This window comes from Nuphar pumila, chromosome 12 (assembly GCF_984573655.1).
Source record: "Nuphar pumila chromosome 12, dmNupPumi1.hap1.1, whole genome shotgun sequence".
NCBI lineage: Eukaryota > Viridiplantae > Streptophyta > Magnoliopsida > Nymphaeales > Nymphaeaceae > Nuphar > Nuphar pumila.
The window spans coordinates 39,499,239-39,643,417 of NC_143260.1; the positions used below are offsets into that span (position 1 = coordinate 39,499,239).

Here is a 144,179-nt window from a genome sequence, read left to right on the forward strand (position 1 = left end):
GTTGGATCAAATTAATGTTGTCCTTATAATAACGTCATTCAATATTTCTTTGACCCAATCATGAACCTCTGTTGTATCCATGTTCTCATCATGATATACATGCACTGCATCTACGTGGGCTTGGGTTGCATCTACGTGGGTTTGGGTTACACTCACATGGGACTGAATATATTTAATGGTAGAACCACATCCAATCAAGTGTAGTTTAATAAGTTGTATAACTTTATATTTTTTATTTTTGCAGTCCCAATATAGGTATCACATTCAACCAATAAAATCGATACGAGCACATGACACTTTAATGAATCAATCAATTCCAGATGTATAAGGTTCAGAACTTCTGTTGTGAATGTACATTCAAGATTGATCCATATTTAAAGACGACGATCTCATTATATTCAACAAGAGAATCTTTGATCAGTGGCATTTACAAATAAAAACATAAATTTCTAACTAAAATCAAGTGTGTATAGAATCATGTTTAATATTCATTGAAAAGAAAAAACACATAAATAAACATTCATTTTATTAAAAAAAAAACACTTGCTAATTAAAAATTTACAAAAACCCTAACCCTAAAAATAGCACAACCCAGCCCGAGCTGGGTTCGACGAGAGTATTATTGAACCCTTTTTGCTTGGCACGATTCATTCTATTTGTTAATCTTGAAAAGCCTTGGGTGTGGCAGAACATAAGCGCTTATGTAGTTTGATCCGGAATTAGGCCACAGGTATGACTTTAAGGCATCTCCTAGTCCATTCCCTTCAGATAGTGCACGACTAGAATGTTATGTTGATAGACAAGAATGCTAAATTGTATGAAAAGATTGCTAATTGCATAAAGAGATTGAATATGGTTATAAGTTATTTTTGGTATGGGCATTATCATAGATTTCTGCTGGTGATTTTTTAGGAAGCATTTAGTTGGCATAGGATATTATACGTTGATCAAGCAACTTGTATATCTATGCCAAATTGAAAATTTACTTGGAACTTGAATTGTCTTATACTGACTTCTTCTTGAAGATATTATTATGCAAGATTTGTTTAATTTTGTTCTGGAATTCACATTGAAGTGTTTGCTGAGAAAAAAGTGATAATAGTGAAATCTCGCTCAATCCCCCTCCACTTTATTTTCATGATATGAACCTCGTAGCTTTTGGTGTTTGTAAATTGGAGCAAAGCGTGTGTATATAATGGTGTGATAATCTGCTAGTCTCATCAACCACATATAAGCAGTTGAATTCTTTTATTTAGTCTTTAGAACTATGACCATGTTAGTGATGGGATTAGCTTATTTCTAAAACTACTTATTTGTTATTTTGGTGTTCTCATATATGCATTTTCTGTTGCTATAGGAAGCCACATGTGAATGTTGGGACCATTGGTCATGTTGATCATGGGAAAACTAACAGTTGCAATCACAAAGGTCAGACCATCTTGGTCTTTTGCTTATTTCTATGGTTTATCTTAATTCTAGAGGTTAAAGATTCTGTGTCACAAGCTCTGGTTGGCTATAGCATATAACCTTGGAGAAATTTTATGTTGATTTGATTTTGATCTCTTTGTTATCTGACTCAGGTGTTGGCAGAAGAGGGGAAAAGCTAAGGCTGTTGCATTTGATGAGATTGACAAGGCACCAGCAGAGAAAACCATAGGGATTACTATTGCAACGGTCTATATCATCACCAGCATCATTCTATTTTTGTTTCTTGTCTAGTTTAGGCTTATTTACCTTTTAATTTTATTACTGCAAACACTTGCCCTTTGTAGTAAATTAAAAATAAGGTGATGATGCTGCAGGCTCATGTCTATAATTTTAGCATGCTCGGCTGGGTTGTAAATGTATGTTTGTTGTGTTTAGCATTTCTGGCTTTGTCAATAATTTCATTTAAAAAAACAAAAAACATACATTCACTACAAGAAAAAATGTTAATTAGCGATGAAAATTTGTAACAAATTATTTTCGTCATAAATTTATAACAGATTATTTAGAGAAAACTAGTCATCCCTAAAATTGAAATTTGTTACAGAATTAGCGATGAAAATTTTTTGTCTCAAAATTTGTCGCTAATTAACAATGGATTAGCAACAAAAATATTTCATCTCAAACTCCGTCGCAACTTTGCGACGAATGAGCGACAAAATTTGTTTGTCGCTACTCCGTCGCTAATTTGTGATGGCGTTTGAGATGAAATACTTCTATCGCTAATTTCATTGCTACTTTTTGATATAAAATGGCCAACTAGGGCATGAAATTTTCCCCCTACGGGCGACGCTCGAACCTTCTCCCTTTCGTTGCCTTTCCCGATCTGTCGTCGCCGACGAGCACAACTGCCGACGACAACATCACCACACTCTCTCCTCCTCTCCGACTCTTGTTTCCCTTTAGCCACCAACGACCAGAGCCACCAACAACCGCATTGGTGACCTCTCTATCACTATTGCTCCTTTTCGCCATGTTGTAGCTGCTGACAACCTCTGACCATCGCCGACAGTCCCTCACACCTCCTCTCACTTGCTCCTCATGATTCAGCAAGCCTCTCTCGGCTGACGGCCTCTTTTCCCTGGTGATTTGATCGGAGCGACCCTGCCGACCTTCTTCCCTCCTTCTTTCCTCTCTACTACCACCTTTTACTAGCGTGATCGACGAAAGCAGTCATCGACCTTTTGTTCCTTCTTTCTTGTATCCTTCAGCCAACCAGAGCCGTTCTCATTGCTTTTGTCGGAACAACCCTCGATGGAACCTCAAAGCTAGCGGTTCCCAGGTAAAAACCCTTTTTCTCTTCTTTCTTTGTTTCTCCTTTCTCTTTTCGACAGACGACAGGGTTGCCTTCTGCATCACCTTGTCGACTTAATAGGGGCTAACCCCTACTATTTTTCTCATCCTGCGAGGGTTGCCTTCTTCCTACGCCAAGCTTATCAGGCAAGAGCAGACCCTTGCCTCCCCTTGGCATCATGTCAGCAGGGGTTTTCTTCTGCCGCATGGTTCTCGGCAAGCTCCTTGCCTCTGCTATATCGTGTCAGGCAGAGGTTATGCCCCTGCCTCTACTACCCTGGCATGTAGGGAGCAGAACCCCCTGTCTCTATTGCTCTCAAGCTTCGTCGCAACTTCCCAACGGATGAGCGATAGAATTTTTCTGTTGCTAATTTATGGTGGTGTTTGAGACAGAATGTTTCTATCGCTAATACGTTGCTACTTTTTGATATAAAATGACCAACTTGGGCGTGAATCGTGCAGGGTTGCCCTACTGGATAACTGGGGTATCCTTTTGCATTGTTGGTTCTTATTTTTTTGTTCTCTTAGTCTGGATTCGATTCTAATGAGTGTATTAGTATATATATATATATATATATATATATATATATATATATATATATATATATATTGTTGGAATTGGGTACCTAGATGTGTGTGCTATCACTGGGTTGATGCACAGGCAGCGTGCAACCTTAGGGTGTTATCCAAACTTATTTTGAACTTGTTAGAGTGTCGCTTTGAGGTTTTTGCAAATTGGGTCACTGAAGTTTGTTTTTGTTTTATCGCTCATATGTGAGATCATATTTAGATAAGTTGGTTATTGTGTGTGAAGCGGTAACGTTCTCTTCTTATGAGAGGGAGGAGTAGATTGCATCGTGTAACACTTACATTGGACTTTCAGGACTTCGAGCTTCATTTTACTTTTCGTTGCATTGAAAATTTAGGATTCCTAAACTAAGGTTTTAGAATGCTATTCATGTTGTATGATAGAAATCTAAATGTTATAATTGTATTGTTTTGCCTATATAAATATGCAACATAGGTGTGTAGCTGAGCTAATTGTGCAATGCTTAGTGCTAAGTATCGTATGCGGCTAAAAAAATGCCATGCAATATAATAACCTTAATTTTTACTATAAAATAAATGCAACTGCACGAGGATCCATAGTTGGGTTCATTTGGATCCGACCTGCATATCCATTTCACAAAGATGTCGCGGATCCATAATCCAGACTGCGTCTGGATCCCGAATCTCGATCTCGGACCTGGACCTAGCATGTGCCTTGTGATACGAAAAAAAAAAACTTAAGTTAAAAGAGGCAGGGGTCTATCCGTGTCTGGCATAGAGATTTTAAGACGATTGTGATACTTTCCATATGGACTGACAAATGCTCAAAGTGTGACGCCTTTCCTTGGATTTGGGAAGGATCACAATTGGATAAAGAAATCTATATTTTAAGAACTACCATATTGGTTGATCTTATTAATACGACATAATTTAGATGTGATGCATGTAGAGAAAAATGTGTTTGATAATGTATTCAATACAATAATGAATGTCAAAGAGAAAACAAAGGATAATTCAAAGACTTGTATGGATTCAAAAGTAATATATAAAAGATCAGAATTGGAACTCCAAGAGTACAATGGCAAAGTACTGAAATCAAAGACAAGGTACGTGCTTGGACCAAATCAAGTGAAGCAGGTATGCCAGTGGTTGAGACAATTGAGATTTTCAGATGGATACGTCTCTAACATTGCTCAGGCTGTGAAGATAGACAAGGGACAATTATATGGGTTAAAGAGCCATGATTGTCATGTTATTATGCAACGGTTGATTTCTCTAGCATTCCATGATATGTTAGACAAACCTATATGGGGGTATTATCCGAGTTGAGTCGATTTTTTAGAACATTGTGTACATCAGAAGTTATAGTAACTGAGGTAAAGAATATCGAGGATTTTGTCGTCACTACTATTTGTCAGATAGAGAAGATATTTCCGCCAACATTTTTCGACGTTATGGAACATGTGATCATACACTTGCCATATGAACTTAGGGTTGGTGGTCGTGTGCAATATCGGTGGATGTACCCATTTGAAAGATATATTTTTCTCTCTAATGCTATTGAGAATTTGTTGTATTATGAGATGTATATTATTGACAGATGCATATTTGACCTAAAAAAAATTCAGAATAAAGCAAGAGTCGATGGTTCAATTTGTGAGGCATACACTTTAGATGAGATTTCAAATTTCTCATCTATGTACTTTGAGTCTCACATTTCAACATGTTACACTTGCCCACCTCGTAATGATGGTGGAGAACAAGTTACTATGACTGACAAACTATTGATATTTAAACTACTTGGGCATGCCTTTTACAGTTGCCGGTCAAGACTCTTGAAAGATCGAGAGCAAGATGCAACATAAATCTATATCATTTTTAATTACTCAGAGATCGACCCCTACATCGAGTAAGTATACATAATATGTTACACTAAGTTCTCTACGTACATGGTTCGGTAATATAATTATTTGTTAAGTGCAGATAATTTAATCTGGAGTTGCGAAGTGAACTTCCACATATCACTGATTCTGAAATACAGAAAGAACATGAAAATAAGTTTTGGGCATGGTTGAAAGAGTTGGTAAAGACGATGACATGCATTCTTTCCGTGTAAACAACAACTGCCAAACAGAGCCTATTTATATGGATAGAACATAATAGTGTTGTAGAACAAAAAAAGTAGAACTTTGATTCATATTGTAAATGCAATATATATATATATATAGAGAGAGAGAGAGGATTAAGTTAAAATTGGCGTTACTAATAGAAGGATGAAAACTTAATAAGCAAGTTTGTTCTGATTATAAGTGATGGTATAAGTTGAGAAAGTAGATCACAAGGTCAACCTTATTATCTAGTGTTTCAAGGTGGAAAAAAGAAACAAAAGCAAAAACAATCACAATTGGCAATCACAACCACAACTACTTTCTCCCGTTTCACTTTATTTTTAAATGTGATATGTTTCTATGCAACATACATGGGTTTGCCTAACTCCAACTTATCAATTAAAAAAAAAACCTTGAAGAAGTACATGAACCAAAAATCACAAGGCATCACAAACATGAAAAAAAAAACTTGAGAAAATACTTAAACCAAAAATCACAAGGCATCCCAAACATGCCCCTAAGAGATTTTTATAACTCATGGCCTTGAGTAGATGGGAGAATGAGGTTCACCAAGAACAAGTGAGAATCTTATCCTTTCTTTGTAAGCACCATGCGAGTGTCTGTTTACAGTGGAAGACGCCAAAGAAAAGAACCTGTACTTGGTACAGATGTAGTAATTCCTCTTAGAAAAAAAATGGTATGGTAATGTCGACGTCAATAGAAGGTGTGCGCTTGAGTATCCGTAAAAGGCATGTGTCGATAAAGAGGGAGAATAGAATAAAGTAAGGACGCTCAATCGTACATGGTTCGTACCAGTCCACTGATTGGGTGTGATGCTACGACACGAGACTGGCTTCCCTCTTCTTTATTTAAAAGGTTGGACAACCTTCTTTTTTCACCAGTGGAGGATAGAGTGTAAATTGGGGTGTCAACGGTTGGATTTGATTCGGACCCAGGTGGAACCTGGGCTAGAATTTCGGGTATGATATCGAGTTTGGAATTGGATCTACTATAAGAAAAATCATACTCGGACCACATAAGAATTACATGAACCGAACCCATACCATACTCGATAAAATCTTAATCGGAACTTCGACTGGGCCCGGGTCAGTTATAAAATTTTACAAACTATACTTGGGTTCATGTATTAATCGGACCTTGGGGTCCAGACCCATGTATTAATCAGGTTTTTTTATTTATCGCCATACCCAGACCCTATAATGTTTGGTCTGGGTCGAATCCCAGTAAACCAGGCCCGTTGACACCCCTAAGTGTAAGGGTATCAACAGGTCATGTTTGGCTCAAGTGAAAAACCTGATTTGAGATGATGGTACTAGGTTCAAGCTCGAGTCTAACTTAACCAAATTCACTACAACAAAGCAGTGGATTAGCGACGACCTCATTCCGTCACTAATTCGTCGCTAACAGGCTTAGCGACGGATTAGCGATGAAGTAGCGACGGATAGCTTACGTCACAAATTTTTCGACGCTAACTGGCGACGGAATAAATCCATCGCCAGTTCCGTCGCTAATTGCGACGGAATAACGAACGACGGATTCCGTCGTAAATCCGCCGGTACTAAACAACGACCTCGGCTTAGCGACGGATTTACAGCCGTCGCTAAATTATATGTATAGTGACAGATATATTCGTCACAAACAAGAAAAAAATGAAAATAAAATATTTGAAAATTAAATATCGAGAACGCTACAATTTATATTTCCTGTACAATTTATATTTCCTGTAAATAACAAACAAAATACACATAAAATTTCAAATAAAAGGAAACTAAAACAATTAATCGTTCCACTTTAAAATTAACAAGTTTAATTATTTACAATTCAACAATTACATTTTCGAAACAAAAAAAAATAGAACAAATTCAATACATTAATCTAATCATCGCCAAGATTTTGTGTGTCTTCTTGTTCGTTGCCTTGATATGTCCCTTCAGCTCCGCTACACTTATTTTCGCTAGCAACCTACACAAGAAAAGAACAGACAGTATTGATAAACAAAATATATTGAAATAAATTATACACTATATGTGATTCTATCATGTGCTCATATGTGTTCTAAGGCAGTAAAAAAACTCTATATATGATTCTATCATGCTCATATGTGCTCTAAGGCAGGCAAAAAACTCTATATGTGATTCTATCATGAATGATATGTGCTCTAAGGCAGTAAAAAAACTCTATATTGATTATATCATGCTCATATGTGTTCTAAGGCAGCCAGAAAAACTCTATATGTGATTCTACCATGCTCATATGTGCTCTAAGGCAGGCAAAAAAGCTATATATGTGATTCAATCATGCTCATATGTGTTCTAAGGCAATCAAAAAACTGAATATGTGATTATAACATGCTCATATGTGTTCTAAGGCAGTCAGAAAAACTCTATATGTGATTCTATCATGCTCATATGTGCTCTAAGGCAAAGCAAAAAACTTTATATGCGATTTTATCATGAATGATATGTGTTCTAAGGCAGTAAAAAAACTCTATATGTGATTCTAGCGTGCTCATATGTGTTTTAAGACAGTCAAAAAACTGAATATGTGATTATAGCAAGCTTATATGTGTTCTAAGGCAGTCAAAAAAACTTTATATGTGATTCTATCATGCTCATATGTGCTCTAAGGCAGGCAAAAAACTTTATATGTGATTATAGCATGCTCATATGTGCTCTAAGGCAGGCAAAAAACTTCATATGTGATTCTACTATGCTCATATGTGCTCTAAAGCAGGCAAAAAGCTATATATGTGATTTGATCGTGCTCATATGTGTTCTAAGGCAGTCAAAAAACTGAATATGTGATTATAGCATGCTCATATATGTTCTAAGGCAGTCAGAAAAACTCTATATCTGATTCTACCATGCTCATATGTACTCTAAGGCAGGCAAAAAGTTATATATGTGATTCTAGCATGCTCATATGTGTTCTACGACAGTCAAAAAACTGAATATGTGATTATAGCATGCTCATATGTGTTCTAAGGCAGTAAAAAAAAATGAATATGTTAAGGCAATCAAAGTTATATGAAATCTAACGACATGCAATATATTGCATGAAACTTTCATACTTGAGAGGGACCTGCAATCGAAGTTCCCCTGTTCAGCAAAAAACTGTTGAACTCAGCTCAGAGAACGTCGACGACGGTTTTATGGAAGTAGTCACGCATTGTGTCCTTAATAATCTGACGTACATCATCATTGGAAAGAATATGATGTTTCTTGGAGCTTATGTCAACGGAAGAAGTCTGTGAGCCGTAACTGGAAGAAGCAATAACAGGTGAAGTGTTCATATTACTCCCAAACCCGAACACACGACCCTTTTTTGGTTCACCTGCTGCAGTCACCCATGCTGCAGGATCAAATGATGGATGTTGAGTAGCGTCATCGCCATATTGCTCTACCATCTATTGCTCATATGCCTCCTACAAAATAATGTTTAAAGTATGCATTAATAATTAATGATAACATTATAATAACTTATATATTGCAATGATTATTAATAGAATAAATACAAACCACTATCGTTCTTGCCTTTTTTGATACGAAATCTCCCGAGGTCTTCCGTTTATGTGTTTCAACAAACACATCCTTATATGATACAATGCTTCCTTTTTCTGCTTTCTGCGAAGTTAAATGATAAAAGATTTAGTTAACAAGTTTGCAATAATACTTATAAAATTAATATTATATATTGATGAGTTACCATTTTCTTCAGGTGACTCCCAAATGTCTTAGATCCACCTGTGTGTAGATGGGCTTCGGGCATTTTCGTTAGATTTTGTGTAGCCTTCGCAAAGCGATTTTGAAATGCATCTCCCGCCTACTTATCGCACATTCCATACCAATAATCTTTCCTGATAGTAATAGGGCCATGGCTCTTCCACTGTAGTGGATCATCTATTCCGCCAGATGCTTTTTTTGTTGCAGTCTTCATATTGTGCAGCATGTCTGCAAATCGATTGGCAGCCACCTTCTGCCACACCTTCCTTGCATCATTTTCCTCCACCATAGTTGTGAAGCGATTCAAAGCCTACAAATATTTTCAGAAAGTTAGTAGACATGACTAAAAAAATTTAAATATAAAACACATTAACTATGATAAACAACTGTATACCGTGAATGAGGACCACAATCTATCTACCACCTCTTTTGGATACTCTTTTCATTGAGCGACTGGTCCTGGTAGATGTTGAAGAAGTGAATTCCTAATCTCGCATACTACTTCTTGTGGCTCAAACCTCATGCTATATATGAATTGGTACACAGTAAATATCAATATAAAATATTTATAAGATATGCAATAATTGAAAATGAAATACTTACGGTCGATTATTGATATACATTATTCAAATGAGTCTTCTTGTGCCAGACTGAGAAGACCATGCATCCTATGTTGGCTCCTAACTTGTGTGATCAACTGGTGTAGGTAGGTCGTGTACACACGAAACATCATCTGTAAAAAAATACGTCAAAAATTCTCAGAATGCGTATTTCAACTAATCAAGCATCCAATTAGTTAAATGATATACCTATCACAGGAGCCCGTGAAGATGAATGTTGGGTTTGGCTACTACTGGATGAACGACCACTGTAACCTCCGCAAACCATATTCTAACAAATAACAAATGTCATACAATACATTCAAATAATTCGCATCAAGTATTACAATACATTCAAATCATTCGCATCAAGTATTGCAATACATTCAAATGATTCGCAACAAGTATTACAATACATTCAAATAATTCAAATCATCCACATCAAATACAATACAACCCATTCATTCGCATCAAGTATTACAATACATTCAAGTCATTCACATCAAGTATTACAATGCATTCAAGTCATTCATATCAAGTATTGCAATGCATTCAAATCATTCACATCAATGCCGGAAAACGCAGGGGGTCGAGCCCCTGCCGGAAACGTAGGGGGTCGACCCCCTATCGGAACGCAGGGGATCGACCCCCTGTCGGAACAGTAGGGGGTGGACCCCCTGCCGGAATAGCGTGGGGTCGACCCCCTGCCGGAACAGCGGGGGGTCGACCCCCTGCCAGAAACTACAGAGGGTCGACCCCCTGCCGAAAACCGTGGGGGGTCGACCCCCTACCGGAATGTAGGAGGTTGACCCCCTGCGTTTCCGGCAGGGGGTCGACCCCTTACCGAAAACGCAGGGGGTTGACCCCCTTTCAGAAAACGCAGGGGGTCGACCCCCTGCCAGAGCTTTAAAATTTACCTGGCGGCGACGGCGGTGGAAGGCTGACGGGGATCGGCAGCCGACGACGGTGGATGGTGGGGGCCGGAGAGAGGCCGACAGGACGGATAGGGCGGCGGGAGGGAGAGGGCGCCGGGAGGGAGAGGGTGGCGGGCGATAGCGGGAGCAACGAAAGAAGAAAAGAAAAAGAGGGCTGAGATTAGGGGTTATGCGACATTTAGCGACGGATTAATTCTATCGCTAAGCCGTCGTAAATCAAAACACAAAAATGGCGACAGAATATATTTCGTCGCTAAATCGTGATGGAATATTTTCCATCGCAAAAGACGTCGCTAAATGGTGCGTCCATTACGACAAAATATTACCTCACAAAATCCGTCGCTAATTAGTGACAAATTTTGCGAGGAGATGTATTTTGTCATTATTTTCGTAAATTTCATTGATTATAGTGACGGATGTGTTTCTCTCGTTAATCCATCGCTAATCACCTATTTTCTTGTAGTGATTGGCAGAGCCAGAAATCCAATTTAGGGTGGAAGTGTGACGATGTGTGTATGAGAGAGAGACATCTAAAACTTAATTTCTACTCAATAATACTTATAGATCATATTTATAGGGTCTGATCAACAAAAAAAATGAAAATCTAAAGATTTTATTGGTTGGAAGTAGGTGATCCGAGAGTACCCTATCATTACTAATATATATATATATATATATATATATATATATATATATATATATAGAGTGAGAGAGAGAGAGAGAACTGAACATATTAGGCACCATTTCTTGTTCTGTCCTATAGGTTTTAAGTGTTTTATGATAGATCTGAACCGTTTGATGTGTTTGGCATAATAGATTTTGTGGGAATCAACTCTTAGATCATGTTTTTTTGACAAAAAAACATGATTTTATAAGCAGGAAAAAGCTGGTACCTTCGTAGCCATTGATTTTGGATTACTGAAAAGACTCTATACAGGTCAGATTTCAGAGATCCAAAAGCTGATTCCCATTAAACAAAACCTATAGATGACATCTACGGTGTTAAAAGTGAGAAAAAAATGTTAGAACTGTCATTTTTGAAGGGACCTAACAAGACCTAAAGAAAAAGAAGGCCTAAGGAATATATATAGATATATATAGTAATAGCACTATTGTATATAAATTTCAAGTTGTTTTGATCCAATCCAACCTCATGGATGGATTCAACATATTCAAAATAGTGAGAACTGGCTTTCAAATTATGTTTTTTTTTATGAATATTATTATTTATGATGCAAAAAAATACCTCACATTGTAGGACGTTGATTTTTGAAGCCTTATAAAGAAAAGCCTACCTACATTTTGTAATGGGAAGGTTTATGAGCCCATTCTCACTTACCAAAACATGTAGATTACATTTTTTAAGTAAGTTTCCTAAAAAATAACAAATTAAAAACTCATTTGCAGGTAATGACAACATGACCAAATGTAAGCAATTAGTGGAGAAAGAGTATGGCATAATGTCGAACACCTAAATAGTTCGAAGTTACGTTGGACGCCATGTGCAAGCAATTAGTGGCGCACGTTGTTTTTTGCATTTTGACACATTTTAGCTGCAGCCGCTGCTAATTAAAGGTCGAGTTTCCACCCACACCAAAAAAGAAACACAATCAGGTGCCTCTGGCACTTCGGACCACGTTGGACTCTAAAAGTGTCCCTGCTAAACCCATTTGGTGATAAACCTTTTTATGCGGTTCTGCCCCATAAATGTATTGGGCATGGTCAATTTACTAAGAATTCATACCTGGATCATGTGTTTTGGATAAAAAAATTTATGTTTGGAGCCTCAAAAATTTATCAAAGATTTTAGATCGTTGATTTTTGGAACTTTATAAAAACCCACACATGTGTTGGAATCAAATGATTCAAGAGCTGATCCCTATAAAATCAAGTAAATAGACCACATCTTTACGGTCATAATTTAAAAATAAAATGAAAAAAGTCCAAAAAATCTATTTAGCATGCGATTTAACACCGACCCATTATATGTATATATATATATATATATATATAAAAGAACCAAGTTTTTTTTATTAATGCAAATTGAATGGAGGTCCCAACTTGCCTCCCAAGATGATGAATTGAAACAAATGAATAGTTGCTTGATAGCTTGTAGAACATAATTTTTAATAAAATTTCATTCTGATTATCTTTTCATTTTAAATCTTAAATTGTTTACTCTCAATTCTTATCATTTCCCCCCCTTTTCTTCATCTCATGCATTTTATTTTGAGGGTTATCAACGTGTCAGGTTTGACCCTGACCTGACCGGTACCTGACCCATACCAAACCCTATAGGTTCAGGGTTTGGTTATAAATAAGAAGGCTTGATTAGAATCTGGGTCAAACCTCCGATTAATATATAGAGCCGGGTATGGTTTGTAAAATTTCATACCAGACCCGACCAGAGTTCCAACTAAGAGATCCATAATTTTCAATGTAAAAATGACAAAAATATTATTTTACCAGGTACTGTTTCTCTTATGATGAGTCCGATTAAACCTGGATCCGAACCTGGTACCATAATCTCAAGTCAGGTTTGGGTCTGGTTCCGCCTGAGTCCGAACCTAACCAGACCCTTTGACACCCTTATTTGGATGGGAATCTCACAGCGAGGAAAAAGTTGTCGATAAACCCCATCTACATTGCCTACATCAGCAAGATGCCCATTATATAGATATGCACTCAATAAAAAAAATCATATGAAAATAAATTTAAAAATATAAAAACAAACACGTCACAGTTTTCTGCTTGTGGTCGAATCTTCGCACGTGTTTGAATGAGACGTGGGAACAAAGACATGCTTGAGAGCGACCGAAAACGCGAATCAGGGTTACTTTTGTAAATTTCTGCATTTGTGAGGAGTTTTTTTCATTCCTTGAACTATCTTTTTTTTAGAAAGCGAACCGTGTCTCGGCTCAGGTCCGAGTCATGAGTTGGATCGACTCGGGCATTGACTTGGACCCATAGTGAATAGTGACAAATCTCGAGAAATTAGCCGAAAGTTTATAATGGTAATTTCTCGTGATTTTTCAATTTCTCATGAGTTTTTCATCATAAACATAAACATTGCATTTTAAATGCAAAATTTATATTTTTATCAGCTATTTACCGTAGAAAACACATATTTTTATTTTTAAATATTTTTTATTTCTAGTTTTATAAAAAATATTTTTTTATTTATTTTATATTGCCTAGATTTTGCCAAAAATGTGATATTTAAAAAAAATCAATTTCTCACGAGTTTTTGTATTACGATATTTTGTCGTTTTTAACTTGTGTTACTATGCTTGGACCCTCCTTTGGGCTTGGGTCAATGTTATGAGCCAAAATTTAGGAGTTTTACTCAGTTTTGCTGCTACAGTATGGCACCCAACTCTTGCTTAACTAGGACCAAGCGGACTTGGTTCGAGTTTTCAGTCATTCACGATCTGCCTGTCGGTCGCGCCTGTGGGTATGACTTAGGTAACCAGGCTCGGGCCCAAACCTAACTTTGTTAATTTTGTAGATCAGGACCTTAACCAATCCAGATGCGAGCAGACCTAATCTGCATCTATGCTTGATCGACACTGGCTGACTTTTCTTTTCAATTTATCACTCAAAGAAACCACATTTTAGATTGAAGACCTGGTCGCGTTGGCTCAGCCTGCCATACCTACATCAATCGACCTGATAGCCAAGGCCCAACCCCGCTACGATGATCTAGATCACCAAGTCGAGCATGATAAGGGATGCTTGGTTCAGCTAGGGTTGTGTGCACTCGCTAAGAAAGGGAAATGCATATTTATGTATAGTGTCACCTATGTTTAAACAAGAGATAGTATTTGCTACAAACATTTGCATCTAAAAACACCTCCGGATCACCATGCATGGTAAAGGTTGTTTTGGTCCGATCTAGGGGTGTCAATCCGTCGGGTTTACCGGAACCAAACCCTAGAGGGTCTGTGATAAATAATAAGATGCGATTAAGACTCGGGTCCGTATCCAAAGGTCCGATTAATACATGGACCCGGGTATAGTTTGTGAAATTTTATACCAGACCCTAACCTGCCCTGAGTTCCAATTAAGACCCACAATTTTTCAATGTAAAAATGATAAAAAAAATATGGTTTTACCTGCTATGGTCCGGGTCTGGTTCATGTAGTTCTTATCGGGTCTGGGTATGTTTTTTCTTATAGTGAACCCGATTAGACTTGGGTCCGGATCTGATACCATACCCGAAAACCAGGTTCAAGTCTGGTACCCTGAGTCCCAACAAAACCTGACCGTTGACACCCCTAGTCCGATCAGACCTCATAAATGGATTCAGCATGTTTAAAATAGTAGGAATCCACTTTTGAATCCTATTTCTAAAATGAAAAAACACAATTTTATCACTTCAGAAAGTATCGCACTCTGTAGGCCAATGACTTTTAAAGCCTTATAAAAACCTGCCTACTTGTAGTAATCAGATAATCTAATAACCAATTCCCACTAAGAGAAACATATGATCACATACTTAAAGTTAATTTCATGAAAACAATTTAAAAATTAAAAAAAAGGAAAAAGAGAGGTGTTTATACATACAAACGACTGTAGCAAATATTATTTCTTTAAACAAAGACATGTTTGGTAATCAGCATATTTATTAGATTTCATTTAGCTGACTTCATCGTAGAAAAAAAAGCATGATTTGCTGCAAATAAATATGCCCTTCTTTTATACTGTTATTGTTCTATTTTTAGTAAGAATAAACAACAAACAATGTTTTGTTTTCAGTAAAACAATTCTATAATGCCTTAGAATATTCATGCATATATAACATAACCTGATGGTCTTAAAGAAATAATAATAACAAATAATTCTGAAGGATACTGAATGAACATGCTAGAGAAAGAGCAATTGGTAGGTGGTAGCCAGTTTATCCTCCTAACCGTCCTAATGGCTTTGAAAAATTATATTTGCGTGTGTTATTCCTTAATTTGAACCAGTAGATGTAGCCATCAATGTTTATTTATTAGAAACATGATTCCTATTCAACTAATTTAGATATGCCCTTGTTTAAAAAGATACAATATTTTGAACCTTCTTTACTTGACTGACCTTTGTTTTCAGACACACACATACACACACACACACATATATATATATATATATATACTGCCCCCCTTATCTTTGGGTCACCATTAGGACCTTACAAAAACCATAATTTTAAGTGTTTTATGCTTGATCTAAACCCCTACATGTGTTTATCATTACTTATTTATTAAGAAACAAACTTTGTTTTAAATTGATTTGATGTAAAATTGTGAATATTTTATTATCAAATTTTAGTATAATATCAACCATTAATTTTTTTGGCCTCTTTAAAATACACATTGAAGCATAAAGATGCTTAATGGAATGCATGTTCTCTATTGAGGAAACAATGATAAACACATCTAGTGGTTAAGATCGAGCATAAAACACCTAAAGCTATGATTTTTGGAGGGTCCTAACAATGATGTAACTAAAAAGGGGATATGACAATCCCCTTTATATATATATATATATATATATATATATATATATATATATATATATATATATATATATATATATATATATATATATATATTAGAGCTCAGGTTGGTTGCCCCAGCCTTGTCATGGCTTGACTTACCACGAGCTCAAGCCTGAGGTAGAACTAGGTTTCAGTCAAAATGAGTAAAGTTTGAACAACACAAGCTCCGTTCATTAGGCTCAATGAGCAGCCCTAATCTGAACTTGAAAATTCAATAAGCTTATATGAAACATTAAAAGCTTTGCTGGGTTGGATTCAGGGAACTCAACCTAATTAATGAGTCATGTCTTTGATCGGACTCGGTTTTACTTTGACACAGATGCTTTTCATCACTTTAGGGTAAGTGTGGTCCCAGATTTGCGCAAATGGGCTCGAGCCAGTTTGAGTCTCGAACCGAGTTGCTGACCTGAAGACTCAGGTTCTCCATACCTTTCACAAAATTACAAAGTTTCCATTGGAGTCCCAACGTTATCCACAAGGAAAAAGCTGCCCTTCTTTTAATTTGGACAGTTTTTTTTTTCGTGATTTTAGGACAAAAATAAACATGAAAATTATGAAAAGACCCTCATTTCTATAAAATATTGTGGAAACCCTCCCATGCTTCACGTCTTACCAACAAACTAAACCCTATCTAGACGCCCTTAAATTTAGGGCTGATCAAGATAAGCTTGTAAAGAGCTCATTCAAACTAGTAAAATATGCTAGGCAAGACCAATATAAACAGCCCCAAAGAGGTTTGGTATAGTGGGATGGGACCTAGGCCGCTACTCTGGTGGTCTAGGTTCAAATCCCATGAGTGTCACCCCTAGGGCAAGCCCATGCATTGCAACTCCCTTGGGGAAGGGGTAAGCCCACAGAGTTTTACACTACTAGGACAGCGACCATAAGTACAACAAACAAAGCCACGGAGGATAGGTCTTTGATCCTGGAAGTGGTTTCTCGGTGTAAATATCAAATAAATAAATATATAAATATATAAACAGTAGGTGCTAGGCTCGCATAACTAATAAATGATTGAAGTATTTGGTTCACAAGCAAGGTCTAAAGATAAAATTTTATTGATCCCAGTTTTGAAACATTAGATCTTTTCATTATCCTATTACTTTCAGCTCTAAGATTATACTTTTTCTGTAAAAAAGCCAGCTCAAACTCAACTTGGCTTGCCACAAAAATGAGCCCAAACTCAAGCTTGGCTCGCTCAGCTCATCTACAAGCCCTATTTAAATATCATTCCTTTTAAGATTTCTTAAACACCAACTAAAATTCTTCTCATTATGAATAATGACACTCAATGTTCTTATAAGTGAATTGACATTTGACACTGTGAGATGTAAATAATACCAAGGTAGTGTTTACAAAATTTAGATTTTTAACTGTCAAGACTGGCTTGAAAGAAGCCTTTTTGGTCTTCCCACATAATCAAAGGGGAATATTTTCTGTTTCTTTTGAAATAGAAAAAGCAATCCGTCAGCCACACAAGACACTATAAATATGTTATCTTCATGAGTCCAAGGCCACCTTGCACTCTCCATTGCATTCATACTCCTACTACCTAATTTTGCTCTCTCTCTCTCTCTCTCTCTCTCTCTCTCTCTCTCTCTCTCTCTCTCTTTCTCTCTCTCTCTCTCTCTCTCTCTCTCTCTCTCTCCTGCATTGCATTTTGATATAAAGACTTCTTAAGGTACTACCTGAATTGAAGTCTTTGGGCACCCAGCCCCCTCCACACACACACACAAAAGTGACAAAGAAAATGGAAAGGGTGGTGACACTGGCAAAAGAGAATGCAGTTGTGATCTTTAGTAAGAGCTCATGTTGCATGTGTCATGCAATCAAGAGGCTCTTCTGTGAGCTTGGTGTGAACACAGTCGTGCACGAGCTCGATGAGGATCCGAGAGGGAAAGACATGGAAAAGGCACTTGCAAGGCTTATTGGCCATGGACCTGCGGTTCCAGTCGTGTTCATCGGAGGTAGGTTGGTTGGACCAACAGACAAGGTCATGGCTCACCATCTCAATGGCACTCTGGTTCCTCTGCTCAAAGATGCTGGGACACTCTGGCTATGAATCAAGTTGCATTCAAGCAAATAAGACTGCCTTGGAGACCTTAGAATAAATCTAGCTCTTATGTATTCCTATAGAGAGGTAAGGTATATAGAAACGCTCCAGAATGTGGTCTCAATGCACAGCTCTAGTTTTGTAATAATGCCTTTGGCTCGTCCTTTTTTTTTCCTTTTTGTTTTCCTTCTGTTGTAGAGGAACTAATAATGTACAACTCTTAATAAGATCATATGAATAACATACTGCTGTGGTTGATCAGTCTCATTGTTTGTTAAATTAACTAAATTTTAATGCATTAAAAAAATCAATTCGTATAATTTTCCTAGAATCAACAACATAGTCCTAGTAAATTTTGTAAGTGACAATCACATTTCGAGAACCACAGGTGCCTCTTGCTGCAAGGTTGAAGTTGGGTGTACTCTTTTGTAGTAATAGAAGACCTTGAGTGTTTTATCAATTGGAAGCTTGCCAACGTGCGGTCAGAAATTGGTGTTCTTTTCTTGGATTTATGTATATTTATATGTGTATGTGGTAAATATTTGCTACTAATGAAAGTAAGGAATTAATGAACTAAAAATCATTGGTGAAAGTTGTTTCGACTCAATCTAATCACATAGATGCCTTCAGCATAGTTTGTTTGCCAAGGATTTGGATCGTGTTTTCCTGATATAAAAATATGATCTTTTGAGTTATGAAATTTTGGCACATTGTGGGCCATTGATTTTTGGATTCTTTTAAAAACCTAATTACTTGTCATAATCACATGATTCAAAACAAGTTTTTTACTAAGCAAACCATGTTGATCACATCCATAACATTTGATCTACAAAAAATTAGAAATTTTTGAAGAAAAGTTTATATATAGAGAGAGAGTCTTTGCTAAACCCATTTGGTGCTAAACAGCATGCTAAATGAATTTTTCAGCTTCTCTGTTGCTTTTTATGCGGTTCCAGCCCTCTAAATGTGTTGGGCATGGTCGATTTACTAAGAATCTACACCTGGATCATGTGTTTTCGATTAAAAAAATGATGTTTGGAGCCCCAAAAATTTACAAGGATTTTGTATAGTTGATCTTTTGAACTTTATAAAAACTCACCCATGTGTTGGAATCAAATGCGTCAAGAGCTGATCCTTATAAAATCAAGTACATAGATCACATGTGTAGGGTCAGAATTTAAAAATAAAATAACCCAAAAAAACTATTTAGCACGAGGTTTAGCACGGACCCATTTCTCTCTTTCTCTCTCTCTACACACACACATATATATATATATATATATATATAAAAGCCCTGGTGGCACATTTGAGGTGGCCTCCTGTTCACATCGTGGTTTGATCTAGGTAAAAGCCTTAAACTGCATACAAATTTAATTGAGCATGATCACAGTCCTACCTTATGTAGTGTACCAAAGTCACATATTGGCCAGCCATATCCAGTTAAGGCAAAATCTCAAGATATTGTAGGTTTTTTTCTATAAAACTTTAGAAAATATCGCAAAAAACATCATCACGTAAAAAGTCTTGAATAAAGACGAAATAGCAAAAGAAAAAAGTAGGTTTAGTTAATTATATCTTTAAATAAAAGATAAGCTTTTAACATGTAAGTTGAATAAAAAAAAAAGAATGAAAAAATCATGTTTAAGATGCAGAAAACTCATTGCCTAACAGGTGCTATTCATGTGGTAAGGAGAAAGGAGAATCACACATTTGTTTTTTACATGTCACATCAGTGGCAGAGCTAGGAACCTAAACTAGGGTGAGCACAAACACACGGTAAGAAACCAAGTCAAAACCCTAAATCCTAATAAACATCATTTATAAATAGGCTAATTGAAAAAAAAAAACTAAAATTTTAACCAAAACCAAGCTTGCATTCATGAAATCTTGTTTAATGTTGATTGAAAAAAAAGATTGACAAAAATACCTAATTAAATAATCATGTCATATGAAAAACCAAAATAACACAAAAATACAACCGATAACCAATACCAAGCATTCATTAATGAAATCATGTTTAATGATAATTGAAAAGAGAAAAGAACACGAAAAACTCAAAAACCATAATTAAATATTAACATCATTTGAAAATATCCAAATAAACACCCTAATTCCTAAAAAAATCATAGATTTATGCTCATTGAAAAAAAATCTAATATTCCAACCAAAATAAAGTATTCATTTAATGGCTAATGCTTATTCAAAAAACAAAAAAAAAATTAAAACCTAAATTAAACATTTATGCTATTTAAAAATAAACTAAATAAAAAACCTAGACCCTAACAAACATCATGCATTATGCTGATTCAAAACTGGCTCAGGTTCTATAAGGAAAATGTTAGATGCACTCCTAGCTGCATCAACAACGGCAATTCCAATATTTGCCTTCTTTAGAGCTGGAGCAACATTCTCTCCATCTCAACTCATTCCACATTTATGCTTCCTTTCTTGCAGTTTCCTCACGATTTCATACTTGTGCCCTATCGGGTTCTTAAATCGGTATCATGTCACAAGAGTCACATTTCACAGGAACCCTAAAAGTCCTTTTTCTATTTTCAGGATAATTTTTATCACAGCCATCACAAGGAAACCATAACCCTAACAAATTAACTCAAGTTGTTGATTCTGCAACTGCGATAAGAACTGATCTATGCATAATGAGAAAAGGAAAACCCTAGAAGAATCAAAATTAGGCATCAACAACCAGAATTTTTGAAAATCAGAAGTGGAAAAAGGGGTTTCATTGAGAATGGATAGTGATAAAATAATGGACTTTCTGCATAATCGTGCCCTGAGAGAGAGAGAAGAGTTGGGGAAACAGTGTAAAAGAGGTCAGATAGTCTGGTCAGGGTGGGCAGTACTCGCCATGAACCCCCCATATCGGGTTTTTTTTTCAGGTCAGGGTGGGCACGTGCCTGCTTACCCTAGCCACTATGTGGCTCCGCCACTGATTCTGGGATGGGCGACCGCCCACCCATGCCCACCCCTGGCTCCGCCATTGTGTCACATTGTGCAGTCAGTTTGGCATAAAATCTCAAGATTATTGGAATAAAATCTCAAGCCTCCTTTACCCAGCAGAAAGCTATATCACAAAAACACATGGACACCAATCATGCTGTCCAAATTGATATCACCAACACAACCAGAGAGTACATTCAGCTTCAGTCTGGCAACAAAAGATATGAACTGGTTCACTTTAGGGGGCACGTTCACTTTAGTCACAGTTGAGGATGAACAATCACAACTAAGAAAGTAGAATGGCTGTTGGTGGTGACAAGTAGTGCTGGTAAACGAACTGCGCAGATCGTGACTCGGCTCGGTTTGGCTCATCACGAACTCGTTTATGATCGGTTTGTATAGTTGGCGAGCCTGACCATGAGCAGCTTGTATAGCTTAAACAAGTGGAGCCTGAATATAGAGTGATTGACTTAGCTTGGCTCAAGAGAGCTCGTATAAAAATTATATTTTAAGTGTAATATATAAAAAAAAGTAATGCATGAAAATTATACAAAAAGAATGATACATGAAAAATACATACATACAATATGAACTATTAAGTGAATAAGTAAAAAAAAATTGTTTTAAGTTTAATATGTAAAAAATATTTATAGTTCATGTGTAAATAACATGAATTGTTTTTTACATGAACCAACTCATATTCGGCTCGTCTCATTGTGGGACGAACCGAGCTCTCCAGCTCGGCTCAGCCAAACATTAACACGAGCTGAGCCACGAGCTCAATCTACTGGTAAATGAGCGGAGCCCGAATAAGCCCTCTTCAGTTCGTTCTGCTCGTTTACCAGAGGTCAACCTTGTGCCAAACTTTCAGAAAATTCAAGGCAGAAACAATCTCAGCTGGCGATTACTTTCTCATGTCCCACTAACCTTTGAGAAAGTGTTGTGATTGTGTTTTACAATGCCAGAATCTTGAGAAAATCCAACAATCACAGGGCAATGCCAACATGCCTTGGCTGTTCTTATTTTCTGCTACCCTTCATAAGCTTTTAGTTTTCTTCTTTCTTGAGAATGGTGGCACTGATCCAAGTTGTGAGAAAATCTCATCCGTGTGTTTATCTTCTTGATATTGTTCACACAGAGAAAAAGTAGGGGGGGGTCATTGGATTCCTATAGTGAGAAAATTCAGCAAATCTTGGGTATCTTGATGTTGGTGTTGGTGGTAGTGGAAAGGCCCGTGTTGGGTAGGTTCGTAGTGGAGAAGAATAGCCTGAGGGTGACCTCTCCCGACTACATGAAGGATGTTTATGAGTGTGCAATTGGGGATTTTGGGGTGCCCAAGTATGGAGGGACCATTGTGGGCGTCCTTGTTTACCCTAAGGCGAACCAGGTGGCCTAATAAACATTCGATCGTGTGGGCATCTCCTATAAAGCCAAGCCTGGTGGGGTGCCCATCCTTCTCCTTGCTGATAAAGGTGGTAAATGTTTGTATTTATGTGATCCTTGTGTTGTTGTTGTTGTTTTTTAATTATCTTTTGAGGGAGGGCTGAGAAATGACGCTTGCCGCTCGTGGCCCGGCTTATAAAGAGCTTGCTCGAACTCGTAAAATGAGCTCTGAAAGCTGAATTTGAAAAACAGGTGTTTGTTTCAACTCGTATTTGCTAATGAAGGTAAGGAACTAGTGAGTAGAAATCACTCTTTTCTTCAAAAAAAAAATCCAATTTTATGTAGTTCAAATGTCGCGGATGTAATCTACATGGTTTGTTTAGTAGGAAGCTTGTTTTGAATCATGTGCTCATGACAAGTAATTAGGTTTTTAAAGGGATTCAAAAATCAACAGCTCACACTGTGCTAAAATTTCATAACTCTAAAAATCATATTTTTACATCAGAACACGATCCAAGGCTTGATCCTTAGCAACCATTTTGAACACATCTGTGTGGTTAGATTGAGTCGATACAACTTGCTCCTATGATTTCTAGCTTATTTGTTCCTGAAAATAAGATGAGAGAGAATCGTTTACGGTGGTTTCGACATATTCGACGAAGGCCTAATGATGCTCCAGTTAGAAGGATGGAGAAATGGGAAAATATATTAGTTAAAAGAGGTCGGGGTAGGCCTAGGAAGACATGGATGGAGGTGATAGGAAAGGATATGAATGCTTTGAACCTCACCGAGGACATGGCATTGGATAGAAATGAATGGAGGAGAAGGATTCATGTGGAAGACCCAGAATGATTTTCTTTGTTGGTTCATATCGCCGACCCCAATTGTTTTGGGATGAAGGCGTAGTTGTTGTTTGTTGTTGTTGTTGTTCCTTGCCTTCATTAATAGCATATATATATATATATATATATATATATATATATATATATATATATATATATATATATATATATATATATGTGTGTGTGTGTGTGTGTGTGTGTGTGTGTATTGGCTACACTCTAGAGTGCGATATCTCTAGCTGAATCTCATAGGTGTGAACTTTATTTGGCCAATTTGACCCCATGAATGAGTTCAGCATGGTTCATTTACAAGTAAATGAACTTTGAATTGGGTGGTTTCATCATAAAAATATGATTTTCTTAATATTGAAATTTGAGGCTTTGTAAACTATTGAATTTTGTAACCCTTAAAAGTCCTGATTATATAGCATGATCAACTGATTTAAAACATTCTTTGACCAAGTAAACCATACATATCATATTTGTAGGGCTTGATTCACAAAAAAACTAAAAAAATGTAAAGAAACAAGTGGTTTGCTTGAGACCAATAGCACCTGAAGTTACTTTTTTGTCCTCTTTTTTCTGTGCTTGGTCTGATTGTTGATAGAATTGTATTTGTAGATTGCTTCCTTCAATTAATGGCTTGGAATGCACAGAATACAGGAGCAGCAGCTATTTTGGTGATAGCCAAATTCAATTTGTCAAAAATTTTGAGGAAGGTGCTCAGATACTTGAACAGCAGAGCTATACCCAACTCACACCTCATTACATCACTTGGTACTGCTCTCAAGTATCCATTCTTGGGAGATATTGTGCTTCTGATCCAGAACAGGGCTTAAGCAGAGGATATGATGCAAAAGATGTGGTTCAAAACATAAGACAGGCTTGTTTTTACAAAGTTGCTAATGGAAGTAAGAAGCCTTGGCAGTGGTGAGACCATGTGAAGGATTCTGCCACTAGTTGCCCAATGAAAGAGCAGAAATACACCAAGGATTGTGTGGATAAAGTCATTGAGTTCCTTGGTTGGTTTGACAAACTAATGATTCAAGGGCCAGTAATATTAAGCTTCAGTTTTAGTTGAATAGCTAGTTGACCTTGATTATGAGTGTGTTTCTACGTCTGGATTCTTAACAGGACTGGATGTCTAAGGAGATAAAGAAATGCATTGGAGATTCTCAAGCAGATGTTGTGAACACTGTTCTTAAGGTGGAGCAGGGCGCAGAGGTGAGATTGTGCACCTACAACACTTCACTGGCTATTTTTCTTTATGCTGGTGCCTCACTATGAAGCTGTCTTTGTTTCATTTCGGTTCTTTGTAGTTTAAGTATACTGTTTTCTGGTGCCTATGACTGGCTGTGCATGGGTCGAGCTCGGCTCGTCTAAAAAGCATAGAGCTTGAGCTCAGCTTGAACTTGAGTCAAGCTTCAACAGTCTTGCCCATAGTGACAAAACATTTAAAATGGCAAATCTCATCAGCCAAAATCTCGTGAGAAATAAAAAATTTCTATAAATCTTGCAATTTCTGGCAAAATATCAGCAACAATAAATAAATTTAAAATTCAAAGCAGTTTTTAATGAAAAAATAAAATATAAAAGACAATCATGTTTTGTTATGAAAAATAGCTGTTACAAATTTAAATATCATGATAAAAAACATGATATTTACATTTTTACAAAAAAAATCAAGATATTTTGAAAATCTCCCGATAAATTTCCATTGAAAACATTTTGTCAATTTCTCTTAAAAAAACGACAATGTTTGTTACACTGGTCTTGCCTATGAGAATGAATTTGTGTGTGTTTTTTGTGTTTTTCCTTTCAGATTGGGAGAGGCAATAGGGCAGATGTCCATTTTTGCCCAATCTTATCATTGACACTTCTTTGGAGGGACAGTTTGCAGAAGCATTGACAAGCAGAGAAGAAATGCAGAAATACTTGTCTGCTGTGATCAAGATTGGGCAAGAAATGATGAAGAAGTTGTTGGATCGATTTTTAGATCACGCAGTTTCACAATCAACATCATGATACAAAACATGATATAAATCAGGAAATATAACAGTATGGACATCATGATTAACAGTCGATTGAAACAAGAACAGGGAGCAAGCAGGTCGGTTTCCGCATAACACCAAAATCCAAACAAAAACAAATAGACAAACAGTTGCATAGAACACAATAAAAACAACGAAAACATGTTAATATTGTATAACAGGTTAAGGCGTACGAAAGTACTCCCCTTAGAGAAGATTCCCCCCCACATACAGTGCATATAGGGTCCGGCATCCTTCCCTCAGGATACAATAGCCTTGATGATCAGAACCGGTGCACTCTGACGGATCGTCCTTCGAAGACAATCTCTTCGAACCGATGTTGCAGATAACCCCTTCAGGGAAAACTCAGGAGAGAGAGAGCGAGAGCAACGGGGAGAGAGAAAACCGCAGAGCCTTTCTTCATAAATCTGTGTGTCTGGCTTATGAGTAACCCCAGCCCTAACCACGCTTTTATAACCCACAAACGGTTACAAAACGTGGTAGGAGCCCGTTACGGAATCCGAGGCATCGAGACTCGTTAACGGACTTCGAAGAGTCGAGATCCATTATGGAATATGAAGAGACAAGAGTCTTTAACGGACACGGACTACGAGGAGTCTGTTAAAATGTAAACTATAATATATATATATATATATATATTATTTAATATTATTATATTTTCTTTTATTATTTTCTTTTTCTATTTTTCTTTATTTTCTTTTTTAGCATCTAGTTCAATAGAAACTAGATATTTGATCCAGTCAAGTTCCTGTTGGAACTTGACTGTGCAAATAGTTGTTGGACTGTAGTCTAACAGCTATAATAAATGTTGTTGGACTGTAGTCCAACAGCTATAATAAGAGACGTTGGACTAGAGTCCAACGTCTCTTTTGGAGAGCTCAAAATGAGCTCTCTTCTCTCTTCCACTTTTTTGTATATATAGGGGTGAACCCCTTCAATGTAAATTACTATGCTTCTTAAGCATTTTGTTCATGAATAAAGTATTATTTATTTTTCAAGTGTTCTTCCTTTTATACCCTTTCAAGGGTCATGCTTGTAGTGTCTCCAATAGACACTTGTTTGTGAGTTATTCGTGCATTTGTTGAAGACCACCATTTCATTACAGAGTCGTGACCCGTTATCATTTCTCATAACCCATAAACACTGAAACTTTGGGCAAAAAGGTATTTTGGTCTTGATTGGATATGGCCCTAAAGGGCCAATTACCCGAACCCGGCTCGGCGGGCGGGCGCGTGTGTGTGGTAGTCATCCCAACCTCTTGTTCTTAGGAACAAGTGTAAGAGTTTACATGTAGGTTTTAAAGCCTACAACAAACTCAAACACCGTCAATATGGGACTATTCCACGTCATCAAGTCTAACCTTTTCCAAACAGCCCATGTTTTCATATTTGAATTCTCTCTCCTCTACTTCTTACACCTAACAGAAGCTGCCCGATCCTATGAGGGAGATAGAGTTGCTCAAGGAAAAGTTGGCATATGCAAAACTGGCACAAGAAAGGCCAACAGCTTGTCAAACATTGTCCACTCTGACAATGTGCCTCTTGAACATGAAGTTGCATCCCTCAAAGCTGTTCTAGATGACACCCAGAAGGTGAGAGCAGTCAGGCAAAGGGTTGTGTCTTCATGCAACTAGGCTGTTCACTGGTTTCTGTATTATCTTTCCTTTCATAGAGCTTTAGTGATTTTGTGAGCACATTATTTCATGTTATCCTTACACTGTAGGAGCTGCATTGGATGAGAGAGGTGTTGGCTGGTGAAAGGGCAAGAGCTTTTCAGGTCCAGGTAAACCTTTTAGCATGAATGACTTGATGAGGGGATGAGGGCTGATTGTTTTATTGGTCACTTTTTTCTTTGGAGAAATTTAAAAAAATGCACCTAAACTTCAGGCTATAATAAAAGGCCACACCTAAGTTTTCAATGTTATTAAGAACACACCTAAACATTTTCATGGTTAATTGAAACTTCCCAGAGTTTACTTCTGTCAAGGTTGCCATTATATGGATCCTATAATTACTAAAACTTAGCTGTGTTTTTGAATTTTCTTTTTAAGTTTATTGCTTTGAAGGTAAATCAGTGACCTGTATTCTAGCCAACTTGGGTTAACGATAATCCAAATTAAATTGACAGAAATGTGTTTTTAATTAATGGAACATAAAACTAGGTGTGTTTTTAACAATATAAAAAACTTAGGTGTTTTTATTATTGCCAGAACCTTAAGGTTCTGTTTGGGAACAGATGGAAACACCATTTCTATGTATTGCTAAAATATTGTTTTGCTAAAGCATGATGTTAGTAGATGGAGTTGCCAAAAACATCCTCTTGGTGAATGGTGTTGAAATGTGATATTGGGGCTGCCAACTCCAATCTCAATGCATTGCTCCCTAACAGCAGAGAACATGAGATCACTGGGGAAACCACTACACATCTTTTATTCAAGGTTTCCAAACATAGCCTAAGTGTGCTTTTGAATTTATTTATTTATTATTACACGCGGAAACCAGCTTTGTGGTTTGTCCGAGTTCAATCCTGTGTAGCTCATTCTCCCTCTTGCAGAAGGTTTCAATTTTCAGAAATTAGCATTTGTTATTTTTTATGACAAAGTTCCCCGCCAAAGCGGGTAATCTCTGGGTGGGATCAGTGACACCCAAGCCCTTACGGAGCCCACCAGTTAAAGGCACCTGCACACCCGGTGGGAGTCAAACCTGAGACAAAGGGGTCAGCACCTTCTCCCCAGGCTGGCATTTGTTATTGATTCAGTTTTGTGTTCATATCTGCAGGTTGAAGTCTTCCATCTCAAACGAATGATTCAGTCAATCGAAAACAGGGCACCTACTCCAAGGAAGCCAACATATAGCACCTCTTGACTCGGCTTGGCTCATGTAAGCTCGCTATATATATGTGTGTGTGGAGATAAGGAATGGACAGTTTGTTTTCAATGTTTTAGCACATGTTTTGCAAGTCAGACTAATAAATATAATCTCTATGGTTTATTTAGTGGAAACCATGTATTAGGTTAGAGAATCTTCTATGTTTATACATTTTTTTTGGGATAATCCAAGGGGGAAATCCCCCATCACCGACCGGCTTGCTTCCAGTTGGTAAAACCCTTGAGGTCCTCCCTGCCCACAGGAAGTACACCCAGCTTCGACCTTGCGGCAAGAGATGCCACACTGTTGGTTTTGAACTTGTGACATCCAGTCAACTTAGTGACATCCATAAGTCGTCCCTACCAGATGAACGGTGCTCTTGTGGGTCTTCTATGTTTATGCACAAGGAATATAAAAATCAATGGTGTATGAGATTGGCATATATCTGAGTCGTTTCTATCTTCTTGATAATTAAGCCAGGATATGCGAGTCATGGTATTTTGATCCAGACCCAGTCTAATTTCAATCTCAAAATCTAATGAAATCATCCAATATATAAGTTTTTTTTTTCTTTTTAATCAGCAAGCTGGGGGATAACCCATGGGATTCGAACACAAAAACTTTCAGTTATAATAGTGCAATCTAACCGTCCAGCTATCTTTTGTATTTTAGATATTTTAAAAAAGATGAGTGTTTTACCAGCATTCCAAAAACCTTATGTCAACATTCTAAAAAGTGTTAATTTTTTTTCTAAGTTTGACAAAAAAAATGAGTTCTAAACGAGTTTTATTGACTATGGCTTAGAATAATAAAAAATTATTTTCTGGCAAGGAATTCATCTATAAGTAGAGATGTCAATGGCTCTGGTTCGGGTCAGGTATCCGGATTCCGGCCAAACCCCAATTCGATTAGTTGGATTCAGTTAATGATGTAGCCTCCAATTATTAATTGGATTGAGGATTCTGCATGCAGTTTTCTATCTGAATCCCACAAACAGAATCGGAGCCAATAATCTGGGTTGGAAATGATGTAGCCTCCAATTATTAATTGGATTGAGTATTGGAAATGATCCAACGGTTTATGAGAGGGAGTAGGTACTCTCGGAGCATCGTATCAAAAAAAAAATATATATATATATAAGGAAACTGAAATATGTAAACTAATATAAACCAAGACTTTCATAGGGTTTTTGCAAATCTAACCCTGCATATGCATTTGGGTTGGTCCATTTGCTTGAAATTGATTATTGGATCATCATAATGGAATCAAAAAATGTGATTTTGTATGCTTGAATATCTACGAAAGTTTTGAGCCGTTGAATTTCAAGACTTAAAAGTTACCTTACCCGCGTCGAGTTCAGATCAACCCGTATATTATTATTCGGGTTGGTACTTTCCATGTTGATACCCGAAATTTTGAGTTTGAGTCTGATTGAATACCTGATACAAACAAAACATGTTGACAGCCCTATCTCAAAGCATTGGGCCAAATGATCGTGATCCAGTCATACCTCCTTATCCTCTCTCTCCACCCCACACCTAGGGATGCACAATGAGCCGAGCTAGCTTGGGCTTGACTCGTTTAAGCTTGGCTCAAACTTGTTTGAAAAAATAAATGAGCCAAGCTTGAACAAGGGTTCAGGCTCGGTACATGTAAATGAGCTGAGCTTAAACATGCAGTCCAAATCGAATAGGCTCAATAAGCCTGATTAAGCTCGACTCACATAATTATATAAAGAAATTAGATTGTATATATGTATATTATTTTTTCTTTTACATAGTCATAAAAGACGCCTTATCTTAATGGGTAAGTTGCCGGATTTCTTTAGAAGTGGCCTGGTTTAAACCCCACCACTAACCTTGCTTTCATAAAAGCTTTTTGACACACATTCTTGACCTGAGCCGAGCCGATCTTGACTCAAGCCGAATTCAAAAAAAGTTGAAAGTATATTTATAAAGGTGATCAGCTCGAGCCCAATTCAAAAAAAAACTCAAAACATTTTTATAAAGGTGTTCAGCTCGAGCCAAGTTCGGCTTGACTCCAGCCGATCCTGAGCATAAGTTGAACAACCAAATCTTTTTTGTGAGCTGAGCCGATCCAGTCCAAGCTCGGCTCGTGTGCATCCCTACCCACACACACACACCCAACAACAATAACAACACGTTTTTTCTTCAAAAAAAAACAATTAACGCTTCTGACGTGGCATCTAGTCATTGGATCGAGTAACGTGGCATCCAGTTTGCACGTGAACGTGTAAAATGATGTGCATACTGACAACAAACTTCTAAACACGTGCACAAAGTTAGCATTGACGCGGGTCCCACAAGGCATAAGGACAACACTTGTGGTCCAACCGAATAATTAGGCACGTTCATACGGTTTTCCGCAATGTGGGTCCCACAATGATTAAGGACCGTGCACCGAGTAGTAGGGACCAGGTTTGGTTGGAGTTCCAATTCGGGTCGGATACTGTTTTCGGGTATGGATCGTTGAAGTAAGTTGCGAGAGGATACACGGATCATATCTGAACACACATGTTTGGATCGTTGTTGGATTTGAATCCTATTTGGTCAGCGTTTTACGTCAGATTTTTATGATGAATTCAGATCTGGTCCTGTTCGTGTGCACACTGAACATGTAAAGGATTTAATTTCAGCCTTCTTTTGGGTCTTTTTATTTGTTTTTTAATCGAATTTAGTATCACTATATACATTTTGGATATGGATTCAATCTTACGCCATCAAATTTTATTTAGATTTGAACACAAATTCGGATCGACCGCCCACAAGTTAGATTCGGATCAAGTAGGATCCGGCCTGATCCGATCAGGTCTCAGCCAACAATATCACACGCATGGCACAATCCCCTTTCTTGAATTGGATCCATATCGATTTTTTAGAGAATTCCTGTTAAGGGTTCAAGCTTTGGCTTTACTCCTACATTTTGAATTTCCTAATTTCAATCATGGTTTTTTTTTATGACAAGGAACCCTCTCCGAAGGGCAAAAAAACCCCAGGTGGGACCCCACGACCACCCTGCCTTACTTAGCATACCTCTGAAAGCTACGGACACACTGGTGCGCCAGTGGGGTTTGATCTGGTGCCTTCATCTCAAGGCCTTCACAACCACCCCACTGGCCACGCGGGTGACCCCTGCGGCGGTGATATTAGTCACGGTTTTAGTGAGAAATGTCAAACAAAGACCTATTACCATTGATCATTAACTTAGGTTAAATCTTAATTAAATTGAGGCAAATGACAATGATACAATTAAATGACTAAAATACCTACTCTTCTCTTTTCATGAAGGTAAAATAATTGATTTTCTACTTAAAAAGGGTTAATATAGAAAAAAAGGAAAAACGTTTTCTAAGATGTTTGAAGTTAACCTGAGCCCCAAGGTAGAGTTGTAAACCAATCATATTTGGGTTGGATCCAAGAATGGGGTCAGCTGAAACTGAATTTGGATTTGGCTAGCTTAAAATTATATTTGGGTTTGGATTTTACTCATTTAGACTCATATTCATATTTTTCAATGCTTCTCTTATGCATTCATGCTCAATAAGAATGAATACTTTTATGTTTATATTTTTGTATTTAGTTATTTAGTGTTTTATATGCCCTTAGTGCTTTTTGTTGTTGCTTTTTGTTGGTTATTGTGTTGTCTCATAGTGGACTTGTATTTGTGATTGTGATCTTTTAAGCTCTTAGTGGCATTAATCTTTAATTGCATTGTTTTGCATTTTTTATTATTTTATTGTAAGGGTTAAAACTTAAATAAAAGGTTGAGTTGGGTTTCCTGACTAAAAAACCTAACATAAACTTATTAAGATGTTCTTTTAGGTGATTGGACAACCTTTTTGAAAAGTCTACATACACTAAAACTTAACTGAATTTGATGTTAAAATAGTCAATTCGATATACCTTAAAATATAGATCATCGTGATAATTTTTTTATTTAATCGTACATGCTCGTATCAATTAAAAAAAATAGTTGATGCTGAAAAATACTGATTTTCAGCTTGCAATTAGGCATTAACTTCGACTAACGATAGAATGCTCAAATCACCACCAATTCATGTGTATAAATAGCTGATCTCGATGCCCTCAAAATGAGGAATGTCAAGGTCAACTCTTATTTAATCGATGGGCTATCGATCGACCGAAATGTTTGCCGAAACAACAATAATGATATTCGGGGCGTCTCACTTGAGCTCTCACTCTCTCTAAACCTCCTCCCTAGAAGTTACTAAAACTAAACTAAAAAGTCAAACTAAACCTAATTAGAGTTTTCAATTAATTTTTTTAAATTTAAATATTAATTTTTGGATTTTATCTAAAAGATCTATGATCCAATGCATATTACTAACCCATACTTAATTAATTAAACAATATTCATTAATCAATTATTAGAGAATTTGGGTGCAAGGGATAGGCCCACGAAGTTTTATGTTGCCATGACAACGAACATAGGTTTTTGTTATCGGGGGTGGTTTCTCTATGTAAATATAAAATAATGGATATAAATGCTTGGGCCGTTTTGCAATCAAAATACTTGGTTCGGTCCACTTTGTCTAAATGTTGGATAAAATTGGCAGCATGAATTCGACCCACATACTATTCAAGTTGGGTTTGGGTTGGCATGTTTGTAGCCAGATCCAAAAATTCAAATTCGGGTTGGGTCCTGCCACATACTCCTCAACGTAGATCCCACACATCCACAGGGTTTTGGATCAAATGATATTGTAAATCAACATTGATGGTGATTTTCTATCATCTTGCATTGGATGCCAAATCCCACAAAATTCTTTTCAATTGATAATTCAGAATCGGACCCTTGGTCCTAAAAGGATGGGATGTGGATATTAAAACTCACCATCAATGTTGATTGACATGAATATTTTCAAAGTATGTGATATTTGTGACATGGAACAGATAAACTCGAAATCTATTAATTTTATATGTGAATTCAATGATCTTTTGCTGTCATCTAGGGATGTTAATAGACCGGATTCTATCTGATATTCGATGGAATCCGAATCCATTTAGTTGATTTTACTAGGCCAAAACCAAATCTGATTATAACCAAATTCAGATATATTTTTGACTTTTTACTACCAAATTTGATGGATATTCAAATTTGACAAATATTGAATCTGATTAAATTTTAATTAGTAGGCTTCATAAAGTTGCCTTTAACTAGTGGGCTTCATAAGGGCTTGGGTGTTGATGACCTCATTAATGACAAAAGGTGTGATTTCTTTTTATTCCAAATTCGAATCTATTTAGCGAATACCTGATTAATTAGATATGGTATTGACCACATTGGATCAAAATCCGAATGATTTTTTAAGGCTTTTTCCTTTTTAATAGCGGAAGTTTTAAATGGCAGGCTTGATTTTTGCGTACAATGCTGTACCACCACACCGTCTGATGCATAGAAAACGAAATTTCATTTTGAGGCTAATCTTTTGCAAATAATTTCAAATATAGCCACACGTTTCTGAAATTTCAAATATGAGCTAAACTTTTCTGAAAACTGTCGAATGTGGAACACCCGACATATTAGAAAATGTGAGTTATTTTTGGTTTGTTGTGTTGTTCCTTGAAAACTGAAAAAATACTTATCATTATAAAAAAAAAGAAAAGGTAAAATAGTGTAAACTTTTAATGATAAAGTTTAGTGTTGTGATTTGACTTATGACTTAGCTTAGTTAATGCAGGCCTTTGTTTAACAGTTAAAAAAAAAAGTTACCAATATTTGAAATTTCAGAAACATATGGCTCATATTTAAAATTAGTAGCAAAAATATTGGCCCTTAGCGCTTTTGCTTGTCACAGAAGAAGCTGACGCGATCCCTTCCTCCACAGAAAATGAATCAGACCATCCCCCTCAGGAGAAATAAATCTGTAAAAAGGGAGGTCCAGTGTGTAAAATGAGGGCTGCTTTCCATGAGAAAAAAAGTTTTCATGGAGAAAAAGTCACTGGCGTTTATGCATTTTAGCGAGAAAAAACCTCTTTTTTGCGACATAGAAAGGCCTTAAATGAAAATTTCCAAAAAAAAAAGTAAAAAAAAAATTGCACCATGAAAGGGCATTTCAGCCATTTAATGATCACAGCAGACGAATTACTACCGACTCCTTTTTTTTATCTCATCCTGCCATCTAGGGCGATTTTTACTGAGGCACGTAGAGAGAGAAAGCTAGAGAGAGAGAGAGAGAGAAAGGGAGAGAGAGAAGCGTCGATCTTCTATTAGGTTGTGTGACGCACCTCCTCTCTTCTATTTTGGGTTCCTTAGGTATCAATCTTCATATAATACTAAAGAGGAAGAGAAATTTCGTTTCCGTCTTATAGATAGAGCAGGGATCTCACAGAAACGATTTTAGGGGGTCGTTAGATTTATGTGAGAAAATGAGGCAATTTTCAGGTATCTTGATGTGGGTGTTGGTGGTGGTGATGGGAAACCCCGTGTTTGGTAGGTTCGTGGTGGAGAAGAACAGCCTGAGGGTGACCTCTCCCGACTACCTGAAGGACGTCTACGAGTGCGCGATTGGGAATTTTGGGGTGCCCCAGTATGGAGGCACCATGGTGGGGGTCGTTGTTTACCCTCACTCCAACCAGAAGGCGTGTAAAAGCTTCGACGATGCGGGAATCTCCTTCAAAACGAAGCCTGGTGGGATGCCCACTTTTGTGCTGGTCGATAGAGGAGGTAAAGTGTTTGTGTTTGTGATGGATTTTTGTTGGTTGGTATCCTTTTTTTTAATCTCTTTTGGAGTCTTGAGTGCATATCTTGAACTTGGTGGGGAAGTTATGTATTGGGGTTTGTTTGGTTTTCTTTATCTGTTTGTTGGGTTGGGTTGGGTTGGGTTGGGTCTTTTGAGTTGGTGGGTGGCTTCCGTTTGAATGGCGATTGATTGGTGGTGTTTTCACCATAAGTGAATTTCTTCTTATGTATATGTTGGTTTCTTACTCAAGTTTCTGTCTCTCATTTTTATTTTTGGGCTCGATGATTTTGCGTTTTAATATTCGTGAGATGATTCGAGCTTAATTTTTGGTTAGTTTTGAAATGTCTCATGTGATCGAGACTTAGTTTAATCGGGAAGATTAATTTAAATTAAGAAAAATGGTCAAAGTCTGCGAAGTGAGGAAGTTTTTTTTTTTAAAGAAGTCAAAGTGAGGAGAAATCATATGATTCTGGGGACAGAATGGTTTTCTTGCTTTCGCTTATGGCTTCAATGTTTGGTGATGTTCTGAGCCTTTTTACAGCGAAAAATGCCTGGTGAAGAGAAAAGAACCGTCAGAGAGGAAAGGAGAGAGAATGGGAAAAAATAGGAATTCAGTCATTTGATGTCTGAGACGCGAAACCCTCAAGAGGAATTGTGAAAGAAGCATTTTTCGATAATCTGGTTCTATCGCATTTATTCAGAGTGCAGCTGAGTTTTCAGTGTCACATAGTGGACCTATGCAGGAATCTGATGTAGGAAAAGCCATGTTTATCAACGATGCCTTTTGTTTTTGAGGAATTTATGAAAAACTAACTGTAACTATCACATTTTTCCGATTGCAGCTGAGTTTTCAGTGTCACTTAGTCGACCTGTGCAGCAATCTGATGGCAGAAAAACCATGCCTATCCACGACGTTTTTTGTTTGTGAGGAATTTATGAAAAACTAACTGTATGCAATTCGCTATGGAATTTTCATTGGTTGTACCTGCGGTTATGTCATCTCTAACATAATTGATTCTTCTTGGCCGGCTTTCTGGTTGTTCTGCTTGAGTTCCCATAAACCTGGTATTGGGCTTGGTCTAAGTTGTTAAGTTGTTTAAGTGAGTCCTGGGACATTTGGTTTTTTCCGTTCATGTTTCAATTTAAATGTCTGTTATCTGAAAATCACCTCCTGTGTCATCACAAATAAGAACATACCAATTATCTCTGCTTGCTTTCTCATGATTCATTTTTTTTATCTGTTCGTAACAGGACACTTTGTATGTCATTTAGGGTATGTTTGGTTCAATCACATGAGATTCACTTCCTAATACACTTTAGAAAGTGAATCTCATTTGAACAGTATCTAAAAAGCAACCAAACATAAAAAAAAAATATTTTACACCGAACCCCAAAAGCAAACTCATAAAAAGTGAGTTGGTACAAAACCTCAAAAGTGAGATTTAGAAAGTGAATCTCATTTGTTTGAGATTCACTTTCTCATGAGGTCTCCTGAGATTTGAAATCTCATGAGTTTTTTAAAGTGAATATTTTTCTAACAGTATTTTCACTTTTCAAAAACACAACCAAACTTACCCTTATTGCTTTCTCAAGCTTCATTTCCTTTATTCATTCATGATAGTTAGGGTGGTAACCAAGCTGAGCCAAGCCAGGTTTTCAGATTGTTAAGATTTTGATTGACAAGAAACATTGGTTCGAGCACAAGTCTCTTTTTCATCCTGGCCTACCAACGTAAGCTTGGTTTGGTTTTGTTCATGAGCTTTATATCAAATGAGGGCTCAATTTTGTGCTCAAGTTTTTCCATTGGTTTTATAAGACAAAAATTTTAATGGCTTTTGCATCATCCATTTTAAGATACATAAGTGTTAACATATATTTGAATGAATAAGACCTCCAAAGCACAATAGCATTATGGGCAAAACAAATTACGAAAGTTATGTCTTATTGATGACTGGATAGAGCTAGGGCTGTCACTGTGTTGGATGTACGCCCGGTATCCAACCTGAACCAAACCTGAATTTCTGGGTATGTGCATAAAATTACTGGCTTGAATATTATTCAGGTCAACTAAAACCCAACCAAAATGATATTCAGGTTGGGTTTGAGCTATATTTTTTTGTTGATATCTTGCCCCACCTGTCCTTGCCTACAGAAATGCATATTTTGAATATTGTAGTTTTAAAGGTAGGGTTTGGGCTCCCTTTTTCTCGACCTGACATAACCTGAACCTGTTTTCTGACTCATCTACATGTTATCTGCAGAGACTAGGGTGCACTCTGGTGGGTTGGATATCCAATCCATTGACAACCTAGATAAAGCCAAGGGCCTGGTTTTATAGCCTAAACAAGTTAACAAGCAAAATTATGCAACAAAGTGCAATAACCAAAAACAGAGGAAAAAAACTTTAGCATGTTAGGTTTTTTGCATATTTTGAAAAAGTAGAATGCCGCCATCAGGTTGAACCATGGCAAACTTGGTATGGCTGGAGCTTCGTTTCATTAGTTATCAAAATCAAAATTAAGTCTTAAGGTTGGATTGATAGATTAACAAATTGAATTCAAATGAACTTTAAAAATAGATCAAGTTTGGGCCAAGTTTAAGTAGTTTGATGTGATAACCAGACCTACAGCTCTTTCTCTCTCTCTGATTCATAGTTTGATTTTTTTTTATTAATAACCATCTTATACATTTTTTTTTACATTGTTTGAGACCAATAGCACATGATGTTATTCTTTTTTCTTTGGTGTTTGGTCTGATTGTTGAAACAAATTGTATTTGCAGATTGCTATTTTACGTTAAAGGCTTGGAATGCACAGAAGGCAGGAGCAGCTGCTATCTTGGTTGCTGATGACAAGGATGAGCCTTTGATAACTATGGATACCCCTGAAGAAGAAAATGCAAGTGCGAGTTACTTAGAGAACATAACCATTCCCTCTGCTCTCATCAGCAAAAAATTTGGTGACAGTCTTAAAAAGGCTGTGGGAAATGGTGAAATGATCAATATTAATCTGGACTGGAGGGAATCACTTCCTCATCCTGATGAGCGTGTCGAGTACGAGTTTTGGACAAACAGCAATGATGAGTGCGGAGCAAAATGTGACAGCCAAATTGAGTTTGTCAAAAATTTTAAGGGAGCTGCTCAGATACTTGAGCAAAAGGGCTATACCCAATTCACACCTCATTATATCACTTGGTATTGCCCTGAAGCATTCATTCTAAGCAAACAGTGCAAATCTCAATGCATCAACCATGGGAGATATTGTGCTCCCGATCCAGAACAGGATTTCAGTAAAGGTTATGACGGAAAAGATGTTGTGGTGCAAAACTTAAGACAGGCATGTTTTTTCAAAGTTGCTAATGAAAGTAAGAAGCCTTGGCTGTGGTGGGACTATGTGACAGATTTTGCTATTAGATGCCCAATGAAAGAGCATAAATATACCAAAGAATGTGCTGATCAGGTCATTAAGTCCCTTGGTAGGTTGACAAACTAACCATTCAAGACTACTAATATTAAGTTTGAATTTTGGTTAGATCTCTGCTTGATCTTTGTCATGAGTGTGATTATATGTTGGGGTTGTTCTTAACAGGACTTGATGTCAAGGAGATAGATAAATGCATTGGAGATACTGAAGCAGATGTTGTGAATCCTGTTCTCAAGGCGGAGCAGGATGCACAGGTGAGACTGTACACCTTTTATCGTTTCCTTGACCATTTTCCTTATGCTGCTGAAGCTTTGACTTTGTTTCATTTTGGTTCCTTGTTGTTTGCATGTACTCTCAATGGTGTCCATGACTACGAATTTGTGCGTTTGTTTTGTGTTTTTCCTTTATTTTCTTTCAGATTGGGAAAGGCGATAGGGGAGATGTGACTATTTTGCCCACTCTTATAATTAACAACAGGCAATATAGAGGTGTTCAGCTGGATACCATCTTTCTCAATCACTTATGATTTTCACTTATTTAATGTTTATTTTTGTTTCATCAGAAAAGTGTGAAGCTATTCTTTTGTTAAGATCTGTTGAGGTGTTCGTATTCCTAAATTTTAAATTGAAGTTTTTTCTTTTGGGTTATTCCTTTTTTCAGGAAAATTGGACAAATCTGCTATACTAAAAGCTATATGTGCTGGTTTCCAGGAGACTACAGAACCAGCTGTTTGTTTGAGTGATGGTATATTCTCTTAGTATTTTTTTATCTACTGCTATTTTGCTAATGCTTTTTCTTTTTGTTGATGGCTGATTCTTGTACTTCTTAATGAATAGTGACAACTTTTACTGGCCCTTTGTCTCTTCCCTTTTCAGAAATAGAAACAAATGAATGCTTGGATAAAAATGGTGGTTGCTGGGAGGATAAGACTGCAAATGTTACTGCTTGCAAGGTATGGACATGGTAGTAGTAAACAATCATTCAGCATATTTCTTGCAAAATACATCCCAATCATGCTGATTTTGTTTTGGTGTTCGTACTTTGTTTCCTTGAAGGACACTTTCCGGGGAAGGGTGTGTGAGTGCCCAGTTGTGAATGGTGTGAAGTTTGTAGGGGATGGTTATACTCATTGTGAAGGTAATGTTTCTTGTGGTTCAGAGGTTTTGCCGAATAATTTAAAAGGAGTTCAGAATAGCTTCTTCTCATAGATCTGCTAAGATAGATATTTATAACATATTAACGTATTTGTTTTCTCATTTGTATCTAGAAAACATAGCTGTGTTTGAGTCATCCTCCCTTGGGAGGAAATGCATAGACATGTGCATGCAGTGTGTGCCATGCACGTGGGCGTGTGATTCCGGTCTCTTGCACGTCTTTTGATTTTGCAGTGATTTTTTACAGTTTCTGGGGCTGGACGTTGTGCAATTAACAATGGTGGTTGTTGGAAGAAAACTCAAGACGGCATTACATACTCAGCTTGTCAAGTAAGTGGCTTGTCATGCTCTGGTTCCTTCTCAAGAGGGGCATTCTTAAATTGCCATCATGTTCTATCATGCAGGAAAGCCAACCTAAGGGCTGTAAATGTCCCCCTGGATTCAAGGGTGATGGTGTGAACTCTTGTGAAGGTATTTGATCACCTTATTTAGTAGTATTTTGTTTTACTCTTATTGTTCTTATTAATACTTATGGTGCTGTCTGTTCCTGTGGATATGTTTTCCAGATGTGGATGAGTGCAAAGAGAAGCTTGCCTGCCAATGCTCAGAGTGCAAATGCAAGAATACATGGGGAAGTTATGAATGTAGCTGCAGTGGTGATCTTTTGTACATGAAAGAGCATGATACTTGTATCAGTAAGCCAATTTTAGTGAGCTATTTCCCTTCATTTGCACTTAAAAATGAATCCTGATTGCTGACTGTATTTTTGTGGGTAAAAAGCACCATGATAATTTGTCACACTTGATACCTGTGGGAACACGATATATTCAATTTTTGCCTTTTCAATTTATTGGAATTTTAATGCAAGTTCATTGTGTCTTTTTGGTACTTTCCTTCACTTTTGACAATTTTTTTATTTCTTTTCTATTTCAAGTTCACTGAACTTTTGCTGAGAAATATTTTTTAGCTTATATTATTCGAAGATGCTCCTTGCTAAACTATCATGCGAAGATTACCTTTTCAGTGTTTAATTCTGTAATCCCACTGGAAACAATAAAAGATGGAATAATAATTACAAAAGCGAGTTTCCTCCATTTTCTTTTTTCCTCAAAATTTTGCTACGGGATATTGCTTAGTGGAAATCGGAAACCTTAGAATGTCCCTTCTGATGATTGCAGGGGAACCAAATTGGCTTACTTATTTGCTCATTTTCCACATTGATTCATGTGTTCTTAGACATAGTACTTGGTTCAACCATTTTTATAGTTTGAGTGCCAAAAAAAAAGGGGGGGGGCAGATAATGCAAGTCTTTCATTTGTTTTTAGGGTAGTGTTTTGTGTGCTCTAGATCTCTTGCATTTCCAAGTATCATCCTAGCAATTTGAGTAAACAAAATGAGTATCTTTTAATTCTAGATTATGGCATGTGTTGGTTATCTCAAGGTGCATGTTTCTAAATCTTAATGTTGTTTCCCTAAGTAGGGAATTTTTGCTGTTCCTTTCTTCAAGTTTTTGTTGAAAGTATTCTAATACTTTGGAGTATGATCCAGGCAAGAAACCTACGTCAAAGGTTGGTTGGAGCTTTATGTGGATCATTTTTCTTGGTTTTGCTGCAGCTGCTGTCGGTGCATATGCTATCTACAAGTATAGGATCCGGGTAAGTGTTTCACTTGGTTAAATATGTTATTTCTTTGTTGTGAGCTGTGGATATTGCATCTATATTTCTTGTGACAGATCATGATTCAAACAAGTTTTATTTTTTCACAAGCTAACCATACAAATTAAAAACTTAAAATAGAAACCAGCAATACAAGGTACACCAGGTATGGAACATGATCCGCAGAACCTAAACAAAGGACACATAGGAGCATCTCTATGATTGATTTCCAATGCACAATTTTGAAATTTCGCCTAAATGGTCGTTTGAAAAGTTGAATCTGAACTCTTTATGTACATAGGAAGATAGTGTCTTGTTGATCTTCACCAACTATGCATCTGTTCCCCCATAAACTGTCCTCCATTTAGATATTTCCAAACATTTTCAGGGTCAATCAAATCAACTAGCTCACATTTACTTTGAGCTGAGGGTGATTCACACACCATTTAGCTCTAGCAAGCTTCCACCAGGTTGCCGCTCTTCAATAATTAGAGCTTTATTGAGATATTCAATCTCTTGACGGAAGCTATTATGTAAAGTGACTTCGTTCCACCTAAGAAAATGTCATTATTGAATGTGAGCTGCTACTCTGAAGGAATTTCCGTACGATTTGATCTATGGAATAAATGCATTAAAAATATTGAAGATGGACATGTGGTGAATAGGTAGCTTAGTTTTTTGGTAGTCGAATATTTAAGATGGTTAGTGTCCTTTTGATAAGATTGCATCTACCATTCTGTGAAAGATGCATACATATGAAGAGCATTTCTTAAGTATTTTTCCAATATTTGGCTGTCATAAATCCTTCTAAAGTGGGAGCAGATAGTGTTAAGGAGAGGCTCCATTCTGGAATCAAACATCGACAAGATAGCCCACTTGCTTTCTTTCCTTGCCATGACTAAAAGCGTTCAAGCTGCATGTTGAATGGTTTATTTTGTAATAAAAAATATCTTCAACAATTCGAATGATTAGCCACATTCTCCATATTTATAAAGTATTGCATCTCCCAATATAAAAACTTTACGGGCCAGGAGTAAGTAGTTAATAGCGGGATCTCTAGAAGGTCAAAGACATTTACAACACGTTGTAACTGCTGACTGGTTCAAGGGGAGGAGTGATTCCTCTTTTATACCTCAAGTTATGAAGAGGCATAGCATGGACAATGAGGAGTTCCATGCACATCCATATATCCACCCCGAGCCTAAGCCCTTTTTAGTGACAGAAGCAAGCCTTTATCAACCTTAACAACCTTTTCAAAATTTACCTTTGAGTTGAAAAATGTCCAAGTTGTCGTTTGCAATCATGTGTTACTTTGTCTGCCACTTTCATACTATCTAGAAAAAGCCTTTATCAACCTTAACAAAGACCTTTTCAAAATTTACCTTTAAGTTGAAAAATGTCCAAGTTGTCGTTTGCAATCATGTGTTACTTTGTCTGCCACTTTCATACTGTCTAGAAAATGCTTACTTTTCAAAAATGGTCCTTGGTTTGGATTAGTTATTTTTTACAAGAGTTTCTTCACGTGTGAATGTGTGTGCGTGTGTGTAATTAGTCCTCGTTTTTTCCCCTTTGTACTATTGAGATATTTGCCCCCCATATAGATCGCATAAAGCCTGATGAAGTTATTTATTTTTTATCAGATACATGGAATTTTTTTTTGTGAAATTAAAAGATCCTATTTCCACATGATCTGGAAATTCAAAAAGATGAAAGTGGATCATGCTTTTGTAGCCTTTAGTACTGGGAAGAGATCCAAGAGGCTCGACAGCAAAGGCTGCTGCATCTTTGTTAGAAAGCTGTTTCAGAAGAATTCATTTCTAGGACTAGGAGTGTCTCACTGATCTTTAACATTGGAAACCGTGCTTAGAAACAAAATAGGCACACAGGTCCATATCTCATGGATGGTGTTGTTTGTCTGTTTATTGATGTGGCAAATAAGTACCTTTATTTTGTCTTATATCCATGTAAACCACACATTAGGTATGGGATTTTGGAATAGATCCGTCATGAAGTCATTTGTGTGGCAGTTGGATACGTTATCAAGTAACATGCCTACTTTCTTCAATGAGTCATTTGTGTGCTTATGTTGGTGATGTACTATAATTCGCCCTCCTATTCTTATGCTCGCTTCAACCCGAGAAAATAATTAATTTTTCTAACTTCTGTGTTTGACAATTCAATATCATTAGAATACAAGAGATGCCTATTCAACAATGCCATAAGTTTTAGTATTTAAGGTCTATATTATAATAGAATAGGGGATTTGAAGAAGATATCACTAATAAGATCAATGTTGGCTGGGTTAAGTGAAGACAGGCTAGTGGTGTGCTATGTGATGAAAGAGTACCTCTACGACTGAAGGGACGTTTTTACAAGGCTACTATAAGACTAGCGCTATTATATGAAGTTGAATGTTAGGTGACTAAAAAAGGACGACATAGCACATGTTGCAGAGATGGATGTTCGGGGTTACAAGAAAGTATAAAATTAGGAATTAATCTATTAGAATGTGCCTAGGAGTTGAACAAATAAAGGATAAAATAAGTGAATGCTGTTTAATATGGTTTGGACATGTAATACGAAGACCTCTCATGACGTCTATGAGAAAGATTGACATGATACAAGTAGGAGTTAGGAAAAGAGGAAGACCAATGAAGATTTGGGAGGAGGTAGTTAGAAGTGACATGCAATATTACAAAGTGACGGGAGTTTTAGCTCTAGATAGACAGGAATGAAACAAGACTCATAAATTCAACCCATGTAGTTTGGTATAAGGCTTGATAATGATGATGATGTGTTTGAAAATTCAACCAAAAGAGAATGATAAAGGGAAATTTGATATTACTAGATATTTCTGTGCTGAAAATTCTTGTTTGTTTGCTCGTGCCAAAATAGAAAAAGATCTTTATTCATAATCCCAAGAGAGAAGCAAAAATGCAAGGTAAAATATTAAAAGATTTATAAGTTGGAAATTTCAACAAAGGTTCAGCAAATTTGGGAACTTTTTGAAAACTTTGTAGTAAGAGTTGGAAAAGAAACAAACTTATTTTCGGCATCATGTACAAAAATAACATCCTTTTTTCTCTGAGGTTCAAGCATAACCAAGTAGGCTTGATGCTAAATATTTGTTAAGCCCAGAAAATCAAGTTGGTGAGATGGGTCTGTTATCTGGCATGTGCTGGCTTTATTATTCTTTGAAAGGTTTGACACATGCGTAGAATTTACATCATGATATGAAGCTTGCACAGTTGCACTGCATCATGAAAACTCAGATGCAGCGGTGGGCCCAAGCTGGCTGTTGTATTTTGATGTCTGGGTACTGTTTGGAGTTTTAGCATGGGCGCGGAATCTTTGGCATTCTAATACTTTGCTAGAACAGCCGTACCTGAGTTTTTTCACCTGTGCTGTTTAAAGTCACACTGAAGTTGGGCCAGGTTGGTCATTCGGCGTGCTTCTATTGACATTGAATCAGGCACAATGAGAGGTCATCCTCATAGGCAATTAAGAACCGCCACCGCTTAAAATGCACTCTTAACTGGAACTCTATCATGCAGTAATGGAACCTTGGAATATTGCGTGGTTATGTGCTGCAGGAGTGTTATAAATTGCATTCTTGATTCATGCATGCCGTAAGCTTCATCACTGATCACATTCATTCATCACAACTTAATGATTGTTTTTTCATGTCGGATTTTGCAGAGTTACATGGACTCGGAGATCCGCGCAATCATGGCACAGTACATGCCGTTGGACAATCAAGCAGAGGCCACTCCAAATCATATGCACACGGACATCTGAGTTTTGAGTGATGAGTTTGGTATCCTTGTGCTATAACTACAACTGAGAAAACCCATATTTTTGTGGGGGGGCATTTCTCAGACTGGCGTTTTTGCTGCTGCTGTTCAACGTATCTGAGCCTTTTTGCTTATTTATGGTCTTGTATATCCCATGCAGATGTTTGTCTTGAAACTCTGGTCTTCACGCTTAATTATCAAGATGAATTATTATTTATTGCATAATATCTCTTTTTCTTTTTTTCTCCCTTGCCGATGCTCTTATATATATAGGAAAAGGGCATCGTCCAACCAAAGGTATAAAATCTACAACTGATGATAGATGGTGTTCCTTCTCTAACAATTGAGTTTTTCATCAACCGGAATTTACATATTAGATTTTTATGATTCATTTAGTGAGCGACATGTTTTGGATTATGAATTTTCGATGTTTAGATGTGTTTTTGAAAGCCCTAAAAATACTAAATAAATTATAAAGAATAAATATATGAGGTCCGATTGATGCGATGCTCAAGTATTGGAGAAGAGTTGGTTGTAGATTTGGGACTTTTGGTTGGACGGTTTTCCTTATATACATATATATCTATATCTCTCTCTCTCTCTCTCTCTCTATATATATATATATATATATATATATATATATATATATATATATATATATATAGGGTAAATATTTGGTACTATTAAGCAGAAATCACTTTCAAAAAATTTCAGTTTTTCTTAGATCAAAAGTTACAGATGTGATGGTTTGTTTAGTAGGAAGCTTGTTTTGAATCACGTCACGTGATTGTGACAAGTTTTTAAAGGGATTCAAAATCAATGGTGCACAATGTTTCAAAACTTGATAACTCAGAAAACCATGTTTTTATATGGAAAAACATGGTTCAAGGCTTGATCCTTAGCAAACAAATCACGTTGAACACGTCTATGTGGTTAGATTGAGTTACAGCTAGCACCTATTATTTCTAGGGGTGTCAACAGGATGGGTTTGGATCCAGGTCTAATCGGGTTTGCTATAAGAGAAACATACCTGAACCCGATAAAAACTACATGAACCAGACCCGGTAAAATAATATTTTTTATCATTTTTATATTAAAAAATTGTCTTAATCGGAACTCAGGTCAGGCCCGAATCTGGTATAAATTTTCATAAACCATACCCGGGTCTTCCTATTTGTCACCATACCCGGATCCTATAAGGTTTGGTCCGGGTTGGGTCTGGGTAAACCCGACAGTTGACACCCCCAAATGATTTCTAGTTCAATAGTTCCTTACTTTCATTAGTACCAAATATTTCTTCAATGCGTGTTTCAATTATAGAGGCTCAGGTCTTGTCTGATATAAGGCCAAAGCATGCTCGGACTAGGCACATATAGGGGCTAACTCAAGCTCCTTAATGAGCTCAGCATGCTGAGAGGTTCACTCCCTTGTTCTTAAATAAGTTGAACCTGAGCTGAGATCAACTTGAATTTAATCAACTCGATTTGGCTCTAACATTGTCAGAATTGGTTTCCAAAAAAAAATAACCTGAATCTTTTGGGAATCAATTTGAAGTGAATCGTTTTGAATTGGTCTATTCAAATAAATGATATTTTAAGTTTAAAAAATTAGAAAGGAAAAACTCATATATATATATACTTATTGTTAAAGACCGTACAGATGTGATCTATGTACTTAATTTTATAGGGATCAGCTCTTGAAGTGTTTGATTCCGACACATGGGTAGGTTTTTATAAGGTTCGAAAAATCAATGATCCAAAATCTTTGTAAATTTTCGAGGCTCCAAACATCATTTTTTCCAAAACACATGATCCAGGTATGGATTCTTAGTAAATCAACCAAGCCTAACACTTTTATAGGGCTGAAAGTGCGTAAAAAGCACCAAAAAACCCATCAAGCACCTACTCACTACTTTCTCTCTCTGTATATATATATACTCTGGAATATTTACTAACAAAATATGTAAACTGGTATGAACAGAGATTTCCAGTTTTTTTGCAAATCTAACCCTGCAGATGCATTCTGCCTAGTCCATTTGCTTGGAATCAACTATTGGATCAAGAAATGTAATTTTTTATGTTTATATTTACGAAAATTTCGAGCCTTTGATTTTCAAGTCTTAAAAGATCCTTCTTATACATCATAATGGGATGATCCAATAGTCTGTTTCTATAAAGCCATGCATCTAGATTGCATCTGCACATTGAAATTTTAGAAAAAAAAAACTATGAAAATCTCGGTTCATACCAGTTTACATATTTTATGCACCAATTCAGGCCATGTGTGGGGCTGATTCGCCCATACAGCTGAATTGGTGGATTCAGGAGGGGGTTAAATTGAATGGAAAAAAGGCTGATTTGATTTGAATCAGCCGATTCAATTTTATTTTGATAACATTGTTTGGTTGATTGTGAAAATGGTACCTTTTGCTCAAAACTAATTTTTCAGAAAGAGAATACAAACGTTGATAAAGTTTGCCCTTTGTTCTGCATATAAAAAAAACGTTGATAAAGTTGGTCATTTGTTCTGCATATTGGGGAATCACCGTTCAAATTCTGTTAGCCGAGGGAACCGTGAACATTGTTGTTCAAGATCAGATGAACATGCACATCTTAGGCGCCTAGGCACAAGGCTTCAAAAAAGGGCCCTCGTCATCTATTTACGCAAACATGCTCAACCCTATTGTCTAATCCATTTCAACTGACCACTTTTATAAAATCCCATGGGCATCTCCTCTCTGCGCAAGCCGACACCCAATCCCATGGACATCTCCTCTCTGCGCAAGCCGACGCCCAGCATAGGCCCCAGGGATCGAGCAACAGTAGTTATGGCAGGCTGAGCCAGCACAACCAGGTCTACGGGGTGGTTTTTTTGGGTTATAAATTAAAAAAAAATCACTTTATATGTGAAAACCACTTTTTTTGCCCTACGTTGAATGAACATCCTCTTTGAAAAAATTTATTAGTACATTGTGGATGACATTTATAAACCAGGTTTAGAAAATATCCTTTATTTTTTTTACTGGCAACTCTACTACCAAAGAAATATTCTCACTGCCATAATAGTGGAATGTTGGGCCCAATGTGACAGCATCTTAAGTGGAGTGAAACTAAAATGATTGCAAATTTCCTTTTTTTATTTTTTGGGTTTATTACATAGGAAAGCCAAGGTCGGGATGGGAAACATGCTGCGAATTCTAGACGGGTTATGGATGACAACCCATTAGATAGCCTATGACTTCGACCTTGTAGTAAGAAGTGCACCTCCTGAGTATCGAACTCTACTCAACTTCCTTCATCTCTTAAGCCAACCGAACCTAGCCAGGTGCGCAGAGCCATTGTGGTCGAAAGGCTCGGAAATCTTATCTGAGTTGCATTGTTCCATGAATGTCCCACTAAATGCTTGTTCCCTTCACTAATGCAATCTGTAATTTGTTACAGTAAAAAACAGAAAGCATGTTCTGGATAAGTAAACAAAACTTCTTCAAAACAAAAACGGGCACACTGCGGTTCCCTTAGGGATCAGCTGAGGAATGACATTTTGGATGCCTCTGAGATGCAGGTAAATCAAGATTTTAGACCCCTCATATCAACCGTATAATAAGGCGAGTAAAACCCAACTGCTGAAATTTTGTGACGTCCCCTTTCATTCATTTGTATAAGTTCGCGAAACAAAAAACAGCAATTACAGTAAACAGAAAGGAACGCCAGAAGGCAAGAAGCTTAGCCCAATCATGGGAGTGCAATATCAAACTCCATAAAAAGCTTATGGGCCTCCAGAATCCAGAATATTCTGGCTCAATATGCAGCAATCAGGATGAGTGGGATGCATGTCTTTCCAAGCCAAAGCTATGAACATTTTGTCCTCCAGTCACTCCATTTTGTAACTTTCACCACCTCTGTTACTCTCTACTGTGATCCTATACACATAGAAAGCTACCATGGCACCACTGCATGAAAGCACCATTGTTCAGAAAGTTTGTGAGACCAACAATCTTATAAGATCATAGTCGCAGTCTACGTCAAAACCAGAGCTAATAATGAAAGCCTTGTGTATGAATGAATGAGTAGGTGCAAGTGTCAGAAGGATGTTCATAGCAGGACTAGCCAACATAATGTTATTCAATGTACTCATGAATAGCAACCACGGTACGTGAACAGGGAAGAGGATGCAGTATCATGAATGCGCTGTGCAGCATGGGTTACAACTCATGCATCAAAACTACAGCTTGCATCCTGGGTTACGACTCAATCCAAAATAGAAAAAATCAAAAACTATAGTTTGAGTAGAAAAACAACCAGTTTTCAAAACTAGAACAGTCAATAACATAACCTTATATATGATCCAGTTTTACAGAATACCAGTAACATGCTTACATAAGAAATCCCATAGAAGCCACAATTGCTGACTTTGCACCTTGCAAACAACATCACATATATGGCCTTAGATGTCAAAGGACATAGCCAAGGCTTACCTGCACATCTATCCATAGACAAACAGGGTGTTTGTCTGAACTCCAAACAAAGCCGACAACACAACCAGCAGTGACCTCACCAACACAGAGGGGACTTGAATCGAACACCATTGTCCTAGGTGTGACAATATAAAACCAACTTGTTGATGCACCCATGGACTTATTTTAGACTCTAGACAATCATCAACCAACTAAGCTGATTATTGGATCTTGCTCAAAGTCAATGAATAGGATATGTAACCTATAAATCTCACTTCATTGATCCTGTTAACCTAGTATGCAAAAACTGACACATTTCGCCACTGGAACATGCCAAGCTATCATGTTCATATAGATGTTTGATTTCATTGTACAATAGAGAACACCTCTCTTTGTGCATCTGTAGTTCAATAGCAGTGCATCCGCCATTCACCTGCAAAGAACTGCTGCACTCAATGCAGTCATCCCAAGTTCCTAACACTTTCAACGAGTCCCAGATCAATTATATTGTCCATTACCAAGTGCAACCTAGAGTGAGACTGGCATACCAACTAACTAGAATAGATTTCTGGCAAAAGTCTCGCTATCCGCTTAAATGGGTCATAATGATGATATAAGCTAGACTAACTTCTTAACATAGAAACCATCTATGTATCCAGACCTGCAACTGCTGTACATATTCATGCACATATGTCCTGATAGTTCATGATGACCATAATCAATAAAGCAAAAAATTCAAGTAGCATGCATTATAACTACTAAAACAAGCAAAATGTTTCCACAATTCTTTATCAGAAAATTTTGCAAGGCAATGCAATTAGAATTGGCCAACATGCTTATAAAAGCACTATTGACGAAACATGATAGACCTCTAGCAAAATGTTAATAAAAGCAACAAAAGAAAATTACTTTTATAATGTGACCACAGCTATAAAGTTACAAAATCATGTTCTATGGAATATGTTAGAACATACTCAATGAAAGCATAAAATAAGAAGAAAAGAACTGGTAGAAATATCAAAACCTGATTAGAGCCGTAACTGAAGTCCAAATGGAGGGCCTCTGCAAGCAAAGACGTTAAGAACAATGAAGCTTCAGATCATTTTCATATATAAAATATAATCATTAACAGACAGGCAGCCATAGACACCTGCATACATGTGTGTGTGTGTGTGTGTGAGAGAGAGAGAGAGAGGTGGGCGAAGGTTCCATGACCAGGTTTGACTGTTCGACACCTCCAGGTATGAGATGAGAGAAAATAGGACTCAAAGTTTAAACAAGGTAGACATCAAGTGTGCAACACTGGACGCTTTGTGTATAAGAACTCGAAAGTGTTGGACGTAGCATGGAGTGTTTTTTCTTTCACTTATATAAAGTGCCCAGGTCGTGCCTAGGAGTGCTGGTGTCAGTGTCCAAAAGTGTTGGACACCGACACCTTCGCCCCTCCAAAAGTGTAAACACAGATTTTGGTGTGTTGTGGACCATTTAGATTCTTCTTGATGCCCATCTAAACATCATTATCCAAATTTAGTACATGTTCTCTATACAAGAACTATGGAGAGACCACATGTGGAGCCAAATCAACCAAACATTTAATGAAAATGTTAGAACATCAATGGAGCTACTAGATAATATGGTACCATTGTAGTACAAAATACAAGCTCTCGTAAATGGGATTATATTTGGAGCACTCGACTGCAGTCAACTATACAGTACTTTGCCATGGTTGAGAGCTTTATCTGATTAATCAACTCCACAAATGCTTTTGACATGATTCATCTTTAGGAATCACACATTCGATTGAGTGTTTTTTATCAATGTTGTTAGAAGTGACACGGTAAGGTGAAGTGTCACAATATCCACTGTTTGTAACTAGGGCTGGACATCGGGTCGGGCTCGGGCCCCAGTTTGGGGAACCCGCCCAAATAAAATCGGGCAGGGCCCAACCCGACAACTTATCGAGTCGGGCTCAAGCTTGGGTCCTGGACCGACTCGGGCCCTTGTTATCCGAGTAAAAAAAACTCAAATACATTAAAACAGTCAAAACCCTCAAAACTCAATAGAAAAAGGCAAAAAAAAGGAAATGCTTTTTAAATTTTAAAAAGTATTCCCTTTGCTGCCTCCTTTAGAAAAAAAACTTCAGTTGTATGCCATGACAGAATTAAAGGAAAGAGGTGTTCGAGATTGAAGGGTCTGATGTTCAACCACAAGAATAGAGAGAGAATGGAGGAGAGAACATGTGCTGCTGCAAACCCACAATAGGGATCTGCGTATCAGGCCTTTCATTAAGTATTTGCTAATACAAATATTAGGGTACTAAAATACCCTTTACACAACAGACTAAAATACAAGTGAGCCATTAATGAACATATGACATAATGAACTTGAGTTGGGTCTCGATCTCGAATCCAAACCTAGATATGAATGACGACTTCTTTTCACCCTCCCTCAAGTTGTACATGGTTTTGAACCATGAACAACTTGCCTTTCAACATCCAAAATATGTCCTTGATGAACCCTTTTGTAAACAAGTCAGCAACTTAATCAGTAGTCTTGAATAAATTCAGGTTCAATTTCCTTCACTTCAACTTTTTGTCTTACAAAATATTGATCTATTTCAATATGCTTGGCACGACTGTGGTAGATGAAATTAAAGGACATGATTTTGATTGTCACATAAGAGAAGACATCGAGAAATCGATTCTCCTACTTCTGTCAACAGGTGTTTGATCCAAGCTACTTCGGCTGTGGCAGCTGACATTGATCTATATTCGGCTTCTGTACTAGACCTGACAATGGCCTTTTGTTTCCTACTGCTCCAAGAGACTAGATTTAAGTCAATGAAAACACAATATCCTGAGACCGACCTGCGCTTATCTGGATCTCCTGCCAAATCTACATCTGTGTAAGCAAGAAGTTCATGCATGTGATGCTCAATCGTACTCTTTCTATACAAAAGACCATCTCCGATAGTACTCTTCAAGTATCGAAGAATGTGTTTAACAACTTTCATATGCCCAATATGCGGCTCATGCATGAACTGAGATACCTGATTAACTGAGTAGACAATATCAGGCCGAGTGAAAGTGAGATATTGAAGCATCCCTACTATCATGCGATATCCTGTAAGGTCCTCATACAATTCTCCATCTTGGGAACCGAGTTTTTGATGGAGTACACTGGGTGTGCTTAGAGGCTTGCAATCTTTCATACCTGCCTTGTTGAGAATATCAATGGTATACTTATGTTGAGTGAGTGTCATGCCTTCAGTAGTCCTGTCAACTTCAACTCCAAGAAAATACCGCAGTTTACCAAGATCCTTCATCTTAAACCCGTGATTCAAAAGCTCTTTGACCTGCTCAATATGCTCATTAGAATTACCTGTAATGATAATGTCATCTACATATATCAATAACAAGATAACTATATCTTTACATTTGAATATGAAAAGAGAATTATCAAGAAGAGATCGACTAAAACCATATTTCTCTACTTCAAGAGAAAAATTGTCAAACCAAGATTGAGATGCCTACTTCAAACTATATACTGCATGTGTATTATTTAGAGTTTCCTTCTGTATATCCAGTGGGCAGCTCCATGTACACTTCCTCTTTTAGATTTCCATATAGAAACGCATTTTTGACATCCAGTTGATTAAGACTACTATTGCTCAATAGCCAATGATAATATAATTCTGATGGTGCCCATTTTAACAACCAGACTGAAGGTCTCATCATAGTCTTGTCCTTGCTCCTGTGTGAAGCCCTTTGCAACCAGTCTAGCCTTGTATCGTTCAATAATATCATCCGGCTTGTACTTTATTTTATACACCCACTTTGATCCAACATTTCCATCTCATGGTCTGGGAACAATATCCCAAGTACCATATTCATGAAGAGCCTCCATTTCTTCATTCAGAGCTTCGATCCATCTTTTAGAATTTGTTGCTTGATAAAATATTGTGGGTTGATCTTCCTTACCTAAAGAGGTTAAAAAGAGCTGAAAGTCCATCGTGAAATTCTCATAACTAACCCACCTTTCAATTGGATGTCGAGAGCGAGTAGATCTTCTGGGAAGAGAGGATGGAACATGAACAAAAGAATAGTTCATCTCCTGATTAAAGATAGGGAAAGCCTCCTTCTCTTGTTGAGAGTAAGCAATGCCTTTATACCTTTCAGGAGCCAAGAGTGGTTTCGATATCTTTTACATGATATTTTCCTCATTCCTTTGATCACATTCTGAAGGAAAAATATCATCAGTACTAGAAAAGAGATCAGAGTTCAACCAAGGGTGATAAACCTCAATTTCAGAAGTGTTAACATTATGATCAAAGTTTAATTCATCAAAGACAACATTCTTGGATATTTTGATGCGCTTACTCACGGGATCATAGCAATTGTACCCTTTATAATCATCAGCATATCCCACAAATTTGCACTGTAAGGCCTTATCCTGAAACTTGTGCCGTATTGAACTGTCAACATAAACATAACATACACAGCCGAATACACGTAAATCATGATAATTTGGATGAACGCCATACAGAGAAAAATATGGTGATTTATCTTTCAAGATATTCATGAGCAATCGGTTTATGACATACATTGTTGAATAAAAAGTTGTTTCCCAGAAGGTAACTGGAAGATTACTATCATGCATCATGCTCATTGCACTCTCGACAATATGATGATGCTTCCGTTCAGCAATCTCATTTTGTTGAGGTGTATGAGGGCAAAACACCCGCCTACTTATTCCATTAGTTTGGAGGAAATTAATAAAATCATTGGAGGAGAATTCACCCCTTCCATCACATTGTAAACAAAGAATTGATTCTTAACAAAGGAATGAAAATTTTAAAATAACTTGAAAGTTTCATATTTGCATTTCATAAAGAAGATCCATGTGTAGCGAGAATAGCTATCAACAAATATGAGATAATATCTAATTCCAGATATAAAGGAAACTGGGGCAGGACCCCAGACATCAGAGCAGATAATTTCAAACAGTCTTAAAGTTCTTTTATTAATAGAATGAAATAGAAGAACATGACTCTTACACTGAAAATAACTAGAACATTTTTTATTATCGACACTTAATCCTAAACTTGACTTGGGAATACGGTTGTTTGAAACAATCTTTTCAATAAAATGACCACTACAATGACCCAAACGACCATGCCAAAGATTCGGCTCAATACATTTAGAAAGACTAAAGACACTCTTAGAAAGTACTAAAGAGGACGGTGAGGTAAGCTTCAAGGTGGAACATGTTAAAATGTATCTAATATATGTATATATATATATTCTGTATATTACATCAATACCCGATAGGGGTATTTTTGTAATTTCACCTAATTGTTTTAGGAAACAACTATTTTAGTTTTTTTGATAAAATGTATTTTTTATTTTTATTTTTTTAATTCTTTTTTTCCTTCTTTTGAGGACTAAAAGAGGCTCCAACCCTAGAGTCGTTGGAGCCCCCAACGGTCACAAATGTGACCGTTGGGGTCTCCCAACGACTCTATGGGAGCCCCCTTTTGGCTCTCCTTTTGAGGCCTTTTGGCCATTCCTTTTCCTCTCTCCCTCTTGTATAAATAGGGGTGAACCCCTTGTATATTTTCATTCTTGAGAGCTTCCTCTCTTCTCAATAAGAGGCTTTTTATATTGTTGCCTTCTTAAAGGCTTGTACTTGTAATGTCCCTTTGTGGACTTGTGATATTGTCTCTTTTATTCATTGTTGTAAGTGCTTGTATGCACTCTTTATATTTCCGCAATATCTCATTACATGGTATCAGAGCCACTCGATTCTTGAAGGAAAGGTGTGGTTCGTGTATCTCATATTTAGTGGATATCTTCTCACTTCTTGGCAACATCATGGAGGCAAAGATTGACCTATCTTTCAAGCTCAATGGAAAGAACTATATGATGTGGGCATCGGCAATGGAAAATAATCTCAAAGGAAAGAAGCTTTGGGGCTTTGTCATGGGTACCGTTCCAGAACCTAAGCTTATGCTCACGAAGGAAGAAGAAGGTCAAGAAAAGGCTCTTGAAGAAGATGCTCGCCTCAAAGCCATTGAAAATCATCAAAAAGAAGTGGAAGATTGGGAAAGCAATCACGCAAAAATCCTTGCGTGGTTTATGAACAATGTTGAGCTTAAGGTATGTGCTAATATAGCTAAATTTCGTAGAGCCAATGAGGCTTGGTCCTTTATGAAAGGTATGTATACCCAAAAGGATCTTGCAAGAGCATACTTCTTGCAAGAAAAGATTAGAACCACCAAGCAAGGTGATTCTAGCATTCAAGATTATTATAGTGCCCTAAACCCACTATGGGATGAATTGGCTCTCTCAGAGCCAAAATGGGTTTCTATGGAAGATATTGATTTAAGGCAAAAACAAATGGAACAAAAGCGATTGTTTCAATTCTTTTTTGGGCTACGTCCCGAATTTGAGCAAGTGAGATTCTCACTTCTCCATAGATCTATTTTTCCTCCTATTGAGGATGCTATTGCCGAAATCACTCAAGAGGAGACAAGGCTTGGCATGAGTAAGCATGTTGATGAAGTCCTTGTCGTATCAAAACCGAGTAACAATGTTAGAACCTATAGGCCTCCTCATTTTGGGAAACAAGGAAACTACAATGGAGGAAGAAAAATGATTGTTTGTCATTATTGCAATGAGTCGGGTCACATTAAACCCGCTTGTCCAAAGCTTATTGGAACCTTCAAGCCTAAAGTGGCCTCTCTTGAAGAAGCCACCACCACCAAAGAAGATGAAGGCAAGAACAATGACATCAAAGAAACTCTTGGACAAATATCTATGGCTCTCCAACAAATGCTAAAAGTTTCTTCCTCCACATCGAGTGCGGCTATTGCTTCAACATCATCACCCGGTACGTATTCTTGGATCCTTGACTCCGGAGCTTCTTTTCATATGACCCCTCATGAAAATGCACTTATTGATGTTTGCATCAATTCAAATGACTCTTGTGTCTCTACGGCCGATGGAACCTTTTTAAAAATTTCAAGTATTGGCTCTTTTAAAGATTCTCAAAATTTTTGTGTTTCAAAAGTAAGAGTTGTTCCCAAACTAAATTTAAACCTATTTTCGGTTTCTCAAATTGCCGACCATGGATGTGAAATATCTTTCTCATCTAATGGTTGCTTTGTGCAGGATCTCCGGTCCGGGAAGCGGATTGGGCAAGGCCATAAAAAGGGAGACCTCTATTATATGGACCATCTTGATCTCCCTACAAACTTTTTTTGTTCTTATGTCCAAGAAAAAAACATGGAAACTTGGCATAAAAGACTTGGTCATCCAAGTTATTCCAAAATGTATCTATTTCCTTTTAGAAACAAATTTTGTAAGAAAAAAGAAATTAATTGCAAAGATTGCATTTTTGGAAAAATGAAGTCTATTCCATTTCCAACTAGAACTTTTCTTTCTTCAAGGCCTTTTGAATTGGTGCATTCGGATGTTTGGGGGCCTTCTCCGGTTATGTCTAAAGGAGGCTATTCATATTATGTTACGTTTATTGATGACTTTACTCGGTATGTTTGGATTTATTTCCTTAGTCATAAGTCAGAAGTATTTACTTTCTTTAAAAATTTTCATAAAAAGGTTCAAAATCAATTTCAAAATAACATATCTATTTTAAGATCTGATTCCGGTGGCGAATACTTATCTCATGAATTCCAAAACTATTTAACCCAAAATGGCATTTGCCATCAAAAATCATGTCCTAGGACTCCCCAACAAAATGGCCTAGCGGAAAGGAAACATAGGCACATTATAGAAACCGCTAGAACATTACTTGTTTCTAGGAATATTCCAAAGAAGTTTTGGGCCGAAGCCGTTCTAACCTCAACCTATCTAATCAATAGAATGCCCTCTTCTAAGTTACAAAATGCTTCTCCCTATGAAAAACTCTTTAAATTTTCACCCGATTTCAATCGTCTTCGTATTTTTTATTGCAAATGTTTTGTCCTATTACATAAAAGGGATACGTTATCTCCAAAAGCAATTGAATGTGTTTTTCTAGGATATGGTGAAAATAAAAAAGGGTATAGATGTTATGATTTTAAGAATGATAAACTATATGTTTCAAAAGATGTAACATTTCTAGAAGAAGAAAACGGTTTTGATAAAATAGAAGAAACAAATGAAGTTGATTATATATTCTTATATGATCTTATTGATGACATACAAGAAGATTTTCTTGAAAAAATAGACGATCCTCGTGAGGTATCCCCTCTTGACATAACACCCTCAAATGATAGTGATTCAAATATAAATGTTCATGATAGTGATACCAATATAAATGTTTACTCAAGAAGAAATCAAGAAAATCCTATTAGTGCCCTCAAAAAATACTCTCAAATTTCTCAATCCACTGAAGAACCACAAGTTAGGCATTCTTCTAGAATATCAATACCCCCAAATAGGTTTGTATCCTATGATTCCTTAACTCCCAACTATCGGGCATGTTTAATAACTCTACATTCTTATTTTGAACCGGCTCACTATAATCAAGCTAAATCTATACCTCATTGGGTTGAAGCAATGCAAGTTGAACTAAATGCTTTAAAAAAGGCCAATACTTGGGAAATAGTTAATCTACCCTCACACAAAAAACCTATTGGTTGTCGCTGGGTCTTCAAAGTTAAAACTAAAAGCGATGGCTCTTTAGAACGATATAAAGCTAGATTGGTTGTTAAGGGATACTCCCAAGAATATGGCATTGATTACGAAGAAACATTCGCTCCCGTAGCTCGAATGACCAGTGTCAGGACCTTAATAGCCGTCGCATCAACCAAAAAATGGCCTATTTATCAACTTGACGTAAAAAATGCTTTTTTAAATGGAAGTTTAAGTGAAGAAGTTTATATGGATCCGCCACCCGGAATTAATATTAAGTAAGGTCAAACACTTCGGCTTTTGAAAGCATTGTATGGTCTTAAACAAGCTCCTAAGGCTTGGTATGATCGTTTCAGTGATATCATGATAAAGTTAGGATTTCACTCTTGTTATACTGACACTGCTCTTTTTGTTAAACATGCAGGTTCTAGTATCGTCATTTTGTTGCTTTATGTTGATGATATGATTATCACTGGGAATGATCAAAATAGTATTATTAATGTTAAAAATATGTTAAAAGATAATTTTGATATGTCTGACTTAGGTTTTCTCAGATATTTTCTTGGAATTGAAGTTGCATATTCTCCTAGAGGATATATTTTGTCACAGATGAAGCTCGTTGCAGATATATGTTCTAAGTCTGGGATTTCTGATGATAAGAAAGTAGAGACTCCCGAGGTTATTAATGCCAAATTACGGTTGAAGGTGGGGTTCTTCTGGAAGACCCCACACCTTACAGACAACTCATTGGGTCTCTTACCTATTTAACCATCACCAGACCAGATATCACTCATGCAATTCACTCAGTTAGCCAATTTCAGCATGCTCTTACAACTGTGCATATGAGTGTTGTTCTCCGAATCATCCGCTATATTCGGAATACCATCAATAAAGGGCTATTTCTATCCTCCTCTTCTTCCTTGAATCTTCTTGCCTATACTGATGCAGATTGGAGAGGTAATCTCAATGATCGAGTCTCAACTACTGGTTTTTGTGTCTTTTTAGGGGACTCTTTGATTGCCTGGCGATGCAAGAAGCAGCAGAAAGTTTCACTATCATCCACTGAAGCTGAGTACCGGGCTATGGCAACCACGACAATGGAACTTGTATGGCTTCGCAGTCTGCTTAAAGACATGGGAGTTGATATTACCGAAGCCTCAAAAGTATGTTGCGACAACAAGAGTGCCATCTATATTGCGAGCAATCATACTTTTCATGAACGTACAAAACATATCGAAATGGATTGCCACTATGTTCGTGACGAATTCTTGCGATGAACTATTGCTCTTCCATATGTTACTTCAGAATATCAGTTGGCGGACTTCTTCACTAAAGCTCTTCCGGCTCCTCGCTTCATGTTTCTTCTTGGCAAACTTTCCGTCATTTCCCCGTAAAGTTTGAGGGGGGGTGTTAAAATGTATCTAATATATGTATATATATATATTCTGTATATTATATCAATACCCGATAGGAGTATTTTTGTAATTTCACCTAGTTGTTTTAGGAAACAACTATTTTAGTTTTTTGGATAAAATGTATTTTTTATTTTTATTTTTTAAATTCTTTTTTTCCTTCTTTTGAGGACTAAAAGGGGCTCCAACCCTAGAGTCGTTGGAGCCCCCAACAGTCACAAATGTGACCGCTGGGGGCTCCCAACGACTCTATGGGAGCCCCCTTTTGGCTCTCCTTTTGAGGCCTTTTGGCCATTCCTTTTCCTCTCTCCCTCTTGTATAAATAGGGGTGAACCCCTTGTATATTTTCATTCTTGAGAGCTTCCTCTCTTCTCAATAAGAGGCTTTTTATATTGTTGCCTTCTTAAAGGTTTTTGCTTGTATTGTCCCTTTGTGGACTTGTGATATTGTCTCTTTTATTCATTGTTGTAAGTGCTTGTATGCACTCTTTATATTTCTGCAATATCTCATTACAGAACAATAGAGAGAGGAACAAAGATTTGCATATGGTTTTTATTGATTTGGAGAAGGCTTACGATAGAGTACCTAGGGACGTTCTCTGGTGGACAATGATGAAGAAAGGTGATTCTCTCAAGTACATTAGTATAATTAAAGCTATGTATGAAGGAGTAGTAACCAATGTCCGCACTTGTGGAGGGGTGACAACCAATTTTCCTATAACGGTTGGGTTACATCAAGGATTTGCTTTAAGCCCTTTCCTATTTGCTATAGTGATGGATGAGCTTACGAGATCAATTCAAGAAAATGTGTCATGGTGTATGTTGTTTGCTGATGATATTGTTTTGATTGATGAGTCTAGAGCTTGGGTTAATGCTAAGTTAGAATTATGGAGACAAACATTGGAAGCAAGAGGTTTTAAGTTGAGTAAGAGTAAGACAGAATACATGGAATGTCGATTTAGTAAGCAACGAAATAGAGATGGGAGTATAGTGAAGCTTGGTGAGCAAGAAATACCGATGGATGATTCTTTCAAATATTTGGGATCTATCATTCAAAGTATGGAGAAATTGATGGAGATGTAAATCATAGGATAAAGGTTGGGTGGATGAAATGGAAGAGTGCAACTGGAGTTTTGTGCGATCGTAGAATGCCATTGCGGTTGAAGGGAAAGTTTTATAGGACGACTATTAGGCCCGCTTTACTATATGGTACGAAATGTTGGGCTGCCAAGAGACATCATATTCAAAAAATGAGTGTAGCTGAGATGCGTATGCTGATATGGATGTGTGGAAATACAATAAAAGATAAGATTCGGAACGAGGAGATACGTAAGAAGGTAGGCGTTGCACCCATTGAAAATAAGATGAGAGAGAATCGTTTACGGTGGTTTGGACATATTCGACGAAGGCCTAATGATGCTCCAGTTAGAAGGATGGAGAAATGGGAAAATATATTAGTTAAAAGAGGTCGGGGTAGGCCTAGGAAGACATGGATGGAGGTGATAGGAAAGGATATGAATGCTTTGAACCTCACCGAGGACATGGCATTGGATAGAAATGAATGGAGGAGAAGGATTCATGTGGAAGACCCAGAATGATTTTCTTTGTTGGTTCATATCGCCGACCCCAATTGTTTTGGGATGAAGGCATAGTTGTTGTTGTTGTTGTTGTTTATCTCATTACAGAACAAACAGGCCAAACACGAGTAGAAGGATTGTCTTGGAAGACGTACATATTGCCTTATTGTTTTCCTTTAACGAATGTTTCTCTCGTGTGAAGGTCCTTGACACGAACAGAAAAAAGAGTAAACTCAACTGAAGCATTAATATCATCAACAAGCTTAGAAACAAAAACAATATTTTTCTTGATGTTAGGAGCATGGATGACATTCGAAAGAGTGAGCAAGGATTTTGACATAAAAATAACAGAGTTTCCAATGTGAGAAATGAGGTGGTGAGATTCATCCACAGTGACTATACTATTTCTACCAACATAAGGAACAAAAGTTAGGAACTTACCAGCATCACCAGTAACATAAGTGGTTGCACCGGAATCAACATACCAAGTGCCCTGATCATTCTGTTTTAAGTTTAATTCAGTTAAGGCAGACAATAACAACTCCTTGACTTCTCCACTGTTCTTCAAACTATCTGTCCCCTTTCTTGTCTCTGATTGTTTTCCTCTATTTTGGGGGTCGAACCAACAATTAGCTTTGATATATCATCTTTTGCTGCATAAAAAAAAGTGGGTATCGTCCTTTGTCTCTGCAGATTAGGAGGAATGTTGGGTGTAGGTAATATGCCACGACTTCCTTGTTCATTCCTTCCTTGACTACCCTTTTCTTGAAAATCATACCTACCACGTCCTCACCCATAAGCAACCCCTGTGGCAAGTACGTTTTGTGCTCAAATGGGAACATGAGTCTCTTCAAAAAATCCCTTCAAAGTCATCTCATACTGAAAAAGCTTGGCACGAAGATCTTCAAATATAGGTAAATCTGGTAAACATAATAAGGAAGTAACTATCATATGATAATCAGGTCCCAACCCGCTCAAAGTTTGATGCACCATATCCTTGTTACTAACTGCACACCCCGCGATAGCTAACTGATCTGTAATAGTCTTCATTTCATTCAAGTATTCCATGATAGTCATGGAGTCATTTTTCAACATTTGAAACTCCTTTAAAAATATTACTCTGGCCTGAGAAACTTGAGAATATGTCTGAACCAATCGGTGCCATAACTGCATAGCTGAGCAGTCATCTGGAATTGTCACAAATACCTCTTGCGACAGAGTAAAAGTGATATAGGCCACCAACCCCTGATCTCGCTTCATCCAGGATACATATTCTGGATTTCTGACATATGTAATAGAAGAGTTTTCCTTACCATTCTTGTATTCTTGTGATATGAAGTCTGGAGGAACTGAGACAGAGCCATCCAAATGTCCGGAAAGATCCTGACTTCTTATGAAGAGAATGATTTGTCTCTTCTAGATTAGGAAATTGGAGTTGTTGAGTTTCTCAAACACAAGTTGACTGAGAAAGCTTGAAGAAAGACAGGATTGAGGAGGAAATGAATCCATATTCTAGAGATGAAGGAAATCAAAATCGAAAAGAAATGAGAAACAAAGGAGAAAGATGATTTTAGAATAGAGTGGCAAGTAAAAACCTGGCTCAAAAGAAATTCATAACAGAAATTAGATTCCAAACAATTTCTGTTGCCTTTTTTTATTTTTTATTCCATACGGTTTGCAGACCAAAAACAGTAAATCAGATTTTGCTGTAAAATCTGTTTCGAATAAGATTCAACCCGTATTGAGCACGTCACTTTGAAAATGATGTGTTTTTTGAATTAAAATGGAAGAAAAGAGAAATTCAAGAAATTGATCAGCAAAGAGAATTAACAATTAATTAAAGAGGAGAGAAGATCATGCCCAGATCATAGTTTGATTTTGCATCTATTTGGAAATCAGAAAAAAAGGCTTTGACGTGATCCTTTCAATTTGAAATCACGCCTAGATCAAAAAACTGATCTTATGTGATTATCCAAAGTTTTGTTTGTGTGAGATCACGTTCAGATCAGAAAGACAGTCAAGAGGATAACAGAGAATCGAAGGAAAGAAAAAAGAAAGCACGTCTATGAGAACAAATCCAAGATTTGATTTGAAAACCAAGAAATGAAAGAAAGGGTTGATAAAATCGACAAGAAGAGAGAATACATGAAGGAGATATGAGATTGAATAGAAAGCTACCTTAGAAGGAGACGAGAAACTGGATTTTGATGAACACAAGGAGATCAAGATCTTCAAGGCTGGATCTGTGGCCTTGATACCATGTTAGAGATTGAAGGTTCTGATGTTCAACCACAAAAATAGAGAGAGAATGGAGAGAACATGTGCTGCTGCAAACCCACAATAGGGATCTGCGTATCAGGCCTTTCATTAAGTATTTGCTAATACAAATATTAGGGTACTAAAATACCCTTTACACAACAGATATGACATAATGAACTTGAGTTAGGTCTGGATCTCGAATCCAAACCCAGATATGAATGACGACTTCTTTTCAAGAGGCACTCCCCTCTATCTCTCTCCTGTCACATCACTAACATACAGTTCACCAGTGCTATGTGGCAGGAGAGGAGAGAGACACCTATCTCTCTCCCTCTCTCCTTCCTTGGGAAGGTGCCCTTCCTTACTTTTCAGGTTTCAATGAAGGGAGGTGAACAACCTCACTTCCCTTTCTCTTTTGTTTTCCTCTCTAAACCCTTTCTGAAAGAGAAGTCGAGGAAGTGGACCAGATGGAGGTGATCGACGGTGCCCAGCAACTCGCCGGTGGGCACTCTCTCTCTCTCTCTCTCAGCCTGACCCAGCCCTATCGGGCAGGTCATGGACAAAGGCTGAAAAGCCCAACCTGATTAATGTCAGGGCCGGGCCCTACCTGATAATAATCGGGTAGGGATTTCAGTGGCTCGTCCAAACAATCGGGCCGTCGAGCTTTTACGGGCCTGTTATCAGGTGGGCCCAGCCCGACCTAATGGCCACCCCTATTTGTAACTTGAATGAGGTAAAGGCCAATGACACTCCACTCACATTCAACTGTAATACTTTCATCAATAGCAACCTTCCTTGATTATCATTATAGAAGTTTGCAACTATGATGAATGAAAAATAGAGGCACTGCATAATATAGACTAATTTATTGATGCATTAATAAAGACAAACACTAAAAAAACAATATTATAGAGCGAAGATAGAATAAGTACCTGAAAAAACAAGCGTAACTCCCGGAGAAAAAGTATAGCTGCAATTCCTGCATAAGCCAAGCCCATTTATAAAGTGTTTGTCATGTTACATATGTGCATCTGTGTGCACGTGTACACATTTACCCTTTTTTGGCAGAGACAATTAAAGTTAGTTATTTTATTGTAGTACAGTTTGTTAATTCTCTTTTTCTCTATTGTGACAAGTCCATCTTTATTTAATTCACAAAATCTAGTGCTTCCTATTTCGTGCACTTTTATGTTCTAGAGTTTTCTCACTAAGCATGAGAGAGAGAAAATCCTTGTAATGTTCATGACAATTTCACAGGTATCTAAATTTCTTGGTTTCTTTTCTGAAACCTTTTATCATTGTGGCAACAGCTTGGCATTCAATAGGTGTATAGGACGCTCCCTTTTGATGTACTGGGACTTTGGTTATATCTTTAAAATCACTGATTGTTGTTCACAAATATGTTTTTTTATTTTCCTTTCTTTTTCCTAGACAGGTCCATATCTGTTGTAACTTTCCTTTTCTCAAAATCAAACCACTCTGTCTCAGGTCCAACACCATTTGTTCCACCACACACCCCAACTAAAACAATCTTTGGTCAGAAATCATTTTTATTTTACAGGGTTATACACATAAATATTGAAAGCATCTTAACTTGTAGAAGCTCAATTCAAAAGCATAAAACTACACTCTTATTTCACACTTTTGAAACTTTATGACAAACAAGCTTCTTTTAATATGAAAATTCATTTCTTTGATAATGTAATTTTTTTTTCATGTTAAAAAATCTCTTGCACATCTTGGATTGCTTTTAGATTTTGGAGCTCCACACACGTGTGCATGCATCAAATCTGCGTAATATTCAGAGAGTAAAAAAAGGGATGCAAGTTTTCTCACAAGTGAATAGAACTAAAAAGTTGTGCAGCAATGCTGCATATTACTAACCAACATGTAAGAACAGAAAACAATAATGACCGCTATTGTTCAATGCAAATAAGGTACTAGATGAAGCACTAACCTGCTTGACCCTTCAAAAATAAGCTAGAAGATTTTCCCTCTTTCCATGCTCTTAAGCTTGATATACTTAATGACAAAAGTGCACCTCCTAGGACCATGCCAAACCGAATGGCAGGAATGCTTCCATTAAGCATGAAGGAAAGAAAGCCACCAAGGAACAGAAGTCCACCTGAATGGAAATAACCAGGGTCTTAAATAAACATTCTTTCACTCAATAAAAAGCTTAACATCAACGGCTTTTGCAACAAAACAAGTCAAAGAAGAAAGAATTTCAGCAATTGTACCGTATGGAATGCCAAGGAAAAACTCCCGAACTTCAGATATTTTATTTAATTCAGCACCTTGAGAAGCAAAAGTTTCCACAATTTCCTTCACAGGCTCTGGAGAATTCTCCACTGCAGAAGAAAGGTATTCCTTGCCCTCTACACTAACTTCTTCTGCAATTAAAGTCATATCTTGTCTAGCTTTCTCTGCTTGTACTTTCAACTTCTCAGACACATCCTTAAAGATCACCATAGCCTTCTTAGAATATATCTCATATGCTTTTTGTGACATGCCGTGCATTTTGGTGGCATGTTCTTTGAGAGATTCTACCATTTTTCTCCATTCTTCTTGTGACTCCTCTGCTTGCTTCTCAATCTCATTCTTCACATTTTCCACTTCAGTGTCTGGATGATCCTGAACAAACAATTATGATCACAAATTCCAAAGGAATGAAGAAATAAGAACATATAAATTAACCCAATTTCCCATACTCCAAAAAAGCAAACCAATATGGACACAGTTAACAATGTGTAATGCAGTTAAAGAATAGAAATCAGTGCAAACAACTAAAAGTTTAAAAAAATCTAGCAACATTCCAGCATTCAATGTTTAAAAAGACCAAAAATTTGTCGGTGACCCAATATATTCACCTACTAGTTTTAGTATCAGATTGAAGTTCAAAAACCTGGAGAGTATCAAAAACCCAGATAAAAATTCAAAAGAACTGAACTGAACTACAAAGCCAAGTCTCACTACACAACAAATGGAAACTTCTGGTAGAGGCATGGTTCATAAAACATGATACGACAAAAAAACTAGGCTTATTAAAAGGTTTGAATCATGCCAAAGAAAAACAGCTATAGATAATCCATTATCATACAATACATGCATGCACACACACACACACACACACACACACACACACACATGTACTGATGTCATTAGAAACAGCAAATAATTATCCATGATCTCATGGATCATAAACGTAGGAATTCACCACCATATACTATAAAATAAAGTACAACCAACAACCTGGTGATCATACTCTACCATCACTTTTATCATCTGAAAGCTCAAAACCCGAGTGATGCAACTGGTGCTTGAGATGAAGAAGGGAGAGCAACTATGTCAGGCCCCCAAAACTGACCCCAACTGATCATGTCTCAAGGGGTGACTGTTCAACAATTACCAACTGGTGAGGGATCCATTTGTAACATGTTAGAACCCGAGAGGGATCAAGCACGAGGTTAATACCCTCCACAGGTAACATTTAATCTCATTAACTAGATCAAAAGATTCATTCAACTCAAGACCACTCCATTGAGTAAGTAAAATTCTCATGACAAGTCTCTAGGCCATATACATTTAACACCCAACACCAAAAGTTTTCCTCGAAAGATACATCCAAGGACAATTTAACCAACAGGCGATTCGATAAATATACAGTACAAAAGCAATTGGACATTTTTAAATTCACCCATGCTTTAAAGCTGAAAGCCATTTGGTTTCAAAAAATCATGTATGCTTTAAATCAACAAATTAGTGAGCACAGATAACACATCCTTTTAAATAAACAATCCTTTGAAGCAAACGTCTATTCATTTATGAAATCATAGGTGTGAATACAACTTTGAAAACACCGTATTTTTATGACCAATAAATCCAACAATTACAAAAGATAAAAAGATTCTTATTGTTATTATTGACAATTTATAATGGAAGAAACATCTCTACTTTAATAATCAAAATTTAACTCTAATCAGAAGTAACAATTCTAGTTATGAGTAAAAAAATTATAACTTATTTTAGCCATGAATGGTAAAATATAACTCTAATTTGAAAATAGAAATTCTTACTTTAAAATACAATTCTTATCAAAATATAATTCTAATTTTAAATGGTAACCAACAACTTAATTCTCACTAAGGATGATAAATCCTAATTTACCTCAAGATAAATTCTAATTACAAGTCATAAATCCAAATTCTAACTTTAAAATGATAAATAGTTACTCGCCTTGAACTTGGTTCCTCCAAGCTCTTTCTCTATCTATGAGACAACCTCTAGATCACTACAAATAATGGAGAAGGGGGGTCTGACATAGTTGTGTCATCTTTGTCGTGAACACTCAACTACTTGAGGTATACATTCCTTATTTGCTTTCATTCATGTGTTGACACCTAACAGGCTGAGGTGTTAGCTCTTGTTAGCACACATCTACTTGGTATGTCTTTCTATTATGGTGTCATGTGGCTGGTTGGAGTAATTACGTTGGACCCTATTGTTATTCCAAAACCAAATCCAAAATGGCATATCAAATTCATACCCGTAATCAAAATGATATCCTAATTCATATCTATATCTGAAAACCCTTAAAATCCAAAATAGGTTAGACCTTGAATTTTTTGAGAAGAGGTTAGGCCTTGGATTGGATATTCAATCGTATCAAATCCATTGCAACCTTTTTTTTATTTTTCCTTTACATCTTTCTACAATACCTGAACAACGATGATCCTAGGTTTGACTTTCACTGGTGACCTAGGTTTGGAATTTACAAAAGATCTAGAATATCAGTCTCCTATAATCTTGGACAATTATGATCATGGTTTGACTTTTTTTTAGGGGACTCAAGTTTGACTTTTACCAAAGACTTGGAATAATTGTCTTTTATAATTTCTAAACAATTATGACCTTAGTTTTACTTTTACAAGTGTCCTAGGTTTGACTTTCACAAAAGATTAGTATATTACATTCCTCACCCATTTAAAAAGAAATTTAGTCCTTTAAATTTCATGTACCTTGGAATAGGTCTAAATATTTTGCTTTCATTTCCTCTTGACACTCCCAAGTGGCCTCTTCTTCTGAATGGTGCTGCCACTGTATTTTGAACATTGGTATACCCTTGGACCAAAACACCTTTTCCTTTTAGTCCAGAATCCGAATAGGTTGTTTAATGTATGTCAAATCATCTCTTATCTTGAGACGCTCATAATGGATAATATGTGATGGATCTAGCTCGTGCTTCTTCAATATTGACACATGAAACACATTATGAATGTTGGATAGATTGAGAGGTAAGGCTATTTTGTAAGCAATCTCTCCAACCCTTTCCAGAATCTCAAACGGTCCAATAAATTCAGGGCTCAACTTTCCCTTCTTTCCAAATCTCATGATTCCTTTGGAAGGAGATACTTTAAGGAACACATGGTCCCCAACTTGAAACTCAAGATTTCTTCTTAGATTATCATCATAAATCTTTTGTTTGCTTTGGGCAATGCAAAGTCTATCACAATGATTTTATTTTTTCTATTGTTTCTTGTACCAATTCTAGTCTTATGAGTTTCCTTTCTCCTACTTTTTTCCAACAAATGGGTGATCTGCATTTCCTCCCATGCAATGCTTCGTAAGGGGCTATTTGAATACTGTCATGGTAGCTACTGTATGCAAAATCTATCAAAGGCAAGTGGTCATCCCAAGTTTCCTTGAAGTCTCAATCCAAGGTCTATGCTATTTTGGATTTTAAGAGTTTTTGGATATAGATATAGACTACGATATCATTTTAAATACGGGTACTAATTGAATATGTCATTTTTTATTTGGATTCAGAATAATAGTACTCCAACCAGCTATAATGACAACATAATGGATAGACATACAAAGTAGTCGTGTGTCATCAAGAGCTAAAACTTCATCCTATTAGGTGTAACACATGAATGAAAGCAAATAAGGAATAAACACCTCAAATAGTTGAATGTCCATGAAGAAGATTACACCAAGCACAAACATGACATGTAGCGGATTATGTGACAACACCCTAGTGGGGCTAGAAAACTATAAATAGGAGGGATGGAGATCCCCCTTCCCAATCATTTGTGGTGTAGAATGAAAGAGGAGAGACCTAAAGGTCATCCCATAGATAAAGCGGAACCAAGTAACTATTCATCATTTAAAAGTTAGAATTTAGATTTATGACTTGTAATAAGAAATTATCTTGAAATAAGTTAGGATTTATCATCCCTAGTGAGAATAAGTTGTTGGTTATCATTTAAAATCAGAATTATATTTTGATTAGAATTGTATTTCAAAGTTAGAATTTTCATTTTGAAATTAGAGTTATATTTTACCATTCATGGTTTGAGTAAGTTATTATTAAAGTAGAGATGTTTCTTCCATTATAAATTATTAATGCAAGTGATAATGATAAGATTTTTTTTATCTTTTATAATTTTTGGATTTATTGCTTATAATTGTAAAGCTACTCTCTGTTTTTTGTATAATTGAACATGCCCACATCACCTGTAGTTTCAAATGATTATTTAAAGGATTGTTTATACCAATGGTTTCAAGAATGATTATTTTAAAGGATTGTTCATACATATGATTTGAAATACTAATAATAACAATAAATATGGTGCTTTCAAAGGACTATTAACACCTATAATTTCATAAATCAATATATGTTTGCTTCAAAGAACTGTTCATTTAAAATATTTAGAGTTTGTATTCATTGATTTATTGATTTAAAGTATACATGATTTTTCAAGCAAAATAGCTTTCAATTTTAAAGCATTGGTGATTTAAGAATGACCAATCGTTAATGTACCATAGATACAAATATCGCCGAGATTTTGAAAAACTTGCGATATTATCGTGAAATATTTATAAAATGAGATAAACTTGATAATTTTGTGAGATTTTCAAAAACTCAAATTTAAATTAAATCATGATTTTCTTGCTATTCTATCATGACTTTTTGTACACCGAAGATGCCCAACAAAATAAAATAAAGGGCAAATCAGTCACTCACCTTTTAAAATTTGAAAAGGTTGCTGACCATGTGGTGTTATATGATGTTGTCAGCATGCTTTTACTTTACTGCTCCTAAAATAGGGAAATGACCCTATTAAATAGAGGACGAGGAGGCCCTTGTTCCCCTTCATCTTCGATATAAGACTAATTTGTATACTCCACTCACATGAAAACACCTTTACCTGCCCACATGAGACACTTTTTCCGCCCTTCTCTTGTTATTTCTATGTTTCGTGATAATAAGAGATTTTAACCTGTTTATAAAACTTTTGTATTATACGTTTATTAATTTTATTTTTTTTAAATCGGTACTTTCTTGAGATTCTTCCAAGAAAAACAAAAACTTTTAAAATCTCTCGAGAAATTCCATCATCGAAAAATTGTTAAGAACAAAGTTTGAGACTATGTTTTGAATTGTATATGTATTGAACGGCATGCTGGTTAAATTGTCCCTCAATGCATCTTCCGAAGAAGACCTCAAGTATTCGGTGTTAAATATATATGGCCTAGAGACATGTTAAGGAAATTCTACTAACCCAGTCGACTGATCCTGAGTTGGATGAATCCTTTGATCTAGTTAATAGGATTAAATGTTACATGTGGAGGGTATCGGCATCGTGCTTTGACCCCTCTCGGGTTCTAAATTGTTACAAGTAGACCCCTCACCAGTTGGTAATTGTTGCCTAATAAGATTGACATTAAATGTTTTGGCTCATCAGTAGTAACAATGAGATTTTGTCTAACCATCAAAGCTCTAGTGGGTAGTGATTTGGACATGGTAAGGCAATAAAAGTTTAAAAGTATTGTTTATACCAATGGTTATTGTTTAAAATGTTGTTCAAACCAATTAAAGATTTTACCTTATTTCAAGATTTTAAAGGCTAATTATAATGGATTTTCTGAAAAATAACTATATCTTAAAGTTAATTCCTTTGAATCAATTCTTGCAAAAGCAACTCAAATTTTTTAAGATATTGTCTTTAAAAAGGTGTAAAATTTCAAAAGGGGTTGGTACAATATCGTTTCCCAAAGCAATACTTTTTAAACAATTAATTCAAAAATGAATCCAAGACTAATGAATAAATGGTAAATAGTAACTTACTGGGTAATGGTAGCTCATTTCATAATTACTATGGTTTTCAAAATGAAGCTCGGTGGTATTAGTTGCCAGGCAATTTGAACGGATAATGGAGGACCAAGACATTGACAAAGAGTGAAGAATTTGAGTCATTTGTTTTGCTAGTTTATGTATTGGAAGTTCTTATAAATGTCCCCAAAACCAGTTTTTGGGTTTGTATTATCAATTGAAATAAAAGTATGATTTTTTTAGTAAATAGAGTTGTGCAAATGCTTTGTAAATGTTTATGTTCTTTCTTTTGTGAAACTTTGTTGGTACTCTATACCCAACATAAAAAATTAACAGCTCAGTCACCCCTGAGACATGATCAATTTGGGTCAATTTTGGGGGCATGACAAATTATCCCAATTGTCGAGTAAAACTAGTATCTACAAAGAAAATTACATTGAAACATGCTATATATAGCCTGAAAACTTCCAAGACACACTATATATAGCCCATGATAATGTAAAATCTGTGCACAATTCACCAACCACTTCACTAGTCATTCCACGTTGATAAAACCTACCTAGTCATTGGTCTACCTCCACATGCAATGTTGTTGCGGCTTTCCTTCTATTCATGATTATTCAACAAAAAAGGGAACCAATATTTTGATAGCAAATGATGTAGCAAGTGTGATATACTGATATTAAAAAAGGAAGCACAACATAGTCTTCTTCTAGAGTAAAACACCAGTGTCTATAAGAGATGGGTAAAAAGAAAGCATTTGCAAGAAGGTTTAATTCAATTTACTCTAATAGCACATGTATAAAGATGAATTAGTCATAGTTGATCAACTTAGTGAGAAAGTAATGTTGGTAATTAACAAAACCAGAATTTCTACATTCCCTTCCCTTAATTTAGCCGTGTGCAATGCAAGCATGTCGGTCAAAGCTTCAATAATCTTAAGTGGAACTAAAAGCATTTCTAGTTTTACAAAAAGAAAGCAAAACATTTTTCTTACTTTGTATTGAAAAAAGTACATAAACAACCAAGTTAACATCCTTCAGTCTATAATGTGATCAAACATTTGGTAATCTGTAATCAGTGAACCAGCGGGTTTCCTTCCTCTTGGAGAGCATTTATTTTTTAACTTCCACACCGAACAAACTAAACTAACGACGCCCTCAAATCATCAAAGAAACAGATTTTTTTCACCATTCATTCCTCAGCAATCAACAGATACCATACAATTTTTCCTTTCCATCAAAATAACTATATATAACTATAAGCAAGCTCGTCATCAGCCTCGGCGCGTACCTCGGCCTCGCATGCCGATCACATGACTTCAATGCCAAATTCGAGCCAAAAGCATGCAAACCATCAAAATCCATGCATGATGCGGCTCAATTCCAAACAAACAAAAAAAAACAAACTAAGATGGAAAAAAAAACCGAAACGAAGCAAATCAAGCGCAACGGAGACGAACCTAACCCTTCCTCGCAAGCAAACACCCCACGCTTCGAAATTCTACCAAAAGAAGAAGTAAAAAAGAAAGAAAAAATCCAAATCCCTTCTTATCGAGACTGAAACGAAACCACAAAACGCCTAGGTCTCTGTTAGAACCCGAACTCCCACAACAAGCAGACGCTCTGAAACTGAAGCATTACCGATCCTTCGTGCGACGACGCGGTGGCGAGGGGGATCACGCGGCTGAAGGAGAGGCTCGGACTCCGAATCGGATTGCAGAGACGAAGGCGAGGGTGGTCGACGACGCTCCTGCGCTTGAGAAGAGCTCCGGAGGCCGTGGAAGGAAGAGGGCGGCGGTGTGCCGCCCTCGGAGCCAAACTAGGGTTTCCGTGAGACATTAGGATTTCGAGAGCGGTCATGGCGGTGGAACAGAACAACAGAGAAGACGAAGAGGACAAAGATCGCAGAAGAGAGAGCAAAATAGAAAGGCGGAGAGGACGATGGCTTCTCTGAAGAGCCTTCTTGTTGCTCCGTGACTCTCTCTCTCTCTCACTATATATATATAGAGAGAGAACTAGATCGTAATAGTGTTAGCATTTAAGGGTGCAAATGGATCAGATTCGGGTTGGATCTTTTCAGATTCAAATCTTACTCCAAAATATAAATAGTAGATCAGAATCCGGATCTGGATGTGAATCTGATCCGAGGAGCTAAGGTCAAGTCTGAATCTGAATTGCATGTGGCAATACTGGATCCAGAAAAAAAAACAGAACATAAATAAGCTATTTACATGTAAAAAATGCAAATAGGGTTGGATTTTGATTCAAATCACCTCCGTGTCTGACTTTAAATGTTGAGTTGAATCTCACCCGAATCCAAAAGTAATACCACTGAACAGATTCATCAAAACACACATTCAGATTTTACTTAAAGGATCCATTTCCAAAAATAACATATCTGATTCACATTGAATATCCGACCATATCCAATCCATTTGCAGCCCTATTCCTACAAAAATAGGCATACACACTCTCCCTCTCGTCTCTCAGCTGCCCCCTTTTGGCACTCTCTTCCTCTCTCAATTTTTGCAAGAAGAACAAGAGGACGACCCTACAAAGATACGCCGTCTTCTCTCTCTCTCTCGTTCTCATTCTCTCACTCATTTTTTTATACCAGTTTTTGTTTTTTGCAAGAAGAAGAGGGAGACCCAACTAAGGTATGCCGTCATCTCTCTTTCTTTCTGTCTCATTCTCTCTGGTTCTCACTGTCTTTCTATCACCCTCTCATTAATTTTGGTAAATTCTTGCACGATGATCAATGGGATTCCATATTTCTTTCCTTTTTTTTTGTTGTTGGTTTCTGTGCGTGTTTGTGTAGTAGAGAGGGTATGTGTGTGCATGTCGACATGTTGAGTTCACTCTCTCATGCACCTATGATGTGTTCAGTGAGCGTCGGCTTCTTTTTCATGGGGTTGTGCTGCAGTTTATTAGAGCTTTGATTTTGCTCTTGATGGTGGTAGTCGAGATGTTCACAAAAGTCTGTCTCTAGACGCTTTTCAGAATTTGATACACCTGTGTGCTATATCGAATGAAATTAGTTTATCTTCTTTATAATCTGCCTGTTTTTCTTGCAGTGTATCCTATTGTCATGTTTCTTTAATCATAGACTAGAAAAACGCATGCATACATGAACATGAGCACACCCACACACATGCACATTTCACATGCACACTCTTTGATTTGAAATTTATCTATAAATGAGCTCTCACCCACTCACACATACACACTTACTGTTATATATATATATATATAACAGTAAGTGTGTATGTGTGTGTGTGTGTTATATTGTGCTGCTATGATTTTTTTTGTGAAATGCAAAATGTTTATGTATATACTGATTTAGTATTATATTTTCTATGAAATGTTGAATTAGTATTATGTTTGTTTTTGTGAATTCTTATTTTGTTGATTATATTGATACATTATGAGTAATTGAATATATATGTATATACAGTTATATATGTAATTATGTATATTTTACAATATAATTTAAATTTGTATTAGTTGAATTTTTATTTTTGTGCAAAAACATGCATGGTTAATTTTGTTGATTTTCTTTTTATCTTTTAAAGCCCGAAAGCACGTTAATTTCGTTGATATATGCATAGCTATTACTTTCTGAATTTTTATTTGTTTATGTAAAAATTTCTATAAAAGCCCAAAGGCATGTTTAGATAATTACTTATTATGTAATATTATACATATAGATATATATATGTGTGTGTGTGTGTGTGTATCAATGTGTTTCTATGAAAGGCTGAATTCATATTTTGCTTATACATTTTGGGTAATTGAACATATATGCATTTCAGCGCATTATGTCGTGCAACATATATATATATATATATATATATATATATATATATATATATATATATATATATATATATATATATATATATATATATATATATATATATATATATATATATATATATATATATATTATGGTTTGGTTATTCAATTGCTCACGTTATCAGTTGCATGGTTTGGTTATTCAATTGCTCATTTATTCTTCTTATTCGTATATTGCTTATTTTATATCTATTGTTGTAATTTGTTTGCATACATAATTTTATTTTTGTATATTATTCATTTGCATTATAAATTGTATGGTCTGTTTTTTTAATATAATTGTTTTACAGTGTTCGACGACATGTTATGTTTTGTCCATTGCTTATTGTTAATTGATTTTATATTGTATACATGTTTGTTATTAATTTTAGAAGTTTGTTTACATATTGTGTGTGTGTTTTTAAATTTTTTTTATTTGAGATACCACTTAGGGTTTGCCTAGTCTTTTTAAGGCCTCACTGCCTAGGCTCTGTCTAGCGCCTTTGACAACTAAGATTTTTAGTTATATTATATATTTTTATATTTTCATGTTTATATATCACTATAAGAAATCTACATTTTATTGGTGCACCTTGATGATAGTGCCAGTGTAAAATGCATTTAACTGACGCAGAAGGGTTGTGTCAAAGAAAAGGCTTGCACTGATGTAGGGAAACCCAATGCCAATGAAAATATCTTTTCTGATGCAACTCTATATTTTGCCGGAAAAAATACTGTTTCTTTGGTGCAACTTCAACCTGTGCCTGAAAAATGTTGTTTTCATTGGCGCAACATACAACTGTGCTAGTAAAGCCCTACATGTAAAACGAAGTTTCTCTGACGAAACTTTGAGTTGCTCCAAAGAACATAAGGTTTCACTCGTGCAGCCCAAAATTGCACCTATAAAGCCAATTATCTTTGGCATAGCCCCAAATTGCACTAGTAACTGTAAGACCCACAAAATTTCTAGAATTGTTATTGAAAATTCTTTACCAATGAGAAAATTTTTGATTTATGGTTTGATTGACCTATGTGAATGATTATGGATTTAAATTCTATTTTTCTAGTTTGTTTTCAGAACAATTGGTAATTACGGGTCATCAGACAAATAAATTATGAATAATTAATTTAATTATTAAATGAATCAAATTATTAATCGTATGGTCAAATTAAATTGGTTAAGATGGCTAATCACTCTGTCAAAGCATAGCTAGATATGCAATTAAATCAAATGAAAAATTTATATGCAGTGAAAATCCTATGTGTTGATTACTTTAATCCTTATTGGGTTGGATTGGACCCAATTAGAATGGATCCAATGTGAAGGGGTGTAGGTGATTCAAAAAATAAAATAATGTAATAAAGTAACTAAAGAGAAAAAATGAATAACTAATATAATTGGGGGTTGGTTTGGAACTAGACCAACCACACTTGGTTGGTTACACCAGGTAACCTTGGAAACCACCCAAGTGGGGGTCGACCTCCCATGTGGAGCCCTCTCCTATACCATGTGGGAGGTGTGTGCATTGGAAAATGCATGAGAGGATCCTCCTATCATGCATATTCCAAGAGCCTAGGTATGGATCCCAAAGCTCTTCCCAAAGTAGATAAAGCTTTTTCTAAAAACACAGAGCATTTTTCATTTTTGTAAAACTTGTACAAATGGTTTTTGATTTGAAAAAGGCATTTTCATAGAAGGACTTAACTTCATCTCAACCCTTTATCTCATACTTTGAATATTCGTCACACATCTATCTCAAACCCTAGAACAACTCTATAAATATGAGCCAAAAAGGTAAAGAAGGGTCATTCTCTTCTTATTTTCTAAATCTCTCTCTCCCCCTTCAACGTTTTTGGCTTGGTACTTTTGTGAAGCTTTAATGTCCTCTTTAGTGTGTAGGGTGAGGTACTATTAAGAGACTTCATTCTACATGATTTTGAGGATGAGGTTTTCTCTTGCTCTTGTAAAGTGGATCTTCAAACAAAGTAAGTGATTTTTCAATCAATTGTGTTCATGTTTTAACTTTTATCCACATACTTACATGTATTTATATGGTAATACATGCATGTACATATTTCTATATATCTTTTCTTTAGTAGAGTATTTGTAGTTTTGATTTTTAATGGTAAAGTTTCATTTTTAATTCATGTTCATAGTTCAATCTCATGTATTTCAATTTTTAATGGTAGGGTTTCATTTTTAATACATGTTCATGGTTGAACCTCGTGTATTTCGACTTTTAATTATAGATTCTCATTTTTAATACATATTTATGGTTGAATCTTATGTATTTTGATTTTTAATGGTAGATTCTTATTTTTAATACATGTCCATGGTTGAATATCATGTATTTCAGATTTTTAATAGTAGATTTCTATTTTTGATATATGTTCATGGTTGAATCTCATGTATTTCGATTTTTAATGATAGAGTTTCATTTTAATACATGTTCATAGTTCAATCTCATGTATTTCAAAATTTAAAGATAGATTCTCATTTTTAATACATGTTCATAGTTAAATCTCATGTATTGCGATTTTTAATGGTAAAGTTTCATTTTTAATACATGTTTATAGTTAAATCTCATGTATTACAATTTTTAATGGTAAAGTTTAACTTTTAATACATGTTCGTAGTTAGATATCATGTATTTCGATTTTTCAATGATGATTTCATGTATTGTGATTTTAATGGTAGAGTTTTATTTTTAATACATGTCTGTAATTAGATATCATGTATTTCATTTTTTCAATGACGATTTTCCATTTTTAACTTATGTTCAAAGTTAAATCTCATATATTGTGATTTTAATAGTAGAGTTCCATCTTTAATATATGGTCATAGTTAGATATCATGTATTTTGATTTTTCAATAGTGATTTTCTATTTTTTTTAACTTATGTTCAAAGTTAAATCTCATGTATTGCGATTTTAATGGTAGAGTTTTACTTTTAATACATGTTCATGGCTAGGTATCATGTATTTTGATTTTTCAAAGGTGGGTTTTCATTTTGAAATCCATGTTCATAGTTAGTTATCAAGTAACTTGTTTTCAAAGTTAGTTTTCTATTTTAAAACCCATGTTCATAGTTAGTTCTGAAGTAACTTGATTTTTAAATATGGTTTTCCATTTTTAAAAATTCATGTTCATAGTTAGTTTCAAGTTGTAATGTTTTTCTAAAAACAAAAGAAAAAAATTTATATATTAGTGCAACTAGTTGCTGGCCTGGATCAGACCAGACCTGAACTCGACCTTGGTTCAGATCGGTCTGATCCAAGGCCGATTTAAACAAAGTTTGAACCAGGGAGTCGTTGGGCATGTTGTTAACAAAACAGAAAAAAGGGACATTGAGAAGGCAAAAAAATGCATACAACTTAGAGTTATGTGTAAAAACTTTAGAAAAATTCATATCCATTTATGCAGTTGTGTTATATATATATATATATATATATATATATATATATGATGAATGCATGCAATGAGCTAATATATGCATGAATAATTATGCAATGGCTAATGTATGATACAAATGCATGACTATGTATGCAATGAATTAATGTATGGTGCAAATGCATGACTATGTATGCAATACGATGCAAATGCATGCAATGAGCTGATGAATAATGCAAATGCATGACTGAGTACTCAATACAAAGTAAATGCATGTGATGATATGATATATGATGTAAATGCATGCAATAAAATGTTGTACGACCTAAATGCATTTTGGCAATAAGATTGAATATAAAGTATGTTATTTTTGAAATTCTATGTATGTTTGAACCATGCTTGCAGTATGATCTGCCTATATCTGAATGTATGGTTCAAGGAACCTTCGCATTGTCGATAGACACACTTTGTGTGGATGTCTCTATTATTGCATTATAATATTGTTATGTATGTAAGCCATGTCATTCATCTGATAGCCCAGGTATGAGCTTGGGTCTGCTAAAAATCCATAAAGTATGTAAGGGCGTATTACACTACATGCATATATTCACACCTTGAATGATTTCACTCGCCTTCATCTGTAAATTGCTCATATGGGCTAAAGGTGTCAAAATAACATGATTGGGTTGAATACATAATAACAACATGTTACAACTATTGCCCTAAGAGAGTACTTAGGCTATCGAGCCCTATTTGCCTTGTGGATTGAGGTATATGAAATGTTACATGCATTAATAAAGAAAAACCTTGTAACCCAATCACACTTGATCTACCTTAGAGAAGGTAGGTGGTACAACCTCACGTGACACAAACATTTTCGCAATGAGATTGAATATGAAGCATGCTATTTTTGAAGTTCTATGTATGTTTGAACCATGCTTGCACTATGATCTGCCTATATTTGAGTGTATTGTTTAAGGAACCTTCGTAGTGTCAATAGACACACTTTGTGTGGATGTCTATTATTGCATTTTAATACTGTTATGTATGTGAGTCATATCATTTATCTGATAGCTTGGGTATGAGCTTGGGTCTATTAAGAACCCATGAGGTACGCAAGGGTGTATTGCACTACATGCATGTATCCACATCTTGATTGATTTCACTCACCTTCATCGAAGAATTGCTCATATGGGCTAAAGGCACCAAAGTAATGTGATTGAGTTGGATACATAATATCATCATGTTACAACTATTGCCCTAAGAGAGTACTTGAGCTACTGATCCCTATTTGCCTAATGGATCGAGGTATATGAAATATTACATGCATTAATAAAGAAAAACCTTGTAACACAATCACACTTGATCTATCTTAGAAAAGGTAGTTGGTACAGCCTTGTGTGACACAAATACATGTAGATTAACCTACATGTTGTTCTGAACATTTGTTATGGGAGCAACGACGTCCCTTTGGTCTCCAGCCACTCGAAGTTAGGGAGGTCAAGGTTATCCATGTGTCTTATGTGATACACTCTTACTGCAGATAGTCTTAGATTGCAATCTTTTTTTAACGTCTACCCTTAGCAGGATTCTCTCAACCACTGGTCGCCTGTTTTGGGTTTTTGATCTATTAGGCACTTCAAGAAAATAAATCACGTAAATACCTATCGTGATCTCATCAGATACAATGATTTACCTAAGTACCCAGGGAGGTTAAGAAAGAAGAACAAATTATATATTGACTCATGAAATATCATATATGCTTTATTATTGATATGCATATTTGTTATCTATATTAATATTGAGATACATGTTATTCACATTAATGTTGAGTTTCATGCTTGCGCTTTATTTTTGTTATGTAATGATATGATGATATTATTGAACTGTGATATTATGATTGTGATGTGTATTCTATCATATACAATATTTGTTATTGGTTTATACTTACATACTCGAACGAGTCTGACCTCATTTTATGTAAATACAGGTGATGAATGAATAACAGTGTGATGACGCGATGTGGTGGCGATGCTTGAACCCATTTTCATCTTCTTGTCGATCCTAGGATTTTTTTTATCTCAATTAAATTGAGATGTTTTTAGTGATTCTGTGTATGGGTATGGTCCAATATTTTTAAATACCTTTAATCTTTGATGGAATGATATTGTGTCATTACTTTTATTCTTTGAAGTCAGATTTTTGATGTATTGTTATTAGCCTTTGTAACCCACCCAAGGTAGTCCAATTTCGAAAGCCAAAACTACTTTCATTATGTATTGTATTTCAAAAAAAAAAAATTGGTTGCAAATTTTTACTCAATTTAAATAAAAAATTATGTGGCATTATAGTAACACTACAAGAAATAATATATTTATTGGCGCACATTAAATTTGTGCCAGTAAAAAGAATTAAAAAAATAATAAATTCATTTTCTTGCTACTCCGCCTGTGTATAACTGTTTAGTTATACACTGTCGGTCCCAAGCCCGGATAAAGGAGGAGGGTTGCGGTAGGCCAGTGACAGTCAGCATAAAAACTTAGTCATACCCTATGAATATGAACCAATTTGAGAATTTTGTTGGGGTGTTCCCTACTAAGCGACGCGTTATACTCTATAGGCTCGGAGGCAGTGATAAATGGGCAAGGGTTGCTAGGTCGTCGCCCAGAAGCTACATGTCACACCGACACCTAGGTGTGGTGTCAAATAGGCAAGGGTTCCCTCACTTTGTTTGATGGGTGGGGGTAAAGAAGTTAGTCCAAGACCATAAAATTAGGTTAGCCACTTGGAACATAGGGTCTTTAACTGGTAAGTTGGTAGAGTTAGTAGATGTTATGTATAGGAGAAAGATTGATATTTTATGTCTACAAGAGACCAAATGGGTAGGTGAGAAAGCAAAACTGATAGAACCTTGGGAATATAAGATTTGGTATACAGAAATAAATAGGAATAGGAATGGAGTAGGGATTGTTATGAGTCGTGAGTTTATAGATAATGTAGTTGAGGTCCGTAGGAAGGGTGATAGGATTTTACTTATTAAATTAGTATTAGGTACATATATTATTAATATTATTAATGTTTATGCACCTCAAGTAGGCTTAGATGATTCCATTAAGCGTCAATTTTGAGAAGATTTAGATGGAGTAGTACAAGAGATATCTTATGGAGAAAAGCTTTTTATCGGCGGTGACCTTAATAGACATGTAGGCATTAGTAGGGATGGATTTGAGAGTATCCATAGAGGCTATGGTATAGAAGAAAGAAACGAAAGTGGAGAACGGATTTTAGATTTTGGTTTGTCCTATGATATGATCTTAGCAAACACTTGGTTTAGGAAGAGGGAGTCTCACCTAGTAACATTTAAAAGTGGGGTTCATACGAGTCAGATAGATTTTTTCCTACTTAGAAAAAGAGATAAGGGTTGTTGCATCGATTGTAAGGTTATACCAAGAGAAAGTGTAGCTACACAACATAGAGTCTTAATTTTAGATCTTAGAATTAGATAATGCCGCCAAAGAGATAGACATATGATAGATCCTAGAATTAAGTGGTGGGCACTGAAAGGAGCTAAACAAGGAATGTTTGTAGAGCAGGTAGTTAAGGAAGTTGATTGGTGTCTCGGGGAGGATTTAAAATCAATGTGGAATAAGATAGCGAGTGACATGAGAAAGGTGGCTAAGGAGGTATTGAGTGAGTCTAAAGGCGGTACATCGCTAGGTAAGGATACATCATGGTGGAACGAGGATGTCAAATTAGCTATTAAGGTTAAAAGAGAGTGTTATAGAAATCTAAGTAAGAGTCCTGATAATGAGAATTTGGAGAAGTATATGATAGCAAAGAAGGAAGCTAAAAAAGTAGTTTGAAACGCGAGGGATAAGGTACATAAGGAGGTTTATGACAAGTTAAATACCAAAGAGGGCGAGAAAGATATTTATAGGCTTGCAAAGATGAGAGATAAGAAATCGAGGGATCTGGGTATGGTTAGATGTATCAAAGATGAAACGCAAAGGGTTTTAGTCAAAGATAAGGAGATTAAGGAGAGATGAAAAGATTATTTTAATAAGTTATTTAATGGAAGTCATGCTCAGGATCTTAGAGACTTCTCCATTCCTTTTCATGAGATGAATCGTGACTTCATGCGCAAGATTCAAAAGAAAAAAATTGCAGAGGCTTTGAAAAAAATGAAATAAAAAAGGGCAGTTGGCCCAGATGGTATACCTATTGAGGCTTGGAAATGCTTTGGAGAGAAAGGTTTAGAATGATTGACAAATCTTTTTAACAAGATTTGGCGGACAAATAAGATGCCTAATGAGTGGAGGAAGAGTATTTTGGTGCCTCTATATAAGAATAAGGGTGATATACAAGATTGCACAAACTATCGTGGTATAGAACTCATGAGTCATACTATGAAACTTTGGGAGAAGGTGATTGAGTCTAGGTTGAGGAAGGTTGTCATGATATCAGAGAATCAATTTGGTTTTATGCCTGGAAGATCAACTATGGAAGCTATACATCTTCTTAGACAACTTATTGAGAGATATAGAGAGAGAAACAAAGATTTGCATATGGTTTTTATTGATTTGAAGAAGGCATACGATAAAGATCCTAGGGACGTTCTCTGGTGGACAATGATGAAGAAAGGTGTTTCTCTCAAGTACATTAGTATAATTAAAGATATGTATGAAGGAGTAGTAACCAATGTTCGTACTTGTGGAGGGGTGACAACAAATTTTCCTATAACGGTTGGGTTACATCAAGGATCTGCTTTAAGCCATTTCCTATTTGCTATAGTGATGGATGAGCTTACGAGATCAATTCAAGAAAATGTGTCGTGGTGTATGTTGTTTGCTGATGATATTGTTTTGATTGATGAGTCTAGAGTTGGGGTTAATGCTAAGTTAGAATTATGGAGACAGACATTGGAAGCAAGAGGTTTTCAGTTGAGTAAAAGTAAGACATAATATATGGAATGTCAGTTTAGTAAGCAACGAAGTAGTGATGGGAGTGTAGTGAAGCTTGGTGAGCAAGAAATACCGGTGGATGATTGTTTCAAATAATTGGGATTTATCATTCAAAAGTATGGAGAAATTGATGGAGATGTAAATCATAGGATAAATGTTGGGTGGATGAAATGAAAAAGTGCAAATGGAGTGTTGTGCGATCGTATAATGTTATTGCGGTTGAAGGGAAAGTTTTATAGGATGACTATTAGGCCCGCTTTACTATATGGTGCGAAATGTTGGGCTGCCAAGAGACATTATATTAAAAAAATGAGTGTAGTTGAGATGCGTATGCTTAGATGGATGTGTGAAAATACAATAAAAGATAAGATTCGGAACGAGGAGATACGTAAGAAGGTAGGCGTTGCACCCATTGAAAATAAGATGAGAGAGAATCATTTACGGTGGTTTGGACATATTCGGCGAAGGCCTAATGATGCTCTCGTTAGAAGGATGGAGAAATGGGAAAATATATTAGTTAAAAGTGGTCGGGGTAGGCCTAGGAAGACATGGATGGAGATGATAGGAATGGATATGAATGCTTTGAACCTCACCGAGGACATGGCATTGGATAGAAATGATTGTAGGAGAAGGATTCATGTGGAAGACCCAGAATGATTTTCTTTTTTGGTTCATATCGCCGACCCCAATTGTTTTGGGATGAAAGCATAGTTGTTGTTGTTTGTTGTTGTTGTTGTATTCTCTTGCTCTCTCTGATGCAGAGCATCCAGAGGTTCAGAGTTCAGAAGCGGAGTTGGATCTCAGTCCAACTCTCCAGACCCGATCCGGGCATCGCTACCCGAGGCAATCCACCCACGTGCAAGACATCCCTTGTCTTAGTGGATCCACAATTTAGTCAATGCTCGCCTTGATCCTTCGCTTGATTCCATTACGCTCTTCATGGAATCACATTTTGGACATTTTATTGCCAATACTTATTTTATGTAATTTTTATTTCATTTTATTTTGTTTTATTTTTTAGGCACTAGATTCTATGGATACAGATAGTTCTAGTGCTCTGTAGAATTGTTTTGTGGCACTAGAGGGTGTATGGGGGTACTCAGGGTAGTTTTCTTTTTTTCTGATTTAAAAAACCCAATATTGTGAAGGGTTTTTGGAGCAAAAATATTATTTGGATCTTGGATCTTATCCAAGATCCAATTCAACCCAAACTCTAATTGGCACCACTTTAGATTGGACATATATAACCCCTTTTTGAATCAATTTAACCATAGGAGGTCAAAAGGGGCTGTTGGAGAAGCAATGATAGCCATTTTTTAAAAGAGTTCATGCATTGGGCAAGTGGGCGACGACTTGAGGAAGTCCATCTCCCTTTGTGCATGATTGAAGCAAGTGGGTGGCAGCATTATGACACCTTTTTGAGGGCTTAAGAGCCTCATGGTGGTCGACCATGGGCTGGTGGCTTTTGTTTTGAGAAAGAAAAAAAAATCGAAAATGGAGTGGAGAAGAGAGGTTTGAATATTGAAGATATTCCAAGTATTTTGGCTGTATCTCTCTAGATACTGATCCAAATTGCATGATCTTTAGCTTGTTGGAAAGCTAAAATCCTGATCTACAAGTTTGGTTTTTACCACTTGGCTTGAATCGGCTTGGTTAATTCGGTAAAGTCTATGAGAATTTACCTACTGAAAGCATCCAGGATTTTTGTGAGGAGAGTGAGCGTTTGAGAAGTCATTCTGATGGTGGTTGTGACAACATTGGTTCATGGTTGCTGACCTTTAAGGTGTTTATTCAAGACTGTTCGTGGTTCAATATTGGCATCGGTTTCTTCCCACCGATGGCCATTGTCATCTTCAAGTCAGATATTCGTTGGTTCATCGTTCTTGCTTGTTGTTAATTTTCTCGCATGAGTCTAGTTGCTCAATACATTTGCTTGGAAGAATTTATGTTAAAAACTTTGGTTGCTTTTTCAAAATATTTCCTGGATTGTTACGTGTGTTTGGAATTTGTTTGCTAAGAGAGAAACTCGTGAAACGCTGACTTGGGTTGTCAGAGACTTTCTCAAATAAATGATCATATTGACCTCGATACTGATTTGTTTTGGACGTTTTTTAGCTTCCCAGAAAGCTAAGACAATTATCTCCAACTTTATAGTTGAACCCATCTCGTGATTCATCCGTCTACTCCCCTAAAATTTGTTGTCAAGGTGTCGGACTGACGAAAGTCCACTGTTACATTCCTGTTACAGAACCATTCTATTAGTGTTTGGTATATTTTAGTTATCTGAAGATTCCCTGCATGAAATTTCATTTTTTTTTTATTATGTGGAAAGCTAGAATCTAGATCTACATCTTTTATGTTTTGAGTTTTAATTGAATCATTATCTTTGTTCATTAAAAATATTAATCTCTCTACCGTTGTCGTATATTTGAAGTGTTAATATCTTATATCATTTCATAAATTCAAAATTTTGTACAGAATTGTAGAAAACTCAAAAAAATTTGATTCTTAGTGTTTTGAAAAGGTCTAGATCTGACCTTCGTTTTGTTAGTTGTGAGTTTTCACAAACTCCAACGTTTGAGAGGTCAAAAATCCCTTCAAACAATCTGTCCATGGAATCTGATAGTATGTCTTGGACTTGTTTATCAGTCCTAGTTCTGAGTTTGTAGAACAGACATTCCTGCTCCGAATTTGGTGTTTTTGGATTCGTTGGAAACCTGTGCGAGTCACGCACAACTTTCATTTGGACTGCCTTTATCGAAATAGAGCGCACAGGTCCCAAAAATCTATTTTTAGAGTTCTATTTAGACTCTGTATCGTATAAGCTTCTGCATGCGTTTGGATCCGTTTGGATCATGGATCATGGATCGGTGTTTCAAGTCCACACCGTACCATTGCATCACTCTCTCTCTCTTTTCCCACCTCCCTTAGACTCTCTCTCATTCCCGCTCTCTCCTGACCGACGACCACCACACTCACCCTCCAACTCTGACTCAGGTTTCCTTCCTCCCCACTGAAACTCAAGCCCTTCCTAGTTCTTACGAACCCCCCATAAGTTTATTCCTATCTTTTTTCATTCGATTTAGTTATTTGATGGCTTTTCAAAGAACAAGGGAAGCATGTGGCGCCGCTCCAGAGACAAGGAGAGGAAGAAGCGAAAGGAGGAAAAGGATGGCAAGAAGAAGAAGAGGCAAAGATCATCCCATCGACCCTCCAAGGATGTCGATAAGAGTTTTGCTTCCTTTTGCCCTTCCTCTATTTTTCTCTTCATTTTTTCCTGATTAGTTGGTTTTCTATACCCCAAAATGTGCATCTATAACTTTGTGTGTTTGAGGCAACTATTCCTTTCTTGCCTTTTTCTGTAGTTTTGTCTCCTTGGAGATGATAGTATATGAAAAACAAGGGACCAAAAAAAGTGGTTTAGTTTGTAAAATATCTTGGTGCTTTCGGTTGCTTGAGTTTTATGAGATTTGGAATTAGCTTTTCAATGCTCGTTAATTCGGAAATGCAAATTCATTGTTACCACTGTTTGTAATATAATGCTTAAGGTTTTATGATATCATGAAAGTGAATCACTTAACGTGACATCCTTGCAGACTATATTTTGCAATTACATGAATTGCAATAATGGCCCGAAGTGGCCTCATATAGTGCATATACAAGTGTTTGGCATTGTTTGCATCAAAATAGTTTATGTTGATGAACAATTTGTCTCGTGTAAGAAGATTGGAGAAGAAAAATAACCAACTTGATAATTCTTTAGGCAATCTTAATTTTCTTTTCTACCTGGCCTTAGATAGAATCACGGGGATCATTAGAATCATGAAACATTCAGTTGTGACACCATCTAAGTTATCACAATAAAGTATGCTGGAATGCTATATTTTAGTAAGCCATGCTTTATATGATATCATTTATTAAGCTTGCATGATCTTACATTTTATTTATATATAGCATTTATCATATTTTTGTTTCTAAAATTCAACTTTATGGCTTTGCTTATGGAGGGCCTTTTGGACACTTTTTTGCACAAGCTAATTGATGCCATTTTCAAGGGGAAGAAAGACAGTAAAACAATGTTAAAATAGGTAAGGAAATTGTGTATTTTTGTGTTGGGATCTTTAGTTTCAATTCTGGGTTTAATCAATTAGAAAAACTTGTCAATTTCCTTGGTAGACCCATTGGTTTTTCAATAATATGTGTTAACATAAGAAAATGTTTGTTTAAACAAATGTTTATTGTTTGGTTGTGGAGTGTATCTTGTATTCATACTTTCATGTTGAGCTTGTTTCTCAATATGAAAAATGTAGTATTTTTGTTTTTAGGTGATATTGGAGCAATTAATTTCTTCACCTTTGAATAACTTTCTCTTCGTGATGTACTATGGTTTGGTTGTTGAAGATGAAATTTAACTCTAACCATTGTAAGATTGACAAGTACAGTATTGAGCTTGCAAATTTATAGTTTCATTGGTGTTTCTGATATTTTTCAATGACTTATTAAGATATTGAATTGGTTTTAGCATTGTTGATGTGAATTGTATAGTAGTCTAAATTTTGCAATGATCTGTTTTTGCTACTCGGCTTTTGAATGGGTAATTAGAGATATGAAGACTATATATTGATCTGGTTTAGTTAGACTGTAATACCCCTGATTTATAAACTCAATTTTTAGAGTAAAATTTTTTAAATAAATTGTGAAAATGAGAAATCGAGAATGCTATAATTATAATACCAAACATCATCCATTCTAGTAATTTTTATAAATTTAAAAATCATCATGCATTCACATTGAATTAAATAAAGTTATCATAATGATTCAGTTTCAAAACCAATAAGCTAAACCCAGAGTCCATTGTCAAACCCCAAGCCCTCATAGAATGCCAAAGTAAGGTCCAACCATAGTCCAGTCAGCCAAATTACACAACTAAGCCTTATCACCTAAAAATGTTAAAATTAAAGGGTCAGACTCATCAAGCTTGAGTAGAAACATAATAACAATACATGCATTCACAATATCAAGCATGCATATATATTTCAAAACATATGCAATACAATTCTATATAATGTCATGCTGCATTTCAGGAAACAGATGTAACAATTTAAACTCATATAATCATAATTCAAAACAAGAATATATCCAGACTAGCACTTATAACTAGGAAACAACTAAGCATCCAACAATTTAAAAAACATATGGCCTATATCATACTTATGCATGAACAACAAATCAATGCATGATCTTACTAGTGCAACTGAATCACCTATATATGCATGAGTAGCTTCTTATCTTTATTAACATTTTTATTACTTAAATGATGCATGCAATGCCTTAACTACAAGTACAACCCATAATTATTTCGATATCACAAACTTCTATAGGTACCAACACAAACAAACCGAATTAGAGGCAACGACCCAGGGTGTATTTTTTAAATAATTTATCACTTATTAACATGACCTTGCACAACTTCACTGTGTTGAGGTATGTGGTGATCCAATGTCGAGAGAGACCCAACCCTCTAACCTGATATATCAGAATTTCCTTCAGCTGAAGTCTTTACCTACCATCTAGCGATTGCAGTGGTAACTTAATCCTCTCTCTTCGTAGTTGAGAAAAAGTAACATTATGTGTTGTAAATAAATCTCACAGAGCCTAGATTACCACTTACCCTCTCCTTGTAAACCCAAGAGAATTAATGCACATTTCATATTAATTTTAATTAATTTTCTTCCCATTCATGCCTTAACAAAATTAACCACTCACTGGGTCAATAGCCTCTAATTTGGGCACGAACATAGCCACCATTTCAGGCTCAAATATGTATAAGATCAATTAGGCCTCAATCAACAATTAACTCAGTTCTTGTCGGGTTATCATTTATACAACACATATGCATTCTATTATTTAAATATGCTAAAACAATGACCTCTTAAGCATGCAATAAATCAAACATGACATCAACATGTAAGTCACCCTGTGTGCATGCATATCAACATATGCATTAGCATGTTATATCATGATAGAAATATACCGACATATCATTATATCAAACCATGCTTAACCATTTTGTCAATGTGTTAATCACATGTGTATAACAACATACTACATATCATCATATGAATAACATACATAGCATCTCGACATATGCACAATATCATGTTATTATTGCAACATAAATTTTAATGTAAGAATCAATACATGATCCCAAGTCAAATTATAATTCATATAGTGTCATTGGGCCCTCACATTGTACTCTAATATGATGTGTATCCATTTGATCCAACTCTGTGACCCATACATGTCCAACTGGACCATTTTCTAAACCATAATATAAATGTAAACAATAATTGCAATTCAAAACCATATGGAAAGAATTTATTAGTTGGTATAATATTTGTCATAGTCAAAATATAATAAAATAAAATTTAAATTGTTTACAGTTGATTTATGAATGTATTAGCTATCTACAACCAAAAACTTGGGTCCAATCTTTTTTCAGATTAGAGAGAAATGAATCTTTTAATAAAATTGTTTTTTATTCATAGAATAGACTTGTCTCATTTGGCATTACCAAAGAACCATCAGCCAATGAATTTACAAAATGAAATAAATTTTATAATTTTTTTTGTAGATAGTTGGGTGTGTGACAAAATATCCAAAAGAAATCAAATCTAAACTTTGCATCAATTGAGAATTAAAATTCAAGTACTATTACCTATTCTTTTTCTTGGACAGACTGTGTTCCAAAAATTTCAAGAATTTAAAACAAACTTTTGTGATTTTTAATTCACAAACCATAACAAATTTGTGCACAAAATTTTTAACATGTGTTCTTTAAACACGTAAACTAACACACATAAAAATTTTAGCCACAAATATAAAATAAATTGAGAGAAATAAAATCAACTAAAATGTGAAGTTATTACAAAATTTATGTCAAGACAAAAAATTTGTTCTTACTTTCAGAGGTCATATCTTCCAATCTGAACATTAAACGAACCCAAATTTTTTATGAGATTGCTCCTATATGACTGAAACATCTCTTTAAAATTTGATAATTTTTAGATTCATCAGTTTGGAAAATCATGAACATCTTTCAGACTAGTCAGAATAGAAATCACATGACAAAATGCATTTTTAACAAACACATATTTAAATACATGTTTTTCATAAAGAAAGCTTCTTAAACATGCATTTTATGATTTTGATTCAATATAAACATGTCATACACATGCATGTATACATCCTAATATGTTGTAATCACAAAAATCAAATTCATAATATGACTAATATGCAAAATCTCATATATTCTTATGTGAAAACCCGATTTTCTCAAAATGAAATGTCTATACACCGAAATTGATTTTTACAATAATGACTTTAATTTTTAAAACATTCATACACATGTAATAATAGATACAACATAAATCTAAATTCATACATGAATACCTTACTAAAGCAAAATTTTGAAATTACATAAATCATCTTTTCTCAAAAGACATCTAAAAACCCAAAACCGATTTTTGTACAATTAAGCTTTTGCATGTTCTAACCTTCATACCTAACTAATCTCATATTCAATGTGAATCTGATCCAATATATGTATACAAAATATTCATAAGTAAATCCATAACATAAACGATTTCCACTATGGATCAAAAAGATTGATTTCTCCAAACTGATTTTAACCAAAATTGTTTTGGAGTTCAATACCTTCATTAACAACATCATATTAGTCTTTGTAATATACACAACTGATACATGCATGTTAATATGCATATGTGGATCCTCCACAATATGCAAATGCACATTGACCCTTTGCACACACACATGGTTAGAATGCCACTACCTAAAAAATTATAAGGTCTATGAATCATTCGTCTTCAAGGTTTTAGACCTCTTCTAAAGTTATACCTCCAATGGATATATAGCACACCAACACCACTTTTTCAATAAAGGCACTCCTCAAGACGTGAGGGTACAAGAAGAAGAGAAATGAAGAGAAAAGATAAAGATAGAATTAGAGAGCCTAATAGGGAGGTGTGAATGGGGTCTCCCATTTATAGCCCTTAATGGGATCTCTTAGTCGCATAAGCTAAGTAGGTTCAATCATCTTTCCAATTTTTTAATTATATTTTTAATTATTTTTCTAAAATTTTTAGGCTAATTTGGCTCCTTAATTTATTTAGAAAACTTTTGAAATATCTAAGCTCATAGCCTTGTTTTGAATTTAGGAAACTTTCTAGATTATTTTGACCTTTCATCAATGTAGAGGCCTTAGCAAATTAAGAGGGGCCTACAAAGGGGAGATTCTACCCTTGAAACTCCATTTACCTAATTAATTCAATCCTAATTTTACGTTTCAAGTCCACTAACTAATTAGCTTACTTCTTAATTTAGAAAACTTATTAGATTTTTTACTTAGATATATTAGAGGCTTATAAGAGATTAGAAAATAGAAATGTAATAAATATTTTGCCAAGTAGGATGGACCCACATAGAGGGGATGTCCCCCTCTTGTGATCCTACGTGCTTGATTAAATCAAATTTAATTTTCTAATTCTATTCTAATTAGATTCCTAAATTAAATTCTAATTGATTTCTATATTGAATCCAAATCTAAGTTAGATCCAAATTCATTTAAGCAAATTCACATCCAATCAAAATCCAAATTAACTTCAAAATCAAATCCAAATTCAAATCCCATATCCAAATTCATATTTAATTAAATCTAAATTAAATTAAGTTCTAAATGCAAATTCACATTTAATGGAATCTAAATTCAAATTCACATAAAATTCAAATTAATGTAAAATTCAAATTCAACCCAAATTAAGACATAAAATTCAACTTTTAATTATTTAATAATTATAAAAAAATTCACAGATATTACAGAGACACTGTGTGTTGAAAAAAAAGCCAATATCTAGAACTTGATATCCTATAGTTCTTCATGCCAAGCCCTATAATGATGTGGAAATTAAATTTTGGGTCCTAAAATTATAATTTATTTGAAATATTTTGCTATAGTAAAATTTGGTGGCTGAAACTAGTTTTGTATCATTTCATGTAAAATTTCTCAAGTCTACAACTCAAAAATCAATAATTTGCAAATTTCTGAAATCCAGAACAATGAAGCAGCTTTCTTTTCTTCAATGTGTGACCGCTACCTTTGCCAGTTCAGCTTCTCTGATATTGAGATTATGCATTCTTGAATGTGGTTGTATGAAGCACATGCAGGTTATATTTTTTTTCTATTAGTAGCTACTTTTACTCCCGCACCAATTTGTGAAGCTAGTAAAAGTGCTTCAGTGGTGCTGAATTTGCACCAGTGAAAGTGTTTCATTGATGCTGAAATTGCGCCAGTAAAGCCTTTACCGGTGAAGTTTTTATTCGCACAGTGATTTCGCAAGTAAAGACTTTTAGTGGCGCAAAAACTACGCTAGTTAAAATCAAATTTCGTGGTGTATATGCGGACATTTTCTCAATATTTTCATGAAAAACATAGATTTTTAGAATATTGCAAAATTTTTGCTAACTGAAATTTTCTTGACCAAAACTGGGTGATGTTTGTATCACTTGCTTAAGCTCTAAGCCAAATCTTTTTCCTTTTATGGAATAAATATAGAGTTATTTTTATTAGTTTTCAACAAACCAGCACCAGGGATATCCTGCTTACAGATATCAATAATATTTTGAAAATAGGTAATACTACGGATATTTTGAAAAAATATCACAAAATTTTCAAAAGTTAATATTATATTAAAAACATAATGTTTTCAAAATATGCTACCACGATAAAAACACCTTCATAGAGTTTCCAATTGAAAATATTATGTTTTTAAAATGCGATAATAACAAAATAAAAACACCCACAGAGTTGTCACATTATTATACTCATTTTACATTTGTATGCATTTTGTATTTTGTATATATACCGATAACTAGCCAGTCTTTTCTTAAAAGGGTTTCAAAATATCCCGACATTTTTTCTCACTTATAGATCAACGACGTGTGACTATGTCTGTATATATCTCACATTTGGATATGGGCATGTTCAAGTTCGTCTCGTTCAAAAAAAAATACATGAGCCAAGTTTGAACAAGGGTTCAGGCTCAGTACATATAAACAAGCCCAGCTTAAACACACAGTCCAACTCTAATAGGCTTGATAAGCTCGATTAGGCTCGACTCACATAGTTATATAAAGAAATTAGATGTTGTACATGTATATTTTTTTATTTATATGGTTATATAAAGAGGCCTTATCTTAATGGGTAAGTTGCTCGATTTCTACCAATGGGGGCTCCCCTTGTTTGGTAGGAGCTGTTAGTGCACTCCACCATGTGTTGGGAGGTTGTAAGTTCAAAACCAAATGGTACGATTGTGTAACTGGTGGGGGGGTTGCCTTTAAAAAAAAATGGATTTCTTTAGAAGTGGTCTGGGTTCAAATCCCCCCACTTCTCTTACTCTCAAAACGGCTTTTTGACACACATTTAAAAAAAAAAATTGAAAATCTTTTTTATAAAGGTGTTCAGCTCAACCTAAGCTGAGCCGATCTCGAGCTCGACTCGAGCCTATTTCAAAAAAAGTTGAAAACATTTCCATGTTCAGCTCGAGCTGATCCTGAGCATAAGTTGTTCAAGCTCGGCTCGAGCTTGAAAAACCAAATCTTGTTTTTGAGCTGAGCTGAGCTGACCCAGCCCAAGCTCAGCTCAAACCTTGTTCGTGTGCATCCCTGCTGCCAGGACAGTGACTACCCATATCTTTGTTCTTAGAGGCAGTTTTTCAATGTAAAGATAAAAAAAGTGTCTACCCCATATCTTTGGCCCATTAATATGCTTTTAGATAATGGCTATTTGTATGAGAACATTCACGGACGGCATCGTACCTAGGGGTGGATATCGGGTCGGGTCGGCTCAAGCCTGTTTAGAGCTTGGTTCGCTGGGTTTTAAGTGCGGCCCAGCTGGAAGATGGCCTGACCCATTTACTAACGGGATGGGTTTTGGGTCAGTTCTTAACGGGCTCTGGTTTGAAGAGCAGCCCATGACTTGGCCCAATGGGTCAATATGAAGCGGGCCAGGTTCGGACGCCCAACCCAAAGCCATTTGTAGGTTATTTTTTAATAAAATTAATAAATTAATTTTTAAAAATTAGTACAACTAATTATGTAAACAGTAATAATTAATAAATTCTCATGTACCCAACTAATTATCTTTCTAGTTTTTATAAAATTAATGCAACTAATTAGGTAAATAATAATAGTTATCAAGTTACTATGCAATTAATTATTATTTTTTTGTTATAATATTAAAAAATAATAGATAGCTCAAGCTCATTGAGCCAGTTCGGTAGCCCGTGGGCTGACCCGGGCCCAACCCATGTATATAACGAGTTGGGTTTCGGCATAATTGCTAACGAGCCCAAGCCTAAAACCTTGACCCAAACCTACCCCATAACAAAACAGGTCGGCTTGTCCCATCAGGCCGCCCGGCCCCTAACCGCCCCTAATCATACCAAAGCAAAAGCCCCATGATATGAAAATTAAGCATGTGAGAGAGAACACAAGCAACATGACTCATGATATGTCACAATGACACGAGGACACAAGACACAAGACACAAGAGAGGTTCCACTCTCAAGTTTGATTTTTCTTTTCTTAGGGCATCACCCTTGTACAAGCTGAAGGGTGGTGACTCTCTAGGGAAACGGGTAAGCTCAAGCAAAGCCAATGGCTGGCTAGGTCTATGATCTTTAAGAGGTTTCTCCCAAAAAAAATAAAAAAAGTAAGAAAAGAGAAGATGATGTTTAAAGTTTAGTTAGTGCAATTTTTTTTAATATTTTAAATTTAAAATAATATTTTCATCAAAATAACAACAAAAATATGATAAGTTATTAAAAATATTAGAACAATGGTTTTATGTGTTATAGTTTGGTCGTGTCGTGTCACCAAGGGCATGTGGCCAAAATGGACCCCCAAGGGTTTCACACTACTTGTGGAATAGTGAGCCTAAAGCAGGTGCAATGTGATTGCACACTTTTAGTGTGCTGTAGCACCAGATCACCTATTAGGCCTGACCTGCTACAACCCAACAGGTCAAGTCAAATCGGAGCAAAGCTTTACCCGTACCCAAACCTACTCTAGCTAGTTCACTGCTTAAGCTGGCCTGGGCCTGGCCACGGACTTGTCGGGTTTAAGTAGGTGTATCAACAGGTCGGGTTTGGTTTGGACTTTGGTCGAACCAGACCCAGACCTGACTTGAGATGCTTGTATGAGGTCCGGATATGGGTCCAATCAGACTCACCATAGGAGAAACCATACCCAAATCCTATAAGGATTACATGAACCAGACCTGGACCATTCTGGGTAAATTTATATTTTTTATCCTTTTTACATTGAAAATTTGTGAATCTTAGCTGGAACTTGGGTCGGGGCAGGTTTGGTATGGAAGTTCACAATCCTAAAAGGCAAAGATGACAGACTTTTGAAGTAGATCAGGAACCGATTTCTGCTATGTGAAATCAAGGTGGAATGAAAGTTCTAATGACTTCCAGTGGGTTGGATTTGGACCGATCTTTATTGACCCCAATCCAAAGAAACCATCATCCTATATAGTTGAGAATAAAGTATCAGCAGGGTCACCTGAGCTTTAACAGGATTTGGTCAAAATATATAGACATGGGCCCAAATCCAACTTAAATCAAAAGAGAGCCTGTTCCGGTATACATGAAACCTGGCGTGTTAGTTGGGCAACCACCTTGAGCCAAATCAGACCCAAAACCTACTGGGTCGGAAAAAAAAGTTTAGATTATGATCCAATTCTGCATGGTTCATGGGTTTTGGTACCTTATCAAATAAAATCATTCACAGGTTAGATCCCACCCCGCCCCAAGATGGGTTGGCATAATGGGGTGGGGCCTTGGCTGCCTGACGGGCAGTCAAGGTTCGATTCACATGGGCATCACCCCTCTAAGCAAGCCAACGCATAGCATAGGCCTAAGGTGCAGGAGTCCTAGCCAACGCTGCTGGCATATGTATGACAGGCTGAGCCAGGGCGATCAGGTCTTCATGTTGGGTGTGGTTTCTTTGGGTTATAAATCCAAAAAAAGGTTAGATCCCATCCCAACCCAAATTGGACACCTTCTAACCATAGCAATACGTTAGACAACAAAAAATCATTAAAGGTTTCACATATTCGGTTTAATTTTTTTAAATGGGGCAATATATATATATATATATATATATATATATATATATATATATATATATATATATATATATATATATATATATATATATATATATATATATATATATATATATATATATATATATATATATATATATATACATATATATATAAGAAACAAGATTGGATATAGGAACAATAATATTCAGATTCAATAATTATTATGATCTGAACCCATAATTGTGTTTTTTTGAAAAGTATAAGTTTTCATGTTCTAAACACTTCTCTAAAAATTACACATTTTTTTGCGGAATTTTTTAAAAAGATGGAGTTTCCGTTTTTTTTTTCCACAGTTTTATTAAAAGGAAATGTCTGAAACGAAGTTTTGCTAACAATGCTTCTATTCCCACATGAAATAAACTGACGTCGGTGAGGAAAAAATCTTCTTTTATTTTGAAAAAAAAGAGCTTTTCTAAGGGAAAAAATAAAAAATTAAAGGTTTATATACATATAAAAAAATATAAATGAAAACATACATATAAACATCATCTATAAAAAACTAGGAAAATTTTATTTTTATCATATTAATATCAGCGACATTTTTAAAATATCGTGATTTTCTCTATATAATATTTGCCCTTGATTGTGATCTTATCATGACATTTTCAAAAGGTTGGTGATATTTGCGACTATGGGCTGCAGCTAGCCGATACAACACCAGACCTCTGTTAGTGAGTATCGGTATCGGCCCTTAATCGTTTGGCCACTGATTCAGTTGTATAGGCCAATATCGATATTCAAGTGAATCATTTTGTATCGGCCAGAAAATAATAATAAAATATTATGTGTCAATCATAAAATAACACATATTAAAACTATTAAAATAATATTTAAAATTTATTTATAAGTATTTTTTATATTTATTAAAAATAGCAGATTCGAAAGTAAAGTGTATCGATTTTTTTCCCATAAAATGCTTATTGACCGATACAGGCTGATACGCACCGATACTGATAACATTATAATTGACCTCTAAGACAGATCAGGTGATTGACAAAATACAAATTTTTTTGTATTTTCAAATCACGAGCATACATCACTTCAATCACCACCATTCTTTGTACAGCATGTCAGCATTTCAGAATGGATGGTGATGATTGAATTGATGGATGGTGGTGATTTTAAAACTTAAAAATTTGGTGTTCGGACAAATCACTTTATGTGTCCCCGGTGACTTCACATAAAGAAGATGTTTTTTCAAACATTTTCCACTTTTTTATTGATGGATGAGGTGGAGAATGTTGGCTAAGATAAATACATTTTAAAGAGGAATGGGTCAGTGCTAAACCCATTTGGTGCTAAATTGTGTGCTAAATAGGTTTTTTGGGTTTTTTATTATTATTTTATATTTAAATTCTTTTGATAAAATGTGATCTATGCACTTGATTTTATATTTTTGAAGCGCTTGATTCCAACACATGGGTGGGTTTTTATAAAGTTCAAAAAATCAACAGTCCAAAATCTTTGTAAATTAGGCTCCAAACATCATTTTTCTAGCAAAAACACATTATCCAAGTATGAATTCTCAATAAATCGACCATGCCCAACACATTTATAGGGCCAGAACTAGGGAAGGCAATGGACAGGGGCAGGGGCGGGGATGGGGGACAAGGTCGCCACCCCCGCCCCGTCTCAAAATTCGAACCTCCACCTCCTTCTCCATCCCCGTTTCATGTCCTCCATCCCCGGTCAAGACGGGGATGAGGTGGTGTGGGGCCCATTTCCCCTCAGTTTATTGCCATCCTTTAGAAGGATTGGGGATGAGATGGGGCGGGGCGGGCAAAGGCGGGGATCGTGACATGGACGGGGCAGGGCGGGGGAAAGCGTAAGTCCATCATCGCCTTCATCTCCGCACGGGGACGGATTTTAACCTTCATCCCGGTTTCATGCCCTTCATCTCCGGTCCAAACGAGGCGAGGCGGAGCGGAGCCCCGCTTTCCCCCGGTCCACTGCCATCCCTAGCCAGAACCTCATAAAAAGCACCGGAGAAGCTGAAAAACCCATTTAGCACAAAATGGGTTTAGCACCGACTCATTACCCTACATTTAAGATATTAAAAAATAAAATAGAATTTTAAAGAGCAATTTAAACCATAGTTACCAAGAAAGAAAATGAATAAAAGATGCGATGCATGAAATAGAAGCGAGGAAGCAAGTGCTTTAGAAAGTAGTATAAGGTAAGAAGCTGGATACAGCGATTATTCTAAGTACATGAAAAGAAAACTTATAGAAAGCAATTTGAAGTGAGGATAGAAGCAAATAAGAAATAAAATAAACACAAATATAAATAAATATAACACCGGCACAGAAGCTTGTTATAAAAATATTTTTAGAATAATTTACAAAAAGGCACCTGACATTTAACATATTTATAAACACATGCCTAACGCAATATTACATTTAAACTCTCAACTTTTGTAAGTACATCTCAAATAGTGTCTCCAAGTTACCACCATCAATCTAACTTTTGTTTAACTTGTGTTGGGACGTTGTTAGTTCAAAACCCAATAGCACCTTATATAACTGGTGGGGGTTTGCCTAACTCCAGCTTGCCTAGAAAAGAGATCATTCTAACCTTAGTCTAATGTGAGTTTTGACTGAAAAATTTGATTTTACCCCTAATCTCTCTCTCTAAGCTTGAGTCAGGTTGCTATTTTCCAGCAGCCAGCCGGTACTGCAGGACCTCGTTTGTCCCTTTCAGGATTCGGAGGCACTGCAACAATCAGAAACCATAATTGTTCTTCGGGTTGGCTTGAGAGTATTGTCTTCCCGAATGTAGCTACCTCTCTTAGCGGTAGGCAGTAGCTATCAGTTTCTGTTCTTACTTTCCTATCTGTAGTAGAGGTAGTTCCATAGCAGTGGTAGGGTATAGTTGTTCTCTCTCAGGTAGGGCACAACACAGTAGTTGTTGTTCTCTTCTATGTTGCATAGGCATGGGGTGGGCAAAAAAAAGCAAGACAGAACTACAGAGCTAACTCAATACAGAGCAAGAGATAGCTAACCCAACTCAAGAGTAGTGCATCTCAATAGCTACAAGAAGAAGACGTACACACGACACACAGAGTAACATTTACTTATTTACAGAAAGACTGCCTGAGTTCCTGAGTTTCTGTATTTGCAGATAACAGTTTATATATAGATATTTTCCAGAAAAAGGTGTACATTGTTAATATTTGCAGATTAGTGCCTTATATTATTTATAGTTACTGTTTGGTACACAGTTATATGAAACGGCTGAATAAGGTTCTAAGTTTTTTTTAAAGGTTGTTATAGGATTTGCTTATTTGCAAAAGAAGCATCTAGCATGTTTTGCCTTTTCATAATAGTGTTTTAAATATTCTCACTTGTTACTGAGTGATGGTACTGATCATAATTTATGATGTGTGCATTTTTTTGTGTGGATATTGGACCTCAAATTCTCATATTTACCAAAATTTGATAAAATACAGAATAATGACAAACAAATTTTTTGTTAGTGATAGCTAAAGTTGACAAACTCAATGAAACAAATTTTCATACATGAAAGATGAGGATTTCACTTGTGTTATCCTTAGAAGAAATTGAACATGTCTTACAAAAGCAAATGATAAACCCAGGTGACAAGGCATCTGAAGTAGATAAAAAGAATTTTTAAAAGGATGACAAGCTTGCTAAAACTATCATGCTTACTTACATGGAAGATAATCTTCTTAAGGTTTTTGAAGATTATCCTACTGTATTTAAAATGTTTGAAGCAATCTCTTTAAAATATAATATGGCCTCTAAGACACATTTAATTACTTCTTGAAAAGTATAATTCGTACAAAATGAATGAAGATGATAATGTGGTAGATCATTAAATAATATGATGATTATGACTAAAGATTTTGCAGTTGTGGGAAATGTATCACATGGGAATCTTCACAATCCTTAACAGCGTACCCCCTTCTTGGAAAATGACTATTATTTTCATGAGATTGAGCTCATCTCAGGTTGAACTATCTAAATTGCTCATACAACTAGCTATAGAACAATAACACATGAACAAAGAAAAGCATAATGAACTGTTAGTTGCTAAGGATGCTTTCAGTAGTAGTCATGGACCCTTGAAAGTCAGTCATGGACCCTTGAAGCACCCATAATTTAAAAGAAAACCAAATAACAAATTTGGTAAATTTGATAAAAAAAGGTCCAACATTTCGCAAGTCGCAAGTATCCTCTCTTCAAATCAAGTGATATAATTATGGCAAATCGAGACACATCAAAAGGAACTGTTGTGCTTGTAAGAATAAATTCAACAACAACAATAAGGGCAATGATAGGCGTAATGAGGAAAAAAATATAGTTTGCATGATATCAAAATAGTTGTCTCTGATCAGGAACTAATTAATGGTGGGTGGACTCGAGAGCAACTAGGCGTATTGCTAAAAGTAAGAAAGGAGCAGTTGAGCTGAAAGAATATAAATATAAAAAACACCATATTTACATGAAAAACAACACATGTAGTGATGTTATGAGTGTTGGTTCATATATAATTAATGTTTTATGCACCAATGTCCTATGGATTGATATATTGTTTGTGTCATCCATAAGGCAAAATTTGATGTCTATTCCAACCCAAAGGATATGAGGTCACGTTTAACCCTTATAAGGTTATAGTTGGCAAGCATGCTCATATTAATTTTGACGGTGTATTTGATAAAGGACATGGGTTTTTTAAGCTCATCTTTCATGATTTGAATACTTTTTTTATTTTTTTTCTTATATTGATAGTGCCTTAATTATTGATGTGAATGTTTGATACCAAAGATTAGGACATGTCAGTTTAGATAAGATTAAAAAAATGGTTAGACTCAATTTATTATCAAATTTTAATAAAAATTTTTTAATAAATATGAATATTGTATATATGAAAAAAATGATAAAAAAACCTTTTTCAAAAGAAGTCGTTAGAGCATCAGAACTATTAAAAATAGTTCATATGGATATTTGTAAATCCTTTAGAGTCTAGATCTAAAATACTTCATTACCTTTATTGATGACTTCTCTAGATTTGGACATATATACTTGATGTCCCATAAGTCTGAGGCATTGAACAAATTTAAATAATATCATAAGGAAGTAGAAAGGCAACTTAAACATAATATTAAAATCTTAAGGTCTGATTGAGGTGGTGAATATACGTCGAATGAATTTAAAGAATATTGTCAAGGACATAGAATTCTTTGACATATAACAATGCCTCAAACAACACAATAAAATGTTGTATATGAGAGATATAATAAAACTCTCATGAACACGGTATGTTCTGTGTTGTTTAATGCATCTCTGCCTAAAGTATTATGGGGAGAAGTTGTATGCACAACTATGTATATCTTGAATAAAATTATATGCAAAGTCATAATGTCAACTCTCTATTGACTTTGGTTTGGTAGGAAGCCAAACTTAAGCCATCTTCGAAAGTGCGATTCTGTAGCACATGTAAAAATCCTCGATTAATCAAGAGATAAGTTGAATACCAGGTCTATTAAATATATATTCATTGAATATCTAGCTGGATCTAAAGGCTATATGTTTTATGATCTAAATATCAGTCTTATTGAAAGCAAAAATGTTGATTTTTTTGAAAATCAAAATACCAATAGTAATGCTCCCATGGATGTTAACAATGATCGTATGATCTTATTGATACTAATGATCTTATTGAATAATTAGATAATGAATCAATTAAAGAGAATCATTTTGACCATCAATGAGATGATGTACCTTTAAATACAACTCCTTCAGCTTATTCATCCTATTTAGATTATTACAATGTGTATTTAGCTGAGACACTATGTTACTTAGTAGATCTGGATGAAATGACTGATAATTTAACATATGATGAAGCAATTGTTTCACATGAATCATGGATCAAGAAATTAAATTCATTGAGAAAAATCATGTTTGAGAATTATAAAATATTGATAAATTTAAAGCTAGGCTAATGGGGAAAGGTTTTTTTGCAAAGGGAATGAGTAGATTATAAAGATATATATTCTCTAATTGCAAAGTTTGCATTCATAAGGGTAATTTTGGCTATTATAGCATATTATGATCTAGATCTATATCAAATAGATGTCAAATCTGCATTCTTGAATGTTGATATGAAGAAAATCAATTTTATGGTACAACTAAATAACTATGTTATTAATGGCTAAGAAGATAAAGTATATAAGTTGAAAAAATCTTTATACAGTCTTAAATAATCACCACATCAATGGTATTTAAAAATTTACAAAGTCATATGTGATATTTGATATATGGATAATGCTCTTAACTATTGTGTATATCTATAGAAAAGTGAGCAAAATTGTTATTTTATCTCTTTTTGTTGATGATATACTTCTGACTGAAAATGACAATGATATGATTGTCAAAACTAAGACGTGGTTAAATACTCAAATTGAAATGAAAGATATGGGTAAGGCATCTTATATTTTTTGTAATAAAAATTTCTCAAAACAGGAATTCTACACTTTTATGTCTAAGCTAGGGAGGTGGGGATGTACTTACGCTTTCCCCTATCCCAACCTGCCTCATCCTCGATCCCCATTAGTAAAATAACTAAAATACCTTTAGGGATGGTAGTGGACTGGAGGAGAAAGGAAGCCTCACCCCACGTCACCCCGTTTGGATGGGGGATGGAGGAGATGAAACAAGGATGCAAGGCAAAATTTTGAGACGGGGTGAGGGTGGAGATCTTGTCTCCCGCATCTGCCCTGGTCCACTACCATCCTTATTGACCATATACTTAAAAGGTTCAAGATGCATGATTGTAGGTCAATAGGAACTCCTATGGCTAAAAGGGTCAAGTTGAGCAAGAACGATTGCTCTAGTGAAGGACAAGAGAAATTGAATGTCACTTATGCTCAAGCTATTGAAAGCTTGATGCATGTTATGTTATATACCAGACAAGACATTAGCCTTGTTGTGGGTCTCGTAAGCCGATATCAAAGTAATCATGGATGGTCTCATTGACAAGTAGTAAAAAGAATATTTAGATATTTGAAAGAGATTAAAAACTTAAAATTATGTTATAAAACAGATAATTTAGAGCTGATAAGTTATTTTGATGTTGATTTTGCTGGAAGCAAGAATGACAACAAATCTACTTTAGGTTATATTACATCTTAAAAAGTTATGTTGTTTCTTGGTCTTGTGTAGCTTTGTATACACATTAAGCAAAATATCTAGTATGTAACATGGTTGCTATGTTTGCCGATTGTATAAGCAGATTTATAAATGATTTGAAGGTGAAAATAGCCGATGAGCTAATACAAATATACTGTGATAATAGTAAAATATAAATGATTTGATGAAAAGTGAAGCAGATGGCCCCAAAAGTAAATATATAATAGTAAAATACCATTACATTCAAGTCATAATTGAGCAAAATAGGATTATACTCTATTATCTGTCAACTACTGATATAGTTGTTGACCCCTTGACAAATGGTATATTTGACGAATTATTTTCTAAACATGTCTCATGCATGGGTTTAAGATATGTCAAATAATATAGTTACGATGGACAAGTCATATCAAAGGCAACACAACGTTACTAGATTTGAATGCAAGTGAAAACCCCTAAATAGTGGAAGATAAATCACTATATTAATTTTTTGTTCGGTTCTCACGGCCATGTCAAAGATGTTGGCTTACTTTTGTAGGATGTTGTCATTGTGCCTCTCAAGTGGGGCCCATGCATTTGAGATACGTTGGGCTCACTCATTTCAAATGCAATGCATGTGATTTGCTAACCTTGAGTTATGACTATCCAAAATAACTTTTCAAATCTACTCGTTTTTTCTGGATAGACCTACCTTGAGATGTGCATGATTTTAAGAAAGTCGATTACTTTGGGCATGGGGCAACGTGAAATTTATTTAGCCCAGGATCTCTACAAAATTTTGTAGAGTATGATACACACAATCTGAGCCCTTCTGAAGAAAGCCCTAATATATATGTACATATCCCTGCTATTCGATCTGCTGCTCAGTGATTTGTTAGGTCTTCAATTGCTTGTAGGCCAAACACTTCAACCATCTTCATATATATATATATATATATATACCCAGCCAAGACAAACATTGGTTGTTCATGCTCGAGCTTATTGAGCTTATTTCACGAGTTCAAACGAGCTCTTTATAGGCCAAACATGAGCCGAGCTACGTGCAATTCATCTCGTTTTCCAACCCTATTCTTTAGTCTTTCAAAACTTGATGTGTCTAAGGCTCTGTTTAGGGGCCAATGTTTTAGCGAAGACAGGCGACAGCGTTGGAGAGAAAAATGGGCAATGAGAGTGAAGTTGTCAATTGCATCCTTTTGTGATGCACTTGAAATAGAAAGATGGTAGGCTATCCCTACTTTCAACTCCACTTTCATCTCCCAAATCCGACATACCAAACAACATGGGGGTTGAATAGCGCGTTCTCATCTCCTTTGTTCGTTTGGTTTACTCATAAGTAGGGGTGTCAATAGATCATGTTTGGTTCGGAGGCAGGTGAAACCATACTTGAACAAGATTTTTGGGTATGGTATCGGATCCATACCTGGGTCTAATCGGGTCTACCATAAGAAAAACCATACTCAGACCCAATAAAAACTACATGAACCAAACCCGAACCATACTATTTTAAACCGTATTTTTTATCATTTTTACATTGAAAAATTATGTGTCTTAATCAAAACTCGGGTGAGTCCAAGTCTGGTATAAAATTTCACAAACTATACCTAGGTCCATGTATTAATGGGACCTTCGGGTCTAGACCTGGGCCTTAATCGAGTCTTCTTATTTATCACCCTACCCGGACCTTATAGGGTTTGGTTTGGGTCCCTCCTGGTAAACCAGGCCCATTGACATCCTTGTAAGTTCAGTCAAGTTACCTAGCGAGGGTTCGCTTATGTCATTCTCGAGGATGGGAAGGATCTTTGGAAAGAAAGAGCACACATTCCTAAAAACTCTTGCCAGCTTAGTTTTTTCGTGAGAGTGCTTTGGTACAAGAGAAGGTATGAAAAGATTTCCATGAAAATAAGAAGATAGTGAAAAAAAAAAACTAGGGACCACTTATATACCAGCATAGCGCTTTTTAACCATCATGCTTTTTTTTTAATGTGTTTGTTTCACTCAAAGATAAAGAGAGGGAAATAGAGGCTGGCTCAATGATTTCTCATGAAAACTGCACCAAACAAACGGTGTAATAAACTGAAACCAGTTTTTTTTTTCTCCTTTTTATGGAACTAATTAAAAAATAGAGGGCATTTTAGACATTGGCGACAACAAAGCGAATTAAGGAGACAAAGCCCAAAACCCTAGAGAGAGAGAGAGACCCTCTACTTAACCGCGGTTGGACCATGGTTAAGCCAGCGCGGATGCATTTATTAACCCTGGTTAGCACCTCCCCATACATTTAATGGAATTTAAGAAAAGCGAAAAAGCCTGCTGCCGTACGCCATTATTATTTATTTCCCACCCTCCCCCTCTACACCTTTTTCCTTTTCTCGCTTTATCCCTCCTCCTCCTCCTCCTACTACCACTCTTTGCCCTCGTTACCTCCATAAATTTCAGTTATTGCCACTCATTGTCTCGTCTAGGAAACTGCCTCTGTACTCCAAAATTATTACTAAGAAGCCATCCATGATCAACTAAGTAAAAGTTGCTTCCCTCTTGAATGGTAATGGAGAAAGGTTTTGAAAAATCTATGGGCATTCCGGTCAAGCTCCCAAAGCGCGCCGATGAGACACGTATCATAACAACACACTCGGACGCCCATTAGACACGATGTGCCACGTGTCTGCCAGCTCGGACCGATCGGAGCGCACATATCGGTCCACGTGTACGGTTATATAATGCTCAAAAGGCGAGAGAGAGTGAGAGAAGAAAATACTCGTTTGGTCCCCTAACGGTAGCGCCGTTCTCTGGGCAGCTAGTCACACTCCCCTTCTCTCTTTCCGGCGGATCCAGCAATTTTCCGACGAGTTATTTTTTTCCGGCGACCGAAGGCCATCTCCGTTATTTCCGGCCGAGATCCCTTGGCATTCTGGAGCTTTTGAAGTCACGGTTGACCTTGAACGCGGAGGGAACCCTTTACTCGATTGGATCGAGATCTCCCTTTTTCCGGCGAACGAAGCAGGTTTACCGGCGGTAGACCACCTCGGTTGAGTTAATGATGGTCGGGAATGGAGGAATCGCGTCGCTTTTGGGATCTCTGGGGTTCGAAAGATGGGCATTCCCCTGCAGAGTGAAAGAAATCCCGAGCTTCTTGCGTTAACTCGTTTTCTCTACAGTGTTATGAAATCGCCGAGTTCGAAAGCGATCTCCCGGTTCTCGTTTTGCAAGGCCTCGGAGTCAACTGGACCAGTCTGAAAGATTGAGATCTTTTCTTGTTACAAGATGCTAGAGTCGTAGTTCTGATCGTTCTTGGCGTCTCCTCTGCGAGACCGTTTCTTGAGTATCTCGGCATTGTGAAATTCCAGTGTTTTTTGACGTTTTTCAGAGGTTTCCAGCGTCATTCTGCGAGTCCATCAAAATCGGCTATTCCGGAGCTCAGAGAGTCGAAAATCGCACCTATCTAGGTAAAGCTTCCCTTTCTTCCACCATTTCGTCGATTCATTTATGTTCCGCGTCATTTCCTCGGCTTCCCTCTCACGATCCATCGAAAATTCGCCACTTTCCGCAATCTAGATCGAAAAAATCGCCATTTCTCTTTGTTCGACTCGGAGTTACTACTTACCATGTGAGTGTTGTTTGCTCGCGAGTCGCTCCTCGCTTTTAATCGTTAAAAGTTCGGCATTCTGACTCTTTATAACTTCTTGAAAATCGCCGAGTTTTTCGAGGCGGAGCGGATTGGGGAAGTCGCGATTTCAGGAAGTTCGTTTTTTGTAGTTCCAGCCAAACGCAATCTCTCGAAGCGACCGTACTTGCCTTCTTCGAGAGCAAAATCTCATCTTTTTGTGATTTTAGACGCCTGCGGTAAGAAAACAGAAAACTTGTGACGATTCACCCTATTTTTCGTTTCCGTTTCTCGCAGAAATATCCGTGATTCCGAATCGGAGGGGATGGAGTCGTAGCCACCACGTCAACGTCTCGGCGATGGGTGCGTTCTCGAACGTTATAGACCTCTTCCTACTCGCCTTCCTCCTCGTCATCCCTTCGGCTATCTCGAGCGACCCCACACTGAACGACGACGTTCTTGGCCTCATCGTGTTCAAGGCCGACCTCCACGACCCGACCTCCTCGTTGTCCACGTGGAGCGAAGACGAGGACTCGCCCTGCAACTGGGCCGGCGTGAGGTGCAACCCGCGAACCAGCCGAGTCACCGAGCTCGTCCTCGACGGCCTTTCCCTGTCCGGAAAGATCGGCCGGGGTCTCTCCCGGCTTCAATCCTTACGCAGATTGTCTCTCGCCAGGAACAACCTCACCGGTACGATCAGCCCCGACCTCGCCCTTGTTAAGAGCCTAAAAGTCGTGGACTTATGCGAGAACCGGCTCTCTGGGACGATCCCCGACGAGTTCTTTCAGAGATGCACGTCTCTCCGAGTCCTCTCCCTGGGGCACAATTCCTTTGGGGGTCAAATTCCTCCGAGTTTGAGCTCGTGCTTGACGCTCGCCGTGCTCAACCTCTCGTCAAATTCTCTCTCCGGCGAGCTGCCGGACAGGATCTGGTCGTTAGCCGGGCTCCGCACCCTCGATTTGTCGAGGAATTCTTTGGTGGGTACCGTTCCTCCGGGAGTTAAAGCTCTCAGTGAGCTGAGAACGTTGGACTTGAGCGGGAACAAGTTCTCCGGCAACATCCCAGATGATATCGGCGAGTGTTCATTACTAAAATCTGTGAATTTTGGAGAGAATGGATTCTCCGGCGCTGTACCAGACTCGATTCAGCGACTTTCTGCTCTCAATGCACTCAGAGTACACAGCAATCGATTGAATGGCGAAATCCCTTCGTGGTTTGGTGGGCTGAAGGCCTTGGATACCCTTGATTTTTCAAGCAATGGGTTCTCTGGTGAAGTACCGGATGTGATTGGGGAATTGGTATCGCTCAAAACATTGAACCTTTCAGGTAACAGATTTGTTGGTAAGATACCGGAGAGTTTGAAGAATTGCCGTAATCTTTCCGTTCTGGATTCTAGTCGGAATGGCTTCACCGGAAAAGTGCCAGAGTGGATTTTCGGCTCGGGCCCGCAGAGTGACTCTCATTTGACCGACACTGTCAATGGAGAGATTCTTCCTTCGGCTCCTGGGTCCGGCATTCTTGAGGTTTTAGATTTGTCGGAAAATGGGTTTTCCGGTGAACTTCCATCAGAGGTTGGATTTTCCTCGAGGTTGTCATTGCTGAATGTGTCGGGAAACTCTCTTGGTCCTAACATTCCGGCGAGCATTGGAGAGTTGAAGGTCCTACAGGTCTTGGATCTCAGTAAGAATCGGTTTGGTGGCAGTATCCCTTCCACATTGGGGAAGTGCTCGTCTCTTACTGCATTGTGAGCTCTCTCTCTCTCTCTCTATTGAATTCTTTAGGCTATCTTTCTATGTCGTTCCACTTTCTATCTGGAATGTGGATATGCATTTTTTGTGGTTACTAATTTCATCGGATTTGCATCGGGAAAATGAGGTTGCTGTGTTGTTCACTTCCTATCTGGAAATTGGATGACTGTTTGTGGTTGCAAATTTCATTACCTTGACCTGCATAAGAAAATCTGGATTTTCTATTTAAATCACAATTGAAAGAGCAATAAAGCGGCATCGACAACTCTAACTTTTATCTTTTGTACACAATCTTGTTTTCTTAATAATAGAGAAGTAAACATTCGGCTAAGAGTGTTTGTCATCTCTTACTGTAGTCTAAATTGAGGATGGTTTATAACTTTATAGCTTGAAACACATCAACATACGGTTGCTTTTATTTTCAATTTTAGTAAAAGCATGGCACCATGTGTAATTTCCAGGTATTCTTACCTTTTATGTTCTGCTTATGTGACTACTAAGAATGGGTGTGAATAGTCCATGGCTGAGTGGCTGTTTTATTCAGCATGAGAAATGTATTGATCTTGTGACCGCCTGAGACCAGATAGCCATTTTCCTATGCAATTTTAAATATACAATACGATTCTTTTCCTAACTGTATTTTCTTTTGTGGTTTTTTCAGAATCTTATCTCAGAATACCCTCGCTGGACCCATTCCCAGTGACTTGGCTTACCTTGCCAAACTCCAGATATTAGACCTCTCTGTCAATAATCTCACCGGTCAAGTTCCTCAACAGCTTGGAAATCTATCCTACCTGCATTTTGTCAACCTCTCTCAAAACAATTTTCAAGGCGACCTCCCGGTCTCTGGTTTCTTTGCAGTGCTTCCTCCTGTAGATTTTGCTGGAAACCCTTTGCTGTGTGTCTCTCGCTTGAATAAGTCTTGCCCTCCTGTTCTTCCCAAACCTATTGTCCTAAACCCGAACTCTACAACTGTTACCTCTTCCTCCTCTTCAGGCACCACAACTACCACCTCTGCTCTCCGCCACAAGAAAATCATCCTCAGCATTTCTGCCCTTGTTGCCATCTCTGCCGCTGCTGCAATTGCTCTTGGTGTTGTTGCTGTCACAGTTCTCAACATTCATGTCCGTTCTGCCTCTCCCACCCTTACTCATGCAAATCTCGACTCCTGCAGTGGCTCCCCCAGTACGGATAGCGCTGGTGGCGCGACTGGTGCCTATGGGAAGCTTGTCATGTTCTCAGGGGAAGGCGATTTCAGTGCAGGTGCACATGCTCTGCTTAACAAGGACTGTGAGCTCGGTCGTGGTGGTTTCGGCACGGTCTATCGCACTGTCCTCCGAGATGGATGCCCAGTTGCAATTAAGAAACTAACAGTCTCCAGTCTGGTGAAGTCCCAAGAAGATTTTGAAAACGAAGTGAGAAAGCTTGGAAGAATCCGCCACCCCAACCTGGTTCAACTCCAGGGTTACTATTGGACTCCTCAGCTACAGCTCCTCATTTATGAATATGTTTCTGGTGGAAGCCTCTATAGTCTGCTCCATGAAAGGCAAAGCAGCAATTGCTTCACATGGCCAGAGAGGTTTGATATAATTTTAGGGATTGCCAAGGGTTTAGAGCACCTGCACCAATCTTGCAGACCACCGATGATCCATTACAACCTGAAATCGAGCAACATACTGATTGACGGTGGGACTCGTGGGGCAAAGGTGGCAGATTTTGGGTTGGCAAAGCTGCTGCCCATGTTAGATCGCTACGTGCTCAGCAGCAAGATACAAAGTGCGCTTGGATACATGGCACCAGAGTTTGCATGTCGCTCGGTGAAGATCAATGAGAAGTGTGATGTGTATGGCCTTGGGGTGCTGGTTTTGGAGGTGGTGACGGGGAAGAGGCCGGTGGAGTACTTGGAGGACGATGTCGTGGTGCTAATTGATGGGGTCAGGAGAGCTCTGGATGAAGGCAGGATTGCCGAATGGGTGGATGCGAGGATGGGCGGCAAGTTTCCAGTGGAGGAAGTTGTACCTGTGGTGAAGTTGGGTTTGATATGTACGTCACAGCTGCCATCAAATAGGCCAGCCATGGGGGAGGTGGTTCACATACTCGAATTGATACGGTGTCCGGCCGAGAGCCGGGAGGAATCATAATTAGTTCAAGAACTCAATTTTTCCGGCGAAGAGGAATCCGACTTGTTCGTTCATCTGGGTATGAGTACTGATTTGTGGATCATAGCATATGCCCTGTTGAAGAAGAAGATCAAAGAATTAAGAATGACCCTGCAAATTAAGTTGGTATTTTCACAAGTCTTTGTGTTTTCTTTAGCATTATTGGGTTTTTCTTTCTTTGAAATTTCTTTTATGTTTGGATGTCTTAGACTGTTTATGGGTAACGGATTCCCTTTCACCGGAAATTTCTGCAAGTGATTTGGGCAATATGTTCTTACCTTTGGTTGTTATGAGCTGCCCTGTTTACAAGGGGATGAAATGAGGCATAGTATGCCTGAAGCAAAAGCTTCCTTTTTTCTAAATCAAGGAATCTCTTTTTTCATCTTCTGGTTTACATTTTGTTTTTTTTTCTCTCAGTTGTTGAGCATGAAATAACTTAAGTTCCCTTTCCAAGGGACAGTGTCCTTGTCTCTTTAATGATCAAGAAACTACCCGTGGAGGTGGAAATCCAACTCGCTTCATGCACATGGGCATCGTTCATGAAGAATTCTTCTTATTCTTTTATCATGGGGTATGATTGTGTCAGTGGGTAAAGTCAAGTGCCTAATTTTCCTGCAACTCTGTAAGAGTAATGATGATGTTTGAGAACGGTTGGTGCAGGACACTGGCTGGTCCTGGTGCCAATATTCATCAGGTCCCTTCTTATGCCTGCCTTTATGCTGTACCCAAACTTTGCTGGTGTCTATACTATACAATACAGTAGTTTAATTGTCTTTTTCTTCCCTCTATCAGAAAGTATATGGTTTAAAGCATGATAATAGGTGAGGCATTGTAGTCTTGGATATATACAGTCTTGGATATATACTGTCACAAGCTTCAATGGGGTTACTTGTTAAAGTGACTTGGTTGAATTTCTGGATAAGTGATCAACTTTGGGATTTTGGTGTATTGGTTTACAGTAGTAAATCTGCAGAAAGTTAAAGATATCCTGACTTTAACCCTTTTAAGTCGGTGTCTGCAGATTGCTACAAGATATGCCAAATGGACCACACATAAGCACTCACCTGACAATGCAGTTGATGGGGATTCCTTTTTCATCTCATATGAGTCAGAAGAGTTAGGTCACCATAGGCAATAGGTCAGGCTGTTATTAATGGCTGGTCCCACTAGTGCAAAGATAGTTGGCACTTAGGATTGGTGGTTGTGAAGTGTTGGCCCCACAATTACTTGGAGGCTTCCAAGTTCAAACTACCTGAACTGAAACCTATTCAACGTGTTTGAAAGGTAAAGCATGAACAATTTTTTTACTCAAATGTACTTGATCACATTTCTCATAATACCTCTAGTTTTAACACACACGAATTGTCCTCCAAAGTTGCTCTCTCTCTCTCTCTCTCAGTTTAGAGAAGGGAGTTCACATCAGAAACTGCCAAGAAAAAAAGAACCTGCTTACAATTTGAAACCTGATTACATGTAAAGTTGATTGTAGAAAGTAGAAACAAACCACATAGGAAGAGGGAGAACACATCCAAGTATGCCAACAGTCCAAGGCCATTGGATTATGTTCAATACAATTACAAATTAAATTTAAAGTTAAATCCGCTTTTTTTATCAAACTCATAAGTGAAGTTCAGTAATCAATTATATCATACATGAATAACTCAGATTATTCATTATTGGAGTTTGGATCTAAAATTAGATCCAAACTATTGGTTGAAAACTTGAATCTAACCTAATGATATATACTGTAACATGAATACAGTACATGGTGTTGGTTTTTGATATTTACATGGAGAAACCACTCCCAGGATCAGCGACCTAGCCCCCAGTACATGGAGTTGGTTGCATCTTCTTTTCGTGGGATTAAACATCAAACCATATTCATCAAGAACCCATGTTTCATGGCCCACAAGGGCCTCCATCTTTCTAGTTAGGGTAAACCATGGTTGGTCACCTGACATTGGATGAACACGGAAACTTGGGAAGAGGGAGGGGGGTGGGCGCTCATCTCTTGCTGCAAGGTCAAAGCTGAGTGTACTCTCCGGTGAGCCAGGAGGACCTTGAGGGCACGGTTGCTTCATGGAAAACTGAAGTTTTTACGAAGGGCGTGCGTTCTCACGGGCCCATAGTGACCAAACAAACGTTGGATTCTCTTTCCGCGAGGAAAGAGAATCCAAAATACATGCCGGACCCCTTTTTCAGCAAAAATGGTTCCCGTCGGAGGGCGGGGTCCGATTCCTTTTTCGCGGAAAGGAAATGACCGAAGAAGGCTAACTAGAGACTTGCCAACATGCTGTCGGTGATTAAGGAGTGGTTTTCTCTTGGAGTAAAAAAAAAAAAAAAATCCCAACATTTCATTTCCCACTTAGTCATTCTTGTGAAAGAGCAGGGAGGTTCTAGTAATATTTTTTTCAGACAGATAAAACTGGGGTTAGGCGAACCCCTACCAGTTATACAACCATACCATTTGGGGTTCGAACTTCCAACGTCCCAACACAGGGTGACATGCACTAACTGCTCCTGCCAGACAAAAGGAGCCCCGTTGGTAGGGAGGTTCTAGTAATTATGTAAAAAGAAGATCAAGAAACAATATTCTCCTCGGAACCCCAACGCTCGCATGCATCCAACAGCACGTTCTGTCTAAAAGGCTCATGTTCCCCACACCTCCCATTTTTCTAAAAAAAAAAAGTCAGTATTCCTTGGAAACCAATTCCCTCCCCTCAAACAAACAATAAAAAAAAAACCAAACATGTGAAAAGAAAAAAAAATCAATTCTTATTTTTCAATCCTCCCGAGAGGGACGTGTCACCCGATTTCATTGTTTCTATTCCTTCGTCTGTTCCATTCTTTATTAATTTCTATCTACCCATCTTCCCACTTTGAAACATATATTAATTCCTAAAATTCAAAAAAAAAAAAATTTAAAGAGAAATTATGAAAAAGTACTGATGGCCGTTGACCGCATAGATTCTCCTTCACACCTCAGAGAAGGGAATAAGGACACATGGATGATGCCTTGGGAAATTTAAAAAAATATTTTCAGTATTTTTTATTTTCTGACTGCTTTTACTTTTGGGCCTTGGATTTAAAAAAAAATACTTGGTTTTTGTTTTTCTGGTGAAAATAAATTAATTATATTTAAGACAATAATTATGAGGGGACACTGAGATTCTTCAAAATTAAAGATGGGGGCAACAGGCTGGAGCTGTTACTCGAACACTCGTCGCTATCATGGATCCCTTGGTCAAGGATAGAAATGACCTTGATTTTTTCAAATGATCAGATTGCCCTTATTATTTTATTTGTTTGGCTAGGTCAAGGGAAAAAGACCCCAGTGCACATTGGCTGGCATCCAGGGATGCACAACGAGCCGAGCTAGCTCGGGCTAGGCTTGAATTCTGTTCGGGTAGATAAATGAGCCAAGTTCGAACACAAGCTCAAGTTCAGTACACACATGAGTTCAATCAATCAAGCTCGGTTGAGCTTGATTAGCCCGATTAAGCTTGGTTTGCATAGTTATTTATGTTTGCATTGCTCAGACTGGTAAGGTATTGGCCTTTTAGGGAGGAGGAGGTGGGTAGTTCAAAACCCATTGTTTTCATTGTAGTTCAATTTTTTTAAATAAAAAATATTCGAGCTGATTCAAGTTTGGACAAAAGCTATTAAAACAAGCCGAGCTTGAACATTTAGTTTTTTTATTCAAGCCAAGTCGAGCTGGCCTAAGCTCGGCTTGAACTCTGCTCATGCGCATCCCATTAATAAAACCCTTAAGAGGTGTTTGTTTGGTACCCTTTTCTAGTAAAAGAGTTTTTCTTTTTAAATAAATGAGCTTCTTTTTCTACAAAAGGTGAAACAAACATGTCTATAAAAATATATATATTAAGATTCACATAAAAAATACCAAAAATCAACTTTCATGTCAAAATGGGTTCAGGAGGTTAAGCACTTTCCATCCAAAGAAACCCTAAAGAGGTTTCCTTTGAGTGGAAATGCAACAAATGCCCCCTTACTGCTCTAAGCAGGATTAGGTGCAGTCACATCGCACAAATGCAATGTGCGGCTGCACCTGATCACACTCCATCTTCTGTTGAACAGACTGTCAAAGTGGGGCCCAACAGCAAATGGATGGTGATCAGGTTGCAGTGGCACATTACATTTGTGCAATGTGATTGCACCTGATCCCAACGCTTACTTCTTCTACACCGTTCTCATCGGAAAGTACACCCAGCTTCGATCTTGTGACAACGGATAACACCCATGGGTTTCGATCCATGGTCATCCCATGCCAAGTGACGGATTGCCCCTAACTGGCAAGGTGGATCCCAAGAAGATGCAACCAACTCCATGTCCTATATTCATGACACAACGTATCGTTAGAAAAGATTCAACCCAATAATTCGGATGTAAAACACATGTTCTTTCCTAACCTCATTTTCTCTACTCGGAGAAACTTTCCCAGGCGCAGAGACCTAGCTGCACTGCCGTACTTATAGTCGCTGTTCATGTCGGCATAAAACTCTGAGGGCTTACCCTTTGACCCAGAGAGTCGCCAAGCTTTGACTTACGCAGGGGGTGATGCTCATGGGATTTAAACATAGACTATAAGTCGCTGTTCATGTCGGCATAAAACTCTGAGGGCTTACCCTTTGACCCAGAGAGTCGCCAAGCTTTGACTTACGCAGGGGGTGATGCTCATGGGATTTAAACATAGACTATAAGTCTAGGCCCCATCCCACTACGCCAAACCCCTTGGGTCTCTTTCCTAACATCATTTTGACTGAGCCATTTTTGTGTGTGGTGAGGGGAGTTAACAATGGGTGTTTGGATTTTGTGGCATTATGAGGAATTGGCGTTGCAATGCCCCTTAGCTTGTGAACTATGTAACAGAGACACTGGTCGACACGTGAAGTGAGTATGGTGTGCAAATTCAGAAAATTTTAGGAAAAAGGGACACGCCGATACTGATTTTTTTTGAAAACTTTAATCAGTAAAAAAATATTTTGATATTTTAATACATAATATACATTTTAATGCAATGTTATTTCAAAATGATTGCAAAACCATTACATATCGATGTTCGAGTCATCGTGTCCAGTTGCGTCACTGTGACGTAGCTTGTGAGTGTAAATGTAAAACAGGTTGGATTTAACCGGATGCAGCTTAATCGGATTTGGATAGAGATGGAGAAGCCCTTGTGAAACACGGATTTGTATAACTTTATATCAAAACAGGATCAAGATTTATAGCTTAATTAACGAGAGTTGGATATAGTTGAATCCAGTGTCAGATTCGGATTTGGATACAGACTTGGACGTAAAATCACAAGACCGAACCCCACTCAACTAGGTACTTGGATCTTGCTTTCCTAACCAAATCCAACTAAACTGACTTGTGATCCATACCTCTCTCTCTCTCTCTCTCTCTATCTCTATCTCTCTCTCTCTCTCTCTCTCTCTCTATATATATATATATATATATATATAACACGTAGGAAAAATATTTGCTTCTAATGAAGGTGCGGAACTAATGAGCTAGATATCATAACTGCAAGTTATATCGACTCAATCTAACCACATAGATGTGTTCAACATGATTTATTTGCTAAGGATCAAGCCTTTGATCGTGATTTCTTGGTGTAAAAATATGATATTTTGAGTTATAAAATTTTGGCATATTGTGGGCGGTTGATTTTGGACCCTCTTTTAAAAACCTAATTATTTATCATAATCATATAATTCAAAATAAGTTTCTTACTAAACAAACCATGTAGATCATAATATTTGATCTACAAAAAAAAATGATTTCTGCTCATTAGTTTTTCACCTTCATTAATAGCCATTATTTACCTAATATATATATATATATATAAAAGAGAGAGAGAGAGAGAGGGGGGGGGGGAATTGGGGAAAATGAAGAGAACTACAGGGTGATGGGAAACCAAATTCCCATCTTTTTCATCTCCCGAGATTCAAACATCTTTATTTATGTCGCGAAAAATTAAGGTTTTCCTCGAAAACACACAACTTTTGATGCATTTTCACAGGGCCCACAGTAGCAATGCAAATGCTGCTCCCTTTCCTCACGGAAAAGGAGCTACAAAATCAACATTGAACCACCACTTTTCACGGTAATAATTCTAGTGTGTGTTGAGGGGCAGGCTCATCTTCTGCAGAAGAAAGCTATGATACAAACACCCCTTAAACCTTTAGATCTATGCCACACTCATATCCCATCTTGGCTCTCCTTTTGTATTCCTTTATATATTAGTCATATTGAAAACTTTATAAAAATAATTATATCTTGGCTCAAAAGAAGTTGAGGTCATATGCATACTTCATTGGAGGCCCATATTTTTTTATCATTGGAGGCCCTGAGCATGTGAAATATAAGTATTATATATATTTTTTCATTTGAGGCTCTAGGCGGTAGCCTCAAATCTCAAAGAAGCCAGCCGGTACTGTATCTTCATATCCACATCTGTATCCATATATATGACAGCTTTAAATACAAAATTAAAAAAGAGGTCCCTCAAACTCTCCTGAATCCAAACACTAGCATTAAGGGGTGTCAACGGGTCAGGTTTAGTTCAGACCCAAGTGAAACCAGACCTGACCCCAATTCTCGGGTATGGTATCAGTTCCTGACCCATCATAAGAGAAACCATACTTGGACCCGATAAGAACTACATGAACCAGACCCGGTAAAATAATATTCTTTTTATCATTGAAAAATTACATGTCTTAATCGAAACTCGGGCCAGGACCAAGTCTGGTATAAAATTTCACAAACTATACCTGAATCCATGTATTAACTCAAGTCTTAATCGGGTCTTCATATTTATCACTCATACCGGAACCCTATAGAGTTTGGTATAAGTCAAGTCTGGGTAAACCAGACCCATTAACTAGCATCCAAACAGACCTGTTGGATACACAAGGATATATCTGTCAATTCAAGATGCAAAATCATGACCTTTTGAGCTCAAAGTGGACTTGCTCATATGGCTGGTTCAGTGGGTGACACTTGAACAAATATTTAAATACTAAAAGCTTTGCTTTTGGCGCCATAGGCAACAAAATGATTCGATGCAGTGATGTTGATGGAACAACCATGCTGTAGTTCATCAGGGAGGGAAACCAAACCATTTAAAAATAGGAAAACCATGAACCTGTCATTTTTTAAAAAAGGAAAAAAGCCACAAGACATATATGGTTGGCCTTTAGCTTTTTTTTATTGTGAAAACTAGAGCACCCTTGTAGTTATAGGCATCACATGATTATAAAGAATCATGTGGCTCAATCTAAGGGGGCATCTACTTGTTAAAGTTAGGTGTGGAGCCCTAAGATCAAATATCATGTTCTTTTGGGGTTACTAGGGGTGTCAACGGGTCAGGTTTGATTTGGACCTATGTGGAACCAAATCCAGACCTGATTTATAATGACCGTACAAGTCCGGACTCGGTTTCAATCACACAACCATAAGAGAAACCATATCTAACAAATATCGTGAGATTTATGAAAACCTTGCGATAATATCATAAGAAATTGCCTAAAAGTTTAAAACGGCAATTTCTCGTGAGATTTTCAAAATATCATGAGATTTATGAAAAAAACAAAAATACCATGATTTAAACGCGATATTTATGTTTTAAACAGCTATTTATCATAAAAAAAATCATGTATTTTTATTTTTAAATATTTTTTATTAATATTTTCTTATAAAAAATATTTTTTATAATTTTGTATGTTTTTTTTATTGCCGAGATTTTGCCAAAAAATATGCAAGATTTATAAAAAAATTTCAATTTTTCACGAGTTTTTGACAAACAAGATTTTGCTGAAAAAAAAAAAACAATTGTCACTATGGCCGGAACTCATAAGGATTACATGAACCAGACTCGATGAAATAATAATTTTTATCTTTTTTTACATTAAAAATTACAGATCTTAAAGGAAACTTGAGTCGGGCTCGGGTCTGGTATGAAATTTCACAAATCATACTTGACTGCATATATTAATCATACCTTTCGGGTACCTTCTTATTTATCACCAAACCCTAGCCCTAAAGAGTTTGGAGACGAGTCCAGGTCAAATCCAACCCATTGACACCTCTATAGGCATTACTGTTTCTGCTTTCAAAGCCTCTTTGGCATTATTGCTGTGCATGTGCTCAAACTCTCTTTGTGATGGTGATGGAGAATCCAAGTGTGCTTTGATGACAAAACTAGTTTGGCTTTGAAAGTTCACAAGTTTGGAATAAGTTCTTTCTTTATTGGAAGATGCATTGGCTTTATCCCAATTTCTAGAACTAGCATATGGTACGTTTGTATGTCACTGAAATTCTGGAATTTCCTGTATTTTAGAATTTCCAGCTATCTGTCAGGATGCCATAAATACAGGATTATCAGTGGCATTCAAGTTAGGTTAATTTCCATCCATAGACAATCCAAAACTTTCATCAACTTAACCTACTAAAAATTGACAGCTTTAAATTCCAGGATATTCTGGATCTTTTTGTAGCAAAATGTATCATGGGTGTTTCTAATTTCCACGTCTTGTCTCTAGCATACATCATAGGGAACACCACTTTGAAAATTTAATGTGCTAAAAATTCCATCGAATTATGTGATTTTGAATCAATGCACAAATCTTGGTATTAGGAAAATCTTAACATGGAAAAATGTCGTGATAATTTATTTCTTTTTTTTTTTTGTTATTTGAGAATATCTAAAGAAAGTATTGGATATATAAGAAAATTATTAACATATTATATTCAATATTATAATACCATTTTTATAGTGATATTCTCAAAATAACAGATATTTTAAATATAGCACTTTTTTGGGTGATTACATTGGTTATTGAAAAGGGAAATTTTCAAATACCACCCAAGGATTTAGGTCTAATTCATGCGCTCACCAAAAGTTTGAAAATTCTCACCAAAGTTTTTGCTTTATTAAATGACCATGCTACCTGTATACCTTTCCCATATGAAAGGCCTATTTTTTAAGATTTTATTTTTTATTTTTTCATCTTCCTAACCCCTCTCTCTTGCATGAAAATAGCTAATTTGAGTTTGGGTCAAATGAGGATGCATTTAGTTAGAGTTTGGATATTTACCGGGTCAGCCATTGAGGAGCTGAAGTATATGATTTTTTAAGTTGCCAAACACGGACCCGGTTGTGCTATCATCTGGTTGGGTCATTGTCGGGTTTATTGGCTTTGTCGAATTTAAAGTTAATTATATGAAAGTTTTTCTGAAAATTGCTGCTAATAACAATTTGCTTGGTGTGGATGGCAGTAGATCAGGGAGAAACGGGCCCACCCTTCCTCGCCCTGTTTGGACCGTGGATGTAGGACATGAAACATGAATAGAGGCGGGGATGAAGGTTAAAGTCAAAACCCATGCGGGGATGGAGGCGAGGATGGACTTACGCTTTCCCCCGTCTTACCTTGCCCTGCTTCGCCCCATCCCCGATCCCCATTAGCAAAATGCTAAAATATTTTTTAAGGATGACAGTGGATCGAGGGAAAATGGGGCCCCATCCTCCCTCGCCCCGTTTAGACCGGGTATGGAGGACATGAAACGAGAATAGAGACGAGGATGAAGATTAAAATCAAAACCCGTGCGAAGATGGAAGGCAGAATTTTGAGATGAGGTTGGGGGAGGAGACCTTGTCCCCTGCCCCAGCCATGATCCCGGTCCACTGCCATAGTGGTGTTAGTCTCTTGCTTTTTATTGGGGAGATCAAGACTTAAATACATAAGATGCACACATTGACAACACTATTCATCTAGGGTCACATTTGCTCTAGAATAAGGGTAAATGAATAATTTTATCTCACCAACTATAAGGGTAAAATGCTAACTTCAAAATAGTTAGTGTTAACCCAAGGAGGACCCAACATTGATTTATGATTGAAGAAACTTGATTAAATAATGCTAAAACTTTGGTTGGAATTTGCAAATTCTTTGGTGTGTGCGGGCTGCCCATACGACCCTTTAAATATGTTAAGAGCCATGGAGTGAAAGCAAATAAACCGGTACAATAAAAAATATGTAAAAATGTAGGAAGAGATGCATTTATGAAAAGGAAGCATTCGGGTGTGAGGTATCCAGATATTAACCTGTTTCAATGAGTTATTAACATGATAATTTCAATCAGTAAAGGCATATATGTGTCGGGTTAATATTGGCTACTAACGAAGGTACCAAACTAATGAGCGAGACATCATAGGTGCAAGTTGTATAGACTCAATCTCACCACATGGTCGTGTTCAACATGGTTTGTTTGCTAAGGATCAAGCCTTGAATCATGCTTTTATGATGTAAAAATATGATCTTTTTAGTTATGAAATTTTGGCTATTGCTTTTTGGACCCCTTTAAAAGCCTAATTACTTGTCATAATCACGTAATTCAAAATAAGATTCTTTCACATTCATAACATTTGTTGTAAAATTATTGGGAATTTTTGAAGAAAAGAGTGATTTCTACTCATTAGTTATGTACCTTCATTGGTAGCAAATACTAACCCTATGTGTCTCAATGCTAGTATTCTCAACGAATGCAGCTTTTTAACTCTTCTTAGTTAAGCTATATTTGCAAAAGAAAGACTTTTAAAATTTAGAACTTAGGAAGGAGAATATTTACTTTTGTTTTTGAAAGGCTAGGAAGGAGAATATTTATGCTTTTATAAAAAGCCTAAACTTAAGGACGTGAGCCACAAATTTAAAGTACAACATTGAAATATGATTCCCCCAAGCCTTTAACTTACTCCAATGACTCCTGTTTTTGTGATTAAATTTGCCCATGGTTTTTGTACGATTTCTAGAGGCCATGGGGTGACCTAGTTCAAGAGAGAGATGAGGCAGGCATGTAGGCGGCACTCTACACTCTTGAGAGAGTTTTTTTTTTTTTGGAAGACGTGGAACCTTCGCCGAAGCGAGGAGAACCCCAAATGGGGGGCCACAACCACCCTGCCTTATGTGACCCACCTCGAAAAGTTATGGACACACCCATGCACCAGTGGGGTTTGATCCGGTGCCTTCGTCTCAGCACCTTCACAACCACCCCACTGGCCATGCATGCGACCCCCCGGGTGTGAGAGAGTTTTCTAAAATTTAATCTTTTTCTTTAAGTTGTTTTTATTTACAAAAGTTCTATACTACTTATAAAGGAGTGATGAAATGAAGGCAATTATATAGTTTGCACTTGATTATTCGTCTCTTTATGCTATTTAGTTCAGAATTATATATATTTTGCACTTGATTATTCTTCTATAGATTACAATTTACAAGTCAGTGCAAACATTCATCTATTTATAGGTAAAAAGTAGGTCAAGACGACAGTTTATATTATATAAACTAATTAGATCTCTAAAAATAGAGAGAATTAGGGAAGAAAAGGATCATTAAAGTTTTGGAATAAAGCCGCAAGAAGCAATATGATTGTAGACTAGACACCTTAATTTTGACTTATTTGGATCATGGGTAAATTGGATCTTGGATCAGATTTCTCAAACATATTGTTTCTGGTTCAAAAGAAGGTAGAATTAGCTTGCAATGTATTTTTGACCTACAAGAAGACATTTTTGATATTTTTATCAAAAAGGTCAAATATTCTAAAATGCATTACCTTACAAATAAAATAAACGTGAATCTAATTAGATGCCTTGGGAGGGATTTATTACCAAAACAGCAAAGTCTGCTCAAGACACGACATGTAGGCCCCATTTTAAATGCATTTTTTGGCCAGTCAAATTAATTTTTGGGTCTTGAGCTTAAAGTAAAAGTTGAAAATAAATTTGTTATCTTTCAAATAAAAAACAATTCACTTTAAAATGAGTTATGTTTTGGGAGTTAGAATAAAAACAAGAGTTGTCCAAAACGTGTTATTTTTTATCAATTTCACTTACTTAAATCATTGATTTTCAAGTCTTAGGCCTTCCAAAACCTTAGGATAAGCCTAGTAATCATGTAAAAACCCGTTTTCTTTCTCCTTAGGATAAGCCATATAGTCTCAACCAATCATGGCGTGTCACCTCATTTTTTTTTTCAACAAATAGAAACAATTTGCTGCATATCATTAAATCTGGATATCTTGATCCAAAATCCTATTTTTTTTTTAGGTCCAATATCGATTTAAAACTCTATAAATAGGGCAGTCCTCTCTCATTCTAGCCATCTAGAACTGGAGTAAGGTTACCTTGTAGAACTAAGACCCTACCTTAGCTTAGGTCAAACTTACTCTATTGAACCATCTAGCTCAGTCAAAGTAGTTCTAGGTCAACCTCCTAAGCTCACTGGGTCCACCCTGCTGGACTCATACCCATAGAGCCTCAACCCTGTGGAAGCTTGCTAGAAGCGTATCATGCTCCCAAAATCATCTAAGAGGGCTACGTGGTAAGCAAATTTTTTCATTTATTTTCATTAGATTAGATTTTCCTAACATGTCATAGTTTGTTTGTGTTTTTTTTTTTAACTTTGGTGGTCCCTAGCACCATTAAAATCTCGTTTTTTCATTTCAAAAGTCTGAAAAGAAGTACAGAGCACCGGTTACGCAAATAACCAAGCAATGAAGCGAAGGTGTTGATGGAGTTAATCCTTCGCCACTTGGGAAGAAAAGGTGATCAACTTGCAGGTCAAGCACTTACATTTTTTAAATTCTAATTTTAAAATCTTATTTATCTTTTTAAAACCTTTTTGGTATGATATCCAGCATATCCACAATGGTAAGGTGATAGACATTGTACTAGGGCTGGGAAATGAACCGAGTAGCTTGCAACTTGGCTTGGTTCAGCTGAATGAGACAAGCGCGAACAAAAGGTGCTTGGCTCGTGTAAGCTAGTAAGCACTTAACATATAGAATTTAGGTGTTCTATTTATTACAAGAGAGAGTTTTGTACATCTGGTTAGATTATATGGCATCGATGGGCATGGATTTCTACGGTGCCCAAAATTTGGAAACAAACATTGGAGCGTAGATTTACCTCGGTGGGCATGCCAAAATGCATGTTGGACCCCCTTTTCCACGGAAACGGTTCCCGGGGGTCCAATTCTATTTCCGCAGCAGTGGAATCCACCGAAGGGGGTGCCGCGGCACCCCATTCCGTGACATGCAAACGCCTCCTTAAGGTTTATATCCCATTGTTCAACTTTAGATTTTACACAACTTTTTCTCATGGCCCTGCTTGACTGGAGATGGAGCTCGACTCATCTAATTATGAGCTTGAGCTGAGTTAAATGGCAAACAAGAGGCAATTTTGAACAGCTAGTTAGAGTATATGGCATGTGAGAGAGAGGTATAAGGCTCAAATCCCATTGTTGGCAACCTTAAATTTTACACATTTCTTTACAAAACCAGCTTGTGGGTCGGCACGGTTTGAGATGGAGCTCAGATCGTCTAATTACGAGCATGAGCTGAGGCCACGCTTAGTTAAATAGTAAACGAGCCGAGCCCAAACAAGCTTGGCCCGGCTCGTTCGGCTTGTTTACCAGCCCTAGTTGTAGCTTTAGATAATAAGGAATGACCAAAGGATGATGAGAAACCAATTAGATCTCCATCTCTTAGCTTTTTCATGGCTATTTAGTTGGTAGCTTCTTCATGGTTAGTTTCCCATCTCATTTGGGCCAACAATCTTTTCTTTTTTGGCTTTCAAGCAAGTACTGTCACGAACTTGACGGTGTGAAGTTTGGTGAAGATAGGTCTACACCTTCCATGAGAATCATTTTCTCACCCAAAATGAGAGAATGTTTCTCACTGGCTCCATTGTCTCGCATCAAAGCAAACATGAGAGCGGGGCATGAGAAAATGACTCTCATTTGCTGCTAGAATCAGAATCACAAGGGAATTGCAAGCTGTTTCATACGATTCCAATTCACATTTGTTTTGGAATCTTATGGTGGGCAGCAAAGCAAACATACTCTTGATTCTGCCCACTATGCCTTGTCCTAGTAGGTGTCTGTGTCATTTCTATTCTGCATGTACAATCCTCTCAAGTAATCCAGTCAACTCCTTTCCCACCTTTAAAAAAAAAACGATTCCAAACCCGGTGATCCATCAGTTGATGAAAGATCCCAATGCACAAAAATGCATGTTGGGTCTTTGAAACAGTTCGAATCATTTCCATAATAATCAGTTTAATCTGTTTTATCGAGAACCTTTCCTACAATATAGAATTAGTCTAACGAGCTACTACAATGGAAGCGTTTCAGCTACCTTTATTGCCAGCAACTGAAGGATAGGGTTACAAGTTCCTTCCTTTCGTTGATGCATGGGCTTTCGGTGAACTACTTAGACTTAAAACAGAACCATAAATCATAGGAACGCAGACTAAAGCGAATCAAATTCATATACCAGATGGATCACCTCACCATATATAAAACATAATTTATCTTTCAATTCCTTCTAATTGAGCTTTTAGATCTGTCATGATACCTCTAGAAGTAGAAAGAACTACAACCTCTATCCCACCATGATGGCAGTGTGTGGCGGCTCCATTTGAAATTCCAGAACCTTGTCCACCAAAGAGGCTAGATACTGAACTGGGCGCTGCATCACAACTACATATCTGTCAAAACAGGTTTGATAAACTAGTCTGAATTGATCAGGTAGAATCCAATGCATGCCCAATCTGAACCCGGATAACTATAAAACTCGTTAAGAAGAGAGCATGTACACTGAATTTGGTAGGACTTAGCCAGATCCAGATCCAAATTCAGGAAAAGACCCCATGCTTGTAGTCCCATCCCCAAGGGATTCCAAGTCACCAAGTCAGAAACCTTACTAATTGTGTTGGTGACAATTCTCTAGCCGCTCGCCAACTGTGCATCCCTAACCTATGGGGTATGTTGTGATATATTGGTATCGACTATCGCGGATATGAACTTCACCAATAAATTCTAGACAGTCATTGGTAATTAATGTCTAAAAAGAAGAAAAAAAAAACTTGTGTGATTTTCTATCTATGAATGACTAAAATCTTGATTTTTTTTTATTCCACCATAGAGTTGGCAGGAAAAGGTTAATTGTTTCTTGAACGAGGACAAAGTAAAAGACCCCAGATCCATCTCATACGCAGAAAATGGGTAACAAAATGGGATTAATTGCAAATTGTGCATGAAACCCTCTTCCATCAGGCAGAAAACAGAGATGTGCTTTATGAAATTCGGCTTCTTCAAGGAATCACTTCAAATTCCCACATTCTCAGAAACATATGCAGCAGCGAGAATCATGAATTTACAATTTCTATTCTATGTTCCGACAGGCGAGAAGTCGGGGAAGGGATGTGCACGGTTAGTGACCTTTTTTTTTGTATAATCTAATTGATAAACCCTCCGAATCACCAACTGCACATTGACTGGCCTCCGGTTGAGATCTCCACCTGCCCACCGGGGAGAATACTAGCTTCAGCCTTGTGGCAAGGGACACCACCTGTGGGTTTTGAATTTGTGACGTCCAGTCAACTTGGTGACATTTCCAAGCGGTCCCTACCAGATGAGCAGAGCCCCTGTGGGCATGCACAGTTAGTGTCTTAGGGTTCAAGTCATGAGAGCCACTTCATACAAAAGGCAGAAGTTAGATGCCATCAGACCAAAATTGGAGTAAGCCGCAGACAATTTTACCCAAAACGACAGGATTTTCAACCAGCATGAATATGCAGGGCATGGTGAACAAAATTAATCTCATATCACAAATAAACTGTATATTGAAAATAAATAAGCCAAGATCTTCAATGATTCAAATTCCCCATATTCACCATTGTCAGAAAATACTTGCTGGAATTTTCTCCAAGATGTGGTTCTTTTGTTTTTTTTTCCAACCCCAACTCATGCCTCGTATTCACTTCAAAAAGTACAGACACCCTCTATTAAGGAGAGGATATAACTTTTACGCCAAGACTATATGAATTTTGACTCTCGTCTTCAACATGCCCTTGGCCTCAAACTGCTGTCAAGGGGCGGCTTCTTCTCCAGGGACTGCCATCACTTTCTAGTTAAATGCCCAAACAGATTTTTTGTTTTTTGAAAAAAAGAAGTGGGCATTGTTGGTCGATCAAAAGCCAAGGAACAGACCAAATAGCAGTTAATCATCCCAATCATCATCCCACCCATCCTTCTCAGGGGCTCTAGAGGTGTGACCATTCATGGGTCTGACACTCGGCCTTTCCGCTGCTTCATCTTCCCAACCATCATCCCAACCTCGGTCCCAGCCATCAGCTGAATCGACCTCCAGTTTTCCGGCATTGGTTGAGACTGGGTAATCCGATTCGGGCAACCCCATTTCAAGCTCATGGTATCTCACACCATTGTGGCGCTCCTGTCTTCTAAATTTACAACAAATCCACACTCCACCAACTGCCAAGACAGTAAAAGCCAGGAAATATGCACCATACGTTGGTGTCACGAGAGAGGTGTACCCTGGAAGGTCTGGAAATATGCTACTGGAAAATTGTTTCCTTTGGAGTATGCATTCCCCATTTCCAGCATTCAGAATTATTTTTGATACTTCTTGTGCAACATCCGGCAGCTTAATCTGAAAGGTTGAAATACCATCAATTCAGCATTATTGTTCAGAGCTGAAAGAACGTCATGCCTCATTCGTGGACTACCACTGATTTGGCTTAACATAAGAGGGCTTGTAATTCCCAGATCCTGCATTACCAAAATGATACAATTTGCAGGTTCTGCATACAGCTCAAGCAGATCTGCCTTAACACTATTCCTTCAACAGGTAGCAGATATAGAAACATGCATGCAAACACAATAAAAATTGTTCATTTTATAAATATCATTTGACTATACACTAGAAAATTAAGCAAATATAGAGGCTAAAACAAGGTACGATACTTTGATCAAGATTTAAAAGGTATTTAACAAAAAGGCATGCTAGTTGTAGGCCCTAATTCTAAGACCATATGTAGATTCGTTTGTATGATGACTTGCACTCTATTGAATGGAGAAAAAATGCATGCTCACCACAATAAACTTGAGTGAGTTTTCGGCTGAAAGGATTGATAACATATGCTGACAACAGATGGGGCACATTATCTCTAAGCAAATTAGCACAATGGGCGAATAAAGGACAACACAGTGATCTGTGGACAAAAAGATATCACAAGCAGATAACTTTCAGGTTTCACAAAAAATCACATGGAGCACTGCCTTCCAATTCCTTGAAACAAACTGTGCAGATCTAAAAAGCACATCGCAGAAGAGGAAAAACATTCTCTTTTAATACAGGTGGAATAATTATCAGTGAAAAACAGAGGGAGCACAAGTTATGATACTTTCAAGCAAAAACAATTCAGGAAAGCTGCAGGTTGGAATGCACACCTTGTGGACCAAGAATTATTTGAGTATTAAGAAACCAAGTCTAGTAGCATTTTATTCCAATAATGATTTACATCCTAACAAGGGGACGGCAAGTAATGGATGGTTTAACAAGCATACCTGCTGTGTTTGGTGCCTTTTAAGTTGCAATTCTTTATGAAGAGCAGAACCCGAAGCAGTGATATTAACATCTAGCTCATCCTCCCCATCATTGCGAACCACAATAAGTAACTCACTGGATCCTGCAGAATAAGAAACTAAAATTATCTCATACCCTGAAAATACACAATAGCAAAAGAAACTGCAAGATTGGTTTTAGTCTTCAATATGCATTGACATCTCTAGGTCAAACTTATCAAAAGCATAATAAATGGTTTTATGGTAGCATGAAACCATAGTCACCTATATCATTCAAGGTATTTTCTCGGTGAGGGTATTTCCCGAAGAGATTTTCAAAAGTTGGAAAATCTCAGGAAAATCTTGGGAGTTTAAAAATATTGAAAAGTATAAGTAATAAGACAAAAGATAAGAAAACAATAGTTTTGCATGATTTTTCTTGCAAAAATATAAAGAAACAAGTTTTAGAAAGTTTTAAAATAGAAAAGAAACAAAAAATAGAAAAATGTATGCTCAAAATATTAAAAATTGAGTTTTTTCCCCAAAATAACGTGACAATATTACAATATTTGAAGTATTGGCAATATTGTGAAAATATTGTGATAAATTGCAGATAATATCAGTTTACTTGATATCTCCAATATTATCGTGATATTTTCAAAATATCGCTGATATAGGTGACACTGCATGAAACTATAAGAGCTAGAAACCTTTGATCACTTATTTTTTTATGATCTCCCATAGAAATATAATAATTTATCTTTACTTAATTAGATGCCAAAATGTATCAAGAGTACAAATAACTAGGATACAGTAGAAAGTTAATATGGGAAAGAAAAAGCAGCCGATAATGACAAAATGGAGCTAGTCTCTTAAGTGTGGATGCAAGGAAGAGAATCTCCCAAAGTACACATTCCAATGGAACAATTGTTAAAATATGTTGATCCTTAAATGTACATATATATATTTATATATATATATATAAAGATACGTATACATATATATATATATATATATGTATACATATCTCTATTTATATATATATAAAAATATATATTTTATCTTCCTAAAATACCCTCAAGGGTATTCTTGTAAATTAGCATTTTACGCATATTCCAATTGGAATATGCATTGTAATTTTTGTTTTATTTTTATTTTTATTTTTTGTTTTTTATATTTTTGGATTTCGTACCACATTGGGGGCCTCCCAAAAGTGACGTTGGGAGCCCCCAACGGTCACAAATGTGACCGTTGGGGGCTCTCCAACGTCCCCTTTGGGAGCCCCCAAGGTGGTCCCTTTTCATGCTTATAAATAGGGGATTTCCCCTTTGTATTTTGTATTCTTAAGGGAGCTTATGCTCCATTGTAATGGGGTTTTTACCCCTTCTCCATTATTCTTCAATGATATGCAACTTATGACTTTATGTCATATTTTTCCCTTTTTATGGGTTTTATGTGTTAGCACATTATGTGCTTATGTTGTTTCCCTTTAATGGGTATATTTGCACTCCGCGTGCATAAGTATGGGTTCATTATTGAACCCAATGGATTCCAAGTCACTTTCTAACATGGTATCAGAGCGAGGTCACGATGGGGTTGTCCTTTGGTGCAACGGAAAGCGTGTCGCTCAAGAAATGGTGAAGTATTCATTGCTCTTCCTTTTTGCTTTGAAGTTATTCGGTATGTATCCCTTTTCTTAAAGTATTATGCATTTGAAAATATGTTTCTTGCATATAGTTTGTTCGTTTAATGGTTATGATAGTTGAATTATGTCTTTTCACATTTCGTGTGCTCGTATATTTTAAAATTATCTCCCTCAAATTTGGTGAACTCGTTTGTTGTTCAAATATATAATTTGTGTTTATCGAACTACTCATCGCATATAATAACAATTTATGTTTTTTTAAAATTACCTTCAATTATGTGAGATTTATAATTCTTACATAACTATCTCATGATTGACCTATAAGTTAATTTTTTAAAATTATATATATGATTTCTTGCTAAAGTAATGATCTTTGCTTAAAATTTCTTAACTCTCATATGAACCCTAATTTGATTTGAGTTCCTCTTTTGATTATGAATTTTAGTGCATTTTTTGAAAAAATTGATATAATCCTTATATGAAAATCTTTCACATCTAAAAATCTTTGTTGAATCCTAAAGTAGTTCTTGTTAATGATAACTTATAAGAACTCCTAAAAGTTTTTCAATGTTTCTTTTTTGAAAAATTGTTTATGATAAACCATTAGGAAAGATTTTTTAAAAGGAATTTCTCACACTACATAGAGTGCATAGTTCATCTTTTGCATCCTTTTGGTATAAATGATTTCATTTTTCATCTTTATAAACTTGTTGGTTTGTATTTTTCATAAGGTTTCGAAACCTCTTAATAATATCTTTTAAAAAATGCCTACATTGGCCACAATATGGTTTTCTTTGTCCTCAATTGCAATTGTTAAAGTTTGAGAATTTCAAGCATTGCTCTTTTTATAAAGTGCATACTTGCTCACTTTTGTGTATTTTTGTGTTTTGTGCACATTTGTTTCTCAAATATTTGCGCTTGTATGCATTCACTCTTTTTTTATGAAATACATGCCTTCGAGCATATTTGTTTACACCTTGGTGTTTATTTGTTCAAGTATTGTATGAGTGCCTTCGTGCACATCTTTTATAGAGCCTTTTGTGCTCACATGTGTATTGTCTCTTCGTAGACATTTTTGCATTATGGAGCCTTTATGCACATTTATTTTTGTGAAAAATATAATGAATTTAGATATTGAATTCTTTTTAAATCATTGTAATTGTTTTTAGCACTTTGAATGTTTCCGCATATCTCATCACAATCAAAGTTTTTTTTTAAAAATTGTTGTATGGGATTTAATCCCAAATTTATAAATTTTTAAGTGTTTTAAATATTCATTCCTTGAGTATTGTGTTAAAGCCTTCTTTGTGAACCATTACGGTTCTTATGATTTCTTTGATTAAAAGCTTGATTGTCTTGATGAATTCTTTATGTTGTGTTTATTGCTTAATAAGTCCTTTTTTGTATAAATGACTTGTTTGAAGATTAAGCATAATTTGTGTTTATGCAAAATTGTTGTTATAAAGCACATTATTGATTATTGGACCTTTTGATTCAATCTTTTAATCGGTCCTCTTTTCTTTGAAAAATGATTCCTTAAGTGTTTATTGCCTTTTTGTGGCATTTATATTTGTCCATCACATGTTATTTAATGCATCTTTTATTTGGCCTTATTATTGTTATATTAGAGATGTTTGTTGAGGTGAGTTATGGGCACCTCGTGTTATATCATTTTAGTTTGTCCACCTTCCATATTATAGATGGTTGTTGAGGTGAGTTATGGGCACCTTGGGACTCTAAAATGATTTGTTGTATGATCTCTAATTATGAGTGTGTCACTCATTTTTTCTCTTGTGGCCATTGATATTATGGATGCTTCTATGTAAATGTGATGGACATATGGTGTTTTAAAACCTTAAATGTTTTAAGGTATATTAAAAATCAAGGGTTTTGGGATTATTGCCCAACCTTTTCTTGTTTATAAATCTTATGAGTGCATTTGCACATTTATGATTTTGTGTTCTTGTGATTTTGCACAAGTATTCTAAGTGTTCTTGGTGTGTGTATGTTCACACATTTGTTCTCAAGAATTTTATTTTATCGATTATAGAATCTTGTTGAAGATATTTTTTACATGCATGTTATTGTTATGAGAATTCATTTTAAAAGGAGTATTGTTTTATTCGAGGTTTATTTTCATTACAAGTTTATTGCCTCAAAAGTCTTTTCCTTTTATGCCCATTATCTAAGTGTCATCATATGTAGACAAGAATTTTATTACACCTTCGTGTGTTTTTAGCCATTTGTTGGCTTTTGCTCTCTTGGTCTAGTAGCTGAACACACTTGTCTTGAGTGTTTTTATATGTAGACAAGGCACGTTGATTCACACCATGGTGTGTGATTTTTAGCTTATGTTGGCGTTTGTGTCCTTGTTCTAGTCGCTTAAGATATATGCCCATGGTTGGCTTATTTCACTCATTTCAAGTGCTATCATATGTAGACAAGAGATGTATTATGTTTTAGCCCATGGTTGGCTTATTACTCTTGTTCTAGTAGCTGAACATACTTGGTTTTAAGTGTATTTTTTTACGTAGACAAGAGATACTTTTTAGTCCATGTTGGCATGTATTCTCTTGTTCTTGTCGTAGATGCACTTATTTCAAGTATTATTATATGTAGACAAGAGGTTCTTTTACACACCTTTGTGTGTGTCTTTGGCCTTTAATGGCTTTATATTCTTGATCTAGTAGCTTATACACTTGATTTATGGGTTTTGGAGGACTAATGAGGAAGATGTTTGTAATGAATAAACTATTGTTGAAATTTGCAAAATTTCATTCATGACTTGTGTTTTTCAAGCAAATCATATTTTTGATATGCATATCAAGTTGATTTCTTAGCATATTAAGTGCTTATGGTTTTTGCCACCCTTATATGCAAAATGTGTATTAAGTATGTCTTTCATAAATGATTTTAAAACCTTGTGAACTCTTGGGTTTATTTTGCCTAAAGTATGCTTGGAGACTTTGTTTCTCTTGTTTGGCACTTCATTACATGTTTGAAGCATGTTCATTAATGAGTTCTTTGAGTATTAATTCATTTCATGATAAGTATATGCATATGCTCTTTATGGCCTTTTTGGGCCCTCATTCAATAATGTTTATGTATATCATGCCTCTTCGTAGGCTTATTGTGGTGTCCCTTAGTAGACCATTTTGTTATTCCCCATTATGGGGTTATATTTGTCCAACGTTGGACCTTATGAATGCATTATGCATTCTTGCAATTTATTTCTGCATAATTTGCTTCCGCTCATTTTGTTTTAAACATGATATATGAGATTTTGAAACTTTGGTGTCATTTTTGCATAATTTGCATCTCTTCTAACCTGTGCTAGTTAGAAATGTTCCATTTGAATAAAAGTACAAAGATTTGTTTTACTTGTTTCTTTGTTGTTATTTCACAGGATCTTGGAGATAGGACAAAGAGAAGTACCCTGGATAGTTCGGAAAATTTGAAGACAATAGGAGGAAGACCTTTTCAAGTTCCATTGCATCCTTGCCGGAGCCTCTTGGAGTCTTGCCCTTTGTTCAACCTTTTCGTTTCCCCGCAAAGATTGAGGGGGGGTGTTAAAATATGTTGATCCTTAAATGTACATATATATATTTATATATATATATAAAGATACGTATACATATATATATATATATACATATCTCTATTTATATATATATATATAAATATATATATTTTATCTTCCTAAAATACCCTCAAGGGTATTCTTGTAAATTAGCATTTTACGCATATTCCAATTGGAATATGCATTGTAATTTTTGTTTTATTTTTATTTTTTGTTTTTTATATTTTTGGATTTCGTACCATATTGGGGGCCTCCCAAAAGTGACGTTGGGAGCCCCCAACGGTCACAAATGTGACCGTTGGGGGCTCTCCAACGTCCCCTTTGGAAGCCCCCAAGGTGGTCCCTTTTCATGCTTATAAATAGGGGATTTCCCCTTTGTATTTTGTATTCTTGAGGGAGCTTATGCTCCATTGTAATAGGGTTTTTACCCCTTCTCCATTATTCTTCAATGATATGCAACTTATGACTTTATGTCATATTTTTCCCTTTTTATGGGTTTTATGTGTTAGCACATTATGTGCTTATGTTGTTACCCTTTAATGGGTATATTTGCACTCCACGTGCATAAGTATGGGTTCATTATTGAACCCAATGGATTCCAAGTCACTTTCTAACAACAATTCACAGCCTTTAGGTGATAAGAGTATAGCTCCAATGAAAACATATTTGCTCAAGACCACATCTATCATCTAAAAGCCATCCTAAATCTTATAAAAGCAGCAGGGGTACTAGGTGCCAAAAATTACAAGCTTTATTACTTTTCTTAAAATGACATTTTTGCCAATGTGTTGTAATAGTGTAATTATTATTTTTTCCCTTCTCCATAGAGTTCTCCAAAAACAAAAAAATTGTTACTTACATGGCATATTGTAAATTTTCCTAAAACAATAAAAACGTGTAGCCACTTAAATAACAATTAGAAAATGGTGAAACAACTCTCTCACACACATTCAAAATATCTCGACGTTTTTAAGTAAAGTCTTTCTCTCTCTTAAAAAAATTACATATTTAAACTAGGAAACGGGTGAGATCCTCTCTCTCTCTCTCTTTCCTAAATTATCTGCATATTAAACAACTCCTTATCCAAAACCTCTTACTCCTAAAACATCCCTCCCTCTCATTCCCTTTCCAAAAATGCCTCTATCTTTTTGCTAAATTATGTCCATATTAAATAACTTTCCAAAACCTTTCACTTACTCCAAAAATATCTCTCCCTCTCCTCCTCTTTCCAAAAATGCCTCTCTACTGCTTTCAATACTCCAAACATACTCTGTGTGTGTGTGTGATGGTCAATACCAGAAGCTTGTCATTTGGCATAAACCCAGCCAGGTCAGGCTCATCTTCCTGTGTTGCATCAGTTTTCAGTTTAGAATGTCCTTTGGGTGGTCGATATTGGGATACTATCGAATTTGGAATCATGCCAATTGTTTAGTTGTGGTGGTCGATATTGTATGTCTAGTGGGTATTGGATTTTTCATTTCCTTGTTTTGTTTTGTTTATGTTAGTTTTATGATATGTTTGTGCGTGGTTGCCTTATAAGAATACTTATAGAAATTGTTTTATTTGATTAAATGATTGAATTGAGCATCTTTCTGTTGAATTAAATATAAGTATTATACTGTAATTCCAAAAGAATTGAAAGAAAGATTGCCTTCATGGGGAAAGGCTTTGTGTAAGTTGATTGTTTTTTAAAGTTAATCGAGCCTTATTTTCAATCCCTTGTAGTCCAGCACATAGTTACCGAAAGCACCCCTATAGGAGGGGAAGAGCGCTTCCAAAGCGGCAAGCGCCACACTTCTCCCACAAAGGGGAAGCAAGGGGAAACTTGCTTCCCATTTGTATGTGCTTTCCACTCCTCAAATAGCTTCCCTTTCGTTTCCCCCTCGCTTTCCCTTTGTTTTTGGTGTTTTTCATGTCTATTTTTTTTTAGCTTCCCCCTTTTTCCTTTGTGTTTTCCTTTTTTGCTTTTCATATGCTTTCACAATTGTTTCCAAAACGAATCCCACTTCCCACAACTTTTTAACACTCGCTTCCCCGCTTCCCGTATCCATTTCGCTTCATGGTAACTATGGTCCAGCACCTGAGGAGTCTGGTCCTAGATTCGGTGGACCTCAGAATTCACAACATAGTTTTGGAATTAGTAATGAGTTGCAGCCTTGTGGTGCTACAAGTTCTAACCGTCTGATTTATTGGACTTGCAATTCACTTAAATCCAAATAGACCAGACCATATATATGTCAAATTTGACCGGTTTCAAACATATATTGTTCAATCCATGTTAGTACCAGACTGATACATACCTAATAATGGTTCAAATCCAGATTGGAGATCAACCAATTTTGCATCCCTTGAATTCAGATCAATCAGATCCTTATTGATCAACATCAGAATTGGATCATATGCCCACCCCTCAAAAGTTAATCTCCACCAACAAAATGGAAGAAAGTAAGGGCAAGAAAGATATCTAAAGATTAAGAACAACTAAGTTATTTTATTTATAAAATAAGGGTAAAATGGAAATTTTTCAAATGATAGAAGAATAATCACAAGATCTTCAAAGACTAATAATCTTCAAAAATATGATTTTTTTTAAATATCACTTATTTGAAAAATATCATGTTTTTTATGATATATTATCATGTTATTAATATGATATTTATATTTCTATGTATTTTATATATTTTTAAAATGTAAATAAACTGATAAGTTCCCCAGATTTTCTACAAAAATGATTATTTTTAAATTATCATGAATTAATAAAACCACATGGGATCATATTTAGTGTAATATCATCTATATATTTACAAGAATCTCAGAAATGATAATGTGGTTCAAATTTAAATGGTGTCTCTACATGTTTGTTGCCCATTTGATCCGTCTGTAAGGACAGGCTGTTTTCTAGTGTGCATAACATATGGAGTAGCTAGGAGTGCGAGAGATCTAAAGAGCTTGATTTACTAAACAAACAATAAAATACTAAAATAGGAGTGGGCTCCACTAGCTAAAAGAATTCTATTGATTGTATCATTCATACATACCTGACCATAAAGATGTGTTCTACATGCTTGATTTTATAGGAATCCACTCTTGTATCATCCGATTCTGATATGCAGGTAGGTTTTTGTAAAGGTTTAAAAATCGACGGCCTGAGATTTTCATAAATATTCAAGGATTAAAAATCATTTTTTTAGAAAAAAACATGATCCACGTGCAGTTCCCTAGTAAATTGACCATGTAGAGCACATTTATACGGTCAGATTTAAGGAAAACATGGAAAAAACCCTTTGAAACCCAGTTAGCCAACAGTTAGCTAGAAAAGTGGTTAGCAGCTACCAACCTCTCTCTCTCTCTCTCTCTCTCTCTATCTATCTATCTATCTATCTATCTATCTATATAGATAGATAGATAGAGAGAGAGAGAGAGAAAGAGAGATCCTAACCAGACTATAACTGTCCTAACCACTTCAAAAAATCATAGTTGCAAATGCCTTTAGCTTAATCTCAACCTGTAGATGTGTTTATCAATGCTTAATCTAATCTGATACATCTTTTCCACTATAAGTTCAAATAAAGTAATTACCTGCAACTACGCTTTTTTGTAACCAACTATCGGAGTAAGGAGGATAAGCTAGTTAGGTAATATATATATATATATATATATATATATATAAATTTCCTAATGAACAATAAAAATGCATTAGATTGGTTGATAGAGCATGTGCATTTGCATGAGCAGTACATGTATGGGTTTTCAAGAAATCGTGAGAAACCATAGCTATTAGTTGCTTTGCAAATGGCACTTCAATCTTCAGTTCTTTTTTATGTCCCAAAAAGTTTCCTCAAAGTGGAAAACACCGTTCTTAGTTCAGTTAAAGACAACACATTTCTTCTTTTAGGGGAAATCAGGTCACAGTTGCTTGATACCGAATGGAACCCAATTACATCATATCAAAGCGAAGGATATCAGAGAATCCAATTATTGCAAAAATACTTGTACTCTATCAGAGGGGCATTGTGTTGCACTCATGAACCTTGATCCTCCATGATATTATAATTACTACCATGGAAGCTTGGTGGGGAAGAACCCCAAATAGGACCACTTATAGTTTTGGAAGCACCTTCATTAATAAGTGGATGCTGCTAAGAAAAACATTCATTAGGGTTAGTGTAGGCACAAGAAATAGATATAAACCTATACAGTTAATGGGTTCTCTATCTTGGGCAGCAAACTACAATCTACCACCTGGTATTCCAAGCATACTTAAATCCATTCTAGTCACCCCTTTGGGCCTTTGCAACCTGTGACCTGCAACCAATGGATCTGATGACTATAAAAGCCATCCAAGTATGTGTTGTGCAATTCCACCTTTTCCACATGGAGATTCAAAGGAATGTCAAGATATTCTATTAGGAATCAAATTGGAAATAAAAGTAGGTATTATGAAACTCGATTTTTGGTTGTCAAGGTAGAAGTTGACACACTTTTGTTTCCACTAATCTTTAAATGGGTAGCAGCCAAGAATTCTCCAAGCTGTGGTGAAGTCTTCAAAATTATTGTAGAGTTCCATCCCTACATATCGCATGCACTCCATGTATTTTGGAGGCATAAGTAGAGGGGCTCTAAGGACCTGGATCTTGTTTGAGGGCCACATTCATCCCATTCTGATAGATCAAGCTAAAGGTTTCACCTATTATGTTGAAAAGGTGAAGCAAAGGAGGTCCTCTTGTCAAAGTCCTGATAAGTGTAAACCAGAGTTGCCAGTCGGGGAAGCAGGAGCGGGATGCAATTCGGGAAGTGGAAGCAGAAGCGGGAAGTGAGGCAAGAAAAAAACCAGGAATCATCTCGGAAGCGTGGGACAACTTAGAAACAAACCAAGAATCATCTCGGAAGCGACCTAGGAAGCGAGGGGAAGCGTAAAAACAAAAGTAAGAAAAAAAAACACAAAAAAAATGAAAAAATAAGGAAAAGCGAGGGGTAAGCAAACTTCCCCTAAATGGGAAGCATGCTTACCAATTTTTTTTGTGCTTACCTGCACGTTTCGGAAGCGCCATGTTTCACGCTTCCAAAACGTACATCGGGGAAGTGCCCTTCCCCATATAGTGGTGCTTTCGGTAACTCTGGTGTAAACTGCCATGGATGTAGATGATGTTGATACAATCTCTCCATCTTCTTCTACGGCCCACTTGTACCAAGATGGAGTGAAGTCATCCACTTCACAACATGAAACGTGTTTTCACGTGTCCCCTTTCAAGATGGATGCCATAAGATTCTTCATATGTTGAAATATCAATAAGCTAAGATACTGTTAGCCTTAATGCACACCCTGTTGATGAAAGCCAACTGGCTATTTTGAGAATAAGAATACAAGTCCTTTTCTCCATTCACTCTTCTGATTCCATTGCATTAATTGAGAAATGCTTGATAAGAGGAAGATTTTTCTGGAATGTTGAAAATACTATTTTCTCCCTTTTTGGGTTAGTGCAAGGATGGGTTGTAGAGTTCTTCTACGAAGGCCTTGTTTAGGACCTTTTGGTAGAATTCTTGCAAGATGCTAAGAATCAAGGATGTAGAATTTACAAATTTCACAAAATCTTTTGAAGAGGCATATTTCAAACCCATCCAATCCCTGTGCTTTGTTGATGAATGCAAGTATTGGGGACCAACCCGTGGGGTGGTCCTTCCATGATTTCTCCCTTACCAAATTTAGCAAGGTATCTAGGAATGTAGTCTATGTTGTGTTGTATTTTCTGTACAATAACTTTTTCCCGACAATACAAAAATTCCATGATTGATTGGAGAATAACTGAATCTTGAGTTTCTCCGTTCAATAACTTCTAAAGTTGAGGCCAGATCCAACCTTTAGGTTCCCAAAATCACCTTAGCTCCAGCATCAAAGTCTTCGAGAGCTCCGACCCATCTACACCACTCTTTTTAGCTCCCATGCCCTCCTCTATAGTGTAGCATCCTGACTCTAACAAATTTCCTGAGTGCTCTTTGATAGTAAATCCAATGTGCCAAGCTCTGTGGTATATGCCTTGTATGTTGACCTGCTTCCAGCCTGGTTCTGGCGGTGACCAGTAGTTCAGTCTTCTCCAGCTTATGGTCTCCTTCGTTTTCGAGTTTCTTAACACGAGAAGGATCTGCTCCCTAACAGCCATTAGATTTTCCTGCTGCATTACCTCGATCGACTTCCTGTTTTGCCTGAAGATCCTCTCATTCCTTGTCTTCCATGTTCTCAAAATAATTATTTAGAAGGCTCACTCCCAGCTCTATCTTATTGTTTTATCCTGGAACCTTATATCAAACCATGAGTGTACATTCTCCATCAGATTTCCTTTGGTTTCCAGTGAATACCAAACGACTGTGATATCTGTTTCCAGTCATCCAACAACCTTGCCATGAAAAAAGAGGTCATTGGGCTATTCAGTGGTTGTTCCACACAACTCACATCTGCTGAGTAAGTAGTAGCCCATTCTGTGAAGTCGGCCTTGGGTTAGGAGGCACCCTTCAATAGCCCAACCTGGTTAACGATGTTCGGGGAAAAGCTTTCTTAATCCATATTTATTTAAAAACCTTCTTCTGCACCTGCACTCTAATGTTCTATGCTGATTTCATGGTAAACTCACCTTTTGGTAGCCAAATAAGATGGTCCGGTGAACCAGGGCACCATTTTTTTACATCTAACCATAAATTTTCTTGAATCAGGAACCTTCAAAACAATCTCTTTGTAGCAACATTAAGGTATTTGGTTTAAGTCTAGTTGTGAGTTCATAGTCAGATGCCTCAGACTATGATACAAAACTTGCATACTGTTTTGCGGTAGGAGGTGCACTAGGGGAACCTACTGGCACCACGGGTCAAACCAAAACTCCACCCTTTCCACACTCCCTACTTCCTATTTAATGTGTTTTATAATAGTTGCAGCTCCTTTCTTAATGCTCTTCCAGTCAAAGACTCTTTTCTAAGTTTCATGGTTACCCACAATGATTCTGCCTTGATATATTTTGCTCTCACCAAGCTGGTCCATGGAGAGTGACTTGATTCGCTACTCTCCAAGCCAATTTTGAGAGACATGCCAAATTTATCTCTCATATATTGAATGTCTGTCTGCCTTTGGTCTGCATAGTTGTTCCTAATTGACAAGGTGAGCCTGTTTGGCCTTGTTGGCCTTCTGCCGTAGGAACTCACATACTGCTCTATCTATGTTACTGATTATATGAGCAGGGAGCATAAAACAACCCATCCAATAAATTGTAAAGGACTATAAAACTGATCGAATCAATATCACTCTAGCAGCCATCGACATCAGTCTTGCATTCCACCTTTCTAGACTCGATTTGAATTTTCTGAGTGCTTAACAAATCACTCAGGTAAGCCTGTGACATATGAATGACACCCTAAATTGGCTTAAACAGATGGTATGTTTGCACTTACAGTGGTGCTTCTTTGCCTTGTTAGAAAAGGTTGTTCATAAATCATGAACACTCAAAAGTTGTTCTTTCCTTTAACTATAGGTATTTTTCTACGATATTTTCTATAGATTACATGTACAATATATGAATTTTGGTTTATCAAAACAAGCTCACTCCTCCAACTGGTCACTGAAAATTTTCTGAACCTGGAGAATCATCTCTGAATACTGCAACACTATCTTCACATTCTGAACCAGTATTTAGTTCCAAAATTGAATGCACAAAGAGAGAATAAAATCACAGAATATAGCAAGACAATTGAATAGCTTAGTTGTGGTAAACATAGGCTTATATTACTCACATATATGAAATATTCTCTAAAAGTAAGGTTTTGTAGAAGCATTCCCAATTCTACAAACAAATGATAATCCAAAAGAGTTCCCCAGATCATGAGAAAAGGATAAACAGGCAAAAGGATATAAGCTATGTCACAGGGACTCGGCTAGCAGGGTGCCGCACCCGCGTCGACGCGGGTGCAGCACCGGGTGCGGTCAACCCGACCCTGGGTGCGTTGACCGCACCCAGGGTCATTTTGGTCCATTTTTTTTGCCCTATGAAATGGGCTGCGGAATTTAAAAAAAAAATCTGGCAGGGGGGGGGGGGGGGGGCGCTGGCCCCCTATAACCCCCACCAGGGGGAACCTCCGGACCCCCCTTATATATATATTTACATTTTTGCCCCTGCTGCACCCCCGCACCCGGGTTTTTTGGAAGTGCCGAATCCCCGCACCCATGTGACATAGGATATAAGAGAATCATCCATGAAAGAGAATCAATGCACTATTCCAGGAGGTAAATGACCAATACACTATTCCAATTCTGCTGTTTACCACGTTTCACAGGTATAGTCAGTGTTTTTGTAACCACACTAAATATGTTCTTCATTTCCTTCTTGCAGTGATGGAAATGATTGAAGAAACCATTCCTTAGTTTATGATACTTCTCCTTTGAGATAATTCCTTAAACAGAGCATGTGAAAATGATTATGAAACTGTGTGCACCACACTCAGTTGGGACTAACTAGCCCAATCCTTATTTCACACCCAGTAACAAAGCTCATTATTTTATTGGCAGACATATCGGTGTTCAAGCTAAGAAGCATACACTATGATGCTCAAACTTTGACTCAAAATCCTAATGGAAGATGAGACAATTGTTCTCAACTTTATTTTCACCATGTAATGCAGGTAAAGTTTTTACATGCATGCTCAACTAAAGGATAAAAATAGAAATTTCATTCCTTAGTAACATTATATGACTAAAAGATTTCTACAATAAACGTATTTGTGATTAGGGGTGGATGGCAAGCCCTGAACCAATGACTATTAGGGCTGACAGGCCCAACTCAGCACCGGGCTTGGGTTCAGCCTGAGTCTTATTGGGCTTAGGTCGTGTTGGGTTCTTATGAACCAGTCTATTCTTTGGTCAGACTCAGTTTGGCTCTAACAATATGTTTTGACTAAATTGGCAAACATCACCAGACAATATTTGATGATGGAATTGCTGAAATTCTGATTTTGGTGAGCATAAACTTGGGCACATCAGCAAAGGTTGATGAGATGAAAAAGAACCAAGAAGAACACGTGGGCCAGAATAACTTCCTTGAAATAATTCTTCAGTTGCTTGATAATCAGTATCAGCAAGGGAGCCGTAATCCCCTCAACAGAAATAGTGTGAGACGTTGAAACCTGAATGCTTTTTCATGCTATATAGATTCTTTATTTTTCATGTAAAGGAAAATTAAAGAGAAAATGACATAGTGGACCAGCTCACATATGGCCTTCAATTAGTTGAAGAGCTTCCCACTTTGATACCAATCCTATGTTAGGTCTTACCGATACACTATCTTCTTGTAAAGAATCCCAAAGAACTAATGATACAGACAAGATAATACAGGTAACACAGTTTCAATATTCTTTTTATTATATAAAACATTAATATTTAAAACCATCATTTTTTAATTATGTCACACAGTTCAAGAAACCATCTTGAGACAGAATTCATGAAGAAATTAGGAATATAGAGCAGTTTGTGACAGATCAAAGTTCAAACAACTAGAAGAGATGTAAACACAGAGATCCATGCTTCCAACGGGCCAATAAATCTATTTTTCTTTCTCTTACCTTTTGCCATCTACAGCAGCTTAATATATACATAAATCATTTGACCTAAATCACCATACTGTAAACTAAAATGTTTTATGTAAATTGAATGTCCACATTATCTGAACTATGAAGGTATATAATATTACTTGAAATGGAAGAAAAAGGAACATGTTACATATAGTACACGAATTTATTTCTACGAGATCTTTTCCCCCTTAGAATT

At 36.6% G+C, this 144,179-nt stretch overlaps 5 protein-coding genes across 5 annotated transcripts in view; 3 read left to right on the forward strand and 2 right to left on the reverse strand.

The window, feature by feature from the left end:
* The first annotated feature begins 18,004 nt into the window (after nucleotides 1-18,004).
* On the forward strand, nucleotides 18,005-18,316 carry LOC149820796 (glutaredoxin-C1-like). The gene has a single exon (XM_089983472.1). The coding sequence runs from the start codon at nucleotides 18,005-18,007 to the stop codon at nucleotides 18,314-18,316; it is 312 nt and encodes a 103-aa protein (XP_089839598.1).
* A 16,296-nt stretch (nucleotides 18,317-34,612) lies between these two features.
* Nucleotides 34,613-45,382, forward strand: LOC149820797 (vacuolar-sorting receptor 1-like). Its single transcript, XM_089982469.1, has 12 exons — nucleotides 34,613-35,116; nucleotides 37,914-38,606; nucleotides 38,720-38,808; nucleotides 38,973-39,042; nucleotides 39,215-39,298; nucleotides 39,430-39,506; nucleotides 39,610-39,691; nucleotides 39,956-40,038; nucleotides 40,113-40,179; nucleotides 40,275-40,403; nucleotides 41,257-41,363; nucleotides 45,063-45,382. The coding sequence occupies exons 1-12, from the start codon at nucleotides 34,819-34,821 to the stop codon at nucleotides 45,159-45,161; spliced, it is 1,878 nt and encodes a 625-aa protein (XP_089838595.1). The 5' UTR covers nucleotides 34,613-34,818; the 3' UTR covers nucleotides 45,162-45,382.
* A 3,395-nt stretch (nucleotides 45,383-48,777) lies between these two features.
* Nucleotides 48,778-73,589, reverse strand: LOC149820798 (protein FATTY ACID EXPORT 3, chloroplastic-like). The gene is made up of 6 exons (XM_089981878.1): nucleotides 73,253-73,589; nucleotides 65,734-66,127; nucleotides 65,451-65,618; nucleotides 64,426-64,472; nucleotides 50,635-50,672; nucleotides 48,778-49,106 (listed from the first exon to the last, which is right to left on the reverse strand). Exons 1-6 carry the CDS (start codon nucleotides 73,469-73,471, stop codon nucleotides 49,028-49,030), a joined length of 945 nt encoding a protein of 314 aa, XP_089838004.1. The 5' UTR covers nucleotides 73,472-73,589; the 3' UTR covers nucleotides 48,778-49,027.
* A 33,351-nt stretch (nucleotides 73,590-106,940) lies between these two features.
* Nucleotides 106,941-112,087, forward strand: LOC149820799 (uncharacterized). Its single transcript, XM_089983887.1, has 2 exons — nucleotides 106,941-109,545; nucleotides 110,211-112,087. Exons 1-2 carry the CDS (start codon nucleotides 108,161-108,163, stop codon nucleotides 111,688-111,690), a joined length of 2,865 nt encoding a protein of 954 aa, XP_089840013.1. The 5' UTR covers nucleotides 106,941-108,160; the 3' UTR covers nucleotides 111,691-112,087.
* A 15,289-nt stretch (nucleotides 112,088-127,376) lies between these two features.
* LOC149820800 (uncharacterized) overlaps nucleotides 127,377-144,179 on the reverse strand; it is a 19,366-nt gene continuing 2,563 nt past the window's right edge. The window contains exons 4-5 of the mRNA XM_089982078.1: nucleotides 129,159-129,280; nucleotides 127,377-128,241 (exon numbers count right to left, since the gene is read on the reverse strand). Of these exons, the coding sequence (XP_089838204.1) occupies nucleotides 127,792-128,241; nucleotides 129,159-129,280 (572 nt within the window). The 3' untranslated portion in view covers nucleotides 127,377-127,791. The remainder of the gene's footprint in view (nucleotides 128,242-129,158; nucleotides 129,281-144,179) is intronic.

Coding starts and splice junctions, on each gene's coding strand:
- LOC149820796 (XM_089983472.1), top strand. CDS start 18,005: ATGGAAAGGGTGGTGACACTGGCAAAAGAGAATGCAGTTGTGATCTTT.
- LOC149820799 (XM_089983887.1), top strand. CDS start 108,161: ATGGGTGCGTTCTCGAACGTTATAGACCTCTTCCTACTCGCCTTCCTC. Junction 109,546..110,210: donor TGCTCGTCTCTTACTGCATT/GTGAGCTCTCTC, acceptor TGGTTTTTTCAG/AATCTTATCTCAGAATACCC.
- LOC149820797 (XM_089982469.1), top strand. CDS start 34,819: ATGAGGCAATTTTCAGGTATCTTGATGTGGGTGTTGGTGGTGGTGATG. Junction 39,299..39,429: donor AGCTGTTTGTTTGAGTGATG/GTATATTCTCTT, acceptor TTCCCTTTTCAG/AAATAGAAACAAATGAATGC. Junction 41,364..45,062: donor TCTACAAGTATAGGATCCGG/GTAAGTGTTTCA, acceptor CGGATTTTGCAG/AGTTACATGGACTCGGAGAT.
- LOC149820798 (XM_089981878.1), bottom strand. CDS start 73,471: ATGACCGCTCTCGAAATCCTAATGTCTCACGGAAACCCTAGTTTGGCT. Junction 66,128..73,252: donor CGTCGTCGCACGAAGGATCG/GTAATGCTTCAG, acceptor TTGTTTGTTCAG/GATCATCCAGACACTGAAGT. Junction 50,673..64,425: donor AGTTACGCTTGTTTTTTCAG/GTACTTATTCTA, acceptor CTTTGCTTGCAG/AGGCCCTCCATTTGGACTTC.